This window comes from Echiichthys vipera (assembly GCF_963691815.1).
Source record: "Echiichthys vipera genome assembly, chromosome: 9".
NCBI classification, from domain to species: domain Eukaryota; kingdom Metazoa; phylum Chordata; class Actinopteri; order Perciformes; family Trachinidae; genus Echiichthys; species Echiichthys vipera.
In genome coordinates this window covers 26900137-27012270 of record NC_139834.1, presented here as the reverse complement: position 1 = coordinate 27012270, position 112134 = coordinate 26900137, and the positions used below count along the sequence as shown (strand labels likewise).

At 40.5% G+C, this 112134-nt stretch overlaps 1 protein-coding gene across 1 annotated transcript; it reads right to left on the bottom strand.

Moving 5' to 3' along the window:
- Positions 1-29125: 29125 nt before the first annotated feature.
- Positions 29126-111391, bottom strand: LOC310951560 (vitamin D3 receptor A). The gene is made up of 9 exons (XM_083919845.1): positions 111318-111391; positions 57843-57990; positions 56380-56510; positions 45915-46099; positions 43557-43656; positions 42805-42982; positions 39167-39318; positions 38504-38620; positions 29126-37339 (listed from the first exon to the last, which is right to left on the bottom strand). The coding sequence occupies exons 2-9, from the start codon at positions 57986-57988 to the stop codon at positions 37086-37088; spliced, it is 1263 nt and encodes a 420-aa protein (XP_083775971.1). The 5' UTR covers positions 57989-57990; positions 111318-111391; the 3' UTR covers positions 29126-37085.
- Positions 111392-112134: the final 743 nt, after the last annotated feature.

Genomic DNA, 112134 nt, shown 5'->3' with positions numbered 1-112134 from the left:
GACTTTTGTACAAACAGACTTCTCGATGGGGCTAATGGTGTCGCCCCCTATCGTTCAAAGAGTGCAGGTTTAAGGTTTTCTTAGTTGTTTTTTTTACATTAGCTTCACTTTCACCTCCGTCTCTATTATACAGTCTATGATGTTAACAAAACATTAAAGAAAACTTCACAGGCTACCTTTAAAAGACTGTGTCCATTCAGACATTTGTGGCTGAAAAGCACCAAAACACACGAAGGATTCAATTCTCACTGGCTATCCAAAATATATATATATTTTTTCCTGTGTTGTGTTGAGACAACCTAAAACAAAATAGTTTGAAATAGTAGTAATAGTATTCAGCTGCAAATGTATTGCCCGTATACTGTAAAGTTACAATGCAGTCCACTGTTGCTTACGCAGGTTGGATTTGCCGAGGAGTCATTGTTGTTGCACGTCTTTTCTTTTGCTTGACTAGAAAACGACGGAGCGCGTTGTGGTTCAGTGTTTAGGCTTATGACGGATCACTTTAAGTTAAGCCGAATGAGCTTTCCCTGTTCTATTCACGCAAGCTCTCTTGTGACATCAAGTCAACTATGGAGGGTATTGAACGACCACATGAGCTGGGAATGAAAACCATCCAGCGGTATTTTTTTAATTACAACAACACTCTTAATTTATAGCGTCACAGCGCAGTTGTAAAAGCACTTAACACTAATTAAAGCTGTATTCTTTTTTTCCTCTTTTGGAGGTTTGGAGGTCTCCCAGTGGAGGTTTCTCTTACAGCCTCCAAAGAAAATTATGTTTGATGAGTCCAATCCACTAAAATCAGGGTGGGGATGCAGAATGCAGAGCTACATCAGAATTTATGAGAATCAGTTGTTGGTCTGGCTTTGTCATGTTCCCCTCCCAAAATAGGTTACAGACCTTCTTCTGGCAGGTCCCGCCAGAACATAAACTAGCAATATGCAACCCTGGGTCCTGCAGTAAGACACTAAATTCTCATTTGGATCCCGGGGATGAAATATTTTAATAAAAATCTTTGTTTTAATTTGAAGCAAGAGGTCAGATCTGCAGGCTTTTCTACTCTAATGCAGCCTGATGAAGCAGCTGGCTCGCTGCAGGTTGTTTATCAGACCCGTTCAACACATCTGAGTCTCATTTCGGCCAAATAAAACAATGCTGTGCGTCACTGTCAAATGCATGGCAGACATAAGGAGTGTGTGTCCATGTGTGTGTGAATATGTGTGTGTGTGTGTGTGTGTGTGTGTGTGTGTGTGTGTGTGTGTGTGTGTGTGTGTGTGTGTGTGTGTGTGTGTGTGTGTGTGTGTGTGTTAAAAAAGAGAAAGAAAGTGTGTCCAAAAGCAGAGAATGTGTTTATCATTAAAATGACTGAATACAAGGGCGAGGTCCCTCTGGAGGGGTGGGTAGCTACACACTACACACACAAATAATGCACATTTTTCAAATTTTACTTTCCAGTTCCTCTGGTCGAAAGAGGTTAGGTGTCCTCGTCACTACCGGGAACCAAACTGGCAACCCCTCGGACTTCTGTGCAACCGCAACAGACACATAAGCACACAAACCCTCACAAACCTTTTCTGTCATTCTCTCTGACTAAACTCCTGTTCACACTCTCCGTCTCTCACCAACACACACACACACGGAAAGATACTTCAGATGTGGGTGTGATGCTTGTACACAGTGATTAGGAAGTGAGTGCTCTGTGTTGTGTGTTTCCACCTCCCCTCCTCTGTTTTGGTTACCAGCCCTGTCTGCTAAGCCTCTCTAATCGGTCCCACTGTCAGGCAGGGAAACACAAGACTGAGGCCCGAGCGTTCAGCACAATTCACATACAATGGACTGGCTTGTCAATCATGGAATTCCCCACACACCATAATGATCTTCCTACAGTAAACGCACAGCCTTTGAGATTATTTACCCCCATTCATGAGGAAGACATGACATTTGGAGGAAATTCACTGGATATAAACATGTTTCTCAAAGTAATTATGATGTCTGATCATTTCAGTCACAGATGAGCTGCTGCTCAGGATACAGGTTAACCATGAAATGACAGTAAATCAAACCAGACACTGGAGAAAACTATGGGTGTACACATGTTGATGACATTTTCTGGGAAAAAGATCTGATTTAATTTGGCACACAAGTGGTCAAACCTTGGACAAGAGGTAGGATTGAGCCAGTAACGACTCAGACGGTTATGTCTAATTCTATTAATTGATCATCATGTGACGCCTGAGGTCCAAATTTCTATCTCATGAATAAAGGAAAATGACGTGAAAATATAGAAGAAACATGCAGATGTGATGAATTATTTTAGTAGTGTACGGCTTTAGGTATACTGACAATAGGGAGGTATGTGAACAATTTCCAGAACAGCACCACATCATCCAAAATCAAAAAATGTCCAAGTCACAGCAAGGATTTTTCCATGGTGTTCATCAAGGTCTTGGTGTCTTATTATAGTATTTTGGAGGACTTTTTAACCATTTACATCAGTGCTTAAGTAGTAAAAAAAAGGTTTAATAGAGTAGAGCATGAGATTGGATATCATCTACTTCCATCATAATGAAATGTTGCCTAATTAAAACCACAAACCTTCAGTCTGGCCTGTTACTTTTGAACCATAAGTCTCACAAGCGCCTTTTTTCTTTTAGATAGATTTTTTCCGCCATTTTGAATTGCGAATACTCCTACAAAATTTGTGTGATCATCGCAAAATTTGGTACAGAACACCTCTGGACCAAAGCCACGAAATTTATTTTTTTCAGATTTTGGATGTGGTGTACAGTTTTTCTATGACTGATCGTCAAAGTTTGATCAAATGCTGTAGGCAGGGCTTATATTACAAAACGTGTCATATCTCCTGAGCACTTTGTGCTATTGCAGACATATTTTGTGGACATTTGTAGATATGTGGACATGTGTAGATATGTGGCCCTGACAAATTTGGTGCCATCTGACCAATACCTAGTGCTGTAGCAGCGTTATCTAACTATACATGAAGGAATCTGTCCGTATGCATGCCTGTATGACTGTTCTTCATGTAAGAATCCAGTTGATTTTACATTTGGCAGGAGTATTCCTGAGGACCGGATGGAGTGCAGTGTCAAGTGTAATGTCAATATGATGAGTGGTTCTTGAAGCTGCACGCAGCACTCTCTGGGACCAAGCAATTGGCCCATTCCAGACAGGCATGAGCTCCGAATGGGCCAGTTGATCAAATGAAATGATGAGAGCTTCCTTTACATAGTCACTGCATGAAACCCATACGTAAACATTGTAGCAAAGTTATGTAAACAAATCAAGAGCCTTTAAAGGTAATAACTTCAGTCCAGTGTAATCACATACTCATGAGTGAAATATTGAAGCTAGACAAACCCATGTTTGTTACAGGGCAACTATTACTATTCTCCCATTTACAAGATCACGCGAGAATCCCGTCACAAAAATCCATCTTTTCACGCTCAAAGTAATTTGTTTGTGCATCTGCCAGAAGTCCGCCAGCCAACCAGCGTCCTGTGACAAGCTATTGGCAGTTGAGGGGGGAGCGGGGGATGACGACGGCGACACAAGAGTAAAGCGCTTATTCAAAACAACTATGGCGGATCCTAAAGAGTTTAGCCCAGATGCTGCAACAGCATCAGTTTTATCAGAACTGAAGAGAATGGCACTGAAGGAGTTTATCGATGGAAAAGATGTTTTCTCTCTTCTCCTGATTTGGCGAGTGAGTTTGATAGACGGATGGTTCATCCAGTCACCTGTCAGGTATGTTTTGAAAGTGCCTACCCTTGCCCAATCAGTCTCTAATGATGCCATCTCAGATGGTTCTGTAAAACAGACTATCTGATGAGTCAGGTTAGAAAAACTATGCAAACTATGCAGTTGACGTTCAGACAGGTAAACGGCTGTGGTTGTGGTAAGGGTTAAGATTAGGCAACTAAAACGATGCCGTTAAGATAAGGAATAAGGTTACCACAGCGACAAATAATAATAATGAGGGTGAATTTAAGAATAAAAGTGAAACTAACAAAGGGAAAGAAAATGAGCAGGCGGACAAAGAGGAGGAGGAGCAGGAGGAGGAAGGAGGGGATAAGATGGGGTCCAGACCCCTGATCCCAGCAGCTGCTGCTGTTTTGTAGGTCAGCATTACATCAGTAGGTTTGTGGAAAAGGCTGGGAATCACTTCTCTACTTGACCTACTTAAAGAATGTTAGTATTAGATGACATGCAATACTCCCCGGCTTCCCAGCACTTACTCACTCACTCATTTACTTCCTACCCGATGTGCAACAACAAACTGTACATTGTTTTGTCATCGTGTTAAATTAGCAGTTGCTGAAAGACTGCATCATTTAGGAAGCAGGGCCTAAAATATCTTGCCTCTGAAACGTTGGCTGGTTGAGTTTCTAACCTTTTTTTCTATCCATTTACTGTACTAATATTTTTTTTTATCTTAATGAAGTCCCACAAATCACTTGTCAACTTGGTGTAACATCTGTACAGTTCATTATTGTTGTTATTAGTGAAGAATGAAATGTCAAGAGCATAATCACTCACATAAATAACATTCAATAAGCTTCTTTTCCCTCTTTAAGAAAGTGTGAGCACAAAAACTCAGCCCACACTTCTTATCAAAAATGTAACGGAGCTGCACGAACCCCCAGTGTCAGGGTGTAGGGTGCCTCAATGTCATGGTCCATTTACCACACCAGCTGTCTTTAAGGTAAGAATTATGGTTTTAACTCCTTATAAAAAAGCAGCATCAAACCCAAAGGAGTCAGAACCATTCTACTGAAACATTGAAGTGTGTTGCTTAAGAATTTATAGGTCTGTTTCAATTTACAGCATCCATATGTTGGGGGATTTTACAGTGAATGAATGTGGTGAAGACGTGCGTATGCATATGTGTGTGTGTGTGTGTGTGTGTGTGTGTTATGGAGGTTAAGTGGTGTGGTTCTGGCCTCTCAAGCAGCAGCTTTCCAACATGGGTCATGTATTTTTCTTTACTGCAAGTGAACCACATAGGACACACACACACACACACGCACACACACACACACACACACACACCTCTGAACCTATAGCACATATGAGATCATCAAGAATGTAGAGCTGCACTTCACTAACCATTCGCAACACACTTTCATACGCCTCTGATGCTACATAGACTTGTCCTTCGATGACATCTTGAAGAAAGAGCTGTCGCTGATATTCACAAACAAGATTCAAATAGCATGCTCTAATTTTAAAGCAAAGCAACACCAGTTGTGTAACAGCATGATGATCTGATAAAACTGACATGAAGCAGTCCCTAACAACAGCGCATCAGCAGTGCACAGCCTGCATAAACAGTCATATTTCAGTAGGTTGTTGTTAGGGCCCAACTTGAACGTAAATAAACCCTGGATTCATCCAAACATCAGTGTGTACACGATGCTGCCAGCGGTGTATACAAGCTTCACGGAGGCAGCATAGACTTTTGAAAGTGTTTAGAAAACTACAGAGTCATAAAGCAGTGTCTGAATGAGCATAAAACTGTTACCCAACACAGTTCTCTGCTCAGAAAAGATTCAAATGAACAAGAATGGATGAAGTTCATATCACAGATGCATAGATAGTAAATAAATATCACCATGAGGTCACTAATGACCTGTTTAGGACATATAACAGCTGACTGATCACAGAGTAAACCAAAGTGTCAAACAACCTCAAATCCCCTAGATGAGACATGAACATGTGACGTGTGTGAGATTTAAGCGTCTGCTGTGTGATAACGTGTGTGAACCTGGACATCTGGATATGACATGCACATTTGATATAGTCCATTAAAAATGACAAACGATTATATAGCAGCTCTGCAGCCACAGTCACAGCACCTGTGGGTGATTTATAGAGACAGCAAATTATGCAATGACACTCTGAGCGTGGTAACAGGTTTCCTATAATTCTCACCACCAGAAAACTGGGGTGAACAGTAGCTTTTAGTCCTTTTTACCAGCTGGAATCAGAAGTGGTGAAGACACTTTGAAGATCAAGCCCAGAGACCTGAATTCAGGGGCTAAATAATGACTTGAGTTGGTGCATATGTGGATCTGGCGTCTGAATGCTTGTAACAGACAGCATTATGAGGATAAGTGGCCCAAGAGGGCTCCTAGTATCATTATGTGTCACGTATCTGGATATGTTATCTGGATAAAGGCAGCCAATCATGGGCATTTTCTTTTACACCTGATGTTTCGACTGTACCTTGGCTAAGGAGATGATTTACTTAAAAAAAAAAAAAAACACTTATATGCAGCACCCTATAGATCGCCTTATTTGAAGCTACTGCACTTACTTAATAACTTGCTCTTCTGCTTTGTACCGTAATTGTTTAATGCACTTATTGGAAGTCGCTTTGGACAAAAATGTCAGCTAAATGAAATAATGTAATGAATGATCTTCATAGCTTGATTTTGTCCACATTGGGATTGGATCACAGTATGCATATCTTGTCAGCAGTCGTGTTGTATTTGTCTACAAGCATGGTGTGACACAGGGCAAGGGAAGCAATGGTCAAGTATATTTATTTGGATCTCCATTAGCCTCTTCCAAGTTAGCAGCTACTCTCCCTGGGGTCCACACAAAGGAAATACGCGCTAACTATAGCTACTGCTTGTAGCTTTTGCTGGGCATGTTTAAGTTAGTAAGCCATCTCACCAGACCAGATGTAGTTTTGTTGATCTGATCGCATTATGATCACAATGCATTCTGCATTTGCATTAAAGGGAGAGTTTCAGTGTATCACCTACAGGAGATGACGGCCAGCGCGTCCCCAGTTTGGAGAAGCAGAGACATGGAAGCTAAGCAATGTACTGCTGCGGACCAGGGGTGCAGCTAAACATATTTTAGTCACATAAAAAAACAATATCAGTTCAAGTGTCCCTATATTCAGAATATTTTTACTACCCTTTCCTTTTGCAATATATTTTCTCACCTGTAGAGGTTCCTTATCCCTATGCTAAGCAGTGTATGCTGCCGGCTTCTCCAAACTGGAGGCCTGCCCTCTGCTGTAGGTCATATATATGACTACTCCTACAGCCACTCTTCAAAATATCCAAACTTTCCCCGTAACATTCACTTTTCCAAATCCAAATAATGTATCCAGATGCAGTTGCATGTTAATACCAGGTGTAATTGGTATTAATAAGCGATCTACATCTGGATATGTCTGTATCTATCTGGGTGATGAAAATACAATCATGGGCTTTTGTCTTCCACCTGGTGATAGTAAACGTTCTTGTTATGTCACTTCTGCCTGCATTGTGATTGTATCTCAATATTCAAATTAGGAAATAGGAGCTAGTGTCTGCATCTCATTGTATCCCCAATCAAGTTAACTGGAGTGCTAAACTGGATGTTAGCCGGCTCAGATGGCAGGAGTCTCTAGTGCGCCTGCTCTATGAGCCACGGAAAGCGGAAGCTCTGCTCCATGGGATTTTTATATGCAGCAGTTGAAGTTATTTGGCTTCATGCACCACTGAGTAACTTTCACAGGAATATACGGGGCCCAGCCGCAAACCCTCCACCCAGTTCTCTTTATATATTCATGGTGGAAACAGTAGACTTTAAGAGTTGCAGGAATCATACAGTGTACAGTCCCAGAAATAGGTAAGGATAATGGTAAGGGAAAACAAAGACAAGAAAATTTGGAATTGAAAATTAGGAATCTCAGGAGGGTATGCAAGTGTGAGTATACTGCGGCCTTAAGATCCTGGGCTGTAGTGGCTGTGAATAGCAGACTGTTACTAAATGTTCAATCTGGCCAAAAGGGAAGGAAAAGAGTTACTTTATGTTTTGATTTTGAGCCAAAAAATGGAGCAGAGAAAAATGGAAAAGCAATCTAAAAAAAAAGAGATTTCCTTTGCCACTGTATATCTTCATTTGGAAAAAAAAATACCTACTTTATCAGACTGTTCACTTGAACATGACAGAAATGAACCCTATCCAAACCACAGCTGTCCTCAGAGATTTGATATATATAGCTATCATTTGCACACAGCCAAACTCTCCACTTGACATTCATGATTCATGAAAGATTTGTGATATCCAAATGCAGAGCCCGTTTTTGCCGAGGATATGGGGATGGATGGACGGAGGAAGGAGGTAAGGTGGGAACACAATGGGTCTGGAAGAAAAGGAAGACGGAGGCACTCTCAGGGGGAAACTGGAGGGGGATTTTTCTTCCACCTCTCCATCTGCCCATCTCCCATCCTCTCATTCACATCTCCGCCTCGCTCTTTCTGTCCCGCCTCCTTCATTCAAAATCTAGCTTTTCTCTAACTCTATCTCTCTCTGTCTCTCTTACACACACACACACACACACACACACACACACACACACACACACACACACACACACACACACACACACACACACACACACACACACACACACACACACACACACACACACACACACACACACACACACACACACACACACACACACACACACACACACACACACACACACACACACACACACACACTGTTGGCTGGAGGGGGGAGTAGTGTGAGTAAGAGCAACAGCTGCAGGGATTACAGACAAGGGAGGGAAATGAAGGAGGGTGTGTGTGTGTTTGATGGTGTGTATATTCATGTGTGTGTGAGAAGACAAAGACAAGAGTTGTGGGCGAGAAAGACAAATGTGTCAAGTGAGGGAAAGATTAAAACGTCTGTGAATTCAAGTGTGTTTTCTGCATATTGTGCAGATAAGCACAGCAGCAGCACCACAATCTCTATACAGCCCACAGCTCTATAGGAGGTGCCTGTATGTTGGTTTGTCTTAGTGGTGGTTTAAAGGCAGTGGGTGGGAGATATGTGTGTGTGTGTGTGTGTGTGTGTGTGTGTGTTTTATCATTTGCTTGAACACATTGGTCCACTCAGGAATCCTCAAAACAGTTAACACAGAGACCTAAACTGAAAAAACATTTAACACATGCAAAAAAATAGTTCCATCAAACAACACAACTTGTGGTCATATTAATATATTCAACTATAATAAAATATAATCCTTACACAGTGGATAATGGGAAAAAATTGCAATGATATACATCAAGTAAGCTCCTTCCTATTGATTGCATTTGGTAATTGACTTAAATTGACTTTACTATGAGAGAAGCTGGTACCAGGGCCAGTAGGTTAGTCTTATAAAACACTCTTTTAATAAACTCCAGGTTCGCAAGCTACGCTGTTGGTGCTTCATTTTATGTGTAGGGACTCTTCTCATGCTACTGCAGAGGTTTGGTGTTATTTTGAGCAGTATTAGTGGTTAAAAAAGCAGTTTTAATGCCTTCATCATACCGCCCCGAGCTAATCAGTGTTAGCCACGTCCGGCTGTTAGCGTCTCTCCCAGATTTCTCCGTTAATAGTTGTTAGACGAAAGAATCTGCCCCGATGGCTTATTTGATGTTTGCAGGTGTGAAAAAGACCACGGGATGATTTTGCGACAAAATTAGAATTCCACTCAAACTAAAAAAGGGAACTTTTAAAATAAACATACAAGCAACCAAAGAAAGCTTAGAGGTAATTTCAAAACCCAATAAAGAGGTGAAATAATCAGAACTTCACATTTTGTCAATTTGTTCCTGGGTGACTGCTGACTGAAGAATTTTGCAAAGAAGTTTTGGGTCTTTCTCTGAGATCAGTGTAAACTGTATTGAAGGTTATGAAAATGTGAAGAAAAGACTTCTGCTGGGCTTAGAAAGCAATGATGAACATCGAGTTGATCCCAGTTTCATTAAGTGCGTCTTAGGGTTTGAGAAAAACTCTAATATATTAGTTGTTGGAAACACGTGTGCGTTCACTGAGCCAGGAGTCATCAGAGACGCAGAGATGTAATCAGCTCTCGCCTGAGTTCATGTTGTCTTTGGTTTGTCAGGAGGAGCACAGAGTCAAGGGATATTTGGCCAACAATCACATGATTAGACGTCCTGATCTGGGGTTTCTGCCATTAGATGATTATCGGTTTTTAATCATAACCATGGAATGATTACTCATTTTCTATTAGGGACGTTCGCATAGTTAAGAAATCTGACAGTGAGGGGAATGATGGCTTTTGGTGTCACTGTTAGCTGTATACCAATTTGCCTCTTATTTTAGAACACTACTATGATTTTACTTTGTTGTTGCATTAAACAAAACGAAATACACCTTCAGAAAATAATCTCAACACAAGGTTCTTGAACCTTGGATCATTTATTTTGTATCTTGCTTGCTTTTAATATATATATTTTTTTTTTGAAAAGTTGATCATTTCTAGTATTTATCTTGACATTCATCAGGCTGCATTAACACCTGGGAGCTGCCCACACAATGGGTAGATCTGCATCTGTACTGGAGCAGGTGTAGGTTGCTCCCATAACCTCCCCGCCATTACACTGCCACATACAAATGGGCGACAGATGCAAGAAGAAACAGCACTAACATTCTCTGTTAAAACAAGCCCCTTGGCCTCCAGGGCCTGCTAGCAGGATTTAGATTCTTTCTCAATTATACATTTCACACAAAACCATTGTTTTCTTATGGTTTTACTTGACTGTGGCAGCGAATGCCCAGCACGAACTTTTGCCACAAGCCTAAAGTGGAGTACAACTCATCCTGTGTGATTTCCAAAGTTTGGAAAAAAATAGCCCAGGAAGCAATGCTCTGTGTTTTCAGGAATCACATTCACATAGCTGTGCAGAAAAGCCCATGCATGTGTTATGAGAACTGGCCGCCGCTCAGCCTGGCAGCCATTTTTTTCCAGTGGCCACTCGTGGTACCTCAACAACAAAAAAAACAACCTGCAGCCCAAAAAGCATTTTCCTCATAGGCCATTACTGTAAAAGTAAGTACCTTTAAAATGCTGACAAGCAAGGTCAATTATGATGCTTTCTCTTATGAATTTTTTAGTTTTTAATACATTTTTTAATTGTTTGGAGACCAGAAAAGCATTTTAAAATCCTGTGATGTCATGTGTGAAGGTTAATTCTATGAGCCGAGAGCCGATTCGCAGGTGGGGCCAGCAGAAAACACTGTGCATGAAAATAAATCTGTAGGCCCGTAAACAAAAGAAAATTAGTGTATGCACCAGATGAGAAATTCTCATTGAACTGAATAGGCACCATTTTGGGATCCGGTATCCAATTTTTAAAATACATCATGATACAACCACAGTCTAATCTGCTGGCTACTGAACAGATCCACTGGAGCTTTTGGGGATAAAGTGATGGAAATGAGGGAAATTGAAGTCTTTCCGGTCACAAACTTGCTTCTCAAACCTCCTGGCCACCCCTGCCCACATGCAATGATGATGTCATTCTTTCAGTTTGGGATTGAGATTGAATAGATTACAATCTGGAGGTTTGAGGTTTAAAATAATCGTTTTAGGGGGGCTGGGGAAAGGGCCCAGGTTATTTTTGAAGCAGATGCATCTGTAGCAGCATATCTCAGTGTGATTTGTAATGACACACTTTTGTGTCTAGCAGGAGAGGGACCAATTGTTGGTCCTGACAGTCTAAGAAAATATATTGCAGTAAAAAAAACTGGCATAACATATTATATCAAGAGCATTTGCTTCGCTTTCTTCCTGTTCTTGTTGTAACACACACACACAAGGGCTGGCAGACAACACAAACAAGATCATCCACCACTGTCCACACGTATACAAGCACACAGACTGGTGGGGAAAATGTGCAATAACACATACAGCAGGAGGATTACCACAGGTCGACATATACAGTTCATGCAGACACAAACACACATTTTCCCTGTGTGTCGGACCGTCATTATGTGGTGCTCTGGGACTATTAGCTGAGGGAACAGCTCAGTGAGGGAGTCATCAAAACAGGAAGCGTTTTATGTAGCTGAAACATTCCATTTTTAACTCTCGCACAGGCTAGCTAAAATAAATAACACACTCAGCACCAAACCTGGGAGGTGACAGGCTGAAGTGTGTGTGTGTGTTTTAAAGAACCTATGTGTGTTCCTGCAGTGTTGTGTTGAAATAATGCATTAGTGTGTGGCAGCCTGCTGTGCACATTCATGCATGGGTTTGCAGGTTTGTGTGTGTGTGTGTGTGTGTGTGTGTGTGTGTGTGTGTGTCGCATACCAGCCCTCCCCCAGGCACTGAGGCCTCTGAGTCTCGTGAAGTCATTTCCTCTTTGATGGAGGACCATGACTCTGTGGCTGCAGAATTACACTCCTCTAGATCAGGACTCGCAGCAGTTTTAGAGCAGTAAAGACCGGCGGAGCCCAAAATCACATCTGGCCCAGTCATCAGCTCTGATAACGTGGATTGATGCAGTTAGATCGACAACAAACAAGAAGAACATTTCAAGGAAAATCATAATTGATCAAATATCCGTTGTATGACGCAGTTAGCAAAACCCTCGTGCTTTTACAAACACATTCACCGACGGACCAGGTCGGGGGCCAGAGACCTTGACCTGACCTGCAAATAAGGAACTCCAAGAATGCTCTCCACTCAATTACAGATGGTGAAAACTGCTGAACAAATAATTTAGTGACTAGAGATACTGTGGAGACACATTATATTGATCCTGTTTTTCTTTATTTTTTAACTTAATTACCAAAGCCAGTGATTAAATTGTGTTCTTTAAATTTTTTTATTCACAAGTGATGTTTTCCTGGGTCTAGATCTTGGAATCTGCCCGGGATGACTGGTTCGTCTGGCAAGTCTTTAAGAGCAACGTGATTTCATTATTTTACCCATTTCCCATTTACTAATTCAAGATAGCAGATAACCAGAAGTTAGCCAAGGTGGACCGGAAGTCTTAGGGAAAACCGTATCCCCCTCCCCCGTGGAAATCAATTAGACATATCAGACTGAGGATTTGCAGGAAATAAGTTTTGAGCAAAAATAGTTTATCATACTTACATGTTTTGTTTAATTAACACTACTTTTATGATTTTTGAAGTGCAAATGCAATGGCCCAAAATAAAAAGCCAACATTCGGCTGTAAACAAACTACACCTGCCACTAGCTTCCAACTGATTTCACCTGTACGGTTTGATGATGTTTGTGGCCTGTAGCCTTTTGTTAACAACCGCCTTTTTAAGACACATACAAGCTTCAAAATTCATGAGTGAGGTAACTACACATTATGTTGTAGGACACAATGTGCAAATCTATTCAGCTTGTAATAACAATCTCAAGACGAGGGAAACAGAACTGCAAAAATGCCACATAATTTCTGGGTTTTAGGGCTCATTTTGTGTGTGTGTGTGTGTGTGTGTGCGATATATTACTGTACGTTATATGTTCTTACTTTCGTACTGTATTTGTTTGGACCTAGAGACTGCAGATGCAAATAAGCCTAGGGCTAACTCTGGTGCGGTGCAGTGCATCAAAAGGTTACACTTATGTTTTTAATTGCACATGGTCCCTTTCAAATAAAAAAATTGAATTAAATAAAAAGAATAAATAAATTCCTACAGCACTCTATTGACACCTTGTGTACATCCTTGCTTTGTGACGAGTCTTGGTGGAGGAGCACGCTTCATGGTGTTTCCCAGGCAGGAGCCCGAAGAGCAAAGTTGGGTCATCAGGGAGATCCGGTTCACCTGGACTAAATGTCTGACAACATGTCAGCCACTGTCCCTCTTTATCCTCACACCTCTTCCTTTTGGCTTCGTTTGATTTGACTTCATCTTATAGTGTTTTCTGCCTCATATTGTTTTCACTTCGGCTGTTTGTTTCCTTGGTCTGACTCATTTTCAGTTGATCCGGTTCCATAAATTCATTCAATTGTTGCCTTGGAAAATTAGCCTGAACTATGTGGAATATGCTTTATGGAACTGAATCCACTAAAAATGAGTCGGGTCAACCAAGAAAGGCCAAACTTATTTGGTAAACTCGCTTGAAGAACAGAATAAAGACTAGAAAGCGAGGGCGAACAGCTTACCAGGCTCATTTCAAAGGTGAAAAGAAAAAAGAAAGAGAGCTCATTAACAGACACATTATACTTCTTTTGTTTCCTCCGTTCAAAAACCAAAGAGTGAAAACAACAAGTTGTGGATTTACAGGGTGTTATGTGCGTGGCTTCCTAGAATCTCCGCCGGTTGCCTGGTAACCTGACAGTGACAGGACAAAAGTATTTTTTCCCGTCATTTATATTCAGTAAGAAGCCACTTAAGGTGCACTGTGACAAAAAACAAACATGTTTGATATAATTAGATTGTTTTAAAATCATAAACAAACATCAGATATTAATCTCACAGCGAGTATAATAGGGTTTCTTTCACGAGCCCTTCCATTAGCCGTGTGTTACTCACAGTGTGTTTATTATGCTCTTATGATGCAAAGGTTCACGAGCAGCGCTTCACGTTTTTAATGCACCCTGTTGATTCTGTGTCTTCATTCTAGGTGTTCTGATTCTATGCTCTCCTGGTTTCTGGTTCCAATCAACGCTGCAGCCTTCACACAACCACTTTGTACAGCAAACAGAATACAAAAGATGTTTTGAATATAAATTTCACTGGCAAATGCACCGTGCAGCCTCTTTTGAGAGTTTTATATTTGTGAATGCCAGCATGAGTGTTCTCGTGCAGTATGAAATTGTTTATATTTGTGTATGCGCACATTTGTCTGATTAGTCACAGTATCAGCAGCTCGCCGAGCTCCAACCACACCCGAGTGACCGGCTGAGCGATGAAAGCTGTGGTCACTGCTGACGTGGACATTACGCTGCTCACAGGGAACTTATAGGAAAGTGAGCAAGAGCAGTGGACTCAATATTTATGTTATTTAAGCACTTAGTATTGCTGTTGTTCAATCTAAAAGCAAAGGGATGTTCCTGGGGTTTGTACATTCAAACTGCAGGTTTAATATGAGTATTCACTGCATCACACTCTCTGCTCTGCATCATACTAATATCTGCTGATGGCAACAGGACAACAGCTGCTAACCACAAACATCCCCTTTTTGTTTCCAACTAAATGTCTGTTTTTACACATTTGCCAATTTCATTATGAGCAGCATTTACAGGATGAGGCCGGATGAAACAAGAAATGATTCCTTCAGTTATGACCTTACTGAATATGGTTATTACCCTTCACACTCTGAAGATCCATTGAGATTCAAAATATGTATCTTCCAAAGTAGAAAAAAGTCTGTAATAGAGGTCCTCAGCATGCACAGCAAGTTGTATTTATACACATATACAGAATATATACACCCACAAGATATAGTAAATCATCAGTTAAGTTCAGGGTTGATGATAATGGTTAAAATTCAAGGCAGCAGAGGCAGAGATATCCTGACTTGTAGTCCCTGATATGGGCCAAACTCTGGGCTAAGCTAAGCAGGATCCTATATTTCACGTACTGCTTTAGATTTAGACGCACTCGAGAGGAGGAGGGGCTCCATGTAGATACCAACAACTTTTCATTTACGACATTTCTTTCCATCCTCAACCAATGGTCGAAATAATTGCTATTGCTGCTTTGTTGTGGAAGTCCCAGATACGGCAGGAAACCAAACACCGCTGTGTACAGGCTCATCATTCTTTTAACTTTATTGTTATTTTTTGATGTTGCTGTACATTTTCAAATAAAATCTGAAAAAGAAAGAAAGAACAACGCCAAGACAACAGGGACACCTCAATGCTAGGTGGCTTTTGCTGCCGATCACGCAACTTTCACATATTCACGTAACCGTTTCTTTACATTGACTTTCTATGTAATTGCACCATGGGAAAATGTTTGCACCATTAGGTTCTTTTTTTATTGTTTTGTTCTTTGGGATTTTTTTTTTCATTATTATTGGAAACATCCTCAAGATCCACAGAAGATAACATACAGCTGTTTTCACAGACTACAGTACTCTTGTGACTAGTAAACGGGCTTATGTGTAACATCTGTGGAAAGCCTCTTTAATATTGGAGATACATCTCTGGATATTTAAAAAGTTTATAAACATAAAAGCTCCATTAATAAGTCTGAAAGTCTATACCGTGTAACCCTCTTCTATCTTTGAGCTGACAGATGGCCAAGAGTCATAGTGAATGGGATTTCTGTAGTCGTGGTTTACACAAAGCTCAGTGTATGGAATGAGTTATGCTTTAACAAATAACAAGAAGGTTAAGCTATGACTAAAGGGGGCTAAGATCAGGGATAAGATATTGGAGATAGGGATGTAAGTTGATGATTCTTTTATATTAAATAAAAAAATGCAAATATCCAGTGTTTAGCTGCAGGATTCAGTAAAAAAACACTTAAACTCTCCACGGAAAGCCGGAGTAATCCAAATTTTTTCCCACGTGTTGACAGCTCATTGTAATGCGAGCTTCCATGCTCATTCACTGCTAAGAAAGAATTATCAAAGGTCAAAGGTTTTGCACAGCAGAACTTCCATCAGATCTAAGACAGGTGCTGGATGAAGGCCAAAGGGAGATATTATAAGACCTCTGCAAGTGAGCTGCACTAATAACCTTGGTGAACAAAAAAATGTACTCGCCCACCATCCCTCTAGATGCAATCTGAGCAGGTCGCCCACCCAGCAGAAGACCCTTTCCATGAATGCAGCAGCAGTAGTAGTAGTAGTAGTAGTAGTAGTAGTAGTAGATCGCCGTAGCAGACAGCATGTTAAACACAGGTCAAACCAAGAAGTCAAAGCAGAGGAGGTTTTTTCCTATCCCAGAATTCCTCCCAACCCACACACACATCCTACAATGACAGCCATCGAGTTCAGCTGACAGGAGAGAATAGCATGAGGGAAAGTGTAGAAGGGGTTTTGAAAGGGATGACAGAGATGAATCCTCCCCCTCGGAGCAGATTTACACACAGGCAGAGAGAGGAGAGAGGAGATAAGTGGATGAGGAGACCGGAGGGAGTGATTCGTTTGATGTGTTAAATGTGATTTTGTGTGAAGTAATTACGTGATGTTTTGGTGCTAATTGTTCTGAGAAATTACAGTGATTTTAAAAACGAGGAATGACCGCTGTGGTACTTTTCCATTGTGTCTGAAAGCAGAACCAAATTGTTGTGTTCACATGCTCTGGGGAATGGAATGAGAGGAATAAAACAAAACAAAACAATGGAATAAATGAGTGATGATCTCTCCCATCCTGTCCCGGCTCTGACAAAACGGGACCCTCGGGAGGCACTCACCAATTCCACTTCCCAAAAAAAGACATTCCTAATTTTACCCCTGCGCGGCGATGATCCCCAGAGGGAAAGCACCCGCTCCGGGCCGTTTGGTTTTCCCGCAGATATGTCGTCCCTCAAGAAAAACCCAAAATAAACATGCGGAAAACCACAAGGATAAATTTGGCTGCTTGTGCGGAAAAGCTTGGAGTCTCCGTGATTGCGCTCTCACATACTTCTTCTTCTTCTTACAAAAAAAAGAAGAAAGATAGCTGAGAGGCAGCGAGTCGCAGATGAGGGGAACAAACACAGGAATGGAGAAAGTTGGGAACAGATGGGTGACACGAAAAAGGAAAAACAAGGACTGATGGGGAAATGTGAGGACTCCTGTCAAAAGTTTGCAACACAAGTCTACAGTGTAAACACATGGGATGAGCAGGAAACGGGAAACATACACTTATGACTGCAGTATAAAAATATCAACGGTAATAAACAGTCTTACATCTTTTTAAGTACTTGGAGGCTGAAACATCTCATGAAACATCATCATTTTGACATGTCTAAAAAAATGTGACATAGGAAGAATATAACAGACACTACTGGATTATACAGTGAACCATAAAGCTACAAATACATCTTTTAATAGGCCTAATTATGCCAAAACAAGAGGTTACTTCATGTCATTGGAAGATTTCCATTACTCGTCCCTGGAAAGCAGAAGGAAAGTGTGAGGCTTCATAACAAACTAAATCTGCAGTGTATTTTTGAATTCCTGTTTATATGACCTCTGATCTGCAGTGAGTGCCTTGGCAGGAAGTCAGTCTCATGTTTTACCACAATGACAAGGTCGGGACAAGAGGAAGAGATGGGTCGAGTTCGTGATTGAAGATGTAACATGACAAAAGGTTTCGGACACTGAATTTAGATGGTGTGAGAGTTTAAGGGTGGACGCGCTCTCTGCTGAGGGAGAAAAAGAGAAAATAATGACTGATTTGGTAAAAAAAACAAAAAACAAAGAATGAGATGCTGTTTACTGTATGGTTTAAATCCCTCCATCTGTCAGCTCCACCCAAAACTTGAACTTCTCTACCCTCGACGAGAGAGCAAAAATGACGACTCCAACTAAATCAGAGGGATGAAGCGCTATACTGAGGCAGCACAGAGAAAATTAATCTACGGTTTACACAAACTTTTTATCATCAAGCCCGACTACATAAGCCAAAGACTGATGAGGAAGGTTTTTAGTTTTTAGAATTGACTCTTTTCCAGATACTGTGAGCTTCTCTCCTCTCTGTCTGTATCATTCATGTCTCATCAATGCATGTTACTAACTCAACTTCTTCCCCGGAGTTGTTTGTGCTTTATCGTCTCGCAGGTCTCTGCTGATCGTGGTGGTGCCTGCTGCCGTGGTCCTGCATGACGCTTCCTGCTACTATTATATTTTATAACCTCAGCTGTGCTTGTTTCTATTATTCTCCTGTATTAACCGCTATAACATATAAGTCATATTCACATTACTATAGATATTATTATAGTTACTGGCAGTGTGTCTGTCTTTGTCTCTCTCTGTCCATCTTTTCTCTCTCTCTCTCTCTCCTTTTCTTCCTCCCCAACCGGTGCAGACAGATGTCCGTCCTCCACAGAGCTGGGTCTGTCTGACGTTCCTGCCTGTTAGAGTGAAGGTTTTCGTTGCCACCGTACTCTACGGGGGAATTGTCGGGTCTATGTAAATCATAAATAAGTCATAGAGTGTGGTCTATCCCTAGTTTGTAAAGTGTCCTGAGATAACTTTTGTTATGATTTGGTACCATAAGTAAAATTGAATTGAATTGAACATTCCTGTTCACTTAGATTTTTGGTGAACTTCTGGTAAACTATAAGGCCCCCTACAGGAGTCTGGGCTCATGCTTAGGATAACTAGATGAGGCCAAAAGGGAGAGGATGATGGTTTTCTCAACTGGACTGACTCAACAACCTTACTTTACAACATGGCTGGTGTCTTGTAGACGCATCTACTGTGTCCAGTAGGGAGGATCAGATGAACACTCACAGTGTTAACTCTGTTTATCGCTGCAGAACTGCTCTGATTCAGCTCTCCATCCTCTCATCGTCAGAGCGTTTTGTTTCTCAACTGACTTTAACTCCTTTTGTGAGTCAGTGGATTAACACAAGCAGACCATTATGTGATGAAACACAATACAACTTATGTTATAAACCAATGAGTACAACCACAATGGTTACATTGGATAAAATGTAGGTTTTTTGAATACCTAGGCAGCTTAATGTTAGCACACTGCCAGTTTGGACAGAGCAGACAGGAGAACATGCATGGAAGCTAAACTAAGCTGGATGAGGGCAGCAGCTCTTTTAACCTTGCCGTCGTCACCAGACTCCACTGACAAAAAAAGTTTTTTTACCTTGCACAACACAGGAGTTACTGTTTAACCACAACCTCAATTGTTTAGTAAGTCTTACTTATTGTGTTATCTCCTAACTCTTCATATAACACTAACAAACTAAGCAATCAAAGCTATGGTAGAGCGGCAACTCCCCTGATCTGCGAGGTTAAATTACTGATTTGTTACTATTTTGTAAATGGAGTCTGGTGGCTTTGATGAGAACATAGACATAAACAGGGCTGTCTGGATGGTAAACTGACCTGTAATTATATAGTGCCTTTCTAGTCTTGACCACTCAAGCTTTTACATTACTTCACATTGACCCATTCACTTCGACATGTAGACCGGAGGAGGTGGGGATCGAACCGCCGATTCTATTGAAGGATGACCCTGGAACTTGAACTTTTTTAGGTAGGTATCTTTCTCCAAAGTGGGAGGCATTGAGCCTCATGCCAGAACCACTCATACAAACAGATTTGTTCTTAATTGGCTGATACGAATTATTTAGGAAAACTTGCTGTATTCATCGATTTTCACATATTTTGAATATGGTAAGAACACAATTTAGGAGTAGTTCAGACCTGTAGGAGTAGTGTGCAGTTTGTCTACTGTTTTCCAAACTTACATTTTTTCACAGGCACCGCCGAGAAAGCTGTCGCCCTAACTCCTGGCCAACCCAAAAATGGGCAAAGAGGTGGAGAGTGGATGGAGCTCCGGCGGGCCTAATGAAACCTGTGACAGCACCCACATTTTACTCAGAGCAGTTGTGCCCTTAAGTATGCACAACTTTAAGTTTTAAAATAATTTCAACAGGTGAGTGATATAAAAGTTTTCCAGCCCCGGAGGTTGCCGCTTGAAAACTGACAATGTACCTCATACAACCACACAAAAAATCGGAACTATCCCTTTTATATCAAATCACTTCTTTGTTAAAATAGACCAACAGAACAGAAAGATAGCGCTAAGCTACTTGAATGAAAATTGCTCGACAGGCGCCTGCATTGAGACATTTTCTTAAGCTGCTCGTTGGAAAAACTGTAATATTTAGCTTCCGCCCCACAGTGCACATAACAGAATTCTTGCTGACCCTGGGAATCATTAATTTTTCCTCTGAAGTGTTCAACTGGGAGAGTTTCATGTCCGTCCAAGCCATAGAAGAGCTTTAACTGTGATTACGTAACACTTTTTCTGGGGGGAGTAAATTGGAATATGTACACACATATAGCTATATATATATATATTTACAGCCCCTCCAATTCATATTTTGTATGACTTGTTGGCTTCCAGTGGGTCTTCAACATCAGTCTCAGTAAGTGCATTTGTGACATGGTGTAAGTGACCTGACGTTTTGTCATCATTCCCAGACTAATGTCTCCACCTGCTGCTGTGTCACTCGCTTTTCCATTTACTTCTCGTGTTATTTTGACTTTTTTACCCCTGCCAGCTTGGGTCTGACTCAGTGAAGTGTCAGATTTATTTAAACCAATTGGTCAGTCTTTTTGGTTTCATTGTTATTAGAGGAGGAGAGGAAGGAGGAAGAGGAGGAGGGGAAGGAGGAGGAGAAAAAGAAGGAGGTGGAGGAGCAGAGGAGTGTCTGGGGTTTGGTCGTGGTCCCTTGTGGTAATATTTAATAACAAACATTAAAAATGCCACAGAAATCCTTAACCACATTCCCACGCTTGGACCGGCCAGAACACACACACACACACACACGCAAACACACACACGCACAGGTCAACATAAGCATGCAACCACACACACGTTCCTTGTACATACGATCAGAGTTTCTATTTGCTCACTTGCACAAATACTGTACGCTGTGTGTGTGTGTGTGTGTGTGTGTGTGTGTGTGTGTGTGTGTGTATGTGTGTGTGCTACATTTATAGTGAAAAGCTGAACAACAGAAACTCTGAACTAAACTGTCAAACACAGCTACATTAACAGCCAAAACATAAACCATCCAACACACTGGCTAATGTCAAAATGCATGTACACATAAACACACAGAGAGAGAGGAACAACAGCAGGAGAGAGGTGACAGAGGGCTATCCGAGAGAAAGACACCGACACTTTGAAACAATATGTTCGAAGTGGAAAGTGAGTGTGTTTGAAAGAAAGAGAGAGAGAGAGAGAGAGAGAGAGAGAGAGAGAGATTGATTTTGGGTTCACTATGCCGTTCCTTCACTTCTCATGGCTTTCACAATCGTAACCCCATTGATGCTTATCACCTATTAAACTACTATTCACAGTTATTATTACTGCCCTGACTCTCTGTTTGTGTGTGTGTGTGTGTGTGTGTGTGTGTGTGTGTGTGTGTGTGTGTGTGTGTGTGTGTGTGTGTGTGTGTGTGTGTGTGTGTGTGTGTGTGTGTGTCATGTCGCCAGTGGCTTTCTGACCTCGTCTCGAGGTTTAGTGATTCCTGCCAGAGATTCCTTTCCATCCCTCCCTCTCCTCCATGTTTCACATGTGCGTCAGCAGTGTTACCACAGCCTCTCTCTCTGTAACCCCATGATCTCCTTGTTTGAAACACCCCTCCCTCTTGTTTTCACCCGACACCACCACTATCCTCTCGCTCTCCGTCTTCTCCATGTCCCCTAAAACTTTAAATTTCATATTCACAACATTAAGCTGAAGCTCTTAGTCACACCAACGTTGAATGAAATCAAAAGTGGAAAAATCCTCAACGAGCATGTACACAAAAAACAAAACGTGTCTAAATCATCACAAACCCACCAGTGAGTCCATCAAAACCAGCACATGTTGTACAGCCAAGAACTGTTCAAACCCACAGAACTTTGAGTTTCCGACAGTACCAAATCTGTCATGCTGAATGGGAAAATACTTCATACATAATGTCAAGACATCTAAAATATTTCATTTTGATGAAGTGCAGCCATAATAGCCCTGGATCATATGGCTGGAATCCAAGGTTGGAAAAAGCACACAGAACATATGATGTTGTCATGCAGCGTGGAAACATTTGACTATCCTTTTAACTACTTAAAGCTGCACTTTAATATGATAATATTCTAATGTTAACAATGGATCCCCTACAGAGAATTACAACCAGACAATCGTTCGGCTCTAAAGACTTTCCAAATGCTATCGGAACAAACGGATCAAATGCTGACGGTGAAAGGAGTCATACTGCGGGGGTTGTGACGCTCGAAAAAATGTATCCACTGAATTACAGATGTCTCTTTCATCAATGTAAGTCAGTGGGGAAAAAGCATTTTTGGGACCAACAGAACCACTTGACCCACATGGAAGGTGTAATCCCACCATTTGTCCACTATGTCACAGCCTGGCGTACTTCCTAGGCCTGGTTGAGAGCAACGCAGATGGGTGATCCAACTTACCAATAGCTGGTCAATGGCGTACTGAGCTAACTAGGCGGTGTAGTAGGGCCATACCATCGCCTGAGAAACGGCTGAATCGGCTGCAGCTGTAGAGAGCATCTTAGCATCTCTCACCTCACTGTCTTGGCGCTTTTAGGTATAAAAACCAGTGTACACTATCTGTGTGTAAGTGTATACTATAAAATCAAAAACCTGCAGCATCTGCAGCAGATAAACAAGTGACATCTGCTCAGCTGGTTATCCTTGTGGTTACAGCTAATTTGACAGAGACATGGAAGGATTATCTTCTATTTGCAAACTTCTTAAGAGGTATGATCATTATTGATTCACATACAGTGTTCTGCCTCCGTTTCACAGTGAATGGCTGTGTGTTCGAAGCCACACCAGCAAATCAGCATGAAGAGTGAGAGCAATCAAGCCAGACCTGAGCTCTCTGTGTGAAGCAGGGCGGTCGCTGTTTGTTGCACTACATTACATTTATTGTGTGAACACGGCAGGCTGTGTGTGCATGAGCCTGATTAACTGTGAGAAACAGGAGACATAAATATAAATGTAATATTGAAGACTGAACTCCCTCTCCATTTGTCTACCGCAACAGCTGTGGATGTCGGACGCTTGGCTGGAGAAACAAGAACCTTATTCACTAAAACACTCCTCCTCCACTGGGAAAAAACTGCACAGCACCGGGAACTGGTGATGTGAAGATGAGACAAGTAAGAAATATTGGGGAGGACTCCCTTTTTGGGTTGGACAACCCTAGACGCATCGTTCTGGAGCCAGAAATACTCATGCACTGAATGTTTATTAAACCGCTGCTGAAAATAGTCCCCAACAAATGTACTATTTACTCCTTGTTGAGTGATGTTTGTTAAAAACTGCACACCAGCTGTTTATGGAAATTATTGAGCATTGTGAATGAAACTTTGGGACATGTTCATCAATCTTTTTATTAGGAACTAATTGGATTGGGGATGATTGACATGGACAGGCCAAGGAAGTACCAAGAATGACTAACACATTGTTGGTTTTGTTCTCTTCATGAGGTATATTGACAAAAAGAGGAACACTGAATTAATAGTAAAGGACTTGAACTTACATAGCGCCCTTCTAGTCTTCTGACTACTCAACGCGCTCTAACAGTGTTTGTCACATTCACCCATTCACACAGACATTCACACTGATGGCAGTGGACATCTACATACCATCTAATGTAACCATTCACACCACATCTACACACCCATGCACAGCACGAGGAGCAATTCAGGGTTCAGTGTCTTGCCCAAGTACACTTCAACATGCGGACCGGGGGATCAAACTGCCGATCACTTGAATGGAGGACGACCCACTCTGAGCTGCAGTATTCCAGCCTCATTTCAGGGGAAGTGCTGACTTTTTAAAGTTGGTTGTATGAGGTACTTCTAACGTATTTAAGACACCTCAAAAATGGCAATTCTTTAAAAAAAAAAATCAATATCAGTTTGAGTGTTTGCTATATTTGGAATCTGTTAACAGCTTCATCTTGCCGACAGACAGCACTTTTAAAGGTTACATGCGGGCAACTGAAGCCGTTATATGTGCTTGTAAGCTATCAGACTCCATTGACAAAAATAGTATTTTTTTTAATCACAGAACACAGGAGGTGCTGATCTGCTGCTGCCTCGGTCAGTTAGTGTTTATTGGTTTGGTTAGTTCCCAACTGTTATGCTACAACATATAAATGCGTGGCTTAAGCAGGGTCAGTACTGATGTCACACTAACCCTTTAAAAACCAAAGTTACACAATACCACAAACAAACTAATCTATCTAGGCGGTGGTAGACCAAAAGCTTCTGTGTTCTGTGAGGGAAAATGGCCGTTTCTGTTAACGAGTCTGGTGGCTTTGACGAGAGCACAGATTACCGTTTCAGTTTGAGTGGTGAAAATAATCTAAATATAGCGTACACTTAAACTGATATTGATTTTATGTTTTTTTTGCATTTTTTTAGGTGGCTTAAATACTTTTAGCTGTTGACCCTGTCCACAGCAGTGCTTTGCTTAGCAACCATGCCAGTACTCCTACTCCCTATTACTATGACTTAGTGACCCATACAGCCTCCTTCCAAAAATCTGAACTATCCCTTTAAGTAATATTTTGGATTTCAATAGATAGTTCAAGTGTTCCAGAGGTTTTTCAATTGTGACAAAAAAAAAGAGAAAACAGAAAAACACCTGTGGTTTGGTATAAAAATGATCAAATTTAACGATCGTGAATCTCAATATATAAATCAATATAAAAACCAACACGTGTGACCCCATTTGTGTAAAGGGTGGGTTTCTTCCACAGTAACTGGTTAAAGAAAACAGCATACTTGATTCTCCTGTGTCCTATAAAATGATTTCAGGGGCGTAGTGGCAGTTTACCAAAGTGACCATCAACTCCTGATCCGTTGCAGTGTTACGACATAATGTGTGATCACCGTCGGAGCTGTTTCCCGACACCGCAGCGTGCAGTAATTATGCAGGAATGTGACTGACACTTCAGACGCCTGGCTTTCTGTGTCATCCGCAACTGTAACTCCTTTTATAAGAATAGTGAAAGCCAGCGAGATAAGAGTCAACCAATGCACTACAGAGTGAGCCATCAGCATCTGGTTGGCAGTCAGAGGAGAAGTTACTATGTGAGCAGCAGTTATTACGAAAACCGCAATGAGTGCAATCTAGTGGGAGTGTTGGCGGCGGCTTTGCTGTAGTTTATTTCAAGCCTGAGAACGCGGCCATCCGACCATGAGGAGCTGCATCATTAACATAAACTAAGGGACATACTCACTAAACTTGGTTATGAGAATGGTCAAATTTAAAATAAAGTCGACTAATGATGCTCTACTTCTTAAAACACTGTTGGCCATTTCTCCTCCTTCATCGCTCATTCCTCCCCTGTTCTCTTAAAGCACCATCTCTCCTTGTTTGTCTCTCATTCCAGGAAGTCCACAGAGCTGCATGTGAGGCCTCTCCTGCAGGGTCACACGGAGGTAATCATCCTAATGATGTTTGGCTGACTCTCATCACAGACAGGCCAAGCACTCCTCCTGCTCACCAGACCTGGGTCATGTAGGGTTTGGGAATAACTCTCAGGCGTTTGTTTCATCTTGCTCGTGTGGGGTTTGTCACAACACCAACAAATCAGGAAAGGGTCCGAAACCAAAGAGAGTTCTGAGATGATTATTCACACTTTCAGACATCTCAGCTTCCCAATTATTATTATTAGATGTTAAGCCCCATCTACTTGTACGGTACATCACGTCAAACAGACTGAATGTAAGAGCTTTCACAAACAACCAATGTCACTTTGTCTGTTGCTGACAGTCCAACAACAGTGATTTGTACTACTGACTACCAAATGCTATGGATAGACATTTTTGAGTTTCAGGTGAGATTTACACGAAACTTAAAAGTGTAGTTTGGGGAAGACAGTTTTTTACGTGTAACAACTATTAACCGGGAGAGTCGCTAACAGCCGGACGAGGCTAACACTAATTAACTCGGGGCAGTACGATGAAGGCATCAAAACAGCTTTTTTTAACCACTAATACTGCTCAAAATAACAGCAAACCTCTGCAGTAGCCTGATAAGAGTCCCTACACATTAAACAAAGCCCCAACGATGTAGTTAGCAAACCTGGAATTTATTAAAAGAGTGTTTTGAAAGACTTACCAACTGGCTCCGGTACCAGCTCGTAACGTAGTGAAGACCATTCAAGTCGATTATCAAATGCAATCCAAAGGGAAGGAGCTCATTGGTGCTTCATAAATAAACAAATGCACATCGGACAGGAGACAAACCCTGCACGCAAAATTACACGACTGACCCGCTGCCTCCACTCTACCACTGTCTCACAGAGCTGAAGTTTTCTTCACGTGAAAGACTTTCAAATCCTTCCTTGACAGTTTGAGTGTGCGAAAAGCTCTGAAACTTCACCAACATACTGAGCAATGAGTTGAGCGCAGCTACAACCCTGCTGATCGCACAGCACACCGTATTATTGCTCAGATTTTCAGCATCACCAACTGCACGAATGCAAATACAGTATGTACCGGTGGCAAACAATCACTGTGCAACACTAAGTGCACAGCTTCTTTGTGTATTATTGCCAACATGAGGTCCAACAAGGACGATCAAATAGTGAATATCTGATGTGAACCTGTAGCTCTCATAAAGGAAGTCTAGGAAGCTGCACTTAGCTTTAAGTAGCCGATCTAACCCGAAAGTCTAGATCTTAGCTTTGAGTCTTGGCTGAAAACCTCCTTCTGACCAGGTTTGGTTGAAAGCATAAGTTACCATGGTGATACAGCACCGCTAAAAGAGAGCGACGTCCGTGTCACAGCTGACCCAAGCTTTGTTACCCTTTTCTTTGTTTTGAACACCAACTTTATATTATTTATATATTTTCCTATATAGTCTATGGTTTTACATTATGATATAATGTGTGGACCCCAGGAAGAGCTGTTTCTACATTAAGCCCTATCTGGACGGGTTGAGTTTTACGTGGTGACATGGGGTAAAATCATGTTACATCAGGATGTCTGTTATATTAAGGCTAATTCATACAGGATTAAGAAATACTTGAATCATACCAGAGGTGGGCAGGGTTACTAGGATCAGGATTCTGCCTGAGGAAGAGCTCCAAGGTTCTATGCACTGCAGTCCAGGTTTTTTCTTCATGCCATGAAGCACCTGTTTGTGCTCATATGCTGTGAATAAAATTGGCTAATTTTTCTGCATTTTACCAGACTTTTTGTTGTGTATTTGAGATTAGAAAACTAATCTTTTGTATGTTTCAGCATAAAAGAATCAATTACCTTTTACTAGATTTTGCATAATTGTCTACTATTTCATTGGCTATGCATGAAGTCCTCTCTTTTTTTTTTTAACTTTGGGACTGTAAAGAAACCACGTAAAAGCAAAACAGAGGCAGTGAATATTATTTTGTATGGACATTCATACTCACAATTGACTCAAGTTGATCAGCTGCTAATGACATCAGCAGCATCTTAGCTCCCTCTCCTGACCAAAGACATGTATGTGCATCATGTTCAAACACTAAAGCTCACTTCATCATCACTGTCGGTATTAAATGGTTGTTATATTATGATTGGCTATATGATTAAAAACAGAGCCAGGGGGTCTGTTGTGAAAAGTGTAAACTATAACCTAAATATACATGTATGCTTTGTGTCTTCTCCTACATGGTAAATGGTAAATGGATTTGTACTTATATAGCGCCTTTCTAGTCTTCTGACTACTCAAGGCGCTTTCACAGTGTTTGTCACATTCACCCGTTCACACAGACATTCACACTGATGGCAGTGGACATCTACATACCATCTAATCTAACCATTCACACCACATTTACACACCCATGCGCAGGACGGAGAGCAATTCGGGGTTCAGTGTCTTGCCCAAGGACAGGGGAGCTGGGGGTAGTACTGATGATCTCTCAAATCGAGGACGACCCATTATGTCACTGACCCACAGCCGCTTAAAAAGAATCCCCCTTTTGCTTTTCAAACACTTTAACAATGTTAGAAATGTCCCTCGTGGTGCCAACAGCATAGAAAAAAAGACATTCAAATTTTTGAACAACATTGTGTCTATCCCAGAATAATTGTCCCAGTTAATTTGAATAACAGACCTGTGTGTTCTTACTGGAACTACTTCCTACCAAAGAAAAAGTAAGTGTCTTCTGTGGATTATTAAAAGGAACAGGGAGATTCTTTCCTGAAAGAGATCGTGTTAAATGTACATTTTAATGCTGTAAACGTCACAAAATACATTTTAAGCTCATTTTGAGAGCGATATCTTAAAACCCAGTGAAATAAAACCAGGTTTTGAAACATACAGCTCATCATTGGGGTGAACTTACCCTTTAACCTTATCCTCTAAAACAGGGGTGCCCAATCCTGCTCTAGGAGGGCCACTGCCCTGTATGTTTTAGGTTTCTCTCTGCTCTAACACACCCGACTTACGATTTTCAAACCTGTGACAGGCTTCAGCTGCTTGATAACAAGCACATCATTAGATTCGATGTGTTGGAGCAGAGAGAAACCTAAAACATGCAGGACAGTGGCCCTTCAGGAGCAGGATTGGGCACCCCTGCTCTAAAATGTCTCTTTCAACAACAAACCTTAGAATAAAACAGGAATACGTTGTATATTTTGCATCATTATGTACAGCTGTTTTATTTGTGATTTCCCCAAAACATTATCAGTATTTTACTACATACAATGCATGTAATCAAAGTACAATGAATCAACTTCAAAGACAGGAGCGAAAAGAAACGAGCAACAAACACAAAAAACAGGTGGTGATTTTGACCCCGAAGAGAGACATTGGTTAAGGTACTGTATGAATAACACCATTTCATTTATATAGAGGGCTATTGATGGTGCCATCAACAGCGACGCCATGGCAACGGTATATGATGAAAAGATAAGCTTCTGCCCGAAGCACTGAGGTCCGGTGAGTTTTACTGCATGGTGGTGTGCGTGTGTGAAGGTAAAAGTACTTATCTTGGGACTCTGCTGAGATCAACTATAACTTTAAACTTTTTTTTTTCTTTTGGTCTCCTAATAATGTCAATAGTTCATGCCATGGGAGGTAACAGTCTGCTGGATATTCTTTACAGAAATAAGGTAAAATAAAGTTTAAAGAAAATGTTATTAGTCTTGGTTGCATCAGCACAGCAAATAACATTTTTACTTGAGATCTAAATCACTTTTTCCAAGCAGGTTGGCTTTATAGAAGGACTGTCTCTAAAACCCATACATGTACGGGGGGAATACATTAATGTACTGAATGAAACAAAAGAACAACCAGCAGACAAACACTGACGAGCACGTCAAAGTCAGGACATGCACCTCCCACGGGCAAGCTACCGTTTGACTCATGAAACCAATACGACAGCTGAAGAAGCCACGAAATGTGTGGATGTGAAGAGGAAAAATATATATTTACTGAAACTGTCGGCGATACAAAGACGGATGGTCCTTTATTCTGGTTTTAAAACCCCTGATATTGCCCCAAAATAAGGCTGTGGGTTCTAGGCACACCACGGTACAACTGAGCTGAGCAATATGTGCATCAATGTTTGTTTAAAAGAGACATGAAACTTTCTGTGTGTACTGGAATATGAATTCATATTTGGATTATTTCAAACCACCTGGCTAGCCCAGGACTTTCTCTAGAAATTAGAGATGTTTTTTTTCTTCTTTAAAAAAAAGAACAAAACATAAAGATGACGACAACAAATCACTTTTTAGACGGTACACGTTTTGCAGAGCATTTAGAGACACAAACACAAGTGCATCATTGGCAAAAAACTGCTGGTGAAGGATAGAGAAGTGCACAGAAATGTGAATTGTGTGTGTGTGTTTGTGTGTGTGTGTTCACCTGTGAGCGCAGTAGTTTAAGTGCATGTGTGTATGAGCGCACATTTAAAGAGGTAGCAGAGAAATGCAATCGGATGACAATCGGTCTTGAATGACAACCATCCATCTGTTATGACAGTAGAAAAGCTGAATTTCTATCTTCCTGCTCTCCTCCCCTACAAACACGGGTTTCAATATTTCAGGACGAGCCTCATAACTTTACTGACACCTACTCCGAATCGAGATCCACTCAAAAATCTGTCGAAAAACAACTAAAGTTCAATATTCAGTGTGTTGATTTTAATTGGACTTTCCAGGATACATTTAATTTAAGTGTAAACATTTAATCAACAAATACGCTTCTTAATATCTTTTAAGTGACACTGATTTTTTACTGAATTTGATCCTTTTCCCAAAAGGTCGTGAAACAGATAACGTGTTGATGCAACAAAAGAAACGCATCGCGAAATATCAAATACTTTCAACTGAATAAACTCAAACTGGGAATTTCCATATCTACCCAGAGCTTTTTTAACCCAAACATGCTGTGAGCTGAAATGTGATTCATTAGTCGATATAGTACAAAGAGTGATCGCTAAAGGCGTGGTGCGTCGTTCACAGCATTTATTTTGAAGGCCTGGTTTCCTGAAAGCTGAATGAATGCAGCAAATGAATGAAGGATTCAGAACCGGAGTGAGAGGAAGATAGAAGAAGGCAGAGGGCTGAGGTCGGGCTGGAGAGTGTGTGTGTGTGTGTGTGTGTGTGTGACACTTGGCTGGTTGCTGAATACAACAAAAATACACACTATTTGTATCTAGAATATCTAACATGGGATCCCAATGTTACAAACCCTTATCAGATGTTTAAGGAAAGCTAAAGACAAACACACAGGAAACCTGTAGTGCCGAAGCGAAGCAGAATTTAGATGCTAGGACAAAGCGGTTATCAAAGTCGGTATGATTCAACTGCGAGACCTCCGACCCGTGTCTCTGAACAGTTTTATAGAGATGAAAGCATTCACACAAGCCTCTTTGAAAGGTTTTCAACTGTCAATCCAGCACTTTTAACTGTATTAAAAAAAAACGGCAGCTCTGCGGAGTCCCATCAAACAAACAAGTCTTCAGGTCAAATCAGGTGCTTTTCCTACAGCAACACCTGTTAGTTTAGTAGCATCAAAGCATCAATCGCCAAATTTACATAGCAGGCTTTAAGGCTCAATTCAAATTTGCAGATCATATCTGAAATGTGCATTTAAATTTGCTTCCTTGATAAACTGGTGGTTAAACCAATTATTCTTTTACGTTTACAAAATCTTGCCATTTCATTTTCAAAGTCTGTAGGATTCAGATTTTATTTGGACTTTTTCTGACTGTTCCTAAATTTTGTTGTTGCTTTAATGTCTTTTCTCTTTAAAAAAGGACTTGTTAAACATTGAATATATACTTCTTTTACTAACTGACTTATTCCCTTTCAGCAGAGAGTTAGCTGAGAAAAACGACATCACTCTTGTCTGTGTACAGCAAATATGAGGCTGGAGCCAGGTGCTTAGCTTAGTTTAGCACAAAGACTGGAACTAGGAGGAAACAGCCTGTTGGTGTCCGACAGAAAAAAACAAATCTGCCTACCAGTTACTCTGAAGTTCACTAGCGTGTTATAGCTTATCTTAAACGATGCAAAAACTTGAGTGTTTTGTAAACAGCAAAAAATGATAACTGATCCAAACAACTCCAAAACATCAGATCTGTATCACATGTAGAACAAGAAAAAGATTTTGGACACTTCCAGCCACTATGTGAATGCAGGTCTTGACATGTATTTAGACACTTCAGTGTCGAACTGAAGCTAGAGAGGCCTCTGACTTACTGACTTTAAGATTTGTAGGCTTCTATTGAGATTTGAGGTAAAACAAACGAAAAAAAGAAAGAAATCATCCAGCATTTGAACAGAGATAAAAATGAATTTACTGTGCGTATAAACAAAAAAACGCCTTCTAAATTAGTGTTAAAATAAAAATGACGGCTTTTTCATAAACACAATCATGCTGCAACAAATAATAATTATATATATATACACACATATATATAATTATTATCTGTGTGTGTGGAAAGTAGAGGTAGTATGTTTAGAAAAAAGCTTAGCGACATGTGTCACGTGTTTGCCTCATTCTGTGTTTTCTGTTGTCTCGACAGAGATGAGGATCGAGTGAGTTAAGCAGGAAAAAAAACAGTGAAAGTTAATTAAAAACATTGGGATCCACACACATACTGACTGGTCTACTGGAAAAAAAGGTCATGCGGGATGACCTTCTTCTTTATATAACTGGCAACTACTGAACTTTCACGTAAAAACACTGCAGAGGTTGCTGAGAGAGTGTGTCTCTGTGTGTGTGAGTGTGTGCGTGTTGTAGGAGTCTTGTATGTTTGGTTCCCTTGAAGGCTATTGTGATAAGTCATCCTGTAAAATATTGAGGTATCTGTTAAATGTTTGCGGCTGAGTGAGGTTTCTGTAAGTAAGGCTACTGAGGTGGAGCTGCTGACCTGGGTTGAGGGGAGAAGGGTTGAGAGTGCGGTCTTGTTTGGGTTCGTTTGAGCCCGGATGGCCTCAACATCGGCTATGATATCCACGTTAGCCACGGGTGAGAGAACTGTAAACCAAATCTGTCTCGCAGGCAGAACGTCAGAAATGTAATCATTAATAATGGACATTGAATTATCCGCTGTAATTTCCCACGGCAAGTTAAATATATGATGTTTCCCTCTCTGAACCCTTCAAACGGAGCGCACTCTCAGCCCATCGTCCTGCCCTGCATTAATTTTGAAATAGAAACATAAAGTCCACTTTTTACGTATTTCCATTCTTTAACAAACCATTTTTGTAAAAATCTAAAATTCCGAGAGATGCGATGCGAGACGGGGAGAAAAGGTAATGTCACACTTTGGGTTCAAGAGGCGACATCTCGTCAGTCACGGCGCACTCTGCCTGTGGAGCGCGTCGATACGTCTACCTGCAGTGAATTATTTTAAAAATACTTTGTCGATTCTGTAGAGAAGATCTTAGAAGACAGTCTTCTGGAGGTCCAATCCAAATGTTACCTAGGTCAAACGGGACAAAGGAGCCACTTTCTGCATTGTCTTTTTCCACAATAAAGTGACACGTCCAATTCCACAGCAGCAGTTCTACCAATCCCAGACTCCCATCAGCCCTTGGTGCCCCACAGTTTGCTGAGTTAAAGCTATGAAGAGTAATCCTGCTGTCGCTGGCTATTGCAGAAGAAGAGGCGGTTAGATGGTTGGGTGGTGAATGAAGAGGCACGCCCATGCTGTGGCTGCGACAGTTTGCCATTGGCTAAATCCTGTGTCAGTCAGTTGAGGCAGTGTTAGTTCATGATCGCTTGATTGTGTTTGTCATGCTGCTTCTGGAAAAGCAGACATAGCTTCTTCTTTTTCTCTTTTTCACTTCTTTTTTTAAGAGCCGGGGACTGCCTTTCCATTGACAATGAAAAGATTTTCGCTCCACTGTTCCTTCCTTCCTCTCAGGTTGCAGCTCCAGGTGTGACGCGGCTGCACTGACAAGTCTTTTATTCCATTTGGAAAATGAAGGAGAATGGCTGCCAGTGTGTCTTCCCATGTCCAAACAAGAACACTTAGCCACATCTTGAGTTAAAAAGGGCTACTCTGTATTCGCTCTTTTTAAATCAAGGGAACGAGAGAAGTGGAGCGGAGTCTTCCTGCACTTGGAAAAGGCTCCAGGAGTCCCCGAGGCCTATCTCTGCTTCATTAAAACGACGTCCAGCGCAGCAAGCCAAGCACTAGCTAGACAGCAAACTCTGACACACATTTAAATTGACAATCTTGAAAATAGAGGGAAAACAAAAAAAAGGTTTTTCACCAAAATGAAAATATTATGTATATAGTGTATAATTGTCAAAAGCTTATCGATAGACTTTAGAATGAGAGAAAGAGAAAAGATGTACATCCATAAGCTTGGAATGGACAGAGAGGACACTTCCCGGGTAACACACTGAGTTGTCGGGTGCCTTTAAAAAGACTGCTGGAGAGTTAAGGATGCTCGCACTGATGTTTAGATTGTAGATTGTGCGTGAGACTCAGCCAGCTGGAATGATCAACACAACCACCACTGGGAATGTTCAGTCACATGAAGCCTTTGCAATTATAAAAAATCAGATTTCCAAGTCCCATCATCGCACAAGTAAGAGCATCTCCCAAAACACGATTGGACCAATGCAGGCCCATTCTAAGGAACTACATTAGCCAGGTTCTTTCAGGTGTGTTGATCAGTGAAACACCTAATGTCAGTGTTTTGTTATTCTGAAATTGTTTAAATTTGCTGTATGTTGGGCACCCCCCAAAAATAGCAGCTTTTAAAAAGCCACTCAGGTCGAACCCAAATCCTACAGTCTTCTACATTGCACCCTGAAACAACTCAGCAACTTGACCAGGAATGTCTCCTCTGCCGATTCTAGTTAAATACAACATAAGAGTCCATCTCCTAATTGCATATAGTGCTGTATCTCCAGAGCATCTTGCCATCAACAATTGAATTCTCTTAGTATTTTTGCCTACATTAATCTCTAACTATGTACAGACTTAGCAAGTGGTATTTACAAAGTTTGTCCACAAGGGGGCGATCCAGGCCTGCATGAGGGGTGAGCACGCACCGTGTCGACTGAAATGTGATATGATATGTAGCGATGTTGAAAAGTAACATCCTAAACCTCGCTTATGTGGCTGGTGTTGAAACGATATAAACGTGACAAAAAACTATGAGGCTTGATTTCTAGATTTAATATAAAAAAGTTCTTTCCTGTGTTTGTTTGTTTTTAACTCTGCCCAGCTGTTTAGAGCATCTGAAGGTTTTCGTTCCATTGTTTAACTACTGTACATTGCTACCTTCTGTGGATTATTCACATTGCCCTGAAAAAATTTTGCTTAAGGCTGATATCAATCCTTCAATGTTTTAACACGGATAAATGTATTTTAAAATGTCCCCGTTTAACTTTAACACTGATATCTAGTGGGGCGTACGATCATGCAAACCATCTCTTAGGAGAAGTTTTTAACTTAACAGTTTAGGAATACTATTTTTGTGGTAATCATTATTGTAAAAAGTTTCACTTCTAGCTTCCTTATGCTGTTATTTAGTATGAATAGAAATCACAGTGATGCCTAGAGCTTCAAAAACAATCTCTGTCTTATGATTGTAAGCTTACGCCACACACACCATAAACACCAAGTACACAACATCATCAGACAAACTTTTTCCCTGAGGCAACAGCCGGTAGTCGGTTTCTGTCCAACTATCTAGCTCGAACTGTCTTAGCAGCAATCTAACCAGCCCAACAAATATTTTTGGATAATCTCTATCCACGAAACATGACGGTGTGTTTGCGTATGTCAGTCTTCAAACTTCACAGGTCCAAAAAAAATGACAAAATCCAAAAGAGGAGTGCTTCCCTGCACTAAACCCTCGCTCAGAGCCTGCACGCACCCCCTTGTGGTCCATCAATATTCTCATATACTGTACACATCACAAAAATAGGACTCCTCACACACTTTTCAGCGCTTCATTATGTGTGTCTACATTTTCATCTTCCGAAAGACGACATACTGTACATGCACACACACACAGCTGAGGAGGGGCCTTCAAATCCTCTACATTATACAACACTCAGAACTATTTGCTTCCATGGAAGCAACCATGTTTCGCTCTCTTAAATATATATATTCATATATATCAGCTTATACGTATCATTTATATTTATATAGCATTATACATACATTCTTGTTTTGTGAAATTCCCTTTTTGTCTTGTGAACAAGGAATTCCAACCGTAGCATATCCCTCCATCTATCCAACCTCCTTCAATCATTGCTCCATATCTCACCTTTCGTCTCACAGTTCCCATTCCCACTGAAACTTTCTTTCTTTGCTCCAGCTCACCATCGGAGACCTCTCTTTGCACATACAGATACACAGGGCTAAGCAGCCCATCTTAACCAGGTATTTTTAAACCAGTATTTCCATTATATTAGTGTCAGCTTGCCTGCCATTTTGATGTCTAGTATATTTGGATGTCTTTGCTGTTAATAAACTTTAATTGGTAGTTTATAGCTCACTAATAAGAGTGTAGTAACATTGCTAGCAATTTATCTGACATACACAAGTGCCAGCATGGTTAATAGATATAAATCTGTGTATCTATTCCTGTCTGTCATCGCAATGATGATGATGATCAGTGTTATGAGGATGACGGGACAGTTGCATCCATTGAGCTGTCTTCACTGTAAAAAAAAAAATTGGCAGGACTCGCGGTGACGTCCGGGGAAAGGTGGTGATGAGAAAAGGCAATTTGTTTTATGGGAGTTTGTGAATTTGCAGAGGATCAGAACGTCCATCTGTTCCAGATGTCTACGAGTCAGGGTATCTGCCTGGTGAGTGACATTTAATGTCGTATGGCGTTTGTGAATCCAGAGGTTAAAATATAATCTGGTAATCCAAGTGCTGCACGGACCACAGCATATTCAGGTGTCTTAAATCTATGAATCCAGAGTTCCAGGCATCTGAGCCTTGCTGCTTGAGGTCAGGAGGATGGATAGATGATGAAGAGGTGAAGGTTACTGTCTGTCTACCTATCTGATTATCCATTTTTCTCCCTCATGTCCAGGTATATCAGGGCTAGGGTTATCTTGGGGAAAAGGCGGTAAGGGTTGGTTAATCATCCTGTTTTGTGTGATGAGTGTGTGTATGTATGTGAGCATGCCTCCTCCTCTGCTATGACACCTCGCTGCCAAACACTTCCAGCACCAGCGGGGTGAGCTGCATGCTGTGCTCAGGCTGGAAGGAGAGTGAACGGTACTGCTTGGAGTGCTCCTCGTTCAGGCTGCGCAGGTCGGCCAGCTTCTGGATCATCTTGGCGTAGAGGAGGCGTCCGCCTGGGTGGTTGACTCGGATGTATGCCTGCAGTGTCTCCGACAGATGGTCCTGGAGCTGCTCGATGCGGCCGTGGTCTTGGACACCGGGACGATCTGCCATCGGGGAAGAAAGAGGGTGCAGCGTAGGGAGTGTGCGGATAAACATTATGCGGGAGGTCACAGAGCAAAGGAGGGAGGCAGGTGGAGAGGCAAGCAGAAAGAGGTAGGGCACAGAGAGAATGTAGATCAAATTAAGGTTTGGGTCAGGAGATGGATGGATGAAAAGAGAAAGAGAGCATCTGTCAGAAGAGTCAGCTTGTTGTTTTGTTGTAGTGGACTATAGACATGTTTATCAAAATGTAGAGATGCTTTCATTCACATGATGAATACTAAAGATGTGGCCTGATGAGACATTATGACTTGGACCTGAGGTGACTCAAGTCACTGTTTTGACTTGACACTTGGCTTGACAGAAAGTAACAGACTTGAGACTCAATACAGACTTGGAAGTCAGAGACTTGTGACTTGACTTGAGACATGATGACACGAATGACTTGTCTGTGTTCATTTTCTGTTTTCAGTTGAAACGGTGAACATTGAAAATGTTAAAAATGATACATTAAAAGTATCCGTGTAACCTTACCCGCTATCTGGGGGCTGATGTTAGCCAGATACAATCTGTTCTCTCATAGCTCCGTAGCAAGCTAACATTAGCCTGACAACAATGATATCAAATCAACTCAATTGAAATTAAGAAATAAATAAGCTTAAGTTTTTTTTGTTTGATTATTTCGTAGTCTGGATAGTCACATTTCTTCTTTAAAGGTAGACCACTAGTATTAGTAATAGTATCATCATTTTTTAAACGATACTCAGTCCTAATCCCATCACTGATTAAAGCTCTTCGGCTTATTAACTCACAATAGTGTTAAATAGTGGAAACAAACAGCCTTTGAAATGAGTCATCGAGTGGCCTTGCTCATTGAGTGACTCCGTTCATTCTCTGTTTCAACTTATCACCGAAAGCTCAAAAATATTCATTTCTGACGATTTATAGCGTCCTACTTTGTATTTAACATGCATTAGTGGCACTATCAAACACTCATTCATGGGTGAATTTTGTTCAGCAAGCAACACAGACCCGATCCTACACCGCTCAAACTTCCCTGACATTACGTTTGTGAGTCAGTCATTCGACAAACAATCTCACTGTTTAAAACAATGCCTGAGATGAGGAAAACACCTACACACAAGTGGCCAAACACATACAAGCAGTACCTGGGGAGAGCAGGCAGATGGCCATGAGCAGCACGTGTTCCTCCTCGTGCAGGTTGAGTTTCTTCAGACCAACTTGGAATTTCACCAGCGGCTCCAACAGGTCCAGAGAGTGACCGGCTATGGAGGACGACACAAACTCACCGTTAGCACTGCAAAATCAGTTACATCCTCTGGCACTGAAGCAGGGAAACATATATGTTGCTTTTCTATTGACTTTTAAAATGAAAGCACATTTTACACAGCAGTGGGCTTCAAAGGAGAATCCATCCTCCGTATGTATTTCTACAGATTGCGGACAGAGGGCAATAATTTGTGTGTGTGTTTGTGGCTGCTTTATTGCTTCCATGAAAATACCTGAAGTCGAGCCCTCATAGTAATGTGTAAGTGTGTAGAAAAACAGTGTGTGGGTGATCCTTGTAAGAATCAGTTATATAATCACACCATGTGTCACACTTTTCTTTCCTCCAGAGCTTGATGTTGTGGCCTTCACTGAGACTTCCGGAGCATTGGGTACACAAGAAGAAGAGTGTGTATTGAGAAGTGGAATCAATAAGCAAGGTTTTTGACATGCTGTGTATGTGCAGTCCAACGCGTGCTGCTTATGTACTGATTTTGCACTTAAAACACATGAGTCAGAGCCACTGTGGTGCTGATTCAACCCACCCTTTGTAACGTCATTGATGCAGTATTTGAAGTCGGGTCCTCCGCAGCTCCAGGACATGTCCTCCAGGCTGAAGGACTGGTTTGAACGCAGCATGATGATCTCAATGGCACTGGACTTCAGCAGAGCGATCTGGTCTTCTGCAGTCAGCTCTCTGGAACAGTCACATATATAGTATGTTACTGTATGACAGAAATGTTTAGAGTCAAATTAGAGCATGTTCACACATCTGACTTATCTTCTGCGACAGAGTGGGTGTCTTTACATCAGCTTATTTTTATTTCTTTACATATACTTAAGTTATGTATTAACTGCATAGTCATTGCACATTTGTTGAGCTAGACCGATAAACTTGCGGATATCGTACACGTTACTGTATTGTGTATTAATGGCCAATACATCATTGAAGTACAGCTATGCTATATATATTGCTAAGCAGACGGCTCAGAATGAAACTAGAACCTGAAACTACAGTTGTTTCTGTACTTATTCTCGGTTCTGTAACTTCAGCAAATATCTGTGCCCTTAAGTCCGTTGGCAGTGTGTGGCAAATAACAGAGACTACAAAAACACTCAGTAGTTGAGTAGCAAATGAAGTGAAATGAAAATTCACTTCCTGTTGAAACACAGGCAGCAGCACACCAACAGCTGTATACACTGTACTACAGTATGTGTATCTCCACACACTGACAGAAGCAGGTGTAAGATAAGGGTAAGATATTTTCTAATGCCCTGCAAAAATCCCATCTACTTTCACCTTTTATTTGGAGTTTTTTTTCCATCTCAGTTCATTATTTTTCGCTGAATAGAATGTTCCGTCTTTCTTTCTTGTGTGTCTTTTGAACAAATTGTAAAAAATTGCACCGGAGTTATTCCAGGAAAGAACTGAATAGACTGAATCACTGCAGTGTTTTCAGCATATGAGGCATAGATAAAAAGGAGTGAGACAATTTTCAAACATCATTGCTTGTATTTATGAAATGCTTAGAACTAAGACCTGAATAGACACTGACTGAAAGAAGAAAACATCTTGACCCGATTGTCTGAATTTCAAACTCAAATGCTGTTGAAAGATACAATTCCCCAAGAACTTGTTAAATGAGGTGTAACACATTCAGCTGAATAGCTTTAAGAAGTGCTTCACAAATGAAGGCTCATGGATACCCTGATGTTCAGGATAGGAAAATGTCTGAACACCTCTAATCAATGCTTAGAGATGCATAGAGTTTCTTCCAGGTAAACAAAGAAATCCCAGACTCTTTTATATTCCCAAAGAAAACCCCCTCAGCCCACAACAATGCAAGCAGGGGGAATAAACAAATGTAAATATAAAGCTAGCTGCATGACATCAATGCAAACACACAAACGTGTGCATTATGTATGATCATACTGTATGGGTCATTTCTATTCTTTTATTTTATTATGTGGTCTCTTTATGTGCATACATTTAAAAACATATCTCCCAGCTCAGCATGCATTCATAAAGCTGCAGCCTGTTCCAGCAGATTCTTGGAAGAGCTTGTTGTTTGTTTGGAAGTGAAAATAGCATTTCACCTTATCCAGTAATGTCATTTGCGGCAATTTGCTCTGCACGTGGGTGGAGAGCTCATTCAGGCTGCTAGCCTTCGTGTCTGTACGTGCTACTGGTTGGATTGAGCAGAATTTTACTAATCAGCCTCAGTAATACCAGAACTCATTTAAGCAGCAGATAGCTACTTTTCCAGAGATACTCTATGGGGTTTAGATTTGGACTCTGGGCTGGCCATTTTACTGTTTCAGTTTTATTAGATTCAAGGGACAGCCTAACCCATTTTGCAGTGGGGGCATTGTCTTGTATGAAAACCCAGGGCTGATTGGGAGACAATTGCAGTGAAGGTATTACATGTTGCTGAAGGAGGTTCACATAAACATTTGCATTCACCCTGCCATGTAGTTGTACAAGTGGCCCTGCTCCTGCTGCAGAAAACATCTCCCAAACCATGACATGACATTGCTAAAGTTCAATTTATTTGGGTCTGATGGGAAACGTATGTTCACTGTCGGACTGGGGAAAGACTGAACCCAAATTGTCTAAAGAAGAAAGAAGTATCAGAGTCGAGGTCTGAACCCCCTAGAGAATCTCTGGGAAATCCTTGGTGACAAAGTAATGGCTAAGAAACCCACTACAGCTACCGAACAGTGGAAGAGAGTGCAAGAAGAACGGACCAAGATCAAACCAGAGCAGTGGGAGAAACTAGTGATGTCCTGTGGGCGCAGATGTGCTGAAGTCATTCAAAGCAAGGGCCTCTACACTTCCTATTCATTTTTGAATCCCATAGCCCAAAGAAAATACTGTTTAAATCTTCTCTTCTGACGCAATGGTTACTGTTCTTTTTTTTTTCACAAAATAAGGGTTATCGTTGAAGTGCCTTGGTTGTTTAAAAAAGCATGCTAGGACAGCAGAGGTATAGCCACAGCTGATCTTCTATCAAATTATGAACACTAAAAAAAAACAATATTTCAGATTAAACCAAGTTTTAATACTTTGTTCTCTAATTTTCACTCCAGTGGATAATGGATAATACATTTAAATATTCTTTAGTAAAGTCAGTTGTGTAGGAAAGCAGCTGTCTGAGGGACTTATTTACACAATCCACATAAAAAAGGGTCTTTTCTCATTCCAGCTCAAAATTCACAATACCGGCAACCATATCGATAACGTGACTCTCGCCAGATGAATTTCGTTCCGCCTTGCTTCACTCATCCATCTGGGATCTGCCGACTGGGAAGCGATTTCAGGAGGCTGGGCCTTATCAAAAATCCTTGCATATGATTGGATTAACCACTGCTACTTCAACCACTCATATCGAAACTAATCCGTGACACTGATGAGAGCGAGGCAGGGAAAAGCCAAACAGAACAGCCGACATCATTTCCACCAACAAAAGTCTTCAGAGCCGTTCTCTGGTGTTCTTTTAAAAAATAAATATTGGATTGGACAACAAGGATGAAGTAGCAGCATCAATGGTGACACCTGCTTCCTCGATGTGAGCTGCCACAGTCGTTTCTCTGCTACGTCACATCTATAAAACCCCGCCCGACGGTCCTGAATGACCTGACCATTTTTTGCAGACCCTGAAATCACTTTCCTATGGAGCGAATACAGATGGTTGAGTGGAGCTAGGCGGAGTCAAGACGGAAGCAAGGGGGAATAAAAGTCACCTGTCGGGAGCCAGGTTTTTAGGTGAAATTTTCCCTCAAAAAACCCACATCGGTCAGAGGTACAGGTCAGCTTCAGCAGTTAATTAGGGCTACAACTAGCAATACTTTTTAATCACTTAATCTGACAATTATTTTCTAGATGAATCGTTTCGTTTATAAAATGTCAAATGACAAAAATGTGTCCACCGTCAAAATAGTTGCAGTTTTTTATTTTTATCAAATCAAACATGTCATTTCAGATGCAGTAAGAACTTTGAAAACACATATTATTACATATTATTTTTTAAGGCCCACTGTGACCATTTAAGAAAATTATGATCTTGTTGATTCCTACCATTTAAAAAAAACAAACTGTGCCAGACAGCAATCCTGCTATCCTGTAATGATGCCTCACAATCTACATGTACCAGCAATCATTGACAGTGCACTTGGTTTGTACCTGAAGCCTGGGATCATCTTGGCGAAGCCTATGACCTTCTGGATGCTGTAGGAGACCAGGTCAGCCAGGTGAGGCAGCATGGAGAGCTTTGTGTCCTCCTCACTGGAGTCCGGACTGCTAGCTCCGTCCTGGTACATCATCAACAGGTTGCTGAAGTTCATCTTGGTGTCCACAGACTCTGTTTCAAGGAGGAGAGAGTAGGAGACAAGAAGAGCACAGAGGGAGAAAGCAATGAGAGAGCAGGGGCAGAGTTAGGAATGGATTAAATGGAAAAATGGACACAAACTAACATGCTAAGATGTTACTGTTTTCCAGTATGTCAGCGCTAGAGAAAAATCTGGCAGCATGTGTTAACATTCTTTTATCAATCAGCCATCACAATCGCTAAACCCTGGATGGTGTCCTTGCAAAAGGGGAGGGAAACGGCAACTGAAGGAGGCCGACAATGGCAGGCTTTATCCCAACAGTCTACATCTGGTGAGTCAGACTTGTAGTAAATAAGAGAAGAAAGAGGGACAATATTGTAAATAGATAAAAACTATATTTGGAATTAATACACCATTAAACACAATGGAATGAATGGGCTTCCAATGAAACACTAAAACTCAGTATGGAAGCAGATGGACAGTGGGCTCAGAGTTACTGTTTTTGTGTTTTTCAAATCAATGGAGCTCTTCATGACTGTGTCCATGGCAAAGTGAACCTTGAAAAAATAAATTGAAAAAGAACTGGAGGAGGAGGAGGACTCTTACCAGGTGAGTGGTTGAATGAGTCAGAAGAAGCATCAGACAAAGAGTGAAGGGAGGCGGCTCTGCTGGCACTGCGTGTGACAGGGCCTTCACGCACTGGAGGCTGCCAATACACACAGAGACACAAAAAATGATTAATTTCACTTATATTATACTTCACTTTAATACATTTCACAACTCAATGCAGTGCTAGGGCTCCTCCTCAAGTAAGGAATTAAGGGAATCAAGTACAAATAAACACCACGCAGGATCACCAAGTGACCCGAATAACTCTACAGAGTAAAATCTGGAGTTGTTATTTTCCCCTTTGGCCCATGTTTTATATTTATATATTTGAGGGGGTTCTGGGATTTACTCAGCTCTCAGTGATCCTCCTTTATGAAACAGCCTCTCAGGTTTGGAAGTTCATTTAGTTTTTGGAGGGAGTGATGAAATCAAAAGTGATTTAATCCTATGTTTACACAAAGATTAAAGTTAAAAGGTCTCTAAATAGCAATGCCAATGTGTGTTTCAAATAAAAATATCATGTTCTTATCAAGTGTGCATCCTCTTTATTTATCTTAAAGAAACTATTGCCAAACACTTGTGAAGCACACCTTAGTGTTTTTGGATTGAGTGCTTTATTTTGTGAGGTTCACACTCAGTTCATAGTGACACCCATAACTCAATATCTGGATGTCTGTGGCTGTCTGCACAGTGTGTGCTAGAATCACACTAGTAAATCACGGATAAACGGAAAACTGTTTTGAGACTTTCCATATCCTTTGCTCTGGGTGACCAACCTGTTGTGGTCAGCTGAGAGAACGTTGTCTGAACGTATCAAGTTCAAGTGACGTGGAGGAAAAAAATATGACCCCGCGGTTGGACTGACAAACGCCTTCGGTGACTCGTGTTACGAGTGTCAAGTAAATTGAAAACACACACCAGCAGTGGTAGCTGACATGTTGGTTTGAAGTAAATATGACTGTGGTTACAGACACTATTTAGAGCTATCTCATGATACCAAGAGTGATGCTGAATCACTGACGCATTAAATCTATGAATGCTCCTTCCTACTAAGGTGACATGCTGACTGGATACACACTGAACAGATCCCTTGAACATCAAGTAAAGCCTCTCACTATACCTAGAATACACTCCAAATCAGCTTATGGTACCCTCATTCATTATAGTCCTAACCCTCTGCCACAACAGTGTCTTCTATTAAAAGCATCCTTAATAATAATAATAATAATAATAATAATAATAATAATAATAATAATAGCTGATTAATAACTTTACTTCAGGCTGTGGTTGGCAGTCCACATGGCATAACGTATCACTTGGTATCACTTGGTATCACTTTTGAAAATCTTGATATTGATTTGGGAACAATGACATGGATGGATAGTTCGCTTTTCTTGTTTTTATACATACTGTGAAATTATAATCACTTCCACCAACTGTCCACAATGTTATAGCCTAGCCCGACATTGAATATTGCTAGCATAACGTGTCACATGCCAAGTGGTATCTAAGGTTCCTCCTATTTACTGGAGCAGAGAACAACAAAGAGGAAACTTATGGGATGGTAATGATTGTTTCAGGTATAAGGGTGAATCCTCTGTTGTTATGTGTTACCAAGAAGATGAGTTATTGTTTAAAAATTATACATTTATAGTCTTTATACATTAAAGTATAATAGTATTCTTCTATTTGGCAAGTAACCATGGTGTAAGCAGGATAATGCCCTCAGAGGTGTGCCTAATCAGGAATTAATTGGTTCCCTCCGAGACAGTTATTGACCTCCCTGACGTCCATTAATTCCTGATGGACACCTTGTCGGGCATAATCCCTGACTTAAACCAACCAAACTTAACAGAGACCATGGTATGAAGTAACTAATCCCCCTGCAGAAAATCAAACATGAAGAAGATGCAGCCTTTCCTTGAGTTTTAGCTATAATTATAGTCTACTTCAGCCATTTCAGCCATGGGTACAAACTTAAAGAGAGAATGCCAAGGTCTGCAGTGTTGTGGTAAACCAGAGCAGATGGTCTCCATATCCTTTTCGTTTGTTTTTATCAGTTCTTTAGCATTTAATCTCCAAGGAATTTTATCTCAAGGTGGCAAGCTGTTAAATAAAAAATGCATATCAAGTACACTGTTTTGAAAAAAATGGTTTGCTTTGGTATTAATTGTTTTTTACTGGAAAATGCAGTAATATGCCCTGATGCGGTGCTTCAGGGAACCCTCCCTTCGGCAGCATGACATCATTACCTGCTCCACCCATATTTATGGTGGACAACAAAGAGACTTTGGCTGCACAGATGATAATGTGAATGTGGTTTTGGTAAAGGAAGAAACTTTGTAGTGGACTAACCCTGAAGCGGGAAAAGTCAGAATAGGAGGCATCGTAGGTCTTGTGGTGAGCTTCCACCAGACTGGAGATGATCCGGGCCTGCTCCTCATTCAGACGTGGTCTCATCGCCTCCCGGGCCGCCTCCTCCTCTTTCCTCTTCAATATCATGTCCTTCTTCCTCTGAACCTCTTCATCTGTCAGGATGACTGCAAGATAGAATGGAAAAGAGGACATATTAACAGATCTTCCAATGAACTGATGGAAAAAACTGAACTGATGCATTCTGATGTCAAAGCTGTCAAATCAAAGAGGGAGAAAATCAGTTAAGGTTAGCATTGAACACACGTTCACACATGCCTTAAAATGTTCTGACATCATAAATCAAATTCCTCACATTCAACGCTTGCATTCATGTTAATGCAAACATTTAAAATCTGTATCTTGGAATGAGAGTTTTGATCAGACAAGAACCAAAAGCTGCAAACAAGTCTCGGGTTTAATCAAGGGGTAACTCTCTTAACACCTCAAGTAACACAAGATGTAACTGATCTGGACTCCTCTCCTATCTAATCTTGTGTAAGTAAACAAATGCACAGGTGCGCACACGTGGTATCACTTAGTGTAGAGACACAAAGCTGCAGCTGCAGCAATGCTACAGTTTGCACGTCATTTGCCAAGAGCTTGCTATTTTAGACCAGGTGATTTAATAAGGGAACAGAACCACTCTTTCTCAAAGTTACATTGGCGATACTTGCATTTGAGTTTGCTACAATTTAACATCTCCGGTCTCTCCTTATCAGTTAATGAATGTACAGAACGGATTCATTCCTTTGGCAGAATTCCTTCTCAATACAATGGTTACATAAAAGCACTAATAATAAATATAATTCAACACTGGTTCCGCAGCAGCATGAGTGTATTTGATGTATGTTTTTCAGGAAAATGCAAGGATAGACAGAAAGACGTTTTAGGCTTAATACAAATACTCCCCAAAATAAAACAACAACATGCATGAAATCCTTTAGTCCATTTGTAATAAAGGCTGATATCACGTAATAATTGAGTTTCTGCTTGTTGTCTTGTCGTTACAGACATACACAACAGTGACCACCCAATTTGGAAGGGCTCTGGTTCTGCGAGCGATTTTCCCCATTCATTGATTTGACATTTCAAAAGAGCTTTATATAAAGAGTTGTAAGCCTGGATCCGTGCCAACCCACGACGAGAAAAATTGTGACCATAAAACATTTTATTGAACGCAAAAACTAATTTGGAAAACGGAAGAAAAGGCAAAGAGACTGTACTTAAATGACAGCGCAGTTCATGGGAAGCAGCTCACCGACCATCCACGGGTTGAGTCAACATTTCCATGGTAACAAACAGAGAGCTCCACCAATAGGAGAATTCACTGTTACGCTAGTTAAGCCTAAAACAAGGTTGATATCATACGGACTTGTGGATTCTACAGGAGCATAAACCTTGCTTTTTTCACAATCTCATAGCTTGTGGTAAACCTACCTTAATGATTAAGATAAAATTCTGAATATGAATGGGATGTTCCCTCCTGGAATCTCTCTGTTGAGATTTGTGTAAGACAACAATTCAGCAAAATTGCTATGACACTCCCTGGTATTAAAAACAATATAAAAGACAGTAAAAATTAGCATAGTAGCGTGCAAGTAAACAAACAATAGCAGCATCAAATTGTAAGAGAGGAGTATCTGCACACTCATACCATGAGTATATTCGTATCTCAAAATATTGTCTGAACTGGCTATGACAGGAGTAATGAATTCACTTTCGGGATGATTGTGGTTTCAGAAAAGAGCACTACCAAGTCAGAAGTTAAACAAAGTTAGCTTTCAAAACTCGTTGAAGGAGCTGTAATGTGAGCTCTAAATATTTCCATCCCAGGTTACATGAACCATACATCTCCTGAACGTGGCGCGCTGAAATGGACTGTCATGTCCGTTGCCTTTTTATCCGGCTGATGCGGCGGGTGTTGGATGTTTAAGTGCCTTCTGCCTTATTCATGCTGCAGGAGCAGAGACTGCAGGCAGAGTGGAGCAGTGCTGCAGAAAGGATTAGACATACTGTTTATAGTGACTCTCTTACGTTTGACTGGATGAGAGGATCATTTGGGAATTCCTGGGTTTGCGAGCCACTTCCGCATGTCTTACGGCATTACATTACTTTATAATTTTATATTCACAGCACTAATTATTTATTACAGATCGCAAAACAGATTTACATCTATCTCTACTTGATTTAAAACTCAATGCACTCCGAGACATAAGGAATGGAACTGTGAATTTAAGCATTTTTGAAAAATCTAATTTATGTTAGCAATGTTGTCAACATCTCCTGAAGTTTTAAATGTCGTTATTTGAAAAAGAAGAGATGAGGTGCTGCACTTCAACATCATCACATCGCAGAAAATAACAGAACAGAACAGCTCTGAACTAAAGACACTGGGAACTCTGCTGTGAAAAGGCAGTACATGATAGAATGGCCCTCATGCAGCATGGTTCTCTTAAATGTCTATTGTATTTTCTCTTAATTTTCTGCCAAGAGAAAAAACATAAGCGAAGCCTCCAGATGCACAAAACATTCTTACCATCCAGATCTTCTCTTACCCAGGTGGGCTGAATGATGAATACCACTTGATCATAATTGTTAATTAGCATTTGGTAACACCCTCTAAGCCCAATAAATGGGCAGGTACTCGAGAACTAAAAGAAACCACTGAAAAATGGCTGAGAAGTTCAGCAAAAGTGACATCAACATCCTGAAAAACTCTAAAATTACACACTGACATTACTGGCAAAATCAAAAACATATTGTAAAGATTATTACGTTTTAGAATTTTTTTGATGGTTGTATTTTTTTATGTCTTATCTTAATAATTATCTATATTATCTTAATTAATGTCTGAATTTAGTTTTATTTGATTATATGATCTCCATGTGTTTATGTTCCTAATATTTCACACTTAATGTATATTTCTTGCATTGGACAAACAACTTGTGAAGCAAAATAGTAAAAGTAAGAAAACATTGATGACAATAAGGAACTAACAAAACGAGAACAAAACATGGATACGGACAAAAATATAGAGGAAATATGAGGAAGTTTGTGAATCGCTTCCTGCATGAGGCCCATTGACTGTTGCCAAGCAGTGATAGACAAGGCGATATTACACACCGAGTCGTGAAAATTCAGCTGTGGTGGGCCACCATCAGTGGATGAATACAGCGGAAACACCAAGTTAGTCACACTGGCAAACCCACCTCACTCTATTGGCTTTCTCAAATTCTCTGGAGGTCTTTCTGTGGCTGCTATTTCAGAGCGCTCCGAGATCTACCCAGTGCTGAACCAGGCAGCTGCCGTTTCGTTAGCTGCAGCCTCGTTGCTCCGGTTTAAACTGTCGTTGTGGAAAGGCTATTTTCAACATTAAAGAGAGAATGCCCTAACCATAACCCAACACAATTCCTGCAGTGCAACAGTTTTCTTTAAAAGACGCCTCTCAGCAACAAACTGAATGACCAACATCTGGATGTGTGTTGCAGAGTGGCCACTCATGGTGTGAAACAGGAAACCCTGGAGTACAAGCTGTGCCTGAGGAGATTTTATAAAGATGAAAAACAGGTGGCTCAAATGTTCCATACTTATATGTCACATCTGTAACGAGGTGGTCTGAAAAATCCTTCTTTGTTACATTTCTTCTTAGGCTGCTTTGTAAAAAAAAGAGCTGCTTTATTACTTAAACCTAAACACATTGTAATACTACATCATTTCCATTGTTGTAATTGAGTTAGAAGATTAGAGAGGTCATAAATATAAGCCTGAAAAAGCAGATTATAAATGAACAAAGTGATCGAACGTACCCATACCCACACCACAAATACGCACATAACTGGTAACCTTTATGTTGAACTTTAACATACTCTCTTCAGGTATAGTTTGTCTTTCGTTTGTCTGAGCACACAATGTTTCTTTTGAGCCCTGAGAAACAAGCACAATGAATGTTACGTCATCAGTGTTTGATGTTCGTGACGGCAATAACACATTGCAAGCTTCCCAGTGCACGCAGGGAACTGTACAGAGAATGCAGAGCTGGTAACACCAAAGGGGAACTACACCCTGAACTAGGGCTGCGCGATATGACCAAAATCTCATATCAGGATATATAAAGTATATACTGTATATCTATACATATATACGTGTGTGTATATATAATATCACTGAAACACTGTGGCCTGTGTCGGAGTCAGTAAGATCTGGGGAGGGACACGACACGGTGACATTTCTTTCTAACAGCAGTAGTTTATATATTTATTACACAGGGCCTTCAGGGAAAGCTGCAATAACCAACACTTGTTTGTTTTACTGTATCTATAAACGTGTATATAAATGTAAGTGTCAGAGAATCAGTGTTGTAGATGTCTGAATCTATGTAGCCAATGTATCACTGTATCTGTGAATTGTGTGTAAATGTGGCTGTGCTGTAAACCAAATTGCCTCTCGAGGACATTAGAGTTTTCTACCTACCTACCTACAGACTGGTCTGTGTGTGTATGTAACAGTTGTTTTCTGTCGATTTATTGGAGAGAGAGACACAGTCTATGGCGACTCCTTTCAGATTCATGCACCCCTTAGCCTGTAAAGTTCACGATTTATGATACAGAGATGTAAACGATTAGGCAAAATATGTAACAATAGACGTTTTTTCTATCGCCATACAATAGATCATATCGTCATATCGCACAGCCCTACCCCTAACCAAATGATGAGACAGAGACAATATTTTCTAAACCACGTCAGATCTCAATATTTCCTAAGTTAATTGCACTCAGCTTTTCTTCTTCTTCAGTATATTGTGGCACACTAAAAATAGCACACAAGGCACAAAGAAACATCGAAGAATATACATAGAAATGCTGCTCAATACAATAACAGAAGAAAAAGTACTACTTAGTTAGTTAGTTAGTTAGTATCCTTGTCATCCAGGGCTGAAGCCTAGCTCTGGGGATCACTGCAGTTACTGCTGGAGTAATGCCCTGACCCCTGAATGCCTCGGCCCCTATTATCCCTTTGACTCTCTGCCACAGTGACCGATTACCCATGAAGAGCTCAACTGTGCAGACAGACTGTCAGACAGACGAACAGACAGACAGCATAACTGCCAGAAAGAGCTTGACTGCCAAAGAGAGACAGGCCCAGAGCCATGAGGTCACAATTCATGTACATACAGTGTGATGGTCTGGCAGCAACAGAGACATAACTAAATTTAGTTCCATCAAATGATGCTACAGCATTTGTTTAGGTTTCTAGGCATGGCATGTGCTTTAAGACATAGAGACGTTGTCCATGTAGCTGAAGGCAGGATGAAAACTCCATACACTATTTTCTGTCTGCTGTAGTAACCTCCTCTAAATTAGCTTTTAACTGTTTGAACTGTTTTAATGTATTTGTCTGTCAACATAGCAACTTCTAAAGTGTGTCTTTGTTGCCCACTCCTAAACTTGGTTAAAACATGTTGCTGAAACTTTTAGTCTTGATAATGGTATGTATTTGGATCAAAGAAATAAATACAGACTTCACAGCAACTGCTAATTTAAGGGACCAACGAGATGGCAAGGATGACTCTAAATTAAATAGTGCTCATCATGCACCTCATACTAAATACTGGTTGTTTTCCTGGAAGCTGTAAACAACTATATTTGAAGTGGATTTTCAATGATTGCACCCTGGATTGCAACCTCAGAAGCGGCGTTACATAACCGCATGATGTGGCGAGGCAGACAACAACAACAACAGTTTGGCAACACAGGCTTAAAAAGGCAACTGAATGAATCTGACTGCTTAGCTAACCAAAGGATTTACTTGGCTTTCATCTCCTTTAACCCACCGCCATTAATTAGGCTGCTTTGGCTATGCTCCAATGTCCATGCAGTGCCAAGTCAGGAGTGGACTGCCTAGAACCACTCCTTGTGGGGAGGACATCCAAGTATGCAGCATGAAGCCCAATCATGAATAGGCACAGTTTGGGTCAAATTTGGCACAGGCTGTCAAAGCAGCTATTCTAAGGACAGGACATGATTGGACAAGTCAGGCTCCAGCCAAGTTTGAGCCCCGGATCCATCATTAAGGCAGTTGTCCACAAAAAAAACAACAGACCATCAAAGGAGCATCTTGACCACCCCACAGCGCTTGGCAGACGCACAGCAGTTTACCAAAAGAAAGTTTGCCGTTTTGGAAAGGTGATGTGGAGACGAGAGACGGGCCACAGAAAGAAAGACAGAACAAGATGAAAACAGAGAAAGAAAGGGGGTGGAGCTTAATGCCAGAGACAGTGACAAAGAGGGAAAGGCAGAGTCTCCGCGCATTGGAGGCCAGAGGTTCACAGCGGGCTTACTCATTAACCAGCAGACCGGCCAGTTAAACACAATGAGATGCTGCTAACACTCAGATTTGGAGTGATATCTTGTCAAGCTAGATTTGGTGTGTGGTCAATATTTTTCCACTGCTACCCTGGGAATGTGATGTTCCAAGAGGTGCATTCAGGTCAGTCAGGAATCAGGGCGCCCACACATGCAGAGTCACGCAAAATGGCTCTCAAAGGAAGTATGCATAATGGCTGGGCGTGGGGTATAAAAACATGAGGTGATGCTTGATTGTTCAAAATTTTAAGAACATGGCTTTATGTCTTTATTCAGGCTAACCACGCTGCTAACTCTTTCCTTCCTTTCCAAGTCATTTGCTGGTTGAGTTACTGCTAAACAAATTGGGTAAAAAATTGATTTTCGTTTTCTTGTTTCCTATAAATATGAAAACTATGATGCACATTTGATTCTCAACCATCTTTGGACAGCACATCAAAAATCTATATGGATGGAAATGCTTGGAAAGATGAGCCTTATAGTCTGGGGGATTAAGCATTTGTATTTCAGATGCATATACAGCTTCATCTGACATGTCTATCCAACTATAAATTAAGCAGTTGGCACTTATGGTAATGCAGGTGTAAAGGTTGTCGAAGAGATAGAACACAAAAGACTCAAAGAGAGGATGAAGAATACAAATTAGGGAGGCAAATGGAGGGCAGTTACTAAAAGACACCGAGGGCGGGGAATTCAATCATTTAAAGGCCAAAACAGTTCAGAAACTCTCCGGTGAAATACACACCACTGCAAACAGGCAAACCCAGCAAGCATGCAAATACATACGCTTACAGAGACATACACACACAAGCAGGGAGGTCTTTTCCTGGCATCTCTCTAACCTCTGTCAAACGAGGACAGCAGAGGGGTGTTTACTACGACCTCAGCTGGCACAGCTCACAGGTGGCACACAAACACACTGTTCGAACTGAACGGTGGTAGAGCGTAGAAAAATCTGCCAATACAAAGAGGGGAACCTTTGCCCATAAAGGCAAACAAACAGAGTGTAACTGAATTATAATTAATCCTGAAAGAAGTAAAGCATCTCACACTAAAAGTGAAGAATACATTCTGAAACCCATTCCTAATGGCAGTGCATTTTGTAGTCAGTGTCGTCAATTCCACATTTGGAAATGTCTTTCAAGACTTTATCTTTTTAAAAAAGTTATCCTCAGGCATACGTACTATTTTAGTATTTGAGTATCTGTCTGCCAGTGCTGCAAGCTGCTGTAATTCAATTCAACATTTATACATTTACATGGATGAGAAAGTCCCTTCCCAAGCTTGTCACAAGATTCACAGTGAGATGGACTGATGAAACACACAAACAAGTAACTGGAACATGCTCATGAGACCGACATATAGATACATGCACAAAACATTCATTTGTTTTCCGTATTTTTAGAAGTCTGTCAGATGAGCAACATGTGTAAAGTCATCATTGATCTCCATGTTGTTGTTTGTGATCTTTCTGGAGTGTGCCTTTGGTCCTGTGACCTGTATAGAGAGAGACTGTTGTTTGTGACCATTTTACCAATTGGGTACGCTACCACGGGGTGATTTGCTTCATCTCATCCTGCATGCTGAGAGAGAGAGAGGTCTACAGTCTTTAAATGGTGTAGTTGTAGTTGTTTAAAAGTTGTACGCTATTTGTATATTTTGTAATGTGTAGGCAATGTATGTAGGACATGTTTTGTAATCAATATAACTAAGTATTTATGTCTCATGTTGGTTTGCCCTCATGTGGACAAATAAGATAATTTAAATGTACATCATTTTGATCTCAACTACACACCTGCCAAGTATGGTCACGGTATCTTGCAGTCAGTGTGTGTGTGTTGTGTGTGTTTGTGTGTGTGTGTGTGTGTGTGTGGGGGGGGGGTTCCTACTTCTGCCCACCTTGCACAGACCACACCCATTTTGATCTCAGCTATACACCTGTAATGTTTAATAACTGTATCTTGCACAGTTGCAGGTCGCAGTAACAAAATCTGGCTGTAGACAGGAAGATATTAAACACCTGGGGGAAATACTCAAAACCATATCTGTGGTAGTTCCTGCTACAGTAGGTTTTTCCAGGACCACATTTGGCCATGATTTCACACAGACACACAAGATGAAAACAATACAAGTGCCACTGTCATGGCTGGTAATGTTGTTTAGAGTCAACTTCACACCAATCAACATAGTGCTACAACCCGGCCTCAGCATGTGTTTTAACTTTTAGGGCACGCTGTCTGTGTGTATCCTTGATTTGTTCCCTTTTTGTTTCTGTTTGTTTTCTTTTTGGGATTTTTTTTTACTGTAAGTGCATGCCACACTGTCTGTGTGCAAGATATCCCCAGGGTAACAGTCCATTTCTTCACACACACGAACACACACACACACACAGTTTATGAATGGAAATGTGGGACACACCATTGTGTGTCTCTTTGAAGAAAGGGAGCCATTGTTGAGGACAGGAATTCAACCCCCTCTGGCTTCCTTCCTTCCCTCTCTCTCTCATTCTCCTCTTGTCATCCATCTCTCGTCATGGTTATGCAGATGATACACTGCTGTTGGTGCTTCTTCCTATTGGTTTGTATAAATTAAAGTACACCGTGATTTGCAACCCTCTGATGCTTCCTCGCTCTTGAAGTAATAACTACCATAATGTGATCATTTGTCAAAAACACAGAATAAAAGAGTGAGTAATTAGTTGTGACAAGGTGTCATTTTGTGTTAACATGGGGTGAGGGGATGTCTTTTTCTCCTTTCACACCGCATTTACTTGTATTACACCCCTGGAACAGAATGCATAACCAACATGATTTGGAGCAGAACAGCCTTCCAAACATATAAAACGATGCAACACACTCCCGGTTAATATCAATGACTGTTAATGACTTAATACCATCTAAAGCCCACTGTTGTTAGAAACCTCATCTAATAGCAGGACTAAATACAATGATTCGCAGCTTCTATTTGAGCAGAGCCTGAGTTTGTCAACATGGCACAGCCTGCCGTATGTCTAGCCACTATTGCCCGTCTCCTCGTTTCAAATCAGATCAATTTACACCCTAAGCACTGACTCTATTGGCTGCTGTTCTTCCTCGAGGACTTTAAATATGAGATTAAATGCTATGCAAGCAGGAAACCAGTTTACTGATTTTACTAGCCATACTGTCAAATCTCACCAGGCAGTTGGTCCATCCATTGAAGTATTAGAAAGCAAATATATAATCAATAGTATTATAGAGAGCATCAATAACACAATCAGGGTAAAAAAAAAATAGGATTAAAATGAAAATAATCATGCTTGCTTTTGAGGGGGAGGTTTGGGTCAATTTTTAATACTGCAGATATTTAAATACTGGATTGTAGATTTTTTACATTACTGTCCAAATTGGAAGCAACCATGACAAAACATGGTGAGCCAGACGCAACAACACATTACACAGGGCTGTAAGATGCCCTATTCTAAGATGGGGAAGGTGCTGAAATATGGCACTGGTTAAAATACTGGATGGTCAAGTGCAAAAGAAATAAAAACAAAAAGTTAACCGTATCTCAAAGAAAAATGGCTGCAGGTTTCAAGCTTGGTGCTGATTCTGAAGCAGCACCAGGAGCAGCTTCAGATGCCCAAGTGAGTATAACATCAAAGGAACTTTAAAGATGTTACATCCTGCCTTATTATTACCCAAGTATCAACCTTTGGAAATCTCACCTATTCCATGTGGCAATTGCATTACATTAGGGTATCTTGTCTTATTATTTAATCTGGTTAAGAGTCTTAAATCTGAAGTTTCTTTACATAATTTAAAAGATCTAAAGGGTAAGATGTGGATCCAATACAACCTAGACAGTACTGGACCCGTATTAAGAATTAAGAATCATGTGCCATTAACAATGTTAATACACAGCTAGCCACTCATTACAATAAGTCGAAAACAGTGAGTCTGAAAGCAAATATTTGCAGCTCATCTTCACACCTCCATCTCAAGCAATGACTTCCTGAAATCAGCAGCAGTTAAAATGTTAGACGTGAGAAAAAGTCTACTCACACTCTTTCATCATGCCGATGTCGATACAGCGTTTGAGACGACAGGCCTGGCAGTGACGTCGGTTGTCCTTGGTGATTGTGCAGCTCCCATTGAATGGACAGGTGAAGGAGGCTTTACGCTTCATACTGCGCCTGTATTTGGAGAGCAAATTCATTAACCACTTAGCACGGTTGATTCTCTGCGGTGGGTCAAATATTCAGGTGCATATTGATGATCATTAATCCAGATGCAACACCTATAGCTGCAGGTATTTTACAGATTGTGTGTTTGCTTGTAAACATGTAAAGTGATAGTTTTTTGATTGCGGATAGTGTACTCTGTGTGTGTTTTTTTTTAGATGTATGCCTTGAATTTCTGTGACACTTGGTGGAGTGAATGGCTGGTAATTGCTTTTATCTCGGCGGGTGTTTTTTATATGTGCTCTTATTAATTGTATTATTGTGACGTCTGATATTGTAGCAGAAATTTCCCTTCCTCCATGACTATTTTCTCCCATGAGAGACAACAAAGTAGCCTTAACCAAAAAAAAATTCAAAATATGCAGTTGGGTTAAATTACTGTAAATACCTTGAAGGAAGATTTTATTATACGGCACCATAACATTTAGGAACAAGCATCACAGCCTAGGTAATGCATTTGTATTTATATTGTATATATATTTGTTTAATGATAACTAATTCTACCTGGAGCAGCTCACTCTGTTCATAATAAATCTCACTGTTTGTTTGAAGGGATGGCGTCTTCTCCCTTCAGCTGTTGGGATTTAAATGAATTACAATACTTCATTAGTGAATCCTATTTAAAGCCCTTGATGGATGAGAGAAAATGCCTTCTTCTTGTGTGTATATGAGTGCATGTGAGAGAGCAAGTGAAACAGAGAGGAAAAAAGGAAATAATCTGCGCACTGAAAAATGTATATTGTTCCGAAGACAGAAAAAGACAGACTGTGCCATAACACCAACCAGTGAGTACTGACATTAGGTTGTCATACAATGGCAACATGTTAAGGAGGAGAACGGAAGCTACACAAAACAACTCCATCAATCCATTGCAACATTTAGCTCGTTAATACAGAGGAACAAAAATACCTGGCGACCATTCGTTTCATAGGTTATGCACAATAAATTTAAATTCATGAGAAACTGAAAAGACCCCCAAAAAGTACCTGCAGTTTCTAACAGACAAGTTCGATGTCAGTACTGCCTAAAACTATCAATAAATCTAATTTCTGAACCTTAATATAGTATATAAATGATAAAAAATGATTATTTGTAACTGAATGTAAGGCAGTCTTGTCATTTGAAATGTACAAATTAAAGGTTGAGAGAAAAATAGAGGGTAAATACATAATGCTCAATCAAAAGCAGATAGGATGCTTAGTCATCCAGCAAACTAAAATAAACTCACAGAAAGCAAAACAGACAACCTGAACACAAAGCCCTCAGCTCAGGGACAGCACCCACCTGAAGAATCCCTTGCAGCCCTCGCACGTCATGGCGTTGAAGTGGAAGCCGGTGGCCTTGTCACCGCACACGCCGCAGATCCGCGGGGCGTTGCGGTCGAACTCGTCCGGTCCGGCCACCGACGTCGTCACCGTCATGGGCTCCATCACTGCAGAGAGAAAAGATATGTGATCAGAGGCTGTATGACACTGCTCGCCTGCTACCTATTTCTGAGTGGAACAGAAATGCAAAAAGATATAAAAGTGAGGACTCTGAACTGTCTGTGTACATCAACGCAATGCCACCGACCTCGCAAGAAGCTTGAGAATCAGTTTGTTTCCTCTGCTCATGTGTGGTGTGGTAGTTTTAGAGTGTGTCTGATGAGGAGGTGTGTGTTTTCCTGTTTTTATACAAACAGGTGTCAGGCCATTAGCATATTTAGCGAAAGGCATTGACAGCCACACTCTGACTCTCACAGCTATTGGCTGAATGACTGCGCGCACACACGCACGCACGCACACACGCACACAAAATATCATGAAATTACAATGTTAATGAGAAGAGAATTAATGACAGAAAGAGGTCTATTTGCCAAAGGCTAAGAAATGACTGATACATTTAATACTACCAAGATGAAAGCGCTCATTATTCCACACTCACACCATCTGGCCGTCCCTTATGAAATAAACAGCAGCAGAGAAACACACACCGGCAGGCCAACTGTAGGCAAACTAATCAATACCAATTGGACAGAAAGATCCTCTGAAGTCTGAGTGAAGTGATGAGGACACTTTACACCGGTCAAAAAAAGGGTGGCGAGAAATGATACAGGATGACAGGGCCACTACTGTAGGTTTGACCAGTGTATTGGCTGTGCAGAGTGCATATCATTTGGTCACACAGGACTGACATTCGCTCTCTGGCTGGGTCAACAATCATATCTTAATGCATATGCGGATATGACCTTTTGAATATATTTCTGCAGAAGTGATAAAACCGCATCAACACTTAGCAAGTGGGGGTGAGCAATGTATTGAAATTTTTACTTAAAACAGCAACGGCACTGCGTTACGGCAATATTAACTGAGGCTTTACGTTCTGATCCTTTCACATTATGTTTATTTTGCACAAAGTTCTTAATAAATAGAGTATTCAATTTACACAGGAGTATACAAAAATAGGCTTAACCATATGTCACACAGACCATTTATTGATTATATTACCAGAAAACATGCCAAATTGTGATATGAAATGACCGATATCAGGATAGAAGACTTTTTGCTGTATTTTATTGCCTTAGAACTTCGATAATACGGTAATCAAGTCATTTTAAAAGTTAGCTTTTAAATATACTGTACAACCTATTTTTTATTTCGAAACTATATTTTATTAATCTACTCAAGATAATTAGCTGGTTGATGGTGAAGCTGCAGAGAGGAAACAAAGGGAGCGGGGGATCACGAGCTCCATTCCGATAAAAGATATATTTGACTGAATAAAGCTAATGAAGGAACAGCAAACGTGAGCGCAGGTATATATTGTACTTTTCATGCTTCAAGGTTCATTTTCTGTTGTTCTACAATTTAGGATTGTACAACAGAATGAAACTTGAAAGACCCTTTATGCTACACAAGAAAAAAGTTTAAAAAAATGTAACTATTTTTAAGTCTCAGCCTGAGGAAAGATGCTGCTGTGTCGTCTGGTGGTATGACCGTGGATACGCCGTCCTGCTTGCCAGACGGCAGAAGGGTGACCAGACTGTTGCCGGGTTGTTGTTTTCCTTGAGTAATATTGTGGCTCTGCACTTCACCAACATCACCAATACTCAGTAGGTGGGTACCAATATTGATGCTATTGTCTATGGTTTGACACCTTTTCTATTCATTAAGAGGCACAATAAAGTGGTTTATTTACTTCCCTATTATGGTTTAATTTCTGTTGAAACAAGTTTTTCTAGCAGGAAAACAAACAAACACAAGTGCGAGAGTAATGCTAGTTGTTTTGTTTGGAGGGGCGGGAGATTTAGTTAAAAATGAGTGATGCTGATATGTCGGCAAGCCCGTTCTGCTGTGATTGGTCAACTGTTTATGCTGCCTGCTGAGAAATGTTTCGCCCCTTACCATATACTGAAGCAGTTGCCTCAGCAGCTGAAAACACCATCTATATGAAAGTGCAACATGCTAACCTTAGCTTTAACAGAAAAACCTACAAAATAAACACCAAAACAGCATAAAAGTGCCTGAACTTACAGCTTACATGTTAGCTTCCAATGCTAAAATTAGCTAAATGGAAATTAATTTGAATGAAGGAAAAGGTGAAAGAAAGAGGGAAAGTAAAAACAAAAAATGAAAACGACAAAAAGAAAAGACTCAAATTATGCCCTTGTTATGCTTCGACAGACATCTGGGCCTGTAGACAAATACTGCAGAGAAATCCTATGTGAGAGAGAAGGGTCATGTGAGGCGAAGAGAACCTAAATAGGACAAAGAGAGGAGGGGGTGCATGCAATAAACTTAGGCCCAGCGTGGAAGAACAGTCACGTGGCTGCAGAACATAGCCCGTGGGGAGCTGACGTGCATAGAAGTAGGACTCAGTTAGTGTCAAGCCAGGACAAAGAGATAGGAGGAATTGGTGTGGCGGAGCGATGGATGGTGAGAGAGAAAAAATGAAAGAGGGGAGGCAGGTGAGAACACAAGTGAAGGATGGAGACAAACGGTCACACTCCATTAGCTCTCATTACATCTTGGCTAGTTGAAGCCTCGGCAGCGGTTCCCAGGAAAGCACTAACCCACGTATGCACGAGCCAGTTGCTGCTGGCGGTGAAGAATCAGTGCCATTACCCAGAACGCACCACACCGAGAAAAGCAGGACACTCACTAACAGATGCACTTCAATGCAGGTGGAGTTTCACTTTAATGCTTGTTGACCATCTTTGCTTTAACGTGTGTGTGTGTGTGTGTGTGTGTGTGTGTGTGTGTGTGTGTGTGTGTGTGTGGTTAACATGCGAGCACGGGGTCTTGTCTCATTCACAAACACATGAGTGATTTCAGACGACCGTGTGTTGGGAGCACATTGGCAGACACAAAAACAACACACACATACACCATTACGCGTCAGGTCACAAAAACAGATTTTTTTTCTGATGCTACAACAGGTGAATAATGAAAAAGATGGAGAGGACAGAGTGTCATACCTAGTGTCAAACATCGAAACAAATCTGCAAACGCAAGCTGCAGTTTTCATTAGCGGTGCTGATTAACAACAGTACAAGTCTGTAATTACGTCTCCAGTGTTATTACTCCTTTCTTCACTTCTCTGTCACTCTTTTGCGCGCGCTCTCTCTCTCTCTCTCTCACTTGTTTCTCATTTGTAACACAGCTGTGATAATTAGCATTTTTATTTATTTATAGTCCGCATGATTAGTTGGTAAAGAAAAGGGGGCAAACTTTAGCTGCCAGGCAGACAGGTAATTCCATCTCTCCCCACCACTTTAACAATCCTTGTTCTGTTCTCTCATGCGTATACTTGCTTCTATACATCTGCAACTCTACCTGTCTACTTTAAATGAACAAATCAATTAGAATCATCATCATTGTTGTTTTTCTTTTTCAGAAGCAGACGTCAGACATGGCAATGTGGTGCATGTGATCATGACAGAGAAGATTAGAGTGCAGACTTTTTTCTGCTGCATATTTTTGATTATTTTCATTATATGGCAATATTGTCGTAGAACGGTCAACTCAAACATGTAATAGGAGATGATCCGAGCCAGGCTTAAAGATCTGTATCTGACCCAAGCTCACTAAACCAAGGGTGTGCTGTGTTTTTCTATTAGTTTATGAAATTATCGTGCTTATTTGGATGCTTAGGTGCCAGTTAATATTACATCCATGCCAAGAAAACAAATTGAATTGGGAGACAAAAGAGGCAATGTTGCTGGACAAAACAGACCTCAGCAGCGTATAATGGATTCTTCATGGATGGATCGACATTGGAGAACTGATTTATTAAACATGTTAGACAGCTAAGGTCAGGTCATGTCTGTGTATGAGGACGACAACATGATCAACAAATCATAATAACTCATAATAAATGGCATTTTTTGCTTGTTTCGTGGTTTGCATAAGATATTTTTTTTTTCTGGTCATGTATACTCTTAAGCATCTAGTTCTATTATCTGTGTACTGCAGGAAAGTAGAAGATAGATTATTGTAAAAATTTAAATGTGTAATATGTCATTTTCTGCCACTAGGGGTCTTTCAATCAAAACAATAACAAAAGATGGAGAAATGCTGTCATTGCATTACCATTCTCACGGTAAGGATTCCTTCTGTGTTCATCAATCAGGAGCCGAATTATCCACAGAGGTGTCCTCTTTAAAATAAACAGACCCACTGAATAAAGAAGTTTCACGTGAAAAATTTGCGTTTCATTAGGGTTTCTCCGACACAGCTTGGCTCATCAGCAGAGGGCTGCCACTAATGTTTGCTCAGCTTGTTCCTCTGATAACTTAAGCTCCAGTGGTTCGGGAGGTTTCTACCGGAAACCGAAGTATGTGCAGAGGTATCTTCTCTCCAAAACAAACGGACCCAGTGATTGAAACTGGTAAAAACACAGAATAAAGCCATTCCACATTAAAAATCTGTGTTTCTCCAAAGCGGTTTGGTTCATTGGAGGACGGGCTGTGATCGGAGCTCACGGCTTGTTTGTCTGTTAACTTAAGATCCAAGCGTCCAATGTGTTAAGCCTCCAACTGGTTAAAATATACAGTTAAAATACGGCCAAGATCTCTGAAAGTATATCTAAAAATGTGGCTTAAATTTCTGTCAGACATCCACAACCCTGCCGCATGCACAAAGCGGACATGATGCCAGCAATTGCGACCAAATGACTCAGACCATGTCCTTGAATAAAATAATACAGATTGGGTTTGAACATTTCGGATACTGTTAGTGCACAGCACGGCTCATCTCTAAAGATCTAGATGTAAATACATTTGCACAATGGGGCTACAAAGACACAGACACACCATTACTTATATATTTTAAAGGCATCTTTGTTTGGATATGAGGCAGGTTAGAAAATAAATATGAGCCATGATAGTTCTTTTACAGAATCAAACCACTATTTAGTCTGTACATAACAGAAGTGTACCTCCATACAGTGTCGTCCCCGGGGTCATGGTTCTCCAGCTGACTATCCCAGGCTGACTTGTTTACAATATCGATGCGGAACTGTGTTGTTGTTCTGGAGCTGGCCCACCGCTGTTCACCTTGTACAGCCTTGTGACTCCTATCACTCACAGCACCTACAGTACTTGCTGGTGTTGTTGACACAATAACAGAATCCAATGCTACGTCAATAGTGTTGTGAAAGACTGAACACTGAAAACAGACTTTGGCAATCGCTCAGGCTATTTTTCTGTGTTTTACCAACTCTGACTAAATGAAATCCACAAGATTAATTCCCACTTCAAAGATGTGTCCTGAGGGTTTGTATGTGCAGACTGGTTCAAGTTAGTAAAACAGAAAAGGCTTAAATACACAAAGTGTGGATCTTAGACCTGTTCTACAACATTTGCAATCAAATAACTGAAACAATAACAAAAGCATCAGACAAGTGCGATGTAATGTCAACAGATGAAACATTAAGTGAGCGGGATAAGCAGGCCGGATTACAGCAAGCCGCTTTGTCTATTTCTGATGCTGATGTTGATGTTATTTTCCTCCCAGAAGCAGTGAGCACTGCAGTAGCTGAGTGCCATCTTGTTGTGTTTAAATTCATACACCCCCTCATAGCATGTAAACACTTGGTCCCATTAAGGTCCCATCAACAAGCAGCAAGTGAAAGATACATTCACTGATAGTTGGCATTACTTGCCGGAGGGGAATAGTTTGTTTTTCTGTTTCTTCACAAATAACATGAGTACTTAATTCAGAAAATGCATCAAAATACAACCATGCCTGTTTGGAGCCATCCATGCCCTCAAAAATAATTACAGTACAGCCATTATAGGACTAGCCTGTAATGGCCAATACAACGCTGTGGTACACCTGTGAAAGTCACTGTGCTTTTAGTTATTTGGGGTCTTTGGTGAACCATGCAATACATTATCTACTGGAAAACTGGCATTAAAAAACAAGATGTATACAACACTTCCATTCACATTAATGACAATAAGCAGAGCAGCGAGTAGTGTACATGTCCCAAGAATTAGTGGCAGAAAAGAGTGCTCTTTGTTTTCATGATGCTCTTCGTGGTAAAATCAGCTGCTCTCCACGGTGAAATTGTCTATTAGGGAGTGAGGCATGTCCAGCAGCCCGCTTGGACCAGCAAACATGCAGAACCGCGGTCAAGGCAGCAGACACCCACATCTCTGCAGTTACACAAGCCGACGCTACAACTGTAGTGCACTCACTGACATTCATGATAAATGCTAGGGCTGCCCCCGACCAGGGATTTTCTTGGTCAACCAGTCGTCGTCATTTACAAGACACACACATACGACACCACGGACGAGCAGTAGGCAAAGTTTTTCTTGCAAAGTTAGCATGGGACCCTCTTTGGGGGTGCTTAGGGTTCTACCTGGGTGATATATATATATATATATATATATATATATATATATATATATATATATATATATATATATATATATATATATATATATATATATATATATCTTTTGTGGGTTTCATTTTGGGCCAATTTTGACAGCAATAACCCAGACCCAGGGTGAGTCGGGTAAGATGGAGGCAGCTGACCAAAGGAAAAGAGGCTTTGCCCAGTTATGCTCCGAGATAATGTTATCGTCTGCCTTCTGCTTAGAACTGGTGAATTTAAAGCTCACAGCAACGTAATAGGATATTGCTCTGGCTTTTGTTTGATATCTAAAATGTACTCTCCCAATTTTCCTTTAGTGTAGTTAGCCTGCATTAGCTCAGAGGGTTAACTTGGCTTGTTTATTATATTTTGCAAATGGTGCAGTTACCCTGTACGTATACCGTAAAAAAAATCTGGCAGCTCAATAAAGCGTGGCTTGATAAGGCTATGTGAAAAAGAAAAGAATGTGAGATGTATTTATAATAACACTTGGTCAATAATAGAGGAGACAATGGTCTGTGAATGTGGCTGTTGCCTATATTTACATGCCGTAAAGCTGTCCGCAAAGCTTAAAGCAGTGCTTGCTTAAACTCTCATTCTCAAGAGAGACCCGATTGAAATAAAACAGGCTTAGAACAAGTTGAATATTTTTAATGACCAGCCAAATCAGTCGGGTCCAGCCCTATTGATAATAAACACCCCCTACTGCATAAAATAGTACTCCACCAATACAGACAAAGCCCACCCAGGTCAGTTTACAGCAGCTGTATCTCCTTCAAAAGATTCATGTTGCTCTCTTGAGACTTTCTATGTGCTTTTCTTTTCTCTTTCACTCCAGCCCTTCTGTACCCCTTGGATGCCAGTTAAATACTGTGCTGCATTTGTTAAGCTTCCCTCATATCATAAATCTGATGGTCCAGTTTGCAAAAACCTATAAAACTTATGAGCCGCTAAAACAAATTTGACATGACTGGGGAGGAGGAAAAAGGAACATGTCCCATGCTTTATAATGAGAAACAGTATGTACTCTGAATACTAATGCAATAAACTTTAGGTAGGCTTGGACTACCAACTTGTGAGTGTGTTACTGTGTGTGTGAGGCTTTTCATTAAATGGAGCATGAGGTGGACTCAATGTATTGATTAACCTGCACCAGTACCTTCAAATATCATCACGATGATTGAGCACTTTGTCAGTAGAACACTGAGAGCGAGCGTGATAATTAATGAGCATCTAGTGGCCTTCACTAGAATATGCCGTTTACACAATCTGAGAAAGACTTTCAAAAACCACAGGTCGACAAAAATTATTGTTGTGGATTTTGTCGAGAAGAAAAGAGTTGAAGTTGCAGAGCAGCAAATTGGATAAAATCTGCACGGCGGGACTACTTTTCAATGTCCGGTTCTTCTTTGTCTCAATAACTTTACCTATGGATGTAGAAGGGTGGTTTGTGTACAGGAACATTGAGTGCCATCCACTTTTTATAATATAACCTTACCCATATGGGAAAATTTATATAGCTGATTTAGTATTGACCTGTATTTCAGTACTGTGAAAATTATGTGGCAAGAAGAAGACAAAATAACTATTTTAACATATATTAGTGTGGTTCCTCTGTCCGAGGAAGCCCACTCGAATGCAAAACAAATTATTTTAATAATCTTGTGGTTTTATTAGCAGGATTAAATCCTCAAAATATATGTATTTGTATTTACTGAGGTAATCCAAAAGTAACAGGTAATTAACTTACATTATTTTTATATTATAATATTTGGATTAGGTTACTACTTTTTTTAACAGGTAATTTATTAGCAATGTTATTCAGATATATATTTTTAAAGTAACTCTCCCAAACCTGATGCATTTGTATCAAACAAGAATGTTAAGCATTCGTCTTTGCCTGATGCCTTCCCCACCTTTCATATCACATGTTTACAGAGTGACCACGTGCTGCTCAAGTGGTTTGAACTTGGATACAAGGAAGCATAAAGGTTAAAGAGATTGTCCCTAAACTGAGGACCCGAGTTCACACCGCCATACCAGCACACATCAACACTGCACAAGTGTCCCTGCACTCCTACACCCAGACCCCTACCAGCTGCTGCTCCGTGGCTGACCCTGACCTCTGACCTCCCAGTAGAGGGGGCAAGACAAAAGACAATTTCCCCACAGGGATCAATAAAGTCACACCACTGTCTGAAAGTGGACCCCCTTGGTTTAAATCACTGTCTGCTTACAAAAGAGTAGTTGACTTTTGTTTCATCTCCACTGACTATTGAAATGAAGTGGGACAGGCTTTTGCTGAGAAGCTGCAGAAAGTGAAGGCGCAGATGCTTAGTCCAGCAAAAAAATGTATATTTTTAAAGAGGCAACAATAAACCTTTGGCGAAAACGTATCCGTCTAAGATCTACAATTGTGGCTGCATTATGAGTCAGACCCCACCCATAGATGGATCAAAGCCTGACCTGCTGTGAGGCAACATGTTGATGAATCAGAGAGGAAGAACATCCACTGCTATTGGGTCAGCATGTCCTCTTTTAGTTATCAAGTCTTATCCAGTTCCTTAAAATTAGTAAGACATCTAGATTGTTTTGTCAGCTGAATGATCACTTGTAATGATTAGATTTCACTGTTGACATGCACACACACAGAAAGAGGAGGATTCTTCATAGTTCAACAATATTGTACATTTCCTACGAAAAATGATGATGCTCTCACTCTCTCCTTTCGCATAGTTTCTCTTCAAAGCTCGGCAGTAACTCAGTACAGCCTAAGGCTCAGTATAGGAGGGCCATAGGTAATGGAATCTGTGGCGTATAGAGAGGTTCACTCTATAGGCAGCACAACAGGGCGCATGGCCTACTTTTACCACCAGCTGCCTCACAGTGGGCCTCACTAACAGCTAACCGCCATAAACTCCAGTCCAGTGCAATACAACAAAGCGCAGCGAGGCCAGAGCTTAACATGCACACACACTCGTCCCACCACTCCAAAAAACAAACGGCCGCTGCTCACGTTTCCTCACAATCGTTTTACATTGAGATTTCATCCCTGGGTCGACTTGTTTGGACTGGACGGTAAAATGAGTGATATTCTGTTTGACCAGTTTGAAAGGGTCATTTTTCAGATATTTGATTCCTGTTTGGCTCCATGAACCCTCATCAAAGGTAGGTTAAGAAATCACTGAGGAGTAGCGGCATGTGAAGCCAAACAATCTACTGTGGGTCCAAACCTCAATATAAGACACGGAGATCAAGGATGTGGGGGTTTTTCTCTCTGTACCCAACATTTATGTAGAGATTAAAGCAGATCCACAGGTATGCCACTGAAAATGATCATACGTAGGCTAACCATAATATTCTATTTTGGATTTAGGGTAACGATCTAATAGTTTCTATGATTGTGTCCTTCTCATTTATACCAACGAAGAAAAGCTAAATAACAGAAACATCTGTGTGCAATGCAGTTCAACAGAACCACAAACCACATCCTCCAACACCTCTAAAACAGATCCAATGAGAACACTGTAACCTTCATGAAGGTAGGATTTATTGCAGTGCTGTTGTATCAGACTGCATTCATTTAAGCTAGGTGTACCTAATAAACCCCAACTGAATGCATGTTCTAAAGCTTGAGTGTTTAAGCAGAAATAATAATAGTCCAAACAACATGGTGAAAACAGGATAAACTTGGATATATTTTTGACGTAAGGCAACATAAGGACACAACATAAGGAACATGGAGGTACTGGAACATTAAGTGAAAATGTAAGTAATGCATGGAATGTATATCTCGTCTCCGCTCTCTCCATCTATCATCAGCACTTCTGCCTGCCATCAAGGCATCGCCTCCTCCCGCCAAGAACCTGGACAGCAACAGCCAGTACCCACTGGATCTTTGTGCCATTCACAGTTTGTCCATGTGCCACACTTCCAGCTCTAACACTAGTTAATTTGATCTCCTGTCTTGTCAACCTGTTAGCTTGTTTGCCTTCTCTGTCTGCCAGCCTTACAGCTGATCTCTTGTCTCCAGGATAACCTGCATGCTTACCCGCCATCAAGCCCACCAGCCAGCTAAGTACCTTGGGATTCCCTGTGCCAAGCCTCCTCCCGAATTACTTCACCTTTTCCCGACCCCAACTCCAGCCAGCCACATCACTATCCCTGCCTATCTTCCATTATAAAATACTTGTTTTTCTCCTTACCTGCTTGTCCGGTGTCTGCATATGGGCTCAGCCTTGATTCATGACAAGGATGCAGCAGAACCTGACATGAATGTCAGTATCATGAGTCTACACAGTGCTTCAATACTGTACCATACGACACAGCAGGGTCACTAGACACGAAACATGGAGAGAGAGAGAGAGAGAGAGAGAGAGAGAGAGAGAGAGAGAGAGAGAGAGAGAGAGAGAGAGAGAGAGAGAGAGAGAGAGAGAGAGAGAGAGAGAGAGAGAGAGAGAGAGAGAGAGAGAGAGAGAGAGAGAGAGAGAGAGAGAGAGAGAGAGAGAGGGGAGAGCTGATTTTATTCAAACAGATGCCTGCACATCCAACAAATGAGCCTGAAGCCATTAAAAGGAGGGGGGGGGCTGCATGTGTGTGTGTGTGTGTGTGTGTGTGTGTGTGTGTGTGTGTGTGTGTGTGTGTGTGTGTGTGTGTGTGTGTGTGTGTGTGTGTGTGTTCTGTTTGAAAGATACTAATGGAGGGATCCAATTGGCTGCGGAAGTATGCTGCACAGAGGGTGTGATGTGATTGGTTGGTATGTGGCGCACCCCCTAACACATGCACAAATACACACAGACTAACAATGAAGTAGCCCTCGCTTCGACCAATTTGGAGAGTTTCACACACACAACTATCCACATGCATTCAAACCCTTTGAAATAGACTTCAGTGAGATCTTTGTCTGCAATCGACACACAAAAACATTTTAAAAAGGTGCTTTTATGGGGTTTTTTCTATTCAAAAATATGAACAGAAAAATCTCTCTTCAGTTATCCGGTCATATTCGTAAAGCTTTCCGACTGAATCTGAGCTTTGAGGACACTCTCAACATTAAGATAAATACTGGATAAAAGTGAGGAGTATCCCCTTTGTGTAATGTCAGTTACACTTTCAATCCATCCAGTTCTTAACAGTCAGTAATAAATTATCATTCGATTATTAACATCCCAAACATACTATACTTATCCACATGAAGTATACAGTAATGTAAATTAGCTGCAAATAAATACAGGCTCTGCTGTAAGATGCTGATCTTTTTTTTTTTAATCCGACATTCAAAAACACTCCACACACAGCAAAACTAGAACAGGTTTTTATCTGCTTCACACATGCCTCCTCACCAGCAGGAAAAGTGCTGAAGATGCTGCTAATTGTCTGTATGGTGTGGTGTGCCGGTGTGTGAGCCAGTGTGTGTGTGTGTGTGTGTGTGTGTGTGTGTGTGTGTATGTGTGTGTGTGTGTGTGCGTGTGTGCTTTATACAGGCACTATAATAGCAGAGGCTGAAGAAAGCTGAGCTGGGATAAATAAAGGTGGCCACCCTGGCTCGCTCCCTCTTTCTCTCCCTGTTAAATGGTGCAGGTGGAGGCACACACACACCAAACACCTCTGTCTCAAACACACACAGATTCCAACATGGGAAAACAACCCAGCTGTGCAAACGAATAATATTTTCTCACACACAGAGACACCCGGGCTGTGGCTGTACAGTAAGCACTGGCAGTAAGTGGTAATATGACTAGCCCATCAAAATATATTTTCCTCATTAATCACATTAAAAGCACTAAGAAAAACAGCACGGGCACACACCCACACACACACACACACAAGGGCTATAGTTTTGGCATCTCACAAGTGTCCCCTTTTGTGAGGCTTTAGTCCAAAAAAAACACGTCAGAGCGCACTTGATTTGTGCTCTCCTTGAACATCACCTTCACTTACTCTCCTAGCTTCAATGTCCCCGGCCTAGTTGGTGTAGCATTTTAACAACTTCTGAACGCATTGCAATCAAGGTGCTGACTTATATACACACATGAATACAAACTGTGGGGATATTACACAATATGATATTATATAGATTCTTTGGAAAACAATATATTTGCTGTTATCATAAAGTCTGCCAAGATACAACTCCCATTCGATTCAGGGGCCTGTTATAGATATAATATATTATTTACATTTATATCAACTCACAAAAAAACAATTTAAAAATGATTTGACAATTTTAGTAATGAGCACTTCAACATAAATGAAAAACAAACTATTATTTTTCATAGTATAACGAGTATTGAGTTTGAATTTCAAAATAAAGATGCGAGTATCAATTTATTCACTTTGCATCAGTGCTAAGTGAATATAAATACATTTTATTGAATCAAGATATCAATTCAGATTGATGTATTATTACACCCAAATTACAAAGAAGACATTAATTCACATTAATTCAAGTCTTTGCTTCGGGGGCTGATAATTCAACAAACACACTGTTTGACAATAAGCCTGGAATTACATGAAAAATCAAACTCAAATCATGTAATTCACGAGTGAATGGAGCACTGAAATTGAAATGTGGAGCCTAATTAGATGAAAATTCCATCTATTCGAAAATGATATTCAAATCTGTTTGGGCCCAGGCCTGGCCGCCTCCTGTTTCCTCTCCTACCGCCAATCCACAACAGCAGCTTTGAACTTTAGACCTTGTTTTCTCGGCAGAAGATGAAAACGAACAGAACGTCAGGCCGTTGGCAGCCTGACAAGGAGGCTGAGAGGGAGGAGCGAGAGGAAGAGAGGGAGAGACGGACAGAGAGAAGCCTGTAAAGAAAGGAATGAAGTAATGAAAAAAAATAAGGCGGGAACTGAGGAGTGAAAAGAGCAGGGACAGAGAGAGAGAGAGGATCTAAAGGGGTAAAAGGAAAAAAGAGAAATCGGAAAAGGCCGGAGAAGGAAACGAGAACTGTGGAAAGAAAGATAACAAGGACACACGGTTGAAGAAATGTAGGTATACGAAAATAAAGAGGCAAGAAAGTGAAAATTCTCTTTCCATTACACTATACTATGACCTTTCGTTCTAGTACTACCCTCGCTCCAAAATGGCGTGTTTCGCACAAAAACATACCCTTTTTAAATGTCATAGTCAGTAAATAGTGTTCACCGTTGACAGCGGTTTCTTTGTAATGGATTTGTATGGCAGAAATCTGCTCAGCGCGGTTCCTGACGGCTTAATTGTGATGGCTGATGTATACACAGTGCGACGCGGACGACGTAGTCCTAGCACTGAGCCTATTCATCTTCTAAGTGCGTTTCATTTTGTTTTTGTTTCGTCAGTGTTAATAGAGAGGCATGTGAGGTGCACACTGAAGTGTTCTGGGCTCAGGTCCAAGCACAGGAGAGCTTACGTAATGCCGTTCAGGAAAACAGAACGCTGACAGCCCTACCATTTTTGTACCTTATGTTTACACTGTCTTTAATAACGCTACATGTAACATTTCCAAATCCAATCAATAACTTGACAAGCCGGAGAGACAAATCCCTTGCTCTACATGCATGCACAGATCAATACATTCCTGTCAAATGCTGACCTAGGAATGGTAGAAGGGCATAAGGGCAACTGGACAACAGCTGCTTGACTGGACGTTGTGTCACAAAGAGTCAAAATACAGCCACAGCAGATGATTATGATGCAAGCAAGGAATCCAGCACAAGTTTCAATATTTCTGCTTCAAAGCGCTGAAAAGGCTGTTTCTCCATTGTTACCGTTGATGCAGTTACTGTTATCTGAATTTAAAGGTGAGACACACATTAAAGATGTAGTCGGTAAGAATTTAATCTACCCAACTGTCTATCCCTGTTAATTGTCCTATCTATCAAAGAGGGAGTTAAAACAATGGTGATTGATCATGACCCACTCATGAAAGCACTTGTGCTTGCCTCTTTGCAGAGAAATACGATATGAGTGTTTGTGGCCACATTCCCTCACTAAATACAAATGTGCTGCACAGTCATGGACACTTTTTACGTCAGTCAATGTAAAGAATATGACGTAAAATGTAAAACACTGCTATAATTGTAGGGTTTAGATATGTAGCATGATATTAAACACTGCATGTTTGCTCGTTCGCAAAGCTGAAATGCTAATGTTTATTCATTTTACTTAAACTTATGCAATTTAATGTTGGTTCTTTGTTTGTAAATCAACATTAGCCATTATTTCTACATTAGATTTTGTCATTTTTTTGTCAAAACAATGACTTGACTCTGACTCTGACTTTGAAGATGGCTTCACACATATCAAGACCAGGTCAAACAAATAACACCGGTAATTCTGACGCCAGATTTGTATTCATCCATACAGGTGAAAATGTGTCTGAGCTATTTGTAGTCAAACAAATTATACAAGCATTAATACTCCACGTGAACTTAATTCATTTCCAGTACATGACAACAACAACAACATCAAATATGAACTTGTACTTTAAGGCCACCCACTGTTTTCACAGAGAAACACATAAAATAAGGCTTAAGCACACACTCAGCTCCAACCTAAATATGTTACGACAACATTAAGATAAATTATAAGTTGTTTTCTCGAAAGATTTTGCCGCTTCCTGCTTCAACTTGTTAACAACCGAGGGGAAAGACGACGGTCATGGCAGCCTCAGTCAGGCAAATGAAGAAGCTGCCTGAGCATTCATCCAATGAAGCTGTTAGGACAGAGAGTTTCTGTGTGGTCTGTGTGTGTGTGTGTGTGTGTGTGTGTGTGTGTGTGTGTGTGTGTGTGTGTGTGTGTGTGTGTGTGTGTGTGTGTGTGTGTGTGTGTGTGTGTGTGTGTGTGTGTGTGTGTGTGTGTGTTACTCCAACTACACTCTATTACTCACAGAATCTCAGCAGCTGTCTCAGGATAACCACACTCAACTGCACAGAAACGGCTTTATTTGAACATTTAATCGAGGCCGAATTAATGGGTTGCAGCTCATCTGTTTGTTTAATGGTGTTTGCTTGAATTTGAACTCTAAGGAGGTACTATAAAGTTTTATTAATTGAATTGCTTACATTTCCACTGCGGTTTACAGAATGATAGCAGTCCATACAGGTTATGATTTGGGAGGTCAGTCTAAAAACCCACCAGACCTGTGGACTAAAAGAAGCCCTAGTGATATGGTGACTCCATTAAAACCATAAATACCATTACACAGACAACTTTAAGGCAAATACCCAGTAAATTAGCAGAAGTATCTATAAACTGTGTACTAGTATTACTAAAGTCCAAAAATCTATGATTCCACTTTATATTATAACAAAAAACAAAGAAAAAAGCAAAGAATTAGAAACATTCCACTAGCATGTTTTTCCCTTGCCAATAACTGAACTTGTGTATCAGTAAATACCGAGTAACGATCCAATACAAGTGTGTTACGTGGTATCTGATCTTACATAGACTTGCATACTCACAGATAGCGATACCAGCGTTTTAGGCAGTAGGAGGAAGCAACTCCATAAAGATTATTACAAAGACGGCACCAGTGTATTAAGTCAAAAACAAAGCAGATGGAGTGTTTTCTTTTTCCTCGTTTCGTTCAACATCTATGTTCTTATTTTCTTAAAAACATGCTTAATTATTTGGAAAACAAAGTAATTATAACCGGACATGGTCATAGTACACACAATTAATTTGCTGGCATATCGTGCTCATGAAACACAAACAAAACAATAAGTCATTATCTTTATTTGGACTATTCCGTATATTCTTATTATAGTGTCCTCTTCGACAATGAAAACTATCTTGTACGCTATATGAATCATAACATTTGGCCCAAAGCAAAATAACACTGATTGTGTTCAGACCTTCAGCTGCCTTTCAGTGGAAACTCTGAGGAATAAACAGACTTGCCTGGAATAATCAACAAAGATGAATACTATCTGATACAAAGGAAACAACAATGATATCCAGCAGCATTGACAGCTACCACTGACCTTTTAATACTATGAGAGAGCTTCCTCCATTTTCCTCCCAGCAGCCAAACACGGTAGCTTACAGTCGACACTCCTCCAGACAATCTCCCTGGGTCCGGAGCTATAACTCCCACTTAAGGCTCTTCATCTGCCTTCTTTCCTCGGCTTTAACTCTCTAGCTGCTTCAGTGATTTGGATATTCATTGATACTCACTGCACTCCCACGCCTTGCCCCTTCTTTTACACCTTGAATATTTCCTCCCACTACTCCAACAACTTCCTTTTATTTTTTCTCGCTCCCTTTTCTTCCAGAAGCAGTTTGATGCAACAACAAAAAAAACACTGCAGCCTGTCCTGTTGCTATCCCAGTGTTGGGAAGGAGTGGGGCCAAGGGCCAACAAGGTGAAATCAGAAAGTTAATGGTTAACCTGATAATTAGGGTCAGCAGGGTGAGGGCAAACTCCACAAATATAGCACAAGCCATCACTGACATGTGGAAAGAGGGAAAGGGGGTGGGGGAGGGTGGGGGGGGGGGGGTGAATAATGTAGGTTAAGAGCAAGAAAAAAGGAAAGAAAGATGCAAATTCAAAAGCAAAGAAATTAAAGGGGCCGATCTAAAAGGGAGGGCTGGTCAAAAATAAAACGGCACAAAAACACAGTGAGGGCAGGAAGGAAAGGAGGACAGAAAGGAAACAATGAAAGAAGAGAATAAAAAGGAAAGAAAACAAAAACACAAGAAAGGTTCCCTAAACTAAGAGGGAACCTGACAGAACAGAACCACCGGGCAGACAGTCCCACACTTGGACGTGCACAACAATCTCAGTAAACGTACCACTACACTGTATGATGCCATTAAGTCTAGGTCTATAAAATATAAAATTAGTGTTGGCATCTCCCTTTTACAACCCATAATCCAATTTTCCAAGAATGTAATATTGTAAAAATGTGTGCGATGTCAACACAATGCTTTGATTCAGATACTTGGATGCAGATGGAGGCCTTTGATGTAGCATTTATTCCAGCCATTTTGAATTTCTGAGATAAATAAGCCAACAACTGCCGCATCCTGGCAATACCACACTACATTTATTGAAGCCAGCAGTAAATGCCAATCTATAATGACTGGTAATAAAGTGGTAGTCTCATCTTTTGTTTAGATCTAAATTGGCCATAAACATCATACCAACTCGACAATCAAACCAAAACCATGATGAATTCTGCTCATCAAACCGATTCTGAAGCGGTAGCGTTATTGATTCCTGATAATTTTATATGTGGGGGGAAAAGCAGACATACAAAGGTGCTCAGCTTCAATGAAACCGTTTATCATTTCTGAATCCTACATACAGTTTATAATAGTAACTGCAACAATATGTCACCGTAGAGCCCAGAAACATCACTGTTCTCACACGTCTTTCTATGTGGAAATGAAGCCATGCTTTGGACTCTCTTCCTTTCTGCCATAACTCATATTTTTCAAATATAACAGCATTGAGAAGAGGAATTGATAAGCTCGCAGGCATCAATTCTAATAGACAATTTGACAATTCGCAACTTAAAAGCAGTTCTAGATTCACACTTGGAAACAATCTAATTACATAGCTTGGTCCAACATGAGGTGTTACATGATGTTTCAAACCCAGATTTAAGTTCATGAGGGTTTTTTCATGTGTCTCTGGGCCCTAGGTCAAGAGCCATATGACCTACATAATAAGGTGGATGACAGGTCTGGTGACTCAGTGAAATTGGCCTAAGCTAAGGGCGCAAGCCACATGACATTGGAATGCTATAGGGTAATGAACTTTAGTTGAATTTCTTAGGCCTCACATAGCCTGAGGAAGCCATGTCAATCGGTCACTTTAAATTAAGACAAACTGAAGATATAAAGACATGTGGAGGTTGACATAAGGCTTATTGGGAGTTAGGTAAACAACAAGATATGTTACGTACAACTGATAACAATGGACAAAATCCATCAGAACGCTTTGGTTCGTCTTCCGCAACTCAAGAAGAAACAGGAATTGAATAATTCATTGACTCCCTAATCAACTCTACTTTAAATTCAAACATTTCAGTAATGTGTGGTCTTCACGGTCCAACCATCCCATTCGACAGGGCCTTAAAGCAGCATATTAGCATTGTTTCCCATTTAATGTTAATATTTGGAGAGCTTGTCCAAGACCTGTCACAGTGAATTATGGTATGATTTCATGTCGGATGCAGCGATGTGCTTAGCTACTGGTCAGTCTAATAGAAGAATGATTCTAGATTTTAATATATTTAATGTAAATACTGGAATTTTTACAAAGCTTGTGACTCAGTTAATGAAAGAGTTAAGTATTCTAGTGCCTGACATGATGACAACTGACATGACAGGCAAAGTTAAGTGTGTTACTATGCATTATGCATTAAAAGTGGCTTTTGACGGAGAGAGTGAGACAGCATGCGAGATTTAAAGTTTTATTAAAGAAAAGCTGACACCTAAAAATCTCCATCTAAATGGTTATTCATTTAGTGGCTTTTAACACATTTATTTACCTTTACGGTGCTCATTTTTAAGATTATGAAATCATCTGTTTTCTTAAAATATAGAGCAACGAAATTAAAGTAACCATTTTTCCTACATGAATATGCCATTATGGGGATTCAAAATCAATCCCCATTTGCTGACCAAATCTGCAGCAAAGTCCTCAAAGCAAGATCCCATCTCCTTGCTGCAGTCCCAGAAAAGGGTTTTTAAAAAGTGAGACCTTCTCTTCTTTGCCCTTTGGCCAAAATCTCCATGTCGCAGGGAAAAAAAGGCAACCGGCCAAAACTAACATATTAGCTCACTGAAATGTAAGGTGCTTATGTGGCCAGACAGCACTCAGAGGGAACTTTCTCTCACTTTACCGGCAAAGCAACAATCTTTTTAGCATCCAACGAAAACCCCCCAGAAAATAGTTTCCTCTCAGTAATATCAAAAGATTATTGCTCTATTAGCTGAGGTTTGTGTGGCAGGAATACCTAAAATATCTGAAATTCTAGTCTGTTGCTCGGCTAAGACAAAGGCCTACAGCGCACATTACAGAAAATAAAACCCATCTCTTCCGAAGGGCATCTCCTGCTGATCATTTCCTTTTAGAAAGAAAATAGTAATTTACTTGTGTTAGAAGATGAATTTAATTACAACACTATGTTAACAAAGGTGTACAGCACCTTCAAAAACAGAGTTTACAAAGTGCTTCGAGAGACAGAGCAAAGCAAAAGCAGGGAGTTATACAGTAGGGCCAAGTAACAAAAGCAACACAACATTTGGGTGAATAAAAGCAGGAAGATTAAAGCTGGAAATATGATAGAGGACAAATAAAAGCTATAAAAACCGAAAAAACAACAAACATGATAAATATCAATGGGTAAAATATAAATAAAAGCAAGAAAAAGAAAGAAAAAAAACAATAAAAAGAGAGAGCAGACATCAAATAGTCTTTAAAAATGTGTTTTAAGAAGAGATTTACTTAGTAGTTACTGTGAGCCTTATCCTCCTCAGGCAAGTCCTCCGAGGAGTCAAAGGGCAGGGATCCAGACTAATAACATCAGGGGCACAACAAAAATTTTTAGGAGCGCAATCAGAAATTTTAGGGGCACACCCCATAAATCAATAATAGATGCAGAAATTACAATGTGCTCACTTGCTCATCTCACAGAACAGATACGTTCCCATTTTATTAAGTCGATCGACTCACACCCGAGTTTTCTCACGCTGTTTATGTTTTATATGAACCATATCAACACTGACTGATCAGGTCAGTCTGTGTGTCACCTGCTGCCTCACTGGCTGTGCTTGCCGGAGAAATAAAGTCAATGAATCAGTTAAACACTGTGGATTTCTTCCCATAGAGCTGACATGAAAACTATCCTGGTTTGGTAAATGTTTGCTGTCACTCGGCTCGGGAGCGGCAGACTCATGTGTTACGTGTTACGTCTCCTTACAGTGCTTACATATTGTTTCCGTCTTATCTTTCACTCTTTTGCTGTTTAGTCTCTTACATATTGATATGGCGAGACATCTGGTTGCGCAAGTGCGACTAGACATAAAATTCAGTCGCGCACACTCAAATTTTTGTCAACCATTTGGTCAGAGTCTGGAGCCCTGAGGGGCCCTGATGACAAGGCCACAGTCCCCTCTGGATTTAGGCCTCGACCCTGGGACAGCCAGAAGGGCCCTGTCGGAGGATGCAAAGCTGCGAACTGGCTTGTATGTTATTAACATCTCTGCTGTGTCTTGGAACAAGACGTGCTTGACAAGTGATCAGTAAACTCTTCAAATCAATTCTAAAATATAACAGGGAGTGAGGCCAGGATAGGGCATGGCAAGGTATACGGTTCATCCATTCAACAGTAGCATCAGATCGGATACGCTCAGCCCAGGTATCGGTATCTGATTGGATGGGAAAACACTGGATTGGGCATCTCTATTCTAGAGATGGCTCTTATTTGGAGGATCCGGATTTTTTAAAGTGTTTGAAAGATTATGACTGCTATTCTAGAGGCCGTGTTCACATTGGCTAGTATAGGACAGATGTTATGCCAGCTTGTTTTACATGATTGTACGTACTTGCTTAATAGCCCTGCAAGAAAAAAAAAATGTTAACATCAGAATGCTAACATAATCCCAGTGACAATGTTAATGGCTTAAGTGATAACGGTCATTAAAAAAAAACACTGAAAAGCTGTTTGAGGTTGTATTTTTCCATCCTAATCTTTATGTGTAAATGTGATGGTAAACTCAAAGTCTCTGTGGTTGAACTGAATGATAAAATGGGTTGCATTTTGTATTAGGGCTTACTAAAAGAATCCTTTAATTTTCCGTTGGACTTTGGAGGGAAATCCAACACTGTTCTTTCATAAGTTGAAAGCTTAGTGCGCCATTTGTGTAGGAACCACTAACAGCCAAAAGAACAGGATAAGCCCGCCTGGTATGCAACTCGAGTTGAAGCCGCCTTCATCCTCTCTAAAGGCAAAAGGTGAATTCCTTTGTGTATCATTTCCACGTGTTAACGGGAGCGGGCGGAGGATTGAGGAGAAAGAGATACACACAAATGGTTTCAAACTCAGTAATATGTCTATGAAAACCACACACTGGAATACACACAAGCATGCTGACAATGTTTTTTCTCTTCTGATTCCAGTTCCCTGTCATTCTGGGATTTGACACGATGGGCACGGTGATGACCCAGCCCTGTGTACAGTTGCCAGCACCTTTGTTGAGCAGGTAATAATAGTTAAAATGGCAACATTAAACCAAGTATCACTTTATCTCCCACCGCAGTATTGTGGGGGGGGCTCCTCCCAGCTTGTCTAGACTGCCAAGTATGCAGGTGTAAATCAATACAGCCACGCACACACGCATGCACGCACACACACACTTCACATTTCAACTTCGATGGAATTTGAAGTGTATTTCAACAGCGTGCTCTCAGCAAGATTTACAACAGCAAAACAAACATTCAGTTCAACAAGAAAATAAACAAAAAAGATAACACAGGATAGACTGAAACCTATCAGATGAAAGAATACCGCCTCATAAAAACCAGGTGATTGTGATAGCGGACATGGTATGGGGTCAGGGTGCGGGTTAGGATATAATAAACTGAAGTGATGGGTCTTGAGTCTGTGCTTGAAAACAGACTCTTTCACATTCTCTGATGTGGCTTGGCAAGCTGTTAAAGGAGAGGAGCTCTAAAGGAGAAGACAGTTGCATTGCGAATCCTTAGTCTGAACTGGGCTTTAGAAACGACCAAGAGGAAACATGGACAAGGGCACTGGCTGTGTAAAAAATCACCTCACGTCGGAGCTCTTCAGCCTCCGCTCCACCCCAATGCCAAACATGCTGCAGCTAATGTTAGCACAGACAACGCTCCTAGGGGGGACTGTCATTAGTTGATGGATCATTGTTTATTTTATGCCAAGGATATTATTCTAGATATTAAATATTAGTTTTCCACTTTTCTTGAAACATACTAAGCACCCTTTTATTTTTTATAATATATTACGTCATACAGTAGTTAAAAATCCATTTAAATTGAAAAATGTTGCTACTTGTGTCGAATATTGATATGTACTAGTTAAAATCATTCATAGTCAATACAAATATGCTGGTCTGTGGCTACAAATGTAACCAAATAAAAATAAAGAAGGTTATAGTCAATCACCACCTGAACTAAGAATTCCAGTGTTATTTCCATGGCCCAGAGCTTCTCTCTCAAAGCCAGAGACCAGAGTGAGTCTAAAACTTGTGATGTCATGTGTCAAGTGTAAAGCCTGGAGGTGCTCCATAGACATTGGCTGCAACTCACATACCAGGGTTTCCCCCAGCATATGACTAGCCCAGGGCTTAAGCATCAGAGATTTAAAGAAAAAATTGTATTTGTAACATGATTTTTAAACTACGATATGTTTAAGAAGTGGCATAACTCATAACATATACACACATAATGTGAGGCTGACCCCTTTCTTTATTGTCTATTTTTCTCTAAATGGTTCAAGCTGTATTGGACTTGAAACTAGAGACTGAAACCATGACCTCATTAGGAAAATATTTATTGAGGTAATAGTAAATCAAGTGAGAAGTAGGCTCATTTTTCCATTGACTTCTATACAAACTGACCTATATTTCAATTTAATTCAATTAAATTTTATTTATAGTGCCAAATCATGACAAAAGTTATCTCAGGACACTTTAAAGAGTAGGTAAAGACCACACTCTATGACTTATTTATGATTTACATAGACCCAACTATTCCCCCGTAGAGTACGGTGGCAAACCTCCCCTTTAACAGAAGGTAACGTCTGCCCCCTACCAGTAATTGGACAAAATACAGGTTTAAGGTACCCTCACAATCCAGACCCACCGCTAGCAAATTTAATTATTTATTACTGGCAGACATATTGATCGTAGTTAGGGCTGCACCCGAATACTCAAATAATGTGTACCTGTTCCTTTTCATTTTCAATTTTCGAATATTTGTTTTTTTAATTAAAGATACATTTAAAATATATATATACATACATATACACTGTACAGGGGTGTAGGTAACATGTAAAATTTTACAAAAGGGCATGATAATGTGAAATGATGCTGATGATTTAGCAGTAGCATGCATTAAATGCAAAGAGTAATGCAGAGAGTAAAATAGTCTACAACAGAGAATGGTTGAAGAACTACTAGATATTAAAGCCTACTTTATTTACCCCCAATCCCCATGGGCTGCAGCTGAAATATTAAGGCTAAAATTGTTTACACTCCATGTATAAAAAACCCTGTTACATATCCAAGCAACACATTCATTTAATGTAATGGGATACACAAGTGTAATAATATTCAGATGGGGCAATGATATTACTACAGAAACAAAACTCTGAAACTCCCAAATAAATATGCCTATTTACTGTACAAAGCTTCTACTTTCCATTATACAGCGATATTATAAGCCTAAAAATGAAGGCATTCACTTTTCTGCATTTTGCAGCTAAAACTGCGTTGCTTTTCGCCTGGTTTGTGTGTTTAAATTCTTGGTATTTATCTTATTAATTAAAGTATGCTCTTCGCTCTACTGCCAGCCAACTTGTTCATGTTTGTGATTGGTCATATGCAGCAAACCCCTCCCCCCTTTATGTGAACATGCTCATGTCTAGATTTGGAAACCCTGGGTTGATTTACCGAGGTTGATAACCACCGTCGTGTGACCACTTGATGTTATTGAAGTCACATAAACAAAAGAGATTCTGGGAATGTTGAACTTGCTTTGTTGTACAGACCTCTGGTGAGTCAGAAAGGAGAGGCCGCAGAAAATGCAATGCAGGGTTGATTATAAGTCAAGGCACAAAAGTTTAAAGCTGCTGTACAAGACAGATCTGCCTTCTTCAACGGAAAAATTGAAAAAAGCATAGAAAAGAAGTAATTTGGGGTAACCATATCCTGATCCGGAGCCTATAATCTGGTCAAAGCAAACAAAACAATGATGTGTCCTTGAAGAACTATGTATGAAGGTAACAGTGAGACTAATGTTACTACTCAGCTGGCCAGGAAAAGACAAATGGAAGGAGTTAAGACGGGATTTAAGATTGTGAATGAGACATCAGTTTAACATGTGAGAGCAGAAATATTAAACAGAGTTATATAATATACGCTGTTTGACATAAGTGTGTTTATGTTTCTTCATAGATGTCATGTCAAATTAAGTGTGTGTGTGTGTGTGTGTGTGTGTGTGTGTGTGTGTGTGTGTGTGTGTGTGTGTGTGTGTGTGTGTGTGTGTGTAAAATAAAATAACACAGAATCAGCTGGTGGGTAACTTGCCATGCAAAGACAACTCCATCGGTATAGGTGGGGGGTCTGCAACATTTACTATCAAAAGAGCCGTTCTGCCCCCTGTTCCACCAAAAACAATTTATTCTGGAGCCGCAAAACATATTTAATGTCATAGCTTATAAAGTTTTATCTATAGTTATATAATATTGACACAAAGACTATAGTTTTTTGCATTTTTTAAATTATAGAATGACATAGAAAACTGTTGACATCTTATTCCTGTTATTACAATTTTGAAAATGTTGTTGATCGCTAATTTCTCACCAAATAACAAGGATACAGGTACGCCATTATCATTGCCACTGAAAGCAAAGGAATCTGTCCACACAACAATACACACACATTTTCTCCGATAATTCTTTGGGGGGGATTTATTCATGGATAGCATGCTGACAGCGCGGGTCAGAAACTCAAGATTAGCCACCTGCAGGGAAAGGCGCTGAGCCGTAGATGCAGGATGTAACACATATTTTAGTTTCACATAATATTTATTTAAAAAATTACCTTTAACTCCAAGATAACAGGTGTTACCTTCGAAAGATTGTCTACTGTGCATATTATTTCCATGTTATTTTTTGGCCAAGCCACTGAAAGGGGCTGAAGAGCTGCATGCGGCCCAAGAGCCGTAGGTTGCAGGCCCCTGGTATAGGCTGTACATCTAAGCTATACAGTGTGTGCATAGTAGTGGGGTCGTATACTTGTGCATATCTAAGCACACATTACAGAGTAAACTTCAAACTTTCCTTTTTGATAAAGCTTACAGCTAGAGCTTACGAGCCCTTAGAAATGTTGTTATTTTTAAGCTGATTTTGTTCTGCTTAGTTATGCTGCTATAGGCCTAGTCTGCCGGGGGATAATACTTTTCCTGATACTCTGAGCTTCTCTCCTCTCCGTCTGTATCATTCATGTCTCATAAATGCATGTTATTAACTCAACTTCTTGCCCGGAGTTGTTTGTGCTTTGTCGTCTCACAGGTTTCTGCTGATCGTGGTGGTGCCTGCTGCCGTGGTCCTGCATGACGCTTCCTGCTGCTATTATAATCTATAACCTTAGCTGTGCTTGTTTCTACTATTCATAACATAACATATAAGTCATATTCACATTACTATAGATATTATTATAGTTACTGGAAGTGTGTCTGTCTTTGTCTCTCTCTGTCCATCTGTCTGTCTTTTCTCTCTTTCTCTCTTCTTTTCTTCCTCCCCAACCGGTGCAGACAGATGTCCGTCCTCCACAGAGCTGGGTCTGACTGACGTTCCTGCCTGTTATAGGGAAGGTTTTCGTTGCCACCGTAATCTACGGGGTAATTGTTGGGTCTATGTAAATCATAAATAAGTCATAGAGTGTGGTCTTTACCTCGTTTGTAAAGTGTCCTGAGATAACTTTTGTTATGATTTGGCACTATGAATAAAATTGAATTGAATTACAGAATTCACAGTGACTATGAGCCCAAATGTGGCTGTGTAAATGTGTGTGTTCACCTGGGAAATCCAGAATAACTGATGGAAGTAGTATACTGCTAACAGAAACATAGTACTTCAGATAAAGTCTGAATGCCATCCCCCTACAATGGCTTCCACTGTGAAAGGCTGGCACACAATCCTAGACGAGTCATGGCGGGTATGAAGTGGTTACAGTGCAGCAGCCAGGGCAGAGATTAGCCACTGTGATAAAGGAGAAATTCACACAGGCAGATTAACAAAGTGCAAATGACCTCTTGAAAGAGATCCTTCAGATCCAAACACAGACATAAGCTTCTATTCAAACCCCTATTATCCAATTAATTTCTATCCCATCTGTCTTTTGATTCAGTTTAATACATTGGGCCGCTAATCTAATACAACTCGATCCTTAAGAGAAGCGTTACAAAGAGGTTTCAAGGCTGGTGTCCTCAATGCCAGATTCTGTCAATCATGCACAGTCCAGAATGGCTCTCACAAAGTGAATATTCACTTCTTCATGAGATCGTAAAGTTACTTTTCTTACCCCAGATTTAACAGATTACTGTGAAATTCGCATTTTAATGACCATTCTGCAAGTCATACATTATGAGCGGGTTTTATGGACTCTGGTGCCATGAAACTTGTTCTAACTGCTACTCTGTACTTGTGTATATTAACAAGCAACCATTAGTGTTAATGTTACCTTTTTGGGTTAACTTCCAAATGAGGTGCACATTAGTGCCCTTTTCACGTCATCCCCATGTCAACTCAACAGGACTTGAGTTCTAAGGGGGTTTTTTTTAAGCAATATTTTTTGGGACTTTCATGCCTTTATTGGTAGAGGACAGCTGAAGATTGACAGGAAATGGGAGAGAAAATAAAGTAGAAAGTAAGTAGAAAAAAATATTTATGTAACGGTGCCTTTTGTGTTCATTTCAATGTTCAATTTGTTCAATAAATGCTGGAAATATTTAACGAGCAATTTGTTTTTCTAGCAGAATATTGAAAGCGGTAGGAACTGTGTTTACACTTTAATATGTATAATTTATAGATATAATATTGAAAATACATATTGCCCTCTGCCCTAGTGCGCATCGTAAAATATTAATAATTTGCAGTCCGCAGCTTTACTGTTTTGGTTTACTCTCACTGCTCTCATAGGGTCAGTCTCACAGCATGCAGCAGCTCTGATAAATCCCCCGTACACAACCTGTTCAGCAACAAACAGCAGAAAGACAAGTTAGCAACTAGCTGGGAACATAGTGGAGTATTTAGCAGATAAAGATCCAGATATTTCCTTAGGAGACCAAAAGAGAGTGGATACTACACTTGCATGCATCAGGTGGCCAGACCACCGTTCAACAAGCTCAACTAATATTGCTTTATAACTGCTGTGTCAACAGGCACCAAATCAACTTCATACGGTGATAATATGTCAGCGTTGTTTTTACGCTGCCCTCAAGTGGCCGAAACGTTGTCTCCATTTGTAAGTGGACACATTTTTATTAAATCGCAGCTTTAAATCAAACTATAAACTTTGCAGATTTTCATCTTATGCCAAGTAATTCCTCAATGCATGTTTTGGTCTATATAAAATTTCAAGAAGAGGGTTACGTAGGGACAAGTCCATGCAAATGTTTCAAGTTCAACCACAGTCTGCCCCCATTATAAAATTACACCAAATGTGAAAACAAAAAAAGAGACTCTTTCCACCCACTACCTGGCATCCATTTATGAGCGAAAATAACAGGGCTTAGTGGAAAACAACAGTGTCTGACAGAGAAAATGACTCATCTCTCGCTCCATCGCTCTATCGCTCTATCCATCTCTCGCTCTCTCCCTTCCTCTTTTCTAGTTACCAGCTCCAGCACATCCTGTACATAAAAACATAACTGAACTTGTCTATAAGAACACAGACATCGGTAATGTGCACAACACTTTTAGTGGTCAGGCTGATAACAACTAAAAGAGAGAAATACAGTGTCGGAATAATAAACCTGAACAAGTTGTTCTAAGTTTTAAAATTTGAAAATGAAAAAAGGGGGAACAAGAGGAACACAGAAAGACAATGGACACTTTTTTTTAAAACTTATTTCCATGCATTAGCCAAAGAATGGGATGTCTATAACGCACAGATTACTTGCCAAGGCTGTCTATGTACTGTAGCAGCCTGGTTTAGTTTGCCTCCACCATTAACTGATGTAATAATATAATAATGGATTGGTAAGAACTTCAGGAAGAGTTTGGAGGGGAATTGATACAAAGAGAGGCTCAGGCTGCCAAGACCAACCTAGCCAGGGTGATAAAGCTAGAGCTCCAATTGTAACACACAGTAAATTTCACAGTGGAGGGTTTTGTTAGATTTGATCGCTGATGTCAGTGCTGAGGGCAAGTCTGTCTGTAAGCAGCCACGATTGTTGTAAAGCAGCAAAGAGGCAACTCAATCTCAAAAACTGGTATTTTACAGTCAAGATGTAGAAGTATAAGAGAGTCTACGGACTGAACGCCTGTGTGCGCAGACATAGCGTTTATGTAAACAACACTTGTGAGCTGCTTTGTTCATCCTGATACACCACTTAGATTAGAAGAGTTCCTGCACATTGAAAAGAGCAGGACATCACTCTGTGTGTGTACGTGTGCGTGTGCGTGTGTGTCTGTGTCTGTGTCTGTGTGTGTGTGTGTGTGTGTGTGTGTGTGTGTGTGTGTGTGTGTGTGTGTGTGTGTGTGTGTGTGTGTGTGTGTGTGTGAGAGAGAGACCGAGAGAAACTCCTGTGGAGAAAGCTGCTCAGCAACACGACTCTAGAATTGGCCGGTTTGATAAAAACTACTATGTCCTTGTCAGTACCCTTTCCTGTTGCCAAACTAACAAGCAGTTTTTTGTTGTTTTTGTTTTTTAAAAGAGAGACAGAGTTGTCTTCAATTTCTGGAGCTGGAAAAAGAGGAAAGAAATAGGATTTGCCTCACAGCCTGCAGCGTTGCATGGATTATTTGACCAGGTCTGGTCTGCCGGCCTGTGCCCTCCGACCCCTGCAGCTCATCCAGAATGCAGCGGCTCGACTGGTCCTCAACCTACCCAAGTTCTCTCACACAACACCGCTCCTCCGCTCCCTTCACTGGCTTCCTGTGGCTGCTCGCACCCGTTTCAAGACACTAGCATTTGCTTATTGTGCTACTTGCGGATCAGGCCTAGCTTACATCCAGGACATGATTAAACACCCCAGCCCGCCCCTCGCCACTCTGGCTTGCCGCTTCCTCACTGAGAGGAACACAGAGTCACTCGATTCCCTTGTCCCCATCGACATTCGACATTCAGAAGGCAGAACATCTTCCGCCGCAGGCTAAAAACGCATCTCTTTCGATTGCACCTTGGCTAAGAAGATGATTTTTTTTAAAAACACATATGTAGCACTCCATGGATCGGCTTATTTGAAGCTACAGCACTTGCTTAATAACTTGCTCTTCTGGTTTGTACCCTAATTGTTAAATGCACTTATTATCCAGCTCCTTAATAATCCACCATGCAATTTACCAAATTGTACTCCGAAAAATGGCAGTGACACAAGTATTTGAATTTTAAAAACTTCAATATCCAGAAATCCTATTATGTGATAAAAGCAAACCTACCAATATTTGCCAATAAGGCCAAACATGTGAAAATACATTTGATATGTTCCATGCAAAGTGAAAATGCATTTTAATGTGGCACAGATTGCCTCTATGTCTGCTTCTTCATCTTGTTCTCTGCATTTATAATTTAGTTCAAAGATCTTCCAAATTCTTTGCCAAGTTTAAAATAATGAGTTCTCATATCTTAAAAGTCTCAGACATTACTGCGAACCGCGATTTTTTTTGATCTTCAAACAAAACTTGAAGAAGCCATTGAAGAAGTCCTTTCTGCTACTGCTTTTGTGGATTATGTTTTTGACATTTCTGGTATGCTCAAAAGCGGAAAGAGGAGAGGAAAGATGTGGAAGTGCTGACAATGGCACATCCTTAATGTCAAACGAGAGCCTCACCAACTTAAATGTTCACATTCACAAGTTCACAAGTATAAGCAACTGTCAAAATAGGATTTGTGAACCTCTGGTGAAGGCATAAAGTACTCGACTGTCAGACATGATGTCTGTTTTTTTTTTTTTAAAGGGCGGTCTGAATCACCACATGTGAAAGCACAATCTGACTCTGAGTGACAGCTTCAACTCTGCGGTGACCAGAACCAACAGTGAACAAGTGGGATAAGGGAGGGATCAGGCAGAGAAAAGTGTGCAGACGCTTAGTCGGCTTTCTTCTGCAAACGTGCCTGATTTAATGGATTTATATGTGTAATCGCATGTGTGTGTACGAGCATGTACCAAAGAAGCTGAGGGCTCTGGATTTCCCGGCCAAGCTCGAGGTTTTCACCGAATCGCTTCATACACACAGAGTTGCAGAATACAAAAACCACAACCAACCGACACCATATGGAGCGCAAAGAGAGAGTAGGGAGGAAAAAGGAGGAGTACAAATCATTACCTCTGTTTAGACTGTTGTGGCTGTTTGTTTGTTGCTTAGTTTTTCCTCTCTGGGTAAACCAGCATACGTCCTCGGAAAACATAAGCACTCTCTGCTGGTTTCAGCGGATGTGTATACATACACACATTTAAACTAACATGTACACACAGATACACAGTATTATGTTCACTGGAATGAAACTGCATGCTGTCTTAGGCAGACAACAAGCAGGCCAAAGTCACCAGTTTGAGATGAAGTAGATGGAGTGAATTCGGAAGCTGCTTTAAATTCACACAAGATGAAAACCCTTGGCTCAGTGGCGATAGGCACAGAAAAGCGCAGGAGGAGTTAGCGTTTCCTAATTGCATTGGACTAGATCCACAAATGTGTATCACTGCCATGAGTCCTGGTGTTAATGACTCGCACCCACTGTTAATATTCATAGAGGGTTTCAGGGGGCTGGTGTCTTGGCAGATCGAGGCACTGTACAAGAAAAAGTCATTGGGATCACTGTGGAAATATGCAGATTTTCTTCAGATGAAAAAGTACATTTTGGAACCTGTATGACAAACAAGCAGGTCCTATTAGTGGAGCACCTGCTGCAAACGCTGAGGCTCATTGTATTGTCAACCTCTCCACATTTCCTCATTTGTGAAGCGCTACATCTCTGTATATTTAATTTTAACCCACTACTACTACTACTACCCACTACTTGGGGCCGCAGTAGCTTAGTTAATAAGGTCGCTGGTTCGAGTCCCTGTGTGGATCATGAATGGAGTGTGGACGGCACTGCCGAGGTGCTGTTGAGCAAGGCACCGAACCCCCAACTGCTCACGGCGCCGATCCATTGGCAGCCCCCTCACTCTGACATCTCTCCATTAGGTCCTGTTTGTGCATGTATGTGTATTTCGAGCGTGTGTGTGTGTGTGTAACCTGAATAATAACAGTGATAGTAAGAGTGAAAAATTGAATGTCCCCTTGCAAGATTAATAAAGTAATAATTCTTCTTCTTCTTCCCGCCATGAGCTTCATTTTTTTTTTTAGATTGATCGACTATAAAATGTAATCGATGTTGTGAAAAACAATCATAGAGATTGTATGATACACAATTACAGTGTCTTGACCACACTCATGTCAGCCATATTACCATTACAAGAGTGCCACATTGGCCTGTCACCACAGCACTGTGTCAGCACGCTGTGTCCACGACAAAGTTTACAGCTTTAGTGTTTAATTCTGATTTTTATTCTTAACATGTGACACGCAAAGTGTTTCCATACTTTACTTTCTGTGTAGTGCTTACCACACTATGGATTTAAAATGCGAGCGTAGCGACGGTGGACAGCAAGTCAATACAAAACGGAACCTAGTCAATCAACTTATGTGATGCAGTGATTAGAGTTTGCCGTGAAATAGGCCGAGTTCAGCAACCAGCCAATGGTGGCAGCCGCCACTTTTTACTCGCATTTTGTGAGTGGTCATTTTGGACCAGGAAGTCATTTTTAGTAATATATGATTTGATAGAGCTACACATCTGAACTTCACTCACAACCGCTGAATAAAAGCAACGCGTTTGGGCGTAAAACCCTATTAGTTTTGACTGACAGTGAGTCTCGACCCCGATCAACTTGTGCACGTCCGAATAAAAAACAAAAACACAAGTTTCCACAGCAGTATGCGTTTCCCATTACCTTAACCTTAAACACACCGTATGCCCTAACCTTAACCACAAAGGGCGGCTACCATAATAGGAGGGAAACATTATTTAACATGGGAACACCACCATCAGCACCACCTCTCTAATGTAGTACAGTACATGATAGTATAGTGGTTGATGTGTACAGCACTGAAATTGTATGATCAGACACAATACAATGAACTAGAAAAGTCTGTAAAAAAAAAATATATGTAAAGGGACGATGACAACTGTCCTGTCAGTGACAGTGAGGACTAGAAGTGTCCTTATTTTAACACTGACATGGCTATCGAGAGGTTTCTGGTGTACACTCCACCCCAGTGAATAGTAAACAGTTCTAGATTTAGTATTTAATGATGCCATCTGTGCCTCTGTTTAGTAGCTCTGGGTTGTTGTTTTATCCCCGATTCTATTTTGTACAGTTTTATATTTCATATTTTTAATAAAGACCTTTTTTTTTATTGTTGTTGTTGTTTATCAGTGTTGTTTTCGTTTGTGGATGAATGAATAAATGAATAATGTAGCTCTTGCTAAGCTTTTTTTCCTGCAACCTGTTGCTGGACGACGCTCATTTTCACGTGTTGCTCATATTATTGCATTTACTTTTTCTCATAATTAGTTTTTTTTCAACTGAAATAATTAATTGGTCAAAATTCTTATGGTCAGGTAACGGTTAACTATTAACACACCGAGCTGTGGGAATGTGCAGCCACAACTTGTGTACCACAGACATACATGTGCGTTTTATTTTATAATGTGTGTGAGATGGTGTCCAGTGTGTGTGCTGAAAGCTGACACAGCTGTTTCACAGTAACCACACTGTTTCTCCACACTATCTACGATTTCACTCCATGGCTCTGCTCCAATCAACTCCTGACACTTCCCTGGCCTCTATCATTGTTTTTCTCCATCTCCCTTTCTCAGATTTTCTCTATTCAGTCCGCCCGCCTACTCTGTTTCTCAGATTTACCCAGTGAGTGTGTTCGTAGCGGGTTTTGGTGTGTTTACACATGGCCATTATTGTGTCCCATTGGTCAGCCTGTGGTGTTGGCCTGAGCGTAATGTGTCGACAGTACTGGATCTTTCCTTTTGTTTTTAACTCTGCACGATGGACTCTGTCTAACTTAGCCATTTGTAACATAGCTATTTAACAGAAGTTTAACTGAAATTATTTCTGTATTATAGCTCTGTGGTTATAAATCATCCGTGCCAGACATATTGGACACCTTGATGTCATGTGGTTCACTAGTAGATAACCTAAGCAAAATCAATAAGCATGGTGAAGTTACAGTTTGTTTCAGTATCATTTTCCGTGGATAGTTTGGTTTTGACTGAGCTGAAAAGATACATTGTGTTTATTCCACTACCTACAAAGACAGCAGTTATTTCAAAGTCAATCATTTCCATTTTTAATTGATCTAAAAAAAACTTAACTAAACTTTCATGCTGAAAGCCTCAGGCTATAGTGTTGGATCAGTGTTGTGCTACTGTTGTAGTAATTAGATAAAGTTACTAGATACCTTATTGAAAAGAAACTAAATTACTCTACTACTTATTTTACAAATTACTTTCACTAAAAAGTAATGCGTTACTGTGATAAGCAACTTTATAGTCATTGTACAATCTCTACTTTGAGATGCTGCCATTAGTAATGTGCCTATAACTTTCACTTCAGTACTGTTATTATCTCCATGTTCAGTCTTGTGAAGGGATGGGTAGGCTATCAGGAGGTTTTGTTAGTTTTGTCAGAATAACTTCTTATTAACTACATCAAAGCCATTATATAAACTCAATAATATCTCACTGCAAACAATTCAAAACATCAAAATCAAATTTAGAAAGAACACGGACATCAGTCAGTCCTTTCTTTCTTACGCCCAGCTGCTGATAATCAGATACACATTTGGTTCGGGTGGGATGACTGAGGATCATCAGCGTGCATATTAATTAGCCATGTGCACTACAGATACTGAAAGAGGGAGGAATGGCTGGTTTGTCTCAGCAGTTTACAAGAATGTACCCAAAACAATCAGTTACATCGGCGGCCTTTAGAAGACTGCAGACAGTGCAGGTTTACGTTTTTTTAACAGGTGTTGATAAAGTAGGATATTTACTCATGAAGGTTTTATTGCACTTACAGTAGCTAACGAGCTGGAGGAGGCTGATGGGCCATGAAGGAAGGTTTATGTGAGAGCTGTAGATACTGACAGAAACACACACAAATACACACAAACACACAACTAAACGCATTATCCCTTTGCTTAGGCCATAGAGGAGATAATAAAGTAACATGCCTCAAAGTTATGTCGATTTAGTCACTTCATTTTTAAAAATGATCTGTTACACTACTTCTTACTGTCAAAAGTAACAGAACTACTGTAGGTCATAATGTCCTTCAACCAGTTACTATTGGAAAGGAGACTGTTGGGCGTGACAATGATATGGAAGGAAAAAGAAATCAAAGTTGACAGTTCATCAGCTACTGATACCCTGTGAAACATACGGCTGCGTCTTAAAGGAATACTTTACCCATTTGCATTAAGCTTTGTATCGTTAGAAACCCAGTCATATGTTTGAATGGTCATGCATCATTCTCTCATTATCCCCTGAGATGGGAGACGTGTGTAACAACATCTAACACTTCCTGCTCTAACTGACGCAAACATTTTCAAAGCTGTCCATAGGGGCCGGGACCCACTGATGCTAAAGACCTATTACAGATCAGTGGGTGGGACTTCACTTGCAGCAACCTGCAGAAACTATGTGTGTCCATGTGCACAATGGCGGAAGGTACTCAGTCGGATATGGAAGAAGGGGATTTTCGAAGATCTGATGTATGTATCAGATTTGGCTACCTTTATGAGCTGCACTATAGAAAGGAGAAGCTGAAGCTTGATGGAGGAACAGGAGGCGTGCCTGGGCTTGTCTCCGCAGAGGACATGCCCGGGCTTGCTCAAGCCAGGCAGACTTGTGGTGCCATCTATGGACACAATGTATGTTTTGTCAAGCATCCTAGTTTTGTCACATAGGAGCTGTTTTTCAATGTGACGGAAGAACGGCCGTCTTTTTAAGGATGCCCCGTCAGAAAACGTGGCCAAGCACTGTTCCAATGCTAAGAACACTGCACGGATCGATCCTCATCAAGCTAAAATACCCACAATCCTCTGCGTTCACACGCTGCGTGGATGGCGGAAGAACAACACACTTTCCAATGTAAGTGAAGTTATTTGAAATACGATTGCTTTTTGTAGATTTTATCAATTCATCATGACACAGCAATAACAGTCAATAGCCTCTTTTTCTATTGTGGCCAAACAGTGGAATGTTTTTGACTAGTCAAGTTAGGTCGCCTGACCTCAATCCAACTGAACATGATTTTCCTTCACCAAACACAAGACTGAAGACAAAGTCAAACAAATAGGGATTTAAAAAACCTGGCAGAGCGTGACTTGGAATGATTAACACATTTCTGAGGGGAGGTATTTAAGAGCTTTAGAGCATTAAAAATGGTTCTTTTTTTAACAAAAACACTTAGAAATGTCATACAAAGTTTATTAAAATGTCAATTTTCACAGTCTTGCTTTTTCCTTATTATCTTATGTAATGCACCAGAAATTGCACAATGATCCTTTAAAGGAAGCTCAGTGAATCAGGTTAAGATAGAGGCTTTCAGTCGCCATCATCCAGGCAGAGAGGCCCCTCAGCTGGCTGGGAGCCAGGAGCAGCAGGGAGGTGAGGTATTTTAACTCACCTTTAGCCCTATTCAGACGGGATTAGTTTAATGTGGGGACGAGAGGTAAAGTCATTTTTACAAGAGGTTATAGTCCAAATGCGCCATAGAATGTCAGTAAAAAATATGGCGATTTTTACCTTCTGTGAAATGGGTAGGTTAATAATATTACCGTGCAGATACGCGAGGTTTGAGAAGTTGCAAAGAACACATAAAACCAAGTTGAAAAGTAAACATTATGGGGAAGTGAAAATATTCTGAATTATATTTCAAATATCGACACAGGGGATGCCAGACTGTGGAGCAGAAATCATTTTCTAAAAGACTTTTCGTGGTTCAACTTGCAGCCTTATGCAAAGCATGAACTAGAAGGGCACTCGCAGACCTCTGTTGAGGTCATGCACTCTCACACAAGGTTAATGCAGTGTCAGTTTTCCTAGTTGGGAACTGATTATTCCGTTTAGTCCAACAACATATAAATGCAGCACTATCTCAGAATGTTAATGAAAATTAAGAATAATTTGTGTACCTGCCTCGTAATTTGGATCTACTCCAAAACTGAATGGGTTCGCCCTTGGCCGATGCTAAAAGATTCCATCAAGTTTAGTGAAAATTGGGTAGTTTTCCCATAATCTGGCAGAAAATCAAACCATCACATAAAGTGAGAATCAAGCTGCAAACATAACCACCTTGGTGGTCACTGTTGGCCATCTGCACTGCTGGCGTCTAATTTTCGAAAGGCAGGGAATGAATTGAAATGACTGGGATCAAAACTCCTGTTACTAGCCAGATATGAGCCTCACAATACTTCATTCATTTTATATGTATTTTGACACATATCTTGCCTTTAACAAATATTGCGTCTGATTTGGGTACTGCACTAGTCCATAATGCGATTTCAGTTGTGCAGTCCTACAATTAATGACATGATTAAATATACAGTACATTAGCTTTACATTTCTGCTTCAAGAAGATGTAAAATAGTTCTGTAAACATACCACAATGTGTGTTCACACCTATTTAAGTTTACTACATTTTATTGCCATGCGGCCTGAAAGGTAAACCAGTAATGCCAAACAAAGATGTGTTGGTTGAGTGCGGGGCGCAAGGTGTAGGTACAAGATAAACTATAATCTTGTGTGGGTGGTGGAAGCCAGTATAATAAAGATTAAATTATCTGCGGTTGTTGTCTTTGTTGTTATTTTTTGTCTTTGTTTGTGTGTGCCAGAAGAGCATCCGTGATTATGATGGTGCTCAGTCGCAGCTGCAAGTAATAGGTTTTTAGGAATGTTGACAGTTTCCCTCTCCGTATATAGCATTTATAGACTAATAGGATGTTGGTCAGTATGAGATTTAGTTTATGAGATCAGCTTTGGAAGCCTGAGCTTTATTTTACTCTTCAGGGTATTTACACTGGTGTGCATCGCTCCTTGCAAACCTGCGTCCGTATGTATGCATGTGCTCCTGTAACTGCATTCTCTCTTCTACCTTGTTACCAAGGTCAAACGGCTGATTAAACTAATTTTCCTTTGCGCTCAGAGTGAACATTGCAGCCAGTTTAGAGCAACACACAATTCCAGTGATTTTAATTAACATATGATTTTATTTGAACCCTTTGGCAATTCTTTTTTATATATATATTGCAGGGTTTTATTTTTGTTGTCTGTCGAATGAACCTACCTTATGTTTACATTCTAGGGATGTAACGATGCATCGTGAGACAGTTAAAAATCCAAATATGTGACGATTCAAAATCGGTTGAGACAAAAAATTCACAACGCATCATTTTCTTTTATATTCATTCTGTAGCTGAATCTAATTTTTAAAAAAATAACCCTAAAGAGAAAATATATTGTATAGAAATTGTAATAAAAGGGATGTTTTTCACTCGTAGTTTGTCTTTTTGTGAGAAAATCATATCAACACAGTTTCATGAACTCAGTATGGTGAATCGTATGTTCAGTGTATTGTTATCACTATTGGATTCCATACAGAGAAGAGAGCAGTTTTATTCTGGGCTTAAAATATAAGAAAATATACAAGTAGATGACCTAAGATCAGTAGAGATGGCAATCAAAAACCGGTTCCAGTTGAGAACTGGTAACAAATTGAAATTGAAATTGTTTGCCTCTAAAGTTATCAATTCCTTTTATCGATGCCAGCATGTTTATTCGACAATTGTGTGTTGACGATGATATTAAACTCATACGCTACTGAAAACATGGGGTTTTAATAACATTGGCACCATGCATGCAGGCTATGAAAACCTAAATAACTACTTGTTCCCATCCCTAGTTTTCAATTCCAAGATCGAGGAATGACATCAATTTCTCGAGGGCAAAGTGAGTACTCGTTTTTCCAAATCTATTTTTAGAACGCAACGCATCTTCCTAGTAATGATGATGAGTAATGATGCACAGCAATACAGCGTACCCAACACCTTATGCCTATTCTCAATCAAAAACATTCACAGTTACACTTTAGGGATTTTTTTTTTTCACAACCACAACTTCAAAACATTATGTTAAAAAAACATAACTAAATGTGTGTTCTCATTCTGTTAATGTACTTCGACCACTCCTGTGGGGTTTGCTGAGGACGAATGCATGGCTTGCTGAAACAAGCCTCTAGCTCGTTGACATCCATATTTTCGAGGATCAGACTGATAAGCAGCATCAACACCTGCACTGGTAGCTATAAAATCGTATCAATTCCCAGCCCTAAAGATTGGCGTATATATATATATATATATATATATATATATATATATATATATATATATATATATATATATATATATATATATATATATATAGTTATATATATCTCTCAACTAATCGCTCGACCAAGAAAAATCTTGGACAGGGCAGCCCTAGATCCATTGTATGTAAACTCTCTCAAAGCAGCTACCAGAGAGCAAGAAACAAGTGACACCCAACAACACAGTCCGTCTCTACTGATGTATAAGTGTCAGTGTATTATCAAAAGGCTTTTTCATTTATGTCCAATGTGTGGCCCAGACCACAATGATTCAGTTGCAAATTACAAATATATTATTGCAAATATTCAGGGAATAGTGCATTGAAATATACAGTATACCACATACAGTACCTAATGGCTCAAACTACATTGGTGTGTTAAAGACCACACACACACACGCATGCACGCACGCACGCACACACACGCACACACGCACACTTTACCTTGCGTAATTTTCACGAATAATTTAGTCAGAAGGGCAAAGCAGCTTGCAGTGCGCATATGTTGGAAAAAGGCTACGTATGAGTGTGCAGCAGTGTTTTTCCTTCTCCGGGGCATATACTACAAGCCATGGTCGGTGTAGCACTACAACAAATCTGACCCAAGCAGATTCCAGCTCCAGCCAAAAGCAAATGGTCTTAAACGCTACATAATGCAGCACACAGCAGGAGTAAAAAAGGGAATGGGTAAGAGCAACACAGAAAAACCATAACAAGGAAAAAACTAAAACGCAGTATGCAAAAAGAAGGAGAGAGGGAGGGTGGGTGGGACAGAGAAGGAGAATAACAAGCGTAAAATGCTGGCGGTGGAGGAGAGGAATAAGGGCAAACGACAACAGGAGGAAATGAGACGGAGACAGGCCGCAAGAGCGAGACAGAGAATGTTTAAAGGCAAATTAAGACTTTACTGCTACCAGGAATTTGATTTAAGACCAATTTAGTATCCAAAACAAGAAAAAAATGGAAAAGCTGTGTTGGATTAAACCCATTCTTTATTAATTTAACTGTGGACAAGTATGCAAATAAAACTTACTTTGACCACCTGAGGTGAAATCATAAAGACAACATCAACATAAGACCAACATTGCTGCATATCCATTCTAATTTTTCCATTTTGCGGACATTTTTTTCATTTGCATCTAGTTCTAAATAAACATGATGTCACCATTTTAATGTTAGATTTAATCAAGATAAATCTAAAATAATTTTCAATAACTCCATATTAAAAGACTGGTGTAATTTATATATTCATTGTTTTGGCATGACAAAGCAGCATCATCATAATATTGATTTATAGTATAATCAGGGGTACTGACTTTAACATCACCTTGACTGCGGATTTAAATTAATATGGGAGACTGGGCTCGACCATTATGTAACACTACTGTACATAATGTACACGCCACTGTATGTACATTATGTACGGACTGTATTCTGCACAGAAACGAGATCTCCATGTCTTCAAGCACCAAAGCCTTAAACCAACAAGGATAAGAATCTAAAGTTTGTGAACTAAAAAATGGACAATGCGAGATGAGCGCAGTGAGAGAAGGGAAATGATGAGGGAAAGAGAAGGAAAAGAGAAGAGGGAATTTGTGAAAAAAGATTGGTGGCAACAGAAAAGATGCAGAAAATCAAACTTGCACTAAATACATGTGCTAGGACTTTAACTCCAGGGGCCTCACCACCAGTGATAGGAATAATGGCGTAAAAATAAATAACAGTGCTACCAACGGCTTTCACTTTTTTTTTCAGTAACAACTAATCCAAACGATTACTCTTCCCATCTTTATAACCTATACTGTCCTGCGTTCCTATAATTATTAGCTCATTGAAGCTGTTTTGATCAGACCAACTAGATCTCCAAGCTGAGCGCAAAGACTGTTCTTCCTTGGTGAGGGGGGGACGAGACAACTGCATAAACGATGATGATTGGCTGAGGTAGAGTAAAATGTCATGGTAAGCCAATCAGAGGTAGAGTTGGGTGGGTGTTGTTGACACAAAATCAAATGGATGCATGGTTGCACACACGAAGACAAAAGTGTCTCTTCTTCTCTTCTTCTGTACAAGCCTGACATGTGTACTACATTGTTTGGGTCAATTTCAATTCAAATTCTTTGACACATTTGAGCAAATAAAGCTTTACTTGAAAGTAAGGCAATAGTTACTTTCCACAGAAACTAGTAACTTTTACAATTTGTAATTAATGTGCCAAACACTGCTTATTACAGAAACAATATCCTTTCTGCGTGTCCTATCTTGAGCTTCAAAGATATGCTATGTTCCTGTTATGGAAGCAACAGAGCATCTGAATTCCAATCTTTTTTCCTAACTGTAGTTAAGACACAGGTTTCTGTTAATGCCCCGGTGTTATCCTAAACTGAGATAAGATCAGACAGAGAGGAAGTTTCTGCAATATATTCCCTTTAGTGATGTGCAGACTGCAGTTAAGCAGTATGCGCTTAATCAGACGATCGGGTTGGTGGGCTCACGAAACCGAACAATCTGATTCACAGCAGATACGATGTGAGTGGGTGAGATGATGCATCACGGAAAATATTAATTACATTCTACAAAACATAGCAGAGCAGAGCTGCAGTGTTTGTCCGCTTCCCCATTAAGAGAGACAGTGTGTGGTGCATTTACACACCAGGAACAGCGGCTTCATTGACTATTTCAGAACATTAATGTTTAGCTCTGCCTTCTCTGTTTGGAGTTTCGCTGCTTAAAGGGATACCTAGCTTATTTGAATCCAGCTCTGTGTCGTGGCGAGGTGTGCAGCAATGGTGTTGGGTTCCCTACGTGGTACAAGTGCAGTGCTCCACGGAGCAGACCGCTGCAGAGTTGAGCGGTGGACCTTAATGTAAATGGATAAACGCTGGAGCAGAAAACACTCATGGATCAATACGAAATATAATTTTAAATGTAACGTAGGCTACACAGGGACTGGTAGAGGGGGAGTTAAATTTCCAGTGTGCGGTCTAAATTAATTTGGGTGGGTGGCAGGTGGAGTATTTAAGAGTACATGCAGATTTGTCCGAGCCGAACGAGCCGGCGAATTTCTAACTTCTATGTATTCTATGTAATTTCCTGAAGTAGCTTCAAAGTTACAACAATAATCTGACATTAACACAAACTTGTTCCAGCGCATGACTTTATTATGACATTGAATTGTTGAATTAATGCTACCAAGACATCAAGAATGTCAAATATTTGATACCAGTTGCACCATTTATTTCAAACGATATATATATATATATATATATATATATATATATATATATTGGGCAAGTCTGGAAGTGTCCTGAATCTCTCATAGTCTCTAGATGATTTAGAATTTAAGTTAGTTTTGGGATGACGGACGCACCGGTAGGTCCAAAAGAGCTGAACTGCATGAAGGCATAAATAAAGATATAAAGACTGAGTCAAGCTTTCGCTGAGTTTAATAGATCGACAAAGAGGATAAAGAAAACAGGTTTTCAGGAGGCCCTTCCAAGACACTTGTAACTCGACCGGGGTCTGACTTTAAGACCAATTCTAAAATCCAAAACAAGACATAAAGCTGTCAAATCTAGCTTGTCTACAGAACATGATGAAACATTAAATGAACAGGAAAAGAAAAAGACTGCCACCCTTTTCTCATATAATTACCCATTTTAGAGACAGTTTGATGTTTTTAAAGTGCCAAGGAGATTAAATAGAGAAATGTGCACAATGTAAATGTCAAATATAATTGTCTTGTTTTAATTCTGAAGTCCAAGTACAGGCATTCTGCGAAAGAGGGAGAGAGCGAGAGGGAAAGTGCTATAGCTCTAAGCCCGAACATGCTACGACCTGCTGTTCTGCTTTTGCACTGCATCCATTGTGCGCATGTACACGTGTCAAAGGGATGCAGGCTGGAAGAAGAAGAAATGAGAGAAAGACAGCGAGGCAGGAATTTTTTTATGCCAATAGTCGAAGGATATTGACTAAAACTGCATTTAGAGTGTGTATGCATGCAGCCGGCCGCCCAGTCAGCCACAACACTTTAGGATGACTAATGTCCCACAAACAGGATGAGATGGGCGGAGCCTTCTGTGGGGGGCCTGTTGAGTTACAACCAATCGCCCTCTGTGGGCTTGTCTCTCCCTCTCTGTGCAACAGTAGCATCGGAAAAGAAAGAAAGAAAGGAGAAGAAAGACAGAAAATAAGGAATGGAGGGGGGGAAAGGTTGCGAAGGGTTAGTAGCTCAGTAAAAGCCCCTTACACTGGGCCTCAACAGACAGACGCAGGAAGAGCGAGCAAAAAAGGAGACCGAAGCTCAATCTCATCTGCTTGTGTGTTACGTTCCACTCTCACTCTGGGGCGATTCCCTGCAATATCCAGGAATGTTAACACCCCTATTTTGAGATTGTTATTAAATGATGACAGACACAAGATGTCGTAATTTCCTTCCCTTTTCTAAGTGTGGGGTAGCAGGGGGAAACAGCGTGCCTGGCTCTCTAAAGCTCTACATACAAAATGCTGAATGCAGCGAAGTTGGCCAAACTCCCATATGAGGAATATGGCGTCCAGTGAGTGACTTCAGCGGCCTCAGCAGCCATGCAGGACAGACGCTATAGGATGTGTTGGAATTGTATCACTACACTATGAGCAGGGGGCACACTTTTCATTTGAATGAATGTGTGGATGCCTGATATATGTATGAATGTGATAAAATGTCCTGGCTGATATTGTAATAACTATTGTCAGGACATTTTTTTTACATTAAAGTTAATACATTTTGGGGTTTTATTACATTTTAAATCAGGTAGCGTGCAATTGTATTTATGGCATTTTCAGGAAATTATTTCCCCTATCGAACCTGGTTAGACCTTATTTTTTGTAAATGTGTTTGCTTGTAAACGTTTTCAATTCAAATGCAGAGGCTTTTTCACGCCTGGTGAAGTTGTGAATCGCAAGCTCATTAGCAAGGTTAATATTGTCTATCTGGGCTCCTGTAGGTGCTGTTAGCGTCAGTCAGGAACTATCAGGAATAGGGGTGTTTCACTCAGCATTAAAAAAAGTTGTGAATTTGTTGTAAGGTAACGTCAAAAGCGGAGCTGTAGCATATTATACATACCGCATTAGGAAAACAATGTGTAGCAGGAGTGGGTGACAAAAGATTGAAAAGAGTGACCATCGTGCTCAATGTGTGACACTGGCCTGGACTTTTAATTAAAAACAGTCGTCTTTTAAGGTCTTATTGAAGATATTTAATGGTCAAAATATTGTTAATAAATATTTGAATATATTTTAATATTAATATGAATAAATGAACAAACTACGAATATGATTTTTGGGCAAAAGTCACAGTCTTAAAGCAGACACAGGAACGTAGCGCGTTACAGCCCTGTAAGCATCAGTCCCGGTCTATGGCCTGAGCCTAACGTTAGCTTACCAGAGCCTGCACTTTTCCAAACACCAAAGGGCAGGTGTGGAACCAATTTTGCCTTAGTTCTCCACGGGTTAGGTAAACTAAAAAACAAAAGTGTGATGATGGGACTTCATGGTGCATTCAGGTGCACCTTTTGACTTGCCCTGGACAACAGCAACCTAAAGGGGCCTTCTAGTCATTCAATTGCTGCTTTTTACCTGTTGCACCTTGTTTTCCCTTTGGTAGCACAAATCATTTGTTTCATAGATGGAGGTTGTTGTTTTTCCTTACCTGCTGCATTTTTTATTTTAGCTTATTTATTGTATTATTTGACGGGGTTCTTCAGTTCTGTGTTGTTAATCTGTTGTTTATTTTAGACTACCTTACCTGTTCCATTTTAAAAAGTAAGTTTTACAAATATTTATGCTGAAAAAACTGGTATCGGCGGGTTAGACTCTCTTGGGACCGGCCAAGAAAATCGGTGCACCCCTAATACTTTTCCTATAGAACAGTTCTTTTATTAAACAAACGAAAGAGCTGTATGTTATTTACCACACAGGGAGAGAGAGAGAGAGAGAGAGAGGGGGGGGGGGGGAGAGGGACAGAGGGAGAGAGAGGCTGCACTAATGAGCAAGTGGTACTTTTAGTATGGCAGTAAAACACATTCAAGTTAACTCTCACATCAGTCTAATTAAAAAGCCTCAGTTTAAATCAATGGAAACACAGAAAGCAGTCATGGCTGCAATGGACTTTTGGCTGTTTAAGGAAATATCTTTAGTGTGGAAGTTTGGTAGTCTGATTCCAGTTAAACCAAATCAAAGTCAATGAATGAGCTTTGCAATTTCAGAAACAAGGGTAGACTTTGATTACCTTGTATTAAAAGGCCTGTGTTTTACTGACATGGGAAACGTTTTTGACGGTAACGTTTCACAGCTTTTCCCCATGACTATTCATCATGTACCATGAATAGCATGAATAAAACTGTAGGATCCAGGTTGGTTTTTGCTAACCTGGGACCAAATTTCTCATTACCCGTCTCTTGCTGTGAGACAAAGGTCTTCCAGACTTTTACAGAACTTTTCAGAAGTTTTAGTTTTATTTACTGGAGTAGGGTTGGGTGACAAGACGAATACATCAGAGACAGGCTGAATACATTGCTAGTAAACTGTTCCTGGGCGCATGTCAGCCTCCTAACATGCAACCCGTATAACGTGATGCAAATAATGAAAAAGCATAATCTGTGTGGGATCAGGGGCGGTGAGTAGAGTTGCAACTAATGATTATTTTCATTATAGATTAGTCTGCTGATTATTTTCTTGATTAATCGATTTTTCCTTTGGTATCTAACATGTCAGAAAATCATCTATCTCAGTTTCACCAAGGTCATGGCTTATTTAGATTTATATGACATAATACAGATTAACACAGGGCATTTCTGTATTGAAGAGGCTGAAAACAGCATTTTCTGCCATTTTTGTATGAAAACTGATCGATAATCAGCACCTCTTTGCTTGACCACATGATATCTACAGCTTAAGAAGCGGGCATCTCTCGACTAGTATCTGGGGCAACAAGATGTGATTCTTGTATCTGCTGTACAAGTTTCCCCTGCAAAGACAGGCAGAGTGATTTTAGTGTCTTGTTAAGCATTTAAGCTGTTCTCTGGCCATGTTAAGCCCTGCGTGGCCCTGCAAATAGAAAAGTGGATCTGTGCCTTATCTTAAGTCAAGCTACAGGTAAAGTGGATGCTAATGAACTTTATATGAAGGGCTGACTGGTCGGAAATCTGTGCCTGAAGGGCTAGGTTGGTACAATTTTCCTGCACGGATTATGGGAAGGTTTCAATGTAGAGCTGTACAGTATGGTCAAAAATCCAGATTGTGATTTAGTCTGAAGCAGACGGTAACGGTTTTTAATTTATCTTAAAATTGTATATAAATGCTTCTGTGTTAATGTACAATTACTGTACTAAAGTACAAATTTGAGGCTTAAAAATTCTCCCTTCATTTTTTGTAATTTTCTCCCTGTGGTATCGAGTATTTTCCTGGGTATCGGTATCGACTTTGACAATCTAGTATCGTGACAACCCTAGTGGGAAATATTCTACTTTTTACTCCCCTAGGCCACATTTATCTGTCCATTCGCTGTTGAATTGCGGCTTTTCTGTGTCAACCTTTCTTTTTTTCAAAGAAGGAGAAATTGCGGTGGTGATTTAGCTGTGGATTTAACCAGACTGAAACAAGGCGCAGAGATCAGTGATGCAGAAGCACACAAAGAAGAGCGTAGCGGGCACACGCAGAGCGCCTACATTAAGCGCATGGAGCAAGTCCTCCAGCACGCCGGTATTTAACGGGCTGAAACTACATGGGCCTCTACACCCAGGAGTTCATTTATCACATAGGCTCCTCGGGCCAGTAAATATTTCCTCGCAGACCGGATCCATTTTTGTTTTGCTAGCACACATTGTGTCAAAACATCAGAGCTGCTCTGCCGGTTACAATGAGTCAAAGTCCAAACTGTAGCACAAATCCTACCATCCTTTACCGTACACCCCTAACTTAAGGTTGCTGAAAGTATCAATACTTAAATACTCTTCAACACTACATGTTGCCAAACTATACAATATCACCAGTTGATGATGGTGATGCTGCAAAGTATCAGAAGCTATGATAAAAAGCAGATCTACAATCAGATCTTCATTATAAGGCTGCAAAGATGAAACAATGGGGAAGTTAATCAAATCTGTGTTGGTATGTGTTCAGTGACTTTTCTGCACCTACACTTTGTTCAAAAAATCCAAGGAAATGTATCATATTTTGTGTGCCTCAACCTTTTTTTGCCATAGTATTGAATATATATATTTTTTTATGCTAGTTTTGTATCCAAGTCTACAATCCTGGTATTGTGACAACCTGAAAAGAAGTTTATTTAATTAAATGTTTTATTATCCCTGGACATATTGCAGGATAATAAATATTGTGCATATTACTCTACACATAGGCTTAACCATACTTAACACATCCCAATTAGTATTATTGAAAATGAAAAGAGAAATGGTACAACACGATACGGGTCTCCCCCCACGGTTCGGCACACACCTGAACGGCGGATTGGCTGTCTTTTAGTCTGAGACGGATTGTTTGAGTGGGCCAAAAAAAAAAAAGTTGTGTGTTCACGTGATTGTTTAATCTCTATACAGTCTGGCTTAATTCCAACACCAAACAATACACAAGTTAACACATTGAGCAAGGTCACCCACATAAATCCACATCCAGGAAAAAAAAGGATGCTCTGCAACAACTTTTCTCCTCAGCATTTAAGCAGCCCTTTCCTGCAGGCTCCCACCGGGCTAAAGCCATTACTGAATCTATTGGGGCGTTTAAAGCTGCAGTATTTTGTTAGATTTTATTTAGACATTGGATGAACATCTTGAGTTGTTTTTTTTCTTTTATAATGTGGGCACAGGCTATTTTGTCATTTACAATCCATGTTTAAAAGAAGCAGGATTAATATCTCATTTTGCACTTGATTTTGTTTTGAGTTAAGTTTTTATTTTATGATGTGCTATTTTTTACTTGACTGATTATGTTTGAAATAAAACAACAAAAGAAACTGAAAGCACTTATATTTATCGTTAACTTTGCCTTTTTGTGTTGTTGATCCGAAAAATGATCCGATCCGTGACTCAAAAACCGTGAAACGATCGAACCCTGAGTTTTGTGATCCGTTGCATCCCTGCCTCTAACCCCAGCAGTATTCGTGTTGTGCTAGCCTACCCTCGACCACAACATACTGCATGAACCCTGCGATCTCTATGGTCTATGCTATTGCTCACCACCATTGAGTCATTCAGAAGGCAAACCCTAAGAACGTGCAATTCTGTAAGCACTACTTGTATGGTAGCCGCTATTGACATTTATCTCGCAGAGCCCCTTAGGGGCTTCAAACAAGACCCAATCACACTAGCCACAACACCAGACCTCTATTACATTTGTGTTGCAGCTACACAATTACATCTCATAAGGAACCCATTAGCCCGCTTTGCACATCCACATGAAAGGAGGGAGGAGAGGAGGAGACTGAGGATGTAGGAACTGGATAATAAAAAAAAAAAAGAGTAATCTGTTACATGTGAATGTCACAAAGCAGACAAATGTCCGTTTTTCTCCTCTCTGTTACTGATTTATTCTCGGTCTTTCCAGGGGGAGTGATGTGTTTTGTTTAAAATAAGCAGAAGAGAAACGGGTTAGTATGAACGCCATGGTTTAACAGACAATGGGAAAATTCAAGAGAAAAGACAACAGAGTACTGGGCTGTTTGAATGACAGGAGAAGTCAGACGTGCAGAGCAGAAATCCTGCAGCATCAGCACTTGCAACAAAAGATGCAAGAGTGCGATTATTGCTATTGTCACTCTACTTCAATTGTATCTCTACGTATCTGTAATTGAATGACATCGTTCTCGTGACACATCTCTCTAGTGGATCGCTTCAAGCCAATTTTAGGAGTCTCTAAGTTGAACTTTTATTCACATCATATCAACATCAACTGAGGCTTCGGGATTTGGATTAAATAGTCTATGAAATCCAAGGAGTGTCAGACTTAGTAGCTACAGATGTTATCTCAATGTGATATATATTTCTTCAAAATTGAAGTGAATAGAAGTATCAGACTCTTTATCAAAAATCAGGATCAAGGCTAAAAAAACTAGTTGTACCAGTTGTATTAAAATATCATTCAGCTAAGCCTGAGCCTGTGCATCTGAGAGCAGATTAAACTGGAATCAGTATAAATATTTGCCTGAACTCATCTCCAGATTAATCCATAATGAAAGTTATGTTCAGTTGCAGCCCTATATTACAGATATATATATACAGATATAGAAAAACAACCTCCTACTCTGCCAGGTTTTGATAAAACTACAGTTCAGACAAACCTAAATGGTCTTCCCATATCAGGGCAAACACTCATCTTTTGTTTGACAACACATTTCATTTTAAAAGGCTGCTCCTAAGATCAAATTCAACACATACATTGATTGAAGCAGTTGTGTCAGTATAATCTGTGTTATCACGAGACGTCCCTGTACAAACGGGCTGGGCAAATAAATCAGCTATTGTCAACAGAGTACATGGCTGGTTGCCGTTTTTTGCACCGTTGTTATGACTTTATTTTGCTAATTTAAGGGTCTCCCTTAGAAGAAGGAGCCACCGCTCCATAGACCGTGGGGAAAGAGCAGGCATCTTTCTAAGGTGTGTGTGGTGAGTTTTATTTTGATTCTTTTTAGCTTGAATTAAGTGTGTTTTGATGAGTTAACCCTGTAACAAGTCTTAGTCTGTGACAGCGAGAAACCTGATTTCAGAAGATGTACGGTTGAATTTTCTGTTTTAAAAGAAAAATAAGTGTAAGAATATGTCTTTTCTTGACCGTTTGTTAAATCTGTTTTGCTTATTTATTAGCATAGCAAACTTCGAAGCTCAGACACATTTCCCATCTAGGCGGAAATATCGGCATTCGCCAGTTGGAAAATGTTAACGTATCACCAAGCCCTAGTACGAATCTCTTTAAAAGCAGCAGCACTGACTTTAAACTCCATGAACTGAACAAAGTAACTGGAAAATTTCACTCACAGCAACAAAGTGTGTGAATGTGTAGACCAGTAGGTGTTTCTGCAAATGTGTGAGAGCGTGTGTCTGTGTGTGTGTGTGTGTGTGTGTGCGCGCGCGTGCACCTGTAACTCTGCAGAGTACAAACCTCCTGAGCACAATATGCTCCACTAAGCACCTCATTACAGTAAAAGACCCTTTGTACCCCACTGAGGTAATAGGTAGGTGGCAGGAAACTTTAGATGAAGGAATCAACACAGCAAAGTGACAGAGCGATTATCCCTTTCATGGCAAAACCTCTCAACTTCAGGCTCTTTCCAGATTCATAAAACTGTGACAAATTGTATGTTGACTCGAGGCACACACGGCTATAAATCTAAAAGACGTGATACAATGCGCAAGGTAAGTGGTCAGTGAATCCTGTTATTGCGGGGTGTGTTTACTCGCAATCTAAGAGAGCAACAACCCAGTAAAATCACAACGTGCCAAAACAAGCAAAACCACAGCGTAGTAAAATAATACAAGACATTCTTCAAAGAACAAAGCGTTAACTTTCCAATCTCTTTGTTGTCATTGCATCACATTTACAGGAGGTACTTTGACTTTTTAATATATTCAACGGGGCCAGTGCTACAAAAAAGGAGCATGGAAAAAGTCGCTGTGATTCCAGCTCAGCACTACAAACAGACCGCTACAGCTATAGTGTTTTTACATGATATGCTAACAAAAAAAACGCTAATCCCTAGATTGTGGGAAAATTAAAAATCACCTATATCGCATACATTTCTTTTATGTAAAATTAAACACGGTTTAATTTCAGCCAAGGGAAACTCATAGAAATCCATCTTGCCCATACTTAAAACTAAAGTTGGTAGAAGTTTGTGACCAAATCGAGCCAAAACCAAGCCCCGTTCTCATTTTACAGCTAAAACGGTTCACTAAAATGTGTCTCTGAAAACACTGTATGTGAGAATTATGCAATACAGAACTTTGATTCACATTTGATCAGGTTTGCCTAGTATGATCAAAATTCATAAGCAGCCATTGACATGGCAATCCAACCCTTATAGGTAACTTAAACGGTTGTGGTGGAATCTAGCAGGTGCCATTAGGAGCAGACAGAGAGCAGCAGGTGGAAGCAGAGGTAAAGATCCTTTTCATGGAATAACATTGCCAGGCAACAGCCGTGGTCCTTGTTAACTTCCTGTCAGCTGATGCCGTTCACAATCACTGCAACAGGAATCAAACTTGGACACATTTAGTATGTTTTGTTGACAACTTTGAACAGGTCTATATGGATTTTTTTCTTCAGATTGAGGATAAAGTGACAATGTGGAGGAAAAAACACACAACATTTCTATAGAAAAGCTACCAACTTCAGCTTTAAGGATACCAAGTCCAGTTGCTTTTGACTGAAATTGCCTTGAGGACTTCAAGGATAATGCTACTCTTTCAATAAAATTAAATAACTACACGTATAATCTAATAAAAGCGGGTCTGGTCGGTTTGTTTCAAATGTCAGCCTCAAAGTGAAATGCATAGCTGAAAAATCACAACATAAAGAGCATTTAATGACGGGCAATGGTCACTGAGGAGAAATTATGTAAGATCAAGAATAGTATAGCAATGCAAATTCTACAACAGCAAGACAGTAAAGTCTCCTGTATGAGCAATAAAACAGAACACAATACATTTTCTCAACACTGTTGTGGGCTGGTGACTTGGTAGTGATCTGATAATACACGTGTAGGATGCATTACAGAACAGAATAACGTTTCAACATACTATCCAGTACTGTCTACGGTTCCTACAAATCGCCAAACAACATTGTATCCCACTGCGGTGACTGACTGAAGTATATCATGGTCCATTCTACTCCACTCGGCTCCATGCTGATCTGTCCCTTTGTCCTCCCCGCCTGCAAAAGAGTAGCAGCCTCCTCCACAACAGAGACTGGCAACCCTCCGGGAAGAAGCACTTGTAAAAACCCCATCACAACATTCATTCATTCATCTGCCTGTCATTTTTACACACAAAGTCAAAAGTAATAATTTAATGCGTGTGTATTAACCTCCAATTCGGTTTATTCCCCTTTAGGCGTTTTGGGATTTGCAGGGATTTGCGCACTGGCCCTGCAGCAGCCAGAAAAGCAGGCATACACATGTGGAATGTGGAGGGAAGCACCCGCCTGTAACGATAACACCGAACACAACACAGAACCGGGACGTGGCCGGTGGAGAAGTTGTGCTGAAATGCGAGATTAACGTGCAAAGAGAGAGATGCCATGTGGTGCCAACGCTCGTAAACGCGACAAAGCGAGGAAACAAAGAGAAAAGCTGCAGGATTTCGCTTTTTTTCCTCGTGTGCATCTGCTAGCTAATATTAACATTAACATGCTAACTGCTTTAGTGCGTGTCTGTCCCAAAACAAAGCTAAGCTAATGAAGGCTCTCTTACCTGATGTGGCATATTCAACCGTCACTTTGTGCAGTGGTAGAGGGCGGGCAACATGTTGGAGCCAAGTTACCACAGCAAGAAAAAAAATAATACTAATAAAAAATAATAATAATTTCCCAAAAGGTGAAAAACTTTTCCTCCGTGGAAAACAAAACTGCCAGCCTCTCGGTGCTCGGTGAAGCAGCGGGGCTCGGTCAGTCGGGGGGGGCTAGGAGCCTGATGACGTCCCGTTATATGTTGCGTTGACACACTGTTAACACCTAAACGTCATTCAGTAAATCTGGACACACAATAGCTGCCTTGCTCAAGCAGAGGTAAGCACTTCGGAGAAGGGGACTTAATGCCTTTTGGCGAAACGTTTCGGAACTTCTGGGACATTGGGCTCACAAGTTACACATGAACACAAAACTTTCAACCGTGACCCGCTTACCTTTCTACACTTGCGTAAGGAAAACGCAGGAGCAGAGGCAAAGGCAGAGCTATAGAGTCACATGTTACTGAGAGAGGGACTCGCTCGTGGTCAGGGTCTATATGGTTCACGCTGTGTACATTTGCCAGCGTGCACGGCCATATTCATTTGCCACATTAAAAAAAGGGGGGGTTTGTCCCTTTCCTCCGGCAGGACGTTAACGGGGACACTGGCTAACAAAAAAAAAACGGCAGCATAACCAGCAGTTATCGTACGGAAAATGCCGTTTAACATTGTCACAACGTGGATATTATTGTGTTACGTGCTGTGTTTAAATGGCAACAATGACAGTGCGCCTCCCTCCACTCACCCACTCATTGTTTGTGTCGGCGGCATGTCAAAATATTGCAGCCCGCTAGAGAGCAATAACAACAGCTAACGCTACAGCACACTTCACTGGCCCGAGAAGCGTGCGTGCCACTCGGCCTGAAAAAGCACTTCTCAGCGGAACCAAGCGAAAGAGAGCAAAACTACAACGCTTCAGTAATGGTACACACACCTCCCTCTACACGGGACGCTCACAAACGCGCGGAAAAGTGCACAATAACTTACATTAGTCCATGCGAAGGGGGACGTAAGCAGACACTCTGTTAGTCCAGTTTTTTAGATCTGTATCAACATAGACGTGTAGCGCTTCTCCATAGTCCCGCCCCCTCCCACCCCCCAAGGTTTAACAGTGAGGCATATCTATACATATATATAATCCCCCAAAGTGTCCAATCACAGCGCTCCACTCCGGAGTGATGTCTGCTCCCATTGGTCGAGAAGCTTATCAGTCTCGACCTGACTCTCCAGCTGTCTCCTTGCCATATAGGGGTGTGTCATGATGTAGCACACAGCCTGATTGGTAGTAAACATTTCCCTGATAGATAATAGTTAATAAAACAATTAAATACATGATTAAATGTATAAATGATAAGAACAATCTTGCAATGTTCAGGGTATTTTCTTTATGGCATACACTGTATAGAGAGACAGGAGAGATGGCGAGATCAATATCACAATATGTTGTTGTCTTTTTCCAGTTGTGTGTACACGTTTGTGTTTTGACAATGGTGAATTTTGAGTGTTGCGTATACTTGGTAACTCGCACATTTCTCACCATGAATTTTTCATCATTTACCTATACATAATATATGAAAGTACCAACATCTCTCTCTCTCTCTCTCTCTCTCTCCCTCTCCCTCTCTCTCTCTCTCTCTCTCTCTCTCTCTCTCTCTCTCTCCCTCTCTCTCTCTCTCTCTCTCTCTCTCTCTCTCTCTCTCTCTCTCTCTCTCTCTCTCTCTCTTCCTGATCTCTCTGACCTGGAAACTGGTGGTAACTGATAGTATACACATAACAAGAGTAAAACCCTTTTGCACTAACTCAC

Excerpts from the sequence above, each read along its gene's own strand:
- LOC310951560 (XM_083919845.1), bottom strand. The coding sequence starts at position 57,988 with ATGGAGCCCATGACGGTGACGACGTCGGTGGCCGGACCGGACGAGTTC. Across the intron at positions 43,657-45,914 it reads CTGACTTTTCCCGCTTCAGG|CCTCCAGTGCGTGAAGGCCC; the intron begins GTTAGTCCACTA and ends GTGTATTGGCAG. Across the intron at positions 37,340-38,503 it reads CATCTGCCTGCTCTCCCCAG|ATCGTCCCGGTGTCCAAGAC; the intron begins GTACTGCTTGTA and ends CCCCGATGGCAG.